The 144,179-nt window shown below is 35.5% G+C and overlaps 1 protein-coding gene across 1 annotated transcript; it reads right to left on the bottom strand.

The window, feature by feature from the left end:
* Positions 1-51,806: 51,806 nt before the first annotated feature.
* LOC149223447 (peroxidase 11-like) lies at positions 51,807-54,220 on the bottom strand. Its single transcript, XM_089387910.1, has 4 exons — positions 53,996-54,220; positions 53,265-53,456; positions 52,551-52,716; positions 51,807-52,311 (listed from the first exon to the last, which is right to left on the bottom strand). The coding sequence occupies exons 1-4, from the start codon at positions 54,218-54,220 to the stop codon at positions 51,926-51,928; spliced, it is 969 nt and encodes a 322-aa protein (XP_089244036.1). The 3' UTR covers positions 51,807-51,925.
* Positions 54,221-144,179: the final 89,959 nt, after the last annotated feature.

Below are 144,179 nucleotides of genomic sequence, written 5' to 3'. Positions count from 1 at the left end.
TATTAACAGGTTTTGAAAAGAAGATGATTTGGTATTCCAAATATGCCAATGAACAGTCAAGACCTAGAATTGTCACCATGCAGATTGTTTTGACAAGCAGTTAGTATTTCAAAAATAACTTTTTCATATGATACCTGATTGAAGTGATTGAAATTGATTTGGAAACTAGATTCCAAGGGCTATCTTTCCTATGAATTCTAGATAAAAATGTTTCCATTAGACACTTCAAATATAGGCTGTACTAACTCTGTCCTTAACATGTCACTTGAGACCTAGTTTTGATTTTCATCACATTTTTATTTGTGATATAAATTGAGATCTTCAAAATGGATTCCAATACTAGATTCCAAGAGATACGTAAAAAAAACATGATTTCATAATGATCCTATATGGTTACCCAAAATAGGCTTGTTCTTACTGCATTTTTCCATGTAGTCGTTTCAAATGAATATTGAACAATGATTTGAAGAAATTGTTTGAAACAAATTTATTATGGAAGTCTTATTGTGAATTGATTCTACCTATTTATTTATTTTATTCTATCCTATTCTATTTTAGAAAAATAATTCATTCTCTCAAGTATAAGAGAATTTCCAGTGCATCCATTTTCGTAACAAGATCATAAGTAAACTCATATCCAAATTTGAAAAATATACTTCAATGAAATTTTGGACATGAAAATTTATTTGATCATAGAGATTTGATGAGAAAGAATGTTGAAGAATGGAGTAGTGTTGTAGCCTATTCTTTAACATCATCTTTTAGATCTTATTGTTGAAAATGGATTTTGTAGTTATTTTTTTGATTTTATGTTTTTGTTGGGGGGTTTTGTTTTGGAAACCTAATTTTAGGATCTCTATTTCTAGGCATGAAGAAACATAACTAAGAGAAATGTATCTTAACTAAATTTTTAGTGTTTTTTTTTATCTTCTATTTGACTATGCTGATAATTGCGTCCCCGGCAACGACGCCAAAATGTTGGGCTAATTTATTGAATAAATTAACATAAGTATTTAATTATCAATCTGGGTTTGTAAAACTTGGAGGCAAATCCACTGTATATGGACATCAGATATAATCAAGTTTAGAAGATAAAATTTGAAGATTTAGAGAAGTACATATTACGAATATAAACCTATTTTAACAATTTCTAATTCATTTATGTAATATATGAGGGAAGAGGCTCCTAACTTAGGAGAACCATGTTGTTCTTCCCTACAATACTACTTTCATGAAGATAAATCTAAGAGCACTAATTAAGAATGGCTTATGATGCAGAAAATGTAAAAGAAGATGCTCCTAACTAAGGAGGTCCAGATTGTCCTTCTTCACAATCCTACTATATCACAATCACCATTGCTTCAAACCAGAAATGCAGAAATAACTTCAAATGAGAAATGGAGAATGAAATTCAGTTTTAGTTCAAGATCAAATAGAAGGGGAATTTAACTTAAATTCCTTTGTGTCCCTTCATATGTAGATTAGAATTAAACCAATATTCATTCAACAATCATCAGACATCTAAATACATTTGAAACAAAAACTAGTCTATGAAAACTATGAAAATTGAACCAAGAAGTGTACTTAGCTTGGTGTGGGGGCCCTCCGCCCTTGCCCTGCACACTTGAAGAAATCTCATCTACAACAAATTTATTAAATCAACCAAGCATGAACAACAAATTGGAATGAAACAAGTTCTTCAAATTAGCTCCCAACTCAAATTATACAACAGTTACATACAAATTCCATTACAAAAGCCATCAAAGTCTTGGCTTTAAATAGATGTTTAATGAAAAAAGCTGATCTATATTATCTCTAACACTCATATCTACTCATATCCACCTATCTAAGTCGAACTCATCTAATTCATCCCAAGAAATATGGTCAATCCCATAAAATCTCAAAACTGCCCTATTTTCTAGGGATTTTCTGGTGACTAGTCATGTTTCCTTGATCGGGCCTAATAAAGCTTGTTCTAGCCGAACCAAGTGGAGTTAGCTTAGTCCTACTTCCCAAGCTATCCATCCATGCATCAAACTTGAGCCCAAGTGTCCTGCAAATATGTCATCCACATAGCTATTACGGGAATTTCTGATTCAGTCCAAAATTGCACTTGAAACTCAATTTTCATAAAAACTTCTAGAAATTGCAAAATTAAAATTAAACACCTGAATATGCATAAAATACATCAAAATGAGATGGATGTGATGGAAAATGGATGGAAAATATAAGGATTAAGTAGGTTTCCCTAAGAAAAAATAGACCAAAACTGAGGGCCAACAATAGCTTCCATATTGTATTTCTAATATATGAAATTTGAAGTGCCCTCTAAGTCATACTCAAGATTCAATCCATAAAAGGACATTGTTCCTGCACTGAAGAAAATTCTTGCACCACAAATCTAATATTCGAAATTTTTCTGAGAGAAGATCAGGAGCCTAGTTTCTATGTAGTTTTAAACATCTTTGATACCATGTAGAAATAACTAAAAATTTGCAGTTGCTAATGAATTCATACTGAAAAAATAGACACAAATTTCTTCTACTCAATCTATGGAAGGGAAAACATATAATAGAAACACATGCAATAACATGCAACCACTCAATCACAATGAACACAATATTTTTACTAGGGAACCAAACTCGGAAAAATACCTCCTCTGTTTTGCATTAAATTAGATGAGAATATGGATCTATTACAATGATAAATTCAATCCTTGAAGCACCACCTGCACTGCAATATTTATATCTTTCTCTTTGACTTGCTTTGACCAACACTTAACCAAAATAGGCCTCAACCTTCCTCCTATTTCCTTCTACAATCCTTGAGGAAATTAGCCCCTAAAAAATAGGATAATTTCCTATTGCCTTTCCAAAATCCTAAAGAAATTGATCATTTGCTCCAATGCAAAATCTGTACACTCAACTAGTATATAATTCACAATTTCAATGTACCTTTTCCTCCACCTCAACTAGGAAATTCAAATTACATGCATGAATAGGGATATTTTTAGTAAACTAATTAGTTAAATGAGAGATCAATGAGTTAACAAGAGTGGCTACTACTCAACTAAACTCCTACTGACTCTATTTTAGACTAGAGCTCTAACAAGTGAGTTTAACTAACAATAACTCCACTACATTGCTATATTTTAGCAATCAACTCATGCACAACTCTACTTCTAGCCTACAAAATTGAATAGACTGATTTAACTATGTGATTCATGCTATTTCACTCTTGATAACTACAACTCAAGTCATCTTGTTGATGTGGAAAATCGAATTTATCCATAAGGCACAAGCCAAATGAAGCCTTTTCTTGCTATAATTAAACATTTCCTAACACAATTTCTCTCATTGAGTTATAGAAAATGCTTGAATAATTCAGTGGACCAAAATCCTCATGATGATACACATAGGATGCTTGATTTGACACATGTTTCTAATCTTTCTTCAACTCAATATCCTAGTTTCTTTCTTGGATTTACGATGTTAACAATTATTTTAATGCCCTTAACTTTCATATTAATTGTTTTTCATGTAATATGATACAAAGGGAATCAATATAGAATTGAGAACCTTATATGTTAATCTACCAATCTGATCATAATACCAGAAATTCCCTTTGTGATTCAAATGTTTCTCAGGGTTTTCAAATTGGTTGTTTTGAATATCAAGATCCAACCATTGAATGGTTAGAGAAATCCAACTTGGAAAGATCCTATGCTAATAATAAGCTTCGATCTTTTATGATGTTTGCTAAGTAGGAAAACACAGATCCAGGCACCTTCACAAAAATATTTCAAGGTTTGTTTGCATGTTCTAAGCGAAAAGGTAAAGTTGTGAAATGGTTAGAATTAGTTGCCATGGCACATCTTTCTAGAAATACAAAATACCTTCAATCTTTTGTGCAATCTAGTCAAGTTCTTATCTTCTCTTTTGCACATTATTTTATATTGGTTTTAATTTCTTGTATCTTTTCATTTGCACCTAAAGAACTATGGTGGTTGCATTGGAAATTTCATTACACTTAGCCCTTTCCTTCTAGTTGGCTAGGTTAGGAGTAGGTCTAGTTTTATTTTAGTTCCCCTCGTACATTCATACTTCATTTTCTCTTTTTAGTCTTTCCTTTGTTTTCTCACGTTTGTCCCACATGTTTCTTTCTAGCTTAGTTATCCATTTTCTTTGTCCTTTTGGTCTTGTTTCCTTGTTTTGTCTTGCATTTTCTTCTATGTTTCCCTTAATAGGACCTTGCGTGAAAGATTCTCCTTTTATCTCAAAAGAAAATGAGGAAAATATTTGAAAGGAAATTGTGACGATGAAAAATTCTTGGCTAATATGCTACCTCTTCTCTATTTGGGTTTACATATATTTAGAGTCAATGATGCCTGAACAAAAAATACGATTCGTTCCGAACAAAAGGCCTTTAGCCAAACTATGAAGCTTGTATCTTTATTAGGATCTTCATTCCTGACTCATCCTTTTATTAAATGATGTTTTGAACTATCGACTCAATCGAGTAGAGAAGGGAAGGGAGGAAAACATAAAACAAGCATATTAACTTCAATAATCATTCAACAAGGAACAACCTCTCTTAGAAAGTAAATAAGACAAGATCCCACTTCCACCTTCAGCAATAAAAAAGTTCCTTTGCACATTATTTTAGTAACTAAATAAAGAGGCGAAGAAGAGAAAGGATTCTTGCACAGAGAGGTGAAGCAAGTAACTTCACCAAGGTACTAAACATGCTTCCTAGTAGCAAAGCAATGGTTGTGTTTCCTTGGGGTGACCCAACCATGATACTTAAAATGCTCACTAGAATTGAAGAAACACTGGGGAATGTTCTTAATTCTGATTATCAAAATCTCTCTATATTTACTATCCTTTTCTCCTATCAAAAATTTAAGGCATGACTGCTCTCATAAATGTGTTTGAAACTAAGAAAGGAAAATAAAATACTATATACTTAACTAGGATAAGTGATGAAGAGGAGGAAATATATATGGAAAATAAATACTTCCTAAAGGAATGAGATGTTGCACATAAATATAACACCTAAACAAAGAAGGTGGAGTTATACCAATGTATTGCCCAGTGTTGATGCTACGATCAACACCCTCCAATTTGTTTCCTACACTTGAATTTTTGAGCCTACTAAGGATCTTATGATCTATGACTCTTTGGTGACTTCATGGTCAATTGATCTTTTCTAAGTGTTAAACTCTTCTTGTCATTTTGTAAGTGTCAATATCACTTCCTCGCACATTCTCAATCCTTAATAAATTCACAAACACACATATGTCTATGCAAACTTAGACATGCATTGTGCAACTATTGAAAGTAAGGCTTGCACAATCACTATTGAAAGTGCCTACAAACTTCATAAGCATAGTGTACTATAAATCTTATGTTGATAGTGGGTGTGCACTCTCCATCGATAGTCTCCCTCTCACTTTGGTTGCAATTGTACTTATATTTCGATGAGTTTTCCCAATTGTCGCTTTCTCTCACCGTTTCTTTCATAAGTGTCGATTTCATGTTTGCAGATATCATTTTTTATTTCTTTCACTTTAAGAAGTGGCTTTTCTATGTTATCTTCACTTTGGCATGTGTCGCTTTGATTTTTTTTAGCTTTTTCAAGTGTCATTTTCACATTTTCTTACTGTTACAGGTGGTGCTTTTAGTTGTTTTCACTCCGATACATTTCCCACCTTTGCACATCAGTAGAGGCATCTCTAGAACACTCTTCTACATTAGATGGTCATATATATCATAGGAATATGTGCTAGACACATTCCTACATCTTAGCACACTTTCTAGTAACAATCAACCCTTGTGTCACAACTTATATTCTAAGTGTCACAATGTGGCATTTCAACTATCACACTTAGAAATAAGTGCCGCTTTGTTGTCATTTCAAGGTGTGATTGTTATTCATGAGCCTTGTGCATTCCCCTGGCTTGTATTGATGGCTTCCATGCATGTAATCTATGTTTGAGCCTCATTCAGATGATTTTCCCTCTCTTACTCTATTGATCTCGTACTTAGTCATGTTAGATCTCTTCTTGGTCCTACTATCCAGTGCAAGTTATGAAAGCTTAAATCCTTCACCAGGTGATGAGCACTACCTATTCAAGAGCCTTATTTATGATATATCTCCCTCCTAGACTTGTGTAGTGATTCTTTCTTAAGTTAATCTCTTATGGTTATGTTGTAGCTACTACAACACCCTCCAAAATTTTGGCTTACACTCAATTTCAGAGCCTGTCTTGGTCTTGTACATTGTTTTCGCAAACACTGGAGCTTATTTCCTGAGATTTTTTGAAGTGTTTTGTTCCCTTTTGCATGTTGGGTAAACTGTTGTCTTTTGGCATGTTTGGTTGTCAAGTAATGTGTAAAAGCCTATTCTTATGGTTTCAAGGGTCTATCTTTGTGTATATGATTTGTTCTAACTATGTAAACATTTGTCGCACTCATTCACAAGGTTCTGACCACTGTCGCACAAGTGTCATCATGGTCATCCCAAAGTTTATCTTAAGTGTCGCAGTTTTCGTAACTTGATGTAAATTTGTCACACAGAGGGATAAGTTTTTTTCATGTGTTCAGATGATCTATGTTGTCATGTTGTCAAAATATTCTAAGCACGTGATCATAGTCAAAGTTCATCACTGATCACATCGATCCCACACACAACCATTTTTGGAAAAAATTCTCGACTAAGAAGCCTAACTTCATTGGGAATCTCCTAAGATACGCACTACGTAGTCTTAGTCCTCTAGCTATGACCTTACTACTTGGAACTGTGCAATGTGTAGTTCTTGCCTCCAAGGACTCTTGCACTACATAGTTTCTGTGCCAAAGCCTTGGCCTTAACCTCGAGAATTACGCAATGATGTCCCCAATTCGGTTTAAACTACACAATTTTCATCCTCAATCCTCAAGTTGATCCCCTTAGCCCTTGAACTGGACAACTGCATATTAACCCAACCTTACTTGACTCCTAGAACTACACAATTAGCTCTCCTAGTTCCCATTCCCTCTTCCTATCCCACTAGCTCTGGAAACTACAAAGTCTTGTCCCTCAAACTTGCTAGAATTGCACATTGCATAGTATCACGGCTCAAGATTTTCACCTGGATACTTGAAATGCACACTGCAAGTTTACTGAGTCCCTCTTCCTAGCCTATCACTTGTTCTGGGCTCAGTACGTGGATTAGAATGCATCATCTTAGACTAGGGGGTTTTTGGATTGATGTCATCCCGTCATGAGTGAATTGCAGGAACATGTACCTTATCATGTCATGAAAAGATGATGGATAAGGATAAGAATGAGGGAATCATCCTTGAAGAATCTCTTGTAGTTGAACTTACACGTTGATCAATCAAGAGAAAGCGAAGGGACACTAGTTTGCAACCACTATCCAAGAATTGATATCATTGAAAATTCCTCTTCACCAAGCCATGCAAAGGTGAAAAGAAATCCTCTTCACGAAGACATCTAACACTTAGCAGCAACAATGGCTTGACATTACCATATCATTAAGAAGTCCATATCAGTAGTGTCATGTCATTTCATGTCATGAGGGGTCATATGCACATCACTATTGTGGATCTTGTATATTGTATTCAAAATGTATTGTAAAGTGGAAGTCCAAAGGACACACATGGAATGTAAAGAGTCATCTAAGTTGAAAAGTCATTGGATTCAAACAGACAAGAGGGTAGTAAAAGAGTCACCCTTCGTTATATTTCATCCCTCATAGTATGAGAAAAGAATTTTTCGCCTTGGCTCCTCCTGTAAGGCATTAGAGAGATAAGCTAGTTCTTTGAGGAGTGGGGAGTGCCTCCAATTCTCCACTACTGGAGCTAGTGATGCACATTGTAAACATGTGTCTTGGAAATTTTACTTAATAAAAAAATCCTTCAAGGCCAGAGCGTTCTCCATGCATGGATTAAGAATGTTTGTAAGACTATTTTTCAGATGTTTGTATTTCATGTTTATTTCACATGTGCTAAGATAGTTGAACTATTTTGGTTGTTTTAGTAAGTACCTTATTGAGAATGTGTTTTAATGGTTTTTATTGTTGTTCCATCCTTATGGACTATTCTATAGGATATTAGACATATGTTTCTACATTTGTTGCTTGTAATTACCATCACATCAAATTTTGTGGAATTTTCCATTGGATGTTAGACGGATCCTTCCGGTTCATGTGTGTCTCTTCTTGGGTGGTACTACTACCTATCATTTAGAGGCTCACTTTTTTTCCCCTCACCGGAGTAGAAGAACCTTGACACATTTACAACTGAACACTCACCGGGCACACCTTCTTACTTTTTGAAGACACCATTGCATTGAAAGTTAGAGCCAAGGTAAATATTTAAGGATTTGACAACTGAGCCTTTATACCGGATGGGAATTCTACACCAAACAATGTGAGGTCTAATTGGGACTTCACATCAAGGATATCCCTTGAATGTTGGTGGGTCTAGAAATGTCAACATTTCTGGCGCTAGAAGGAGGGAAGACAAATTATTATGGTAGATAACCCCACCAACCCCAATATTCCTTCCTCTGGTTAAGGCAATAATATTCACAACAACTCCCTTGTGTGCGTTTCTGAAGTTGGTAATTATTCTTAGATCGAGACTGCAGTGCCTTATGAACTCACATATGAACAACTATGGGCCATTCACCCCATCACCCGAAAGTTTTTGAGAGCTATTGAACTAATACCTAGAATAAAAACTCTCCCATATCCTCCAAAGAAGAAACAAACCAACATTATTGGGATAGTGGTTTCAAAAATTGAATATTTCATTCTCACCACCCTTGAAGAGTTAGTAGACTCTAAAGAAAACATAGAAACACCAAAACAATCTCCAACCTTTAGCAATGGTGACAGTGATAATGTAGTGCTCTTAGACAATACTTTCTGTGGGTTGGGCGGAGAAGAAGAAGAAGACCAGTAAGACTTTGGAGAAGAAGCGGAAGACATTAAAGAGGACGTGGTAGACCAAGATCTGGGTTGTATGTCGCAGAGTCCACTTTCACTACTAGGTGTGTTACGTAAGACTCAAAGGAACCCATAAAATATCTTAATGAAGTATGACCTTGACAAAACCGTAAAGGCAAAGGACCATCTAAAGAACTTCTACCTACATCTACAAACACTTGAGTTACACTATGATGATTTTGTGTGTAAACTGTTTCCATATGCCTTATATGGTAGAGTAACTATGTGGTATCATAGTCTTCCTCTGAATTCCATCAAGAACTGGAGGGGGTTTAAAAAAATTTTGCTTGAGGAATTTGTTGATGATAAGACCCCTACCATGATATTGAGAGAGTTGACAAATCTCAAGATGGAGAAAAGGGAAAATGTGAAATATTTTAATCAGAGGTTTAACCACATTATGAATAATTTCTCAACAAACAATAAACCTCATGACTCCATCACCATCGATTATTACACTTATGCCTTGTTGACTAGCATTGCGCAGTTTGTAAAGAGAACTACGAAACAATCATTGACCAAAAATAATGAAGAGGAAATCATGGTTGAAAAGGAATTGCACGTGATTGGATTCATTCAGATGATGAACCATCTAAAGACTCCAAGGACACATGTAAAAGGTCTCAAGCATCTATAAGTAAGGCCAAATAGAAATAAATTATTGATCTTGAGAGCTTGACCCGTACTATCAAGACTTTGTCAAATGAGTTGGAAGAACTGAAGCAAAGGACAAGCAAGACCATAGTGAGAAGAAATAATCCTAAGTTCAACATGTTTAGAAGGACTGCAACATATGGAAGTAGATGCAACCACCCTGCTAATTTTGCGCAAAGATGCAATGTTGTATTGAATATTGAAAAGATAGGCACATATCAACATTATTCATATCATCAAGAATATCATTCCGAGAAAACATGCCCACAGTGGAATCAAGCCATGAGAATTCTTGCAACACATCTTTTTAATGCAGTAATGGTTGAGGAGTAGACTGAGGCTATAGAAGAAAATCCATAAGATGTTGCAACCGAAGAGACTCTAAATGTGTATCACGCAGTAAACATCTTCAATTGCATACTCACAGCCCAAAGAAGTACTACCAAAGAACAATCTATGAGTGATGGTCCAGACCAGAACCAGAACAACTGGTACAATTTGAGAAGCCAAGGGCCAACTACTACACCAGAGTCAACGAAGAAGAAAATCAAAGAAAATTTGTTAAGAAGGATTAGTCCATCCATCAACTCAGCACAAAACAGTAAGAGCAAGTCTGATAACCCAACTACAATGACAAGTGCTTTCATAAGTAGTAAGAATAAGACAAACATTCCGGAAGTCATAAACCAAGCTATGTCCCTAGACAATTCAGTAATACTTCCTATTGTAGATTACAACATAGTTGAAGACATGAAGAAGGTTCATGTGAACATTTCAATGTTTTAACTAACAAAGATCACTAGCTAGCGGGACATCCTCTTACATGCACTTGGGCAGTCCATCACAAGTAATGATGATTCTTCTTACAAGGGATCTGGTACATCTTTTGGTTCCCTCGAATCTGTACTTAATTCTTTAACAATGGATGCAAATACACTTCACCCCACTTTTTTGTTAACTTTTGAAATCTTCAATTTCTATGTACACAGTTGCTTGGTTGATTTTGATCATCGATGAACATAATTCCATTATTTGTGGCCAAGAAAATAAATGCAAAACAGGACAAAACATATGCACAAATTATTCAGATGGACATACCTTATGTCCATGAAATTGGTGAACTCAAATATGTGATCATCTATTTATCATCTAATGAGAAAGTCCACCAATGTATCAACATAGTGATTGTGGACATTTCGAAAGCATATGGATTGTTTTTCAGCAAAGACTGGTCCAACAACCTACAAGGGTACTTTGCTACAAACTGGTCACATTTAGGGTTTCCATAAAATGGAAAAAATAATCAAATCCAGGTGAATTCAGAGATATACATGAAACATACTATCACTCCCTTGAATGGACAGACTGGATCGGTGGATTTCATAGAACTTATCTTCGGAAATTTCTTCCTGGAAACCCAACTGGGGTTCTATCTTGCACAACCATCCCCGGTCCAACCAAATACATAGGTGGAGCTCCTTCCTAGTCCAACTGGTGAAAATGACATTTGTACAATTAGTAATAGTAATAATATTACTAGTGTAATCCTCAGTCCTTATACATATGATATGTGGACTTTGTACTTTGATGGTTCCAAAATGCAGGAAGGCTCTAGAGCTAGTTGTGTTTTAATAGATCGACTATAGAGAAATCATTTTATCTCTAGCCGCTTGAAATTTGAGTGCACAAACAACATTGTAGAATATGAATCACTCATCTTGGGCTTGAAAGATCCATTGAACTCAACACTGCCATGCTAAAATCAGTAGGTGACTTAAAAATTGTGGTGCGACAAGTATGCAATACCATATATTTTATGTCACCTCATATTAGAAGTTATCAATAAGAGGTATGACATCTGATTTCACATTTCCAAGCTTTTAATATCATTTATGTTCCAAGAATGTGTAACATAGCTGCAATGCATTAGAAAATGTTGTTTTTAGGTTTTCACCGTTAAGGGATTGTTTTTCTGTTGAAATTATTTATAATCCATCTATCCTCGATAACATCACTAATTTACGCATTTCTGATGATGACCAGTAGATATTGTGCTTCATGGCGAACACTGATGTGTTCAAAGATGCAGTGATAGATGAGGACGATGAGGAGAAGTCATTGTAGGATGCAACCAGTGCAAGTAAATGAAATATCATCCCAAAGGTTGTGGTATCGTTGGAAAAGTTGTATGACCTTCATAATGGCTTATGAGGACCTGTTAATGCTAAAACCAACAGTTCCACATTGTTGCATGAGCATATTAACTTGTGAATAGAAAAAGATCTGCAATATATCAATCTTAGTACTTACTATACACCAAAACAGAGGCAAGCCTTTATCTGCCTATTCAACCAATACCACGATGTGTTCGCATGGATGTACAATGAGATTAAAACTTATAACATATGAATCATCCCGTATGTGATACCAATAAAATAAGGGGCCAAGCCATTCCAACAAAAATTGAGGAAATTACATCCAATGCTTGACCCTCTTTTTCAGAAAGAGTTAAGGAAATTATTGGATGCTCGGATCATATACAGAGTGCAACATTCAACTTGGGTCTCAAATTTGGTCCCAGTATCAAAAAAGTCTAGGGAAATCCACTTGTGTGTCTATTTCCAAAACCTCAATCTTGCCTCAGATAAGGAAAAGTACCTCGTGTTTTCCATGAAACAAATACTGCAAATAGTATTGGGGTCAGAAATGTTTTTTTTTTTTTTTTTTCTAGACAATTACTCAAGATATAACTAGGTTCTAGTTTTAGAGCCTGATAGACTTAAGACCACATTCCACATGATGTGGGGCACATTCACATTTAGGCAAGTGTCATTTAGGTTAACCAATGCTGGTGCACCATTTTAGTGTGCTATGGACATCACTTTCTGCAGGCTGATTGGGCATATCATAGTGGTTTATCTTAGCAACGTAATAGTATTTTCCAAGTAGAGGTCAAACCACATATGCCACTTACAAAAAGAATTCAAGCAATGTCGCAAGTACGAGATATCTTTAAATCCAAGGAAAAGTATCTTTGCAGTGTCCAATGGTAATCTCTTGGGCCTCATTATTGCCAAAAGTGGGATTAAGGTAGACCTATATAGGGTCAAAGAAATCATGCAAGTTCCTTTCCCAGTGAATAATAAGGCCATGCAGTCCTTGTTGGGGAATCAATTTTCTCTGCAAGTTCATCTCTGACTATGCTCAGATTGTTAAGCTGAGATAGAAAATAGTGAAGAAAGATGGAATTTATAAATGGGATAAAAGGGAAAAGAAGGCATTTTCCCGTATTAAACAGGTTATCAAAGAAGCACCCACATTGTACAACCCATAATTCAATAAAGATTGTTTGATCTAAACCTTTGCTTCTGACACTTATCTCAACATTATACTCACCCAAAAGGATGATCTAAACAATGAGCAACCTATTTATTTCATTAGCGCGAGTCTGCAAGGACTAGAACTTAACTACCACACTGTGGATAAATAAGCTTATGTAGTATACAAGGTGATAAAGCACTTCCGACCCTATCTAATGAAAAGTAATTTTATTATCTTTTTTCCACACCTAATATTCGTACCATTACTCATTCAACACGAGATTGGTGAAAGGAGAGCGAACTCGATGACTGGATTGCAATAATGTGATCTAGAGATCAAGTCAGTTCACACAATCAAGGGCCATGGTCTTTTTCGACTAGAGGTTGAAGCAATGAATGAAAAGGAAAAAGAAGAAGAAGATATTTTAGTATGGGAGCAAGAAATTGAGATGTACAATGTTGAGCAAGCCTGCCTCACTACTAGCACAAACTCTATGTATGCTGATGTGTGCCAATATCTTGAGCACAACACCGTACCCTCCCAAATTTTCACATGGAAGAAGAGGGCACTTAGAGTTAAATCATTATCCTAGCAGTTGGTGCATGGGGTGCCTTTTATAAAGCAGCACAATAGAGTACTGCTCAGGAGTTTGGAAGCACATGATTTAGAAAAGGTGTTGCATGATCTACATGATAAACCATTTGGGGCACACTTTGTCGGCAACAAAACAACGCATAAGGTCATGCGAGACAAATTTTATTGACATACCTTATTCATAGATGCTTATGCTTATGCCCGCAAGTGTTTGGTATGTTAGAGGTGTGCCGACAGAAACAAGAAGTCAACCGCCCAATTGCAGCCCATTCCAGTAGAAGAACCTTTTCAACAGTTGGGCTGGGATATTATTGGAGAAATATTTCCATGTTCATCAAAGAAACACTACTACATCCTTACTGCCACAGATTACTTCACGTGGTGGATAGAAGTAGTTCCACTCAATCAAGTGAATGATTAGAAAGTCATAAATTTCCTTCAGCAGAACGTCATTTCCAGGTTCAACATTCCTACTTCACTTGTTTTTTATAATGTAACACATTTCTCGTCGCTAAGACTTTATGATTTTTCATTGGAAAAATGGTATTATATTAAAAGATTCAACTAATTATTATTTGTAGGGGAATGGTCTTTCTAAATCCATAAATAAGAACCTAATTCACATTATCAAAAGACCATATTCTCTTAGTAGCGAAATTGGCGCTCCGCTTTGGTAAATGATTTATGGGCTGACCAAGACATGCCGAAGCCTTCCCTAAATACCTCCACTTACTTCTCGGTATACAGAAAATAATCCATCCTACCATCATACATCTACTTCCCTACTCTCCAACTCCCACAAGAATCCCAAGGCAGGTCATGTTTGTTAGTGCAGCATAGGATGGACATCCTTCACAAAGTACAGGAAGAAAGGTTAAAAGTGAAAGACATTTTTTCACTTCATCAAATCGTATTAAGAGGTAGTTTGACAGGAAGTATACAGGGTAAAACATCTTTAGTGTAGGTGACTTAGTCTTGAAGTGGGATAAATCCTAGAGGAAAAAGGAAAACATGCTAAGTTTCAGTCCCTATGGATTGGACCATTCATAGTACATGAAAGGCTTGGCTAGCACACTTAGTCTTCAATCACTTGATAGGAAGATTGAATCTCTCCCTATCAATGGCTAAGACTTAAAACATTACTTCCAATGAAAATCTAGGGTTGTGCCCTACACTACGTAATAGTCTTTTCTTTCTTATTTTCTTGAGTTTTGTTTTGTTTTCATCATGTCAATAAGTTTTGTACATATACACGTTGTAGCTTCTTAGTATGTGTGTGGAAGAGCTCTAAAGAGTCATGTGACACTTCAACATTTGGCTAACCTTTTGTCCATCTTCCTTGTGTTGTTATATCTCTTGGCCGATGAAGTTCCGATGGAAAATATGATCAATTCGTAAGGATAGTTTTGGTCCAACCATGAACCCATGTCTATTCTGAAAAACTCATACCTACACTTGGTCTTTATGTTTCGGTGTTTTCATGCTTATCCAATCATTAGAAGCGAAGAAGGAAAAAAATATAAATGAGAAAACCTAAATCCTAGGTCTTTATATGCTTCTATGAAGGAACAACCTCTTATTCTCTCAATAAGTCAAGATCCCTATTCCACCCCAAAATAAATAAGGTTCGATGCACGGTTCTCTATAAAATAAATAAATAAATGCAAAAGAACAAAAAGGGTTCCTACGTAGAGAGGTGAAGCAAGAAACTTCGCTAGGGTACTTTCCAAGATCACTGATAGAGGATAAATGTTTTTTTTATCTTGCATGACTTTGTCAGGATATTGTCTAGGCCTACTGGTAGTGGAGCAACATGAGATATGAAAAATTATACTCTGAAAATATTAAGCTCACGAACTACACTACCCTTCCTGACTCGAAACATTGTGATATTTCTGAATCTTATGTAGTTTTCAACCGAGAAGGCATAAAGGGGACCATGTCTATTCATGGGGTAAGTGGGAAGACCAAAGTAATCTACACGATGAATAAATACTCCCTGAATAACCGAGGCCTTGCACATAAGAAGTTAACTAAGATAGAGAAGCTAGAATTCAACCAGTGTGACACAAAGTGTTGTAGCTACTGCAGCACCCTTGAAAATTTTGGCTTACACTCAATTTCAAAGCCTCCCTTGGTCTTGTACATTGTTTTTGTAAACACTGAACCTTATTTCATAAGATTTCTTGAAGTTTTTTCTTCTCCTTTGCATGTTGGGTAAATTGTTGTCTTTTGTCATGTTTGGCTATCACGCCATGTGTACAAGCCTGTTATGATGGTTTCAAGGGTCTATCTTTATGTATATGAGTTGTTCTAACTATGTAAACATTTTTCACACTCATTCACAAGGTTTTGAACTTTGTTGCACAAGTGTCATCACGGTTGTCCCAAAGTCTATCTTAAGTCTTACACTTGTCGTAACTTGCAATAAATATTTCACATAGAGGGATATTCTTTGTTCATGTGTTCAAATGATCTACATTGTCATTTCTTCAAAGTCTTCTAAGCGTGTGATCACTGTCAAAGTTCATCACCGATCACACCAATCCCACACTTAGCCATTTCTGGAAAAACTTCTCGATCAAGCAATCTAGCTTCGTTGGCCCTCTCCTAAGCCACATTATGCAGTATCAGTCCTATAGATGTGACCTTGCTGCTTGGCACTACATAATGTGCAGTTAATGCCTCCCATGACTACTTCACTGTGAAGTTTCTATACCCAAGCCCCAACCTTGACCTCTATAATTGGGCAATCATGTCCCCAAGCCAGCTTAAACTGCATACGTCACATCTTCAAGCCTCAAGCTAATCCATTGATCCCTTGAACTATGTAGCTGTGTAGTAGTCAAACTTCTTTAACTCCCAGAACTACACAGTTAGCTCTCCCAGTGCTCATTCCCTTGGTTTGTGCCACTGGCTCTGTAAATTACGTAGTCTTGTCCCTTAGACGTACCTGAACTACGTACTATGTAGTCTTAAGGCTCAAGATTTTCCCATGGATGCTAGAACTGCACACTGTGTAGTCGCTGAGTTGCTCTTCCCATCTTATCACTTGTTCTGGGCTCATTTAGTTGATTAGAATGAATCGTCTTAGACTCAAGGGTTTTGAGATTAATGTCCTCTCATCATGAGTGAATTGCGGGAACAGGTACCTGATCATGTCATGACAAGAAAATGGATAAAGAGGAGAATGAGGGAAGCATGCTTAAATAATATCTTTTAGCTGAACTTACAAGTTGATCGATCAAGAGAAAGCAAAGGGACACTAGTTTGTGACGACTATCCAAGACTTGAGATCATTGAAGATTCTTCATCACCAAGCCATGCGAAGGTGAAAAGAAACATCTTCAAGAAGACATCCAACACTAAGCAGCAACAGTGGCTTGACATTGCCACATCACCAAGTAGTCAATATCAGTAGTGTCATGTCATGTCATATCATGAGTGGTCATATGCCACATCACTTTTGTGGATTATGTATATTGTATTTAAAATATATTGTAAAGTGGAAGTCCAAAGGACAAACATGGAATGTAAAGTTTCATGTAATTTGAAAAGTCACAGGAAGTAAAACTGTCATGATGGAACTCAAAGAGTCAACCATGATTATATGTACTTCCTCATTGTATAAGCAAGGGACTTTTCACCTTGGCTCCTCCCGCAAGGTATTAGAGAGATAATCTATTTCCTTGAGGAGAAAGGAGTGGCTCCAATGCTCCACTACTCGAGCTAGTGATGTACATTGTAAACATGTTTCTTGGAACTTTTACTTAATAACAAAATCCTTTAAAGCCAACACGTTCTTCATGCATGGATTATGAATTTTTGTAGGACTATTCTCCGGAGGTTTTTATTTCATGTTTTCCTTCACATGTGCTAAGATAGTTGAACTATTTTGGTTGTTTTAGTAATTATCTTATTGAGAATGTGTTGTAATGGTTGTTATTTTTGTCCCATCCTTGTGGTCTATTCTGCAGGATATTAGATAGATCTTTCTACATTGTTGGTTGTAACAACTGTCACATCCTCTGTGGACTATTTCGCTCGATATTGGATGAATCCTTCTGGCTCATGTGTGTCTCTTCTTGGGTTATACTACTACCTCTCACTTAGAGGCTCACTTTTATCCCTCTCTCCATAGTAGAAGAACCTTCACAAATTTACAACTAAACACTCACCAAACACACCTTCTTGTTTTTCAAAGACAACATTGCATCCCTCTCTCTTGCTGACAATTAGAGCCAAGGAAAATATTTAAGGATTTGAAAACTAGGCCTTTATACTGGATGGGACTCCTACACCAAATGGCATGAGATCTAATTGGGACTTCACATTGGGGAGATCCCATGAATATTGGTGGGTACAAAACCATCTACATGTTGCACATTCAGAACCTTCAAAGCATAGTCACCTAACCCTTGCTTCTTATACTGACGCACTACATTGGGATTTTAGCAATTCTTCCTTGTATAGCGCATGGAGCATTTATTGTGAATCTATGAAAGAAGAAAACTATGCAATACATGGTCTCTTTCCTCTCATTTTGAATTAAGCATCTCGCTGAGAAAAGTGGCCTAGCCTTCTCTTGTTTTCCATAGTCAAATGTGCAATCTCCTTTTCTAGTGATCCTTCTTGAGCACAAGGTGAATTTCTAATGGAAAATCAGCCACTGCATAAGAAAATTGCATTAGCATAGGATGTAGGGCACATTTGCAGTGGAAAATCAACTACTACATGAGAACATTATGCTAGCATAGGGAATAAGGTGCATTGCTAGTGGATAGTCAGCCACTCCTAGATCATTGCTGAAGGAAACTATGCTCTCCCTTAAGCCTGCCTCTCAGCTATAACACATATCACAGTTTTAGTCAGAAAGCCATCAACCCTTGTCCACTAAAATCCATCACTATACAGTCACTAATTACTACCCTACCTCCTTTTTTCATGTCACAGTTCTAGTCCACAATCAAGTCCTCCCTTAGTCACTATGAAGCTCAATTGTGATATCATTATCTCTTACTCTCTTGAGCCTAGTGCATTACATAGTTTTAATCAAAAAGCTCATCACATTATCTCTTACACTTTCCCACTATGTTGGAACTTGAAGAGCCCCTTCTCATAGCGCATGAAATAGTTACAGTGAGTATGGTGCCTTCCTCAGCCACTGTTGAGCCCAAAGTAGGGATAAAATAGATTTTTTTCATACTAATATTTCCTTGCCATGAGTGATCTTAATTTTTAGGTGTACCATATCAACAAGGAAATGTGATGCTCAAGGAAGATGTGAAGGAGAAAGAACAAAGAAGTAATTGCAGAGAAGAATCACAAGGAAGAACCATAATGAAGACATGAAGAAACTTGAACCATGATAGAGTGATGACATCTCATGCTTCCTTGGAAATTTCCATCTCTAATCTAGACCCTTTGGAGGGTGATGATGAAGTACTGATCATATCTATCTTGAATAAGACAAAGAAAAAGTAGCAAAGAAATCATCCTAACATCAACACATCATCATGAAGTTCCATGTCATCAATGCCAAGCCATGGCCTGTACAAGTTTAATTACATAGAACTATGTGTCAATGTGTCTTGCAACATGATGCAGAATGTAATTATGTATTTTCAATAAAGTGACAAAATGTAAATGTGTGGAATTCCAAGAGTCACATGCAGAATATGAAAATTCACATGTGGACCAAAGAGTCAATAGAAGTTAAAAGGTCATTTAGGAGTCCAAGAGTGACGCGGGTAACTCAAAAGTCATAGGGGATATGAAAGATCATTCTTCTTGTTATAAAAGAAACCTCATAACTCAAGAAAAGAACTTTAAGAGGCTTAGGAATTGGAGAGCTAGCCTTGGCTTCTCTAACTTGGCATAGGAGAGAAGACTATTCTTTGGAGAAACAACAAGTGACTTAATGTTCCACTACTGAAGCTAGTGGCTCACCATTGTAACTTTGTACCTGGACATTTCACCTAATAATCAAAACCTAATTGAGCCAACACATTTTCATGCATGTATCATTAATGTTGTAAGACTATTCTCTAGATGTTTTTGGTATATGTTATGTTCATATTTACCAAATAAGTTAAACCTTGGTACTTATCTTGTTGAATATGTGTTGTATTTTCTTTAATGATCATTGTGTCTACGTGAATTATTTCACTAGATAACTAATGAATTTTTTCTTGCTCTCATCTACCTCCTATAGGATAGTACTATTACTTTCCTTCTAGAGACTCACTCTTGTCTCTTGTCTCGTGAAGGTCTCCTTTTACACATTATAATTGGTGTTTCATAATGTCAACTTACTTTCTTGTTCAAAGGTTATGTGTATAACCTCTTGTGTTAGCCATTGAAATGAAGGAAAAGCTTAGAGTTATTGTGGTAAGGTCCATACTATGGATGGGGATCCTAATCCAAATGGTGTGAGGTCTAATTGGGACTTCACATCGGGGAGACCCCCTATATGTTGGTGGTATCCAACACCATTACTAGGACCCCAATATCTACTTGGGGGATGCAAAATTACTAGCATTAGCATCTGGGTTAAGACATCAGGATATTAGAATAGAAGAATTAAAAATAAAATTGGAAGGGAAGTTGAAGGAACCATTATGGATTATACCAAAAACGCCTCTCCTTAAGTTCTTACATCATACGATGCCATTCTTACACAGGACCTTGAGTTAGAAGCTATTTGGAAAAAAATATGAGTAGAAGTTGTCGTGCATTTTGAGGACACCTCCAAACTGTTGGGAGAAGAAGGTTCCCAAGCCTTCTAAAGAAGAGAGCAATGATTGTCTCATAGCACGAAAATATGGGAGTATCAATCTCTTAAGAGAATACAAGTAGATTTAGCAAGAACTCCACTATATAAGAGGATCATCTAGATGCTTAGGGTTCAGTGGATAAGGCTCAAGTTTAATACACCTCTACTACTAGGGATAGAAGAGAACCAAATCCTAGAGGAAGAACCCCGAGTGTGAAGGAAATAACGGAAAATGCAATATTATATCCAATAGAGGTAGCCACAACCAACTTAGCCTATTACATGAAGAAAAATATTAGAGTTTTGAATGAATATGAGAAAAGAAGAGAAATAGATTGAGTTTCTCATGGATGAACACCGATTCTAGTAGGGGTATTATGGGCATACAAAATAGGTAAATTATAAGGCCCTTCAGTCCACTCCTAGGCACATAGAATGATGTTGGACCCCACATTTTGCAATTAATTTTCTATTTTCCTATATTAATGTGTTCCTAAAGGGTTCAATGTGGTTTTCATGCTTTATGTGCCTTAATATGTTTATTGTGCAGGATTTACAAATATTTTGAGAAAATTTTTAGGAATCAACATTGGAGATATTTTAGGTACTTTCTTCTTGCAACAGAAAGACTTAAACTCAACTAGAGCAGGGCATTTAATGCCTCATCATGCTTTTGCGAGTTATATCTAGGAAAATTTCCCAGTTTTTAGTATTTTTGGAGGGAAATGCAGCCCTCCTCTTGAGGTTGTTTCCCCACTTAATGTGTAAATAAGAGACTCAAATTATCATTATGGGAAACAATATAATAAGAATAAAGAAGAAAGATTAGCTTTTTTAGTATTCCCAAGCATGTTTTGTAACATTTTAATTTAAGAATAGATTTTTAGTTAATTGAAGCAATGCCTTATTTTACCTCTTAGGTTGGTTTTCCTTCAAGGAATTTTAACATCCTTGGGGTGGGATCACCATAGGAGCTTTAGATTCCTCTTGTACTTATGTTAATATTTTTCTTTGCATTTGTCTTGTTTAGATTTTAACATTATCATCTTTTGAAATTATAGTTTGATGGTTTTGTTCATGATTAAGTAGGTAGTAAATCTTGTTTGCGGGTCATTTATACAAGATACCAACCTTTGTGATCATTCATATCACTTACTAATACATCTTCAAGTATTTTTCCATTCCATTCCCTTTGTTGTTATAAATGATGTAATTTGTTGTTTTATTGTGCCACTGATATTATGGCTACAGGAGATAAACATAATTTGATTTCAACTTGATTTTGTGATGATAAAGATTAGATTAAGTTGTTCCATGAATTTACTAGTTGAATAACATCATTATCAATCATTAATACCTCCCATATTCACCTTGGTTTTGCATTCTAATTATTTTAATGGCTTGCTAGACTCCTCTTGTAGCTAAACATGGAATCCTATAGAAGTCTACAATTGGTCCATTTCTATCATCCAGTTCAATAATAAACATTTGGTTTAGTATTCTTGGTGTATTAAAACACATATGGGATGTTGATGGTGGAATTTAGAAGCAAAGAGAGCTCAAAAAGTTTCTTCTAGATGCTTTTAGAAAAATATTTCCAAGTGTTGTTTTCTACAAATTAGGTTTCAAGTTTTCAAATCCCTTATTTCATTTCTACAAAATTACTTTCCTATGGCATAGTGAGTCTAACAACTTAACATGGTTTGTGTTCATCTAGCCTTCAGTCCAACACCTCTCACCTGTATAAGAATTAAAAGAGGAAGAAGATAGTTCTTGTTGAACATACAGTGTCAACCCCTCCTAAGTTTGTATGAACCAATATTTATAGCTAAAGCTAAGACCCTTGGAGTTACAACATTGTTGCTACAATAATGAGGGTTGTCAATGACCATTTCTAGGATCTATGCCAAAAACATTCTTGATGTTAATCAAACAATAAATAAGAATACCCATATTATTTAGACAAATTAAAAGTAATTAAGTGTAAAGTTGAGTGATAAATTTGGAAACTATGTCCCCCTTAGCTTTACTAGCATAACTTACATGCCATGAACTAATATTTTTATCCAATATTAATCCAAAAAACATTTGAGAGAAGTGCTTATCATAAAGAGTTCTCTAATTTGAAGGAATTTTTTGGGTCATTATTTTCAAAATTTGGAATAACAAGGATTTTAATCTAACACCTAGGAAATCTTTCCTTTTTCTGGGAAAAAAAGCATTGTGAATGTGAGGAATGAGAATAGAGAATTTGAATTTTTAATCATTAGCTTTGTATCATTCAATATCTTTATTTTTCCTTTTTTAAAGGTTCTTAACTACAATTATTATAAATATTTTATATAATAAGAAGGGTTTGATTGAAAAATAGATAAGTAAGGGACTTATACATCTCTTTTAAAGTATAAGTTTCATTCTCTCATAGGAATATTACAATTCTTTTTAGATTTTGAGCTAAGGTATTTCTTTAAATCTTTTGTGGTTTAAATTTTGAAAAAAAATTCTTGTTTTTGTTTATGTCTTATTAGTTCTTCCAATTTCTTAAAAAACAATCACAATCTGTATCTAGTATACAATCAAGACCAATTATTTATCAACTCAAATCATAATACATAATACATATGCATAATAGACTTAAAAAGGTATAAGTGTAGCTTGCACTTACTAAAGCAAAGTTACAATAATAGTGCACATTTAATTTTTTCCCAGAGAAATAATCATCCATCTTTCCCCTTTTCCCCTTCTTCTTTTGAACTTCGTGCAACCCTAAATATCGAGACATTTAGGCTAATTATGAATCAAAAGTTGGGAGAATAAGATGATTCGAAGGAATGGAGGTATTGTTTTCATGATTTCTTTTCATGGCACCTACAGGGGCTTCGTCTACTATAACCTCTTGTAAATAGGAAAGCCCTATATCCATTTCTTCTACTCATCCCTAAAAAATGGAGTGGATTCATATTAGAACATCAACTCTTTTTTATCTTCATCTTTCCTATTGTCAATGGCCACTTGGTCATCCACTTCATTTAGGTAAAGTTTAGCGTCTAAATTTTATTTCTATAAAAATTTTCCTCTATTCTTCTTTTGCCCATTTTTCTTAGGAGGATGAACTCACGAATGGGAACATTTGTTTTATAAATGACCTAGAACATGACACTAATCCAAAATTAAATAGGAATGCAAAAAATTACAAATATAATCATAAACATAGAGATATAGCAGAAAAACACTTCATTTCATTAATAGAAAAAATACTGAACTATGCTTACAAATAGAATGGAAATAAGATAGCTCAGGTGACGATAGCTTATCTCTAAGAAGAAATGTGGCGGCTACATGCCTCTGAGCTGTGTTACAATGAGGCTCAAGGGCTTATTATTGGAAAACATGAAAAAACCCTAAATGACCAAAACCCTAACCCTAGGAGATGTAACACCAAGAGTTTGGGGGCCCAATTGGGGTTCGTTGGGCAGCCAACTTCTCGGGGTCATAACTTGGTCATATTATCTTTGTTTGGCAGGTACAATACCTTGTTGGAAAGGTCTCGCTAAGTACTACAAGATTCATTGTAGGCCCCTACCTACAACAATGAGCCTACCACAGATACCAGAAAAAATGTCGTTTAGGGGGTAAAAACTGCTCTAAAACGTCATGACCCAAAAAACTGCTAAAAATATTAAATGATAAAATGAATAAGGAAATAGATGAAATTGGCTGGGGGGGTCTAGGTGGAATAGGCGGGTGGTGACCAATATCCACCTGGATAATTCCTTCCTGCTTAGGAAGTAATGGTCCCCATTTCGTGTAGATCCTTCATGAGGTGAGGAAATTTCTACTGAACCAGGTCCCTAGTGAACCACTTACCCTGGTTAAGGAGTTGGCCTGCATTGACAACTCGATATAACTGTATCCTTTGTTAGAGAGTGTTCTTGATTTGTGTTTCCATGATATGATCAGTTGTGGTCTGTAACATGCAGCTTGAATTGAGCTCTGTTGGTGTGAGATGTTTTGCAATGTCAGATGTGTCCAATAATGGTGGAAAGTATGGCCCAAGGTGATCTACAACTAACACTGGGTGCAAACCAAGGAACGATGGGATCATGAGCTCAAAGGCATTGTCACCAACGGCCTTGGTGATGGTGTATGTCCCATATTGGAGTGGGTGAAGCTTGCAGTGGGGTCCAACAAGGCACCCCTTCTGCAAATGTAGCCAAGAAATTTCACCCACCTGGAACTTGTGCAACACTCGATGTTGATAATGGCATTGCTTGTACTTAGCATTGGCTCTGTCCAAATTATCATGGACCTATTGGTAGATGTGTTGAATGTGCTCAATGAAGTTGTTATCCGTTTCAGCTTCGGATTGAACGTGAGCTGAATCTACCTGAGTGGTTGCAAATGGTATGGCCACATCAATGGGGCATAATGGCTGAAATCCCAATCCTACCTTAAATGGGTTGTGGCATGTTGAGTTGTGGAGAGCTCTATTGTAATTGTGTTGGACATAGGCGAGACTTTCATCCCACGTGCATTGATGCTTTGAGTTGTACATGCACAAAATCTATACGATCATCCTTTTGACAACCTTTGTTTGGTCATCAGTTTGGGGATGGAAAGTCATGGACTTAGTAAGTTTTGATCTAGCATCGATAAGAGACTTGACCCAAATGCACTCAAGAATATGTTGTCTCGATCTAAGACAATGGACTATGGGATCCCATAGTGTACCTAAAATCACTGGAAGAAGAGATTAGCAATGGCGTTTGTTGTGATACTCTTCTTGAAGGCTGCCATGATGGCTATCTTAGAGAATCTGTCAACAACCACGAAAATGCAATTGTTGTTGTGCTTAGTAGAAGGAAGGCCCGATATGTAATCAATAGATACAGATTCCCAAGGTGGGATAGGAGTAGGTAGAGGAGTATACAGAGCTTGCTTCTTGATGGTTGGCTTGGAAATGGTAGATGCGGTCCAAGATCTAATGTACTTCCCAACATCTTGACAAAGTTTTGGCCAATAAAAATACTTATGCAATACCACCACTATTTTATCTACTCTGAAATGTCCAACTACCCGACTGTAGTGTGCCTCCCAAATCATCTTGGCATGCTCACTTGAAGGAACATAAATGTGTCCCAGGTGGCATAACAGTGCATCCTGAAGGTGTAAATTTGGAACTTGCTTCCCTTCCAGGAGTGTCTCGTATATCCTACTAAATATTTGATCACTCTTGTAAAGATGTAGCCACCTTGATGTCTCGTTCCCATAGGAGTAGAGCATAGTAATCAGCGCCATAACTAGAGGTCGGATGAGGCAATCAACGACGTTATTGGTGCTTCCCTTCTTATACTTAATGTTAAAATGGAACTATTGCAGATAGGTGGACCATTTCTGATGGCGATCATTCTCCAACTTCCCTTGTGTCTATATGAACTATAGAGGTCAGTGGTCTATATAGATGGCTATTTCCTTCCTCATAATGTAATGCTTTCATTGATAGTATGCTTGCTCAATGGAATACATTTATTTTTCATAAGTGGGGTACTTTCAGACTGTCTGAAAGTTTCTCACTGTGGTAAGCCATTGGATTCCAATGCTGAGTAAGAAACACACCAATAGCATAGTTAGAGGCATCTGTCTCTATCTTAAATGGTTGTTGCAGGTCTGGTAATGCGAGCAATGGTGCAAAACAGAGGCAATTCTTCAACTCAGAGAATGCTTTTTGTTGGGTTTCTGACCAAAAAAAATTTGCTTTCACTCTACCCTTGGTGATTTGACTTAAAGACCAAGTGATATGAGAGAACCCCAACATGAACCTACGGTACAAATTGGCAAGACCCAAAAAGTTGTGGAGCTCTATTAGAGTGGTTGGGGTTAGACAATCCCGAATGACTTGTATCTTGGATGGGTCCACATGTACACCCTGCTCATCAATGATGTATCTCAGATATTAAACCTGGGTCAGGCCAAAGGTGCATTTCTCCAGTTTAGCACATAGCTTGTGTTCTCGTAGGGTTTGAAGGACCTGTCGAATATGGTGGAGGTGATCTTCCCAACTCTAGCTAAAGCTTAAGAGTTCATCTAAATACACCACCAAAAATGCATTGGTGAAGGATCACAAGATGTCGTCCACCAGTCTCATGAAGGTTGCAGGGGCATTCGTAAATCAGAACAACATGACCAACCATTCAAAAATGCCCTCCTTGGATTTGAAGGAAGTCTTCCACACATCGGAGGGTTTGATATGCACCTGGTGATAACTTGACTTCAAGTCAATCTTACTGAAATATTTGTCCCCTTTGAGCTAGTCCAGAAGGTCATCAATCCATAGGATTGGGTACCTATTCTGGAAAGTGATCTTGTTCAACGCCCAATAGTCAATACAGAGCCTCCATGTCCTGTCCTTCTTTTGTACCAATACAATCAGGCTCCCACAAGGTAATTATCTTGGCCTAATGTTCCCTTTCTGCAATAGTTCCTGAATCTGCCTCTTGATCTCATCATTCTCCATAACAGAGCATCGATATATCAGTCCATTGGGTAGCGGCGCACCCGGGGTCAGATCGATGGAGTGCCTGACATGACAGTGTAGAGGTACCCTAGTGGATGAGGCAAAAATAACCATGTACTCGTCCACGACCTTTTCCATCTATTGTTGCTATGTAGAGGATCCCTGTTTGACCCAGGTGGCTCCAGGGACACACACTAGACAAGGAGGGCTTATGGAAGCTCAAAAATCAAAGTGATCGGAATTCTTTTGAACCAGGACCAAAGCATAGATCTCGTCATCCTGATCGCAATGGTGTGAACATTTCGTCAAACCGAGCTCGTATGCAAAACTTAGAGGCAGTCAAAATTCATGGTTGACTAGGTGACTTGGCAAGCTTAAGGAAGGCACAATTTCTCAGAAATCCAAATACCAGATTATGGCCAACTTCCGGGAAAAATTGTGGCCTCGTTAAATTGTCTCCTATGGTCAAATTTGAGAGATTTAAAAAATGACATTTTGTTATATTATTTAAAAAAAACAAATATCTCTCTCTCTCTCTCTCTCTCTCTCTCTCTCTCTCTCTCTCTCTCTCTCTCTCTCTATATATATATATATATATATATATATATATATATATATATATATATATATATATATTATGGGGTGAAGAGCCACCAACCCCACCACCCCCAATGACCATATGTTATTAACTAAAATAATTAATGACGGGCCAGTAGGAGTTGAACCCTCCCAGCCCATGTGGGCCGGCCCCCAACGGGCAACCTTGTAATACGTACCAGACCCCAAACTTAAAACAAATGAACCGTATGTCAAAAAAATAAAATAATAACCACGTGGCTATTTTGAGAGGGGCAGGGTTTGATCCCCCAGCCTCTCTCCAAACATTTCTTATATTTTCCATTGCACCAAACTGTTCCATATTGATATCTCCACCCAAAAACATTTAAGAACCTTTCCTCATTTCATTTTCACACGGAGAACGAAACGAAGAATGGAATGGAGAGCAAAACAGAGGCCGAAAATGGGGTTTTGTACGGTGGAAGCATGAACCAAAATAGAGATGGAACCATGATGCAGTTCTAGGAGGAAAAATGATGGCATGCATTTCAAGACAAAATTTTGCAGAGAATCTTAAGATGCCAAAAAGATTCCCTAGTTGGTAAAAATTCATTTTATCGGAATGTAACCAAGTTTATAGTCAATTTTCTTAGATTTTCGTGGGGAACGCAATAGAAAGGTTGGATTTGCCCTTTGAGCAACATATTTGTAGATCCCTAGTGGAGGATAATCTTCGAGAATCTTGAGGGAATCTTCCAGATTCCCTAAAGGCTGAAAATTCGCTAGAGTCACAATGCAACCAACTTCATACTCATTTTTCTTAGAATTTCACAAGGAACCTGATGGCGCAATCAGAATTTTGATCTGAGTAGTAGATCTTTAGATGACCTGGAGGAGGGAATCTTTGAGGAATCTAATGGGAATCTAAAAGATTCCTTAAGCCCCAGATTTTCATTTTCTCAGAATTCAAAAATTTGACAGTCGATTTTACACTATTCGATGCCACGAATCTGATGGTGCAATTAGATTTTCCATTTGATCATTTAATTTTTCAGCTACTTTTCAAAGTGGAGGGCAGGTGTCAGCATTCATGTGTGAGAAACCGTTTCCATGAGATTTGACACCACGAGATTGATGGTACGACAAGCTTCAATAGCTTGACATCCTTGTCTTTAGATGGCCCCAAGATGTGAGGTATATGTAGTGTGTTCATGTACGTCTTTTGCTATGAGATGCATTATGTTGCATAGATCCCTGTTTGATGTTCGATGTGGGATCTTGTTTTCTTACTTGTCTCATGATTCCTGCTTGATGTGATGCGGAATCATTTGTGGGATGTACTTGTTTTCATGATTCGTCATGTTTTTTTTGAGATCCATTTGTTGTTATGTTGATGGGATAATCATGTGTCGCCATGTATGTTTGCATTGAGATCCCTTTTATGCCATGTGGGTGGGATGCTCATTATCATCATGCATGAGTTTAGATCATACTGATAGGAGTCCTTTTTGAATGAGAGTTCCTGCAGCGAAACATCCCTTGGAGCCACTCTTGCATGAGGGCAGTTTTTTTGTATGATAGCGACATCACCACCTATGTACATCATAACTGTTGAAAACACTTAATACGGCGGCCTACACAATCTTGACATTGTGGCCCAGAGACGTAGTCCCTCCTAGATGAACTCCATTATCAATGTCTTATGTTTTATTTTGCTGACTCTTTTCATGTTCCTTCTTCTTTACAACATGCATCTATGTTCCTTTATGCTATTTTAAATTCTAATCACATCACGAAAGTAAAAGATCTTGGTTAAATCAGGGAGTTGAGTCAACTCAGATCATTGTTTAGAAAACACGGACGCAACCTTCTTCTTTCCCTCAGGGAAAATCATAAGGAGAACAAATTTCGTGGTCTGGGAAATGATATTATTTCAATTCTTTGGACTAATCAAAGATATGGCAGTAGGCGGGGCTACCTCCAATATCCTATACAACTTATTAGCCAAAGTAATAATCATAGAGCGAGGTCTAGACTCACATACAACATGTCGTTTCCACAAGTATAGTTTTCCTAACAGTACATCACAAACTTCAAGAGGAGCAATGTCACATAGTACCTCATCCGTGAAGGGAATGATGTTGTAGGGAAGGCGACACTGCTGGCTGACACGGAGATTTCGTCCTTGGTGAAGCCAGTCTATGGCGTACAGTTGCGGATTTGTTGTAGACTTTAGGCCCAACCGCTCCATGACCTCTGCTGAAGTGAGGTTATTTTGGCTCCCGCTGTTGACAATGAATTGAAGCGGAGAACCCTTCACCCACATCTGTGAGTGGAAGAGGTGTTCCCCCTCCTCTCGATCTTTAGGCTCAATCTTATGGATCTTGGTGGTGGCCAGGGTGGCACTGGGCTCTGCATCAATGATATTCTTCCCTTTGTTAGCTCCCTTATCGGGTTCTAATTCAGAGTCAGAACCTACATCTGATTTAGAACCCTTCAGCTCGAACACTAGTGACTCCTTGGCCCAACACTCACTTGTATTGTGAGTGGAGCTCTTATGGAAATCACACCATTTTCCCATGTCCTTCTTCGTCTTCGTGGTGTTGTTCTTTGCTTGTAGCTTCGGCGGGCTATCTTGGGTAGCCCCACCTTGGCTTGGTCCTTTGTTATGTGGTTTGGGGGCGCCTTTTCCTTACTCTGGATTTACACGTCCAAAGTCTCGCTTCTTGTGTTTAAACTTTTGCTCAATCTTGACAGCGTACTGATATGTCGTGTCAAGCGAGGAAATGTCGAGAAACTCCATCTTTCCCTGGAGTACTTGTGTAGATAGCTGTGTACTTGAGCACCAAATGCCGCTCAGTATCCTTGATACCCAGCTTTGTGCGAAGGGTATGGAAAATATTTGTGAACTCTGAGACATCTTGGTCCCTTCCCTGTTATAGCGTGGTCCATTTTATGTATTTCTCTTCATAGCTCCAGACAGGATAATATTGTTCCTTGATGGAGTTTCAAAAAGAATTCCAAGTGGGTGCAACTGAAAATGACGAGGTTTCACTCTCGTCCTTTTGTTCACAGTAGGTTTCCCACCAGTCCTTGACATGTGGGGCAGCTTTGAGAAGTGCAAAAGTCATATATTCCTGATTGGAAAAGTCATTAACTGAAAAATATCCTTCCAATAGATTTAACCATTTATCTACAACATTTGCATCTATCAGGCCTTCGAATATGGGAATATTGAAGTGAACTTTTACCTTAAAAAGAGTGGTGCCTCCAGAGTGGCTGCTAGATGAAGATACATCACATGTGGGTAGCTATCGAAGGATCTAGGTAAAGTTATACATCATCACGTCCCTCTATCACTCAAGGGCTTTCTCGAACAACATTTTGAAAGGATCTCCTACCCCTCATCTTTATTTTCTTCCACCACGAGAGATCGGAAAGTTTTGCGAGGCTGATATTGCAATGTTTCAACCAGATCAAGCCCTAAATCCTTATACCCTGAACTCATTGGGGACATGCAAAGAAAAATAGAGAAAGAGCAGGCCGCTCTGATACCACTGATCCGAACTTAAATAGGAATGCAACAACTTACACATATAATCATAAACATAGAGATACAACAAAAAAGCACTTCATTTTATTAATAGAAAAATACTGAACTATGCTTACAAACATAATGGAAATAAGATAGCTCAGGCGATGGTAGCTTATCTCTGAGAAGAGATGTGGTAGCTACATGAATCTGAACTGTGTTAAAATGAGGCTTAATGACCTATTTATTATCGGAAAACATGAAAAAACCCTAAACAACCAAAACTCTAATCCTAGGAGATCTAACACCAAGAGTTTGTGGGCCCCATTGGGGTTAGCTGCATAGCCAACTTCTCGGGGCCGTAACTTGGTCATATTATCTCCGTTTGGCGTGTACGATACCTTGTTGGAAAGGTCTCACCGAGTACTATAGGTTTTGCAATAGACCCTTGCCTCTAGCGATGCACTTGTCATGGACCCAAAAAAACGTCATTTAGGGGGTCAAAACTGCTCTAGAAGTTTAGGACCCGAAAATCTGCTAAAAATAGTAAATGATGAAATGAACAATGAAATCGATGAAACTGACTTGGGAGTCTAGGTGGAATAGGCGGGTTGCCAACAATATCCACAAAGATCAAACATATCCTACACCTAAATTTCATGTCCTTATAGTCCAAAAACCTACTTGTTCTTGAAAATTTTCCATTTAAAAACCATTTTATCTAAAATAAATTTACTAAGATAAATCTCAACACATATACATAGATAAATACATAAACTTGTTAAAGCTTCCAAATTCAAAACTTAATAAATACAAAATATGTAATGGAAAATAAAAAAGATAAAGCATAGCATTAAAATTAGAATCAAAATCCAAAATGTTTTAAATTCCTTAAACGAGAGACCCTCTTCAAAACACTTAACATAATGATAGAGTAAACAATTAAAAAGTATTTGAACACAGAACGCCCTCGCATTTCTTTCTCAAACACATGTGAGCCTAATTTAAGCAAGCTAACATTATTAATATAATAAACAAATAACCATTTAATCTATAAATAACTCAATCATTTTCATATAATGAATATCAATTTGCAACCTTTGGTACTTTTATTTCTAGTAATAGAACCTCCTCAACAACTTCCACTATATACGCACTCTTGAGGGTTTAGAAAAGGATGTTGAATCATATTAATTTGAATGATATAAATATTAATAGGTTTTAAAGTTTTTACTTAATATAATATTGACAATTTTTTTTGCAAATCCTTTTTTAGGGGTTAATTTTGATAGTAAATTTTTTATTATTTTTTTATGTTGTTTATATAATTTTCTAATAAAAATAATAATAATTAATGATTCTAGAAAAATAATAGTGTTATCAAAAGAATGATATAATTAGAATTTGATATAATTGGAGTGCTTTGCGTACAATCACATTAGATCTCAGTTTCAAAATCTTTGTTACAATACTGATCTTCCTAGCCTTTTACGTTGTCAAAATTAGAGTGAGCTTGGGAGGCTTCTCTCCAAGCTTTTTGAGCATAGGAATAAAATCATAAATGAAACTAAATAATTCATTTCTTTAGGTCCGATAGACCAAAGTTTGGTCTTAGTGGACGTTAACCATCATCATCATCATCATAAATTGTGCAATTATATAAATTAAATTGTTGGTAAATACATCAATTTATAATAAACATCAAAATATTTATTACATAATATATCTCATGTTGTTAAAATTAGGAAAAGAAAAATCATAAAAACTAATTAAATTAAAAAAAATAAATTAAATTGATACCATTATTGTTAATTATAAAAATAATTAATATATAAGAAATATTTATATATTTAAACCATGACATTTGTCTTCCCTTTTTTATGGAGATTCTTAATTTGTAAATAGGTTTTTTTTAGGAAGAAAAAGCATGATTGTCTTATATTCATATAAGAAGATTACATAATGCTTGAAGCATATGCAGAAACGTGGGCAGAGCCACTTACAAATATACTCCAAAAGAAGTATCCAGAAATGCCCTCAGACAGGGCAGCAAATAAAGGTATAAACCCCAGTTAATCTGCATAACAGTGCCCAAAATATACCCCAAAAGGCCAATATTGCGCCCCTGAAATAACAGACCTGAAGAGGCAACCCATCTATTACAAGAAAAACAAAAAAGTGCAGAGGTGCAGAAGATGGCACCAATGCACCAAGCAGACAAGCTTCTGTGGATAGAAAAAGAGAACAAATAGCGCTAGATCTGTCCGCCCAATACAAAAGGAGAGGCACGAAATGAGGAAGAGAGCAGCAAAGGTAGCCACTCCTTCCCCGCCCCCTCAAACTCTCCACCCGAATTAGACGAAAAACAGAGGTAGAAACACTGCCTCAATCATCCACATCTGCCTGCAGAAAAAGACCAGCAGAAACATCCATAGATGCGGCACAAAACAGTGCAGAGCGCCTCTGTTCCCTCAACGTGCCAAAGGATATGTCGCGGCCAGAACAAACCAAACTGCTGCCGAGAAGGAGAAAACCCACCAGAGCAGAGGCGAGGCCGGGGGCAGAGGCGGCAAGGGTAGCCACCTCGCCCCCGCTCAGAGAAAAATAAAAGACCAGAAGACAATATCCCGCACCCGCGCCGCTGCCAAGGATGAGCTGAGCCTGCAAGTCGAGGACGGAGGAGAAAAACTCCGCGGTGTCGCCGGTGAAACCCTATCCGCTGTGGTGTCCCCCTAAAACCCTTGCGATCCCTGTTCTTTCAGCTGAAAATGAAACTCAAAGATGCCCTCACTATCGGCCTCGCTCCACGCGCAAACCCTCAGCGCTCACGCTCCTCCCGCCCTCACCGCTTCGCTTCACAGCTCCTCACTACTCTTTGTAGCTCCCAGTACTCCTCACAGCTTCACACAGCGCCCCTCACACAGCTCCTGTAAGGCCTTCGGGAGATAAGTGCGACGGACACCGGGGAGTCGTGCACAAGCGCGGGCGCGCGGGCGGGCGCACGAGCGCGTGGAGGAAATGTGCGATGGGTGCGACACTTTGTGTGGAAAGAATGAGACGATATATGCGACGTTAGGGGAAAACACTTATGCGACTAAGTGTTGGAACGGCCACATATATATATGCGATATTAAAATGTATGCAAGTCGACTTGTAATGGAAGATAGGTGGGCATGCGTTAGTGGTTTTGGGGTCGGCCATGGGGCTGCACACCCCGTGTTAACCCACGTTGATAATGGTATAAGTAAGTGGAGCTTTAAGCTCATTGGAATCATCGAATTGGATCATCATCTCTACACATAAAGAAGAGGGGTAGATCTGCCCAAGGAGAGATAGGAGATGCGCATATCTCATGTGCTTATCTAAGTGCAGATTTTGTATATTCTTGTGCCGGTTGAGGTGTAGGAAAGTGTGCCGGGGTTCGGTTTGGATGCAGATTTGTGCAGGACTTGGTAGAGAGGAATAAGTGGCTCGGGTGAGCACTTCTCTTTGTGCAAGGGTGCACATGATTGTAAAAGTAGGTTGCTTATCTTTGTAAATTTGTCTAAGTGTGAGACTTGGTTCGACCAAGACACACTTGTGTTGTAAATTTGATATTCTTAATAAAATTTTCGGGCAGACTCACATTACGGGGAGTTGCCACTCCCCTTTATACTTGTTGCAATTTTTGTTGTTCTCGGTATAATTGCATGATAATAATGAATGAGTATGGGCTTCATTAAGTATAAAGGATAATTGCTTTTATTTAGTTGTGAAACACAAGCTAAGTATGTTAATGTGAAAGTAGGCATAGTCCACGAATGTTAGTATTGGTGAAAAGAAAGCGTTCGGTGGTGCCGCACCTTGCTACAAGCGGTTGGAAGACTACCGCAGGTGTAGGGGCGTGACAGGTGGTATCAGAGCTTCGGTTCGGTGAAGCTGTTGGATGGTGGAGACTAGATCGCAAAGGAAGAAGAAGTTGTTAGAGATGGCAGCTGGGTCTCAAGTTGGGTCTAGCCATGAAGCTGGGACTTTATCACTTATGGAAAGAATACTGCAGAGGATGGAAGCCATGGAGTCTTCTTGGGAAACGAGTGAGGACTTGCTCACTAAGGAGCAAGAGACCAGCTTGAAGCTAAGGGAAGAACTTGATGAGCTCCGAACGTAGCATGAGTACACTGATCTTATGTGTACACAACTTGAGATAAGGGTCAAGGAGGTTGAAGAAGCAAGGGATCAGGGTCTTGCAGAGATCGTGAACTTGAAGGAATCTCTTGACAGGGTGAAAAAATCTCTTGATGAAGCCAAGGATGAGATCGCAGTGTTGAAGAAGGCCGTGAGGCATAACTCAGGTGGAGGAGTGCCTCATGTGAAGGTCAAGGAACCAGAATCTTATGATGGCACAAGGAATGCAAAGACTCTTGGCAACTTTCTATGGGACATGGAGCAGTACTTGGAACGGTTGAGTCTTCCTGATGGTGAGACACAAGTCAAGGTGGCTGCTCAGTTCTTAACAAAGGATGCTAAGATGTGGTGGCGAAGGAGGGTGGATCAGATTGTCAATGGCAGTGTTGATGACATCACTTCGTGGGATGACATGAAGAAGGATTTGCAGACCCATTTCAGTCCTCAGGATGAAACGTGGGAAGCAAGGACGAAGATTAAGTACATCAAGCAAACCAGAAGCCTACAAGCATACCAGCGAGAGTTTGCAAGTGCAGCTCTGGAACTTCCCGACATGGCGGAGAGGGACAAGGTGAACTTCATTATTGGGTTGAAGCCTTGGGCACGCAATGAAGTGAAGAGGTAGAAGATTAGGACACTTGAGGAGGCTTTTGCTGCGGTTGATAGGTTGGTGGATCATTATGATGAGACTTATGATGAGAAAAAGAAGTCCGACAAGCCGAAAGAAAAGAAGAAGGATGATGCTTCGAAATCAGATGATAGTTCGAAGACGAAGAAACCTTTGAAGTGTTGGATATGTGCAGGACCACACATGGTGAAGAATTGTCCCTCTAAACCGAAGGTGGCCGCTATTTCACAGTCTGATGGAAAGAATGAAGATGCTTCTGTGGGGATGATGCAGATACTTGGTGCTTTTGCTACTACGGAAGTGGCCTCTAGAAGGGATCCTGAAAGGAACAAGTTGGAGTATGTTCGAATGAAGGTTGGAGGTGCTGATGTGCTCACTATGGTGGATAGTGGGGCTTCTCACAACTTCATGGGCGAAGATACTGCGAGAAGAATTGGGCTGAAGTTTGTACCGGCAAAGGCACAAATGAAGACAATGAATTCTCCTCCTATTGAGATTCTTGGTATAGCTGAGAGGGTGGACACTACACTTGGTGAATGGACCGGGAAGGTGGACTTCACTATAGTGCGAATTGATGACTATGAAGCTGTATTGGGGATGGAGTTTATGAAACAATTTGATGCTATGATCGTTCCACATTTGAAGAAGCTCTACATTTATGATGGAAGGGAAGATGTGCCCATTGGTGTGCCAACCATTGGTGTGACTAGGCCTGATTGTAAATTGGGAGTGATGCAAATGGAGGATAAGGAGAAGGTGAACAAGCGGTTGTCTAGTGTTGAGACAAAGCTTGTGGAGCAGTCATTGGTCATCAAGACACTTTCAGATAGAATCTTGGATTTGACAAGAAAGCTAGAGCTGGTGGAGGATGATGATGATGATGATGAGGTGTATGTGAGACCGGATGTCCAGAAGGAAGAACGGGTTGCTTATCTACAAAGGATGGAGATTGAGGATCCTGATAGATGGATCGAATTGATTAGTGAGGGAGAGCCTTCAGGCTCTACTCCCTCTACATCTTCTTAGATGGATGAAGAAGATGGGGCTCATTGTTAGCTGCTCATGGTAGTGAGTCCTTAAACATGTTTGAGCAGGTATGATTGATGGTGCAGGGATGGCTTGGCATCAAGCATCATGACATGTTGCAGATGAGATGGATGGAGTTTCCATGGACCTGAGCATGGATTATGGAGATGGATTCTTGAGGAGTCAAGGATGTGGCAGATGTTTGAGGAACAACTGATGATGGCATGAGGATGTTCACTCTCATGGAATGAGCGTGATGGTTGGATTAGCTACCCAACTAGTTCAGACATGAGGTCTGGAAGTGTGCAGAGATATGTTGGCATCGTGCTAGAGTATCATGGCAGAGGTTCACATGGAGACACATGATGAGGTCGACACGAGATGTTGCAGTGGAGATTGTGGCAGAGGGGTCGATGATCATGGATCGAGATGATATCTGATGGAGAGCATACCGTTGAGGTGCATACCTTGGTATGGTGAGCTTGGTGGCAGTTGGTCACTAAGGCGAGGCATGATGGAGATGAGGCTCTACATATGTTGCAAGGATGTTTGCTTTGTGTGGAGGAGTGAACATCATGGATGAGTGATGATCTTGGTGGATGGCTACCAGGATGGTATGTTGTCGAGGACGACAACGATTTCAGGTGGAGGAGGATGTAAGGCCTTCGGGAGATAAGTGTGACAGGCACCGGTGAGTCGTGCACGGGAGCGGGGGCGCGAGAGGGCACACTGGCGCGCGGAGGAAATGTGCAACGGGTGCGACACTTTGTGCGGAAATAATGCAACAATATATGTGACGTTATGGAAAACACTTATGCGACTAAGTGTTGGAACGAACACATATATATGCGATATTAAAATGTATGCAAGCCGACTTGTAATGGAAGATAGGTGGGCATGCGTTAGTGGTTTTGGGGTCGGCCATGGGGCTGCACACCCCATGTAAACCCACGTTGATAATGGTATAAGTAAGTGTAGCTTTATGCTCATTGGAATCATGGAATTGGATCATCATCTCTACGCATAAAGAAGAGGGGAAAATCTGCGCAAGGAGAGATAGGAGATGCGCATATCTCATGCGCTTATCTAACTGCAGATTTTGTATATTCTTGTGCCGGTTGAGGTGTAGGAAAGTGTGCCGGGGTTCGGTTTGGATGCAGATTTGTGCAGGACTTGGTAGAGAGGAATAAGTGGCTCGGGTGAGCACTTCTCTTTGTGCAAGGGTGCACATGATTGTAAAAGCAGGTTGCTTATCTTTGTAAATTTGTCTAAGTGTGAGACTTGGTTCGGCCAAGACACACTTGTGTTGTAAATATGATATTCTTAATAAAATTGTCGGGCAGACTCACATTACGGGGAGTTGCCCCTCCCCTTTATACTTGTTGCAATTGTTGTTGTTCTCGGTATAATTGCATGATGATAATGAATGAGTATGGGCTTCATTAAGTATAAAGGATAATTGCTTTTACTTAGTTGCGAAACACAAGCTAAGTATGTTAATGTGAAAGTAGGCGTAGTCCACGAATGTTAGTATTGGTGAAAAGAAAGCGTTCGGTGGTGCCGCACCTTGCTACAAGCGGTTGGAAGACTACCGCAGGTGTAGGGGCGTGACAGCTCCCCTCGCAGCGGCTCCCTCGCCTCTCCCCTCACCGCAGCTCCCCTCGCCGCAGCTCCCCTCCGCCCTCACCACCCTTGCCTCCTCGTTTGAATTAATAGTTGTTCTTAATCTGTAAATAGGTTATGTTACAATATCATGGGCTAATAGCATAGTTTATTAATACCACATTTCAAAAAAAACTATAACTCACTGCATATGATGCTAGCTCAAGTTACATCTTTTTAAATTAATCAATTTAATACAAAGAGGAAAACACATATAACTACTTTAAAGATAAATATCAACCTTTAATTTATATATGCTATCATAAATATTCTAAAATATTCCAATACCATCCACCTAATTATTAATAATTAAATTAAAATTATAAAAAATTTATTCGAAACTAAACCTATCTATTTACTTAATTATAAAATTATTGCAATTACATAATTTTTAAATTTCTTTATTAAAATAAATAATAAATTTGATATAAAAAAATATTATTTTACATTAAACTAGGTTGATTTACCTATTTTTAATGATATTCATTTACCAAAAACATTACATCCACTAATTAAATAAAATATGTATCTAATCATGGAAAAATATATTTTTATTTAATGAAACTATTATCTCAAGGGTGTTAAATACTATATAAATATTTGATAGGGTTGAATTGATTTATCAACCATCGTATATTTTCGTATACCTTCTGCAATACATTTTTAATACAGACTTTGCTGATTTACTTATTTTTAATGATATTCATTTATCAAAAACATTACATTCACTAATTAAATAGAATATCATTATCTAATCATTGAAAATATGTATTTTTATTTAATGAAACTATTAATTCAGGGATGTTAAATATTATATAAATATTTGATAGGGTTGAAAAGATTTATCAACCATAATCTATTTTCGTATACCTTCTGCCATACATTTTTAATACAGACTGTTCTTTATTTATATATATATATATATATATATATATATATATATATATATATATATATATTATTACTTTCTTTTTCGGTTATTTTTATCATTTTCAAATTTATTTTCTTTTTGGGTTATTTTTATCATTTTCAAATTTATTATTAATTGGTTTCTTTTTCCTAAGTTTTATAATTTGTATTTCATTCCTTCTCTTTCTTTTTCTTTTATATCTTATATATTTTCCATTTGTAGTTTTTTTTAATATTGTTAACATTTATCTGTTTTTTTTTAATTAAATTCAAACACGTTGTCAAATTTCAAGTCAAACGCCCCTTTGACTGAAAACCCAAAGTATACTCAAGTTGTTGAGGGATGGTGTCGGCACTAACGAGGCCTAATGGAAAGAACGCGATTAGAATATATAACGTTGGATTAGTTTAACATTGGCGTGAATGTATTTGATTGAGGTGCAATCTCAACTAAATTATATGACGTTAGATTTGTTTAATATTGGCGTGATTGCATGAGCATGATATTTTTTATTCATTCCGTTGAGATCTACTTTCAATTCCTTCCGTTGAGCTTTAATATCAATTAAATTGTGTAACGTTGGATCTGTTTGAAATTTCGCATGATTTTATGAGAATGACATATATAATTCTTTATCTTATTTTATTTCTTTCTTCAAGAGAATTGTGTTGAATTTTCATGACATGGTTCGATTTTCTAAACATGCTTTTTTCACATCCACATGTAAATTTGAATCACAAATCTCCTCATATATAATATAAATTATATGACTATTTGAAGATTCTGGGGACGATTGGACCAATGGGACTACTTCCGATAGTGAGAGCCCATGACGTTTATCATGTTTCATTGCTTAAAACATATGCAAATGATGTTAATATTGCTATTGATTGGTTTGTATTGCAGGTGAAGCCAGAAAGAGAATTCCAACCAAAATTTCAGTGTATGTTGCAGAGAAATATGTTCATGCTCATGAATTGAGCAATTGAGTAGGTTAAAGTGTAGTTGAAGCACTTTGGGCCCAATGAAGCTACATGGGATGTGGCTTATCAGATACGAGCTATGTATCCTTCCTTGTTTGTCGATTGAGGAAAATAAGTTTTGGTATATGTATATATGTATATGGATGTAAATACCTCCATGATCTATGTTAAAAAACTCCAATAAGCAGTATGGGTGTCATGTTGTTATGTTTGTCATGTTGGTTTTCTTTTCCGCAGGTTGTTCATTATAAATACTACATAGAGATAAGTTATAAAGCTCCATGAATAGTATGTTTTTCTTTTTAGTGGTCTTGTTGGTTGTAGGTGTCATTGAACACCGAAGATGGCGTTCCCCTAGGGGGAGAGGTTTGTAATAACCCTGGGTTAAAAATATATGTTATAAAGTTAATAAAGGAAAAATAATAACCAAGGCCATGGGACACCTATTCCAACTTGTTGAATGTTGGGAAAAACATCATAGTGGGTGTTCATTTGATTTAATATGGTTAAGAAGAAATTGAAAAAGGAAATGACAAAGACATTGAAAAGGAAAAGAGGCATTCATTGGCAATTTATTTATTAAAATAAAGGAAATTAGGAGAAAATGAAGGTGAAAGGTCATATGTTGCATGTGAGAAGGAAAATGAAGGAAAAACAATGAAAATTGAAGAAAATAAGGGCCTCATTAATAAAAGGCTTCCGAGGATCAGTTCACAGCCTTTTTTTAGTTCAGTTTTAGAGATCTCTCTCCATTCTCTCTACTCTCTCATACTCTTGCACACTTAGAGCATTTTTGGAGCACTCTAGCATTGGAGGAAGGAAGGCAAAGGAAGGACAAGAAACTAAAGGGAAGTAAGGATCAAACAAGGAAGAGAGGGATCAAATAGCTTCTGTAAGATTAGTTGCAGATATCAAGTTGCATATATGATTTCCTTACTACTTTTGGTATGCATGGTACATGCATGTTTTTTTTTGTTCTCTTGTTGTTATTGGCATGGATTTCCATGTGTGATAGTGGTTTTCAGCCTTGCCATTCCATTTCCGGATAACCATGGTGTGATGGGGTTTCTCTTGCTTGGTTGAGATGGATTGCTGGATGGTTTCGAAACTAAATGGGGTGGTCTCAGGATGAAACATAAGGCCTAACATTCCTTGAACCGATGAAGGTGGGATTGTGGTAAAGCATGTTTGTGTATACCCTCGTTGAGCCTAGGAATCCTCAACGAGTGAATAGCAAGATATACGTTAAAGCCTAGAGGTTGGAGACGGACAAATTCCTCATGATCTAGGTGGAGATATCCGGAGGTATCCAAGCTTGTATATGCCTAGTGATCCCTAGACTGGTATGTGGTGGGATTGTGGTAAAGCCTATTAGTGTATATTTCTTGTTTGGGCCTAGGAATCCCTTGGCGGGATTGCGGTAAAGCCTAGTTGTATAGATGAGGGCTTAGGCCTACTAATCCCTTGGAGGATTGCAGTAAAGCCTGAGTAAACCTTAGTTTTCAGTTGTAAGTCCCACATTCATGCTTGGAATATGGCACATTGATGATTGACTAAAAAAAGATCTAGTTCATCCCAATCTATGGTTAGGTGGAACGTGGAAGTCACTAGCATGGTTGCATTTTGCATATGTTAATAAGAGCTCTTTTCCTCTTATAGTTTATGTGTAAATGTGTTTGTTATTATATGGTTATAATGGTTGTTCTGTCATCATTGATATGTTGGTTATATGTTGGTTATAAGCATGGTTTATGATAGACTTGATTTATGGCTCTCATATTATTTTGTTTCGTAAATCAAATGTTAATGAATGCATAACCTAATAGATGATACTACAAATATTACGAGAGGGAATCATACCTTCTTGAAAATTCTCATATAATTATGAAGTCCCTATGCTCAGATGTGTTTATATGGCCTATAGATTACATATTCGTGATGTGTTTGACAAAATGTCTATCATGGCTAGGTTTTGTCAGGTAAGGTCCTTGTTCAAATTTTGCATTAGAGGCCTTGTCATCTTGTTATTTATCATTTATGAGAATTTCATTAAGTTTTGGTCATAGGCCTGAATCCTGGTCCTGAAAAAGTGGCTCAGAATCTAGGGTCGCTGGCATAAAATTGCATAAAAAAGGATGCAATTGCATGGATGCCTTGTTGTGGGAGTGACTGGAGAGTCTCAATCACATAGGAGACTTTTCATGGGTGTGATTGGGGGTCTATTTTAGTCAAAAAGAAGGTTAACTCAGGGGTTTGGCACCTAGTGTGGTTGGTTAGCCCCTGGGGGTGCTGTAGCTTTAGAGGAAGGTCAGTTTGGTTTTGGCTTGTCGATTCCACTTCCTTAACTATACTTGGGGGAATTGAATAATATCATATTAACTCTTCGTCACATGTTTACCACAATGGACCGATTATCTTGGGTAAATATGGGAGGAAGGTGTTACATATTACCTCCCTTCTTCACCCTAGTTTTGCATTCTAATTGTTTTATTGACTTCTTGGACTCTTTTTGTAGTTAAACAAGGAATCATGTGGTAGTATGCAACAAGTCTATTTCTCTCACCCAATTCAACAATAAAATTTTCTTTAGTTTCCTTTATTTATTAAAACACATATGGGATGTTCATGGTGGAATTTAGAAGCATAAAGACCTTGCAAAGTTTCCTATAGTTGCTTTTACCAAGCCTTTTCTTGTGGTGTTTTCTGTAACTTTTTTTTTATAACTATAATGGTTATATAAATTATTTAAAACTAGTTGGGCCGAAACCAAAACTACCATCATTACAATATTCAAAATTCCTTTTAGTTGTAGCTCTCCTTTTCCTTACATAGGTGTAGATTTACTCTAGATTACGAGATCAGGTTCCATGTAGGTTCTTCATCATTCTTGCTTAAGGCTCCTTGTGGGAGGAGGCATGCCAGGTTTGCTTTTACGTCTGCTTCCTTATTTGAGCCACATAGAACATGGAAAAGGAGATAGGAAGAGAAGTCTAAGAGCACATATCTCAGGCTTTGAAGTGTCTTGTTGAGTGCCGGATTTCTGAAGTGGTCCTCTGAATTTACTATCTTTATCAAAATTTCTGAGTCCCCAAAGACTTGTATTTCCTTAATGTCTTTTTCACATGCTATCTGACAAGATTTTAGCAACCCAAGGATTTCTGCCTAGTTCTTCGTTCTCTATCCAAGTCCCCAGATAAAGTTATCTTCACAAATACCCTCCGGGAAGCAGATCACTCTGCCTGTGCCTGCTGTCCCGGGATATCCTTTGGAGGCACCATAAAAAAAGTTTTTTGTTTTACCCTGTTTCCTCCACCAAGCTTGAAAATCTGCATCTACTTGTTGTAGTCTCCATACAAGATTTACTGGGGCAAGTGGTGTTGTTTATCCTGTCTCGAAATATATAAGTTCCCATCCATTTTTTTCTTCCGGGAGAAGCATGTTATCATTTTTAAGGAGATGATTGACCACAACCTTGAGGAGCAATGCTTTTGCTTTTGATGCCACCTTCAAAGGGGAGTTCAGAATGCTGTTGAAGATCTAGTCAATTCTGGTGAGCCATATTTTCTAGCAGACATATTTAGGTACTCCTTTCCAAATTCTATTCCAAGTTGTCTTTCTTTGGGTCATGTGGGGATAACGCACTCTCCAGGTGCTAAAAAGGTTAGATACTTTGACTTGCGATGGGGCAGAGACATTGAGGCCTTGAAGGATGTAGTCCCAAACTTCTTGAGCAAAAGAGCAATCCACAAACACATGCTCCATGGTTTCCTAGGCTTTGCAGCAGAGAGAACACCAATGTGGCCTGTGAATACCTCTTTTAGTCAGATTGTTGCTAGTTAGCACTTTCCCATGCATTAATACCCAGGTGCAGAAATTTATTTTGGGGAGACCGAGTTTAGGTGTAAAGACCTTTCTTCAGTTTGAAGTCAAGAAGATCCCAACGAAGTATTAGCTCCTCTACTAATGGAAGCATTTGGTCCCTGCCACTATTAGCATGTCTCTTTTATTTTGGATCAATGATGAGCTCGAGATCTCCAGCCACTATTATATTTTGAGGGGAGTAAATGTCTAAGAAATCAGACAAGGTCTGCCAACATTCTTTCTTCTCTGTAAGGTGGAGTGGAACATAAAGGTTGAAGAGAGAGATGGAGAGCTTACTAGAGGTGTGCCGAAGTTCGGTGAATATCCAATGTTAGGTCTCAAAGGAGCTTTCTAGTTGATACTTGTCCTCCGACCATGATGTTGCTAGGCCAATAGAGGTACCTCTTGCACTAATGACCTTTCCTGCATTTTTTCCCCCATTTTAATTTGCTGATCCCAAGAAGGTTTCCACTTCAATATTAGTCTCTTGGAGCATGAGGATCTCGGGAGTTTCTATTTTCAGAAGATCTTTGACTGCTTCAGCTTTCAAAGCATTCCCCAAGCCTCTGCAATTCCAAGAGACTAGTTTCATTCATTAACGAAATTGGAGTGAGTTGATCCCCCCTTAGAGGGCCTTGTTTTGGTGTTTCTGCCGATAGATATTTCAATGGTGGATTTGATGCCTTGCATTTTTTGCCTCTCCGCCTCTTCTTCCATACCTTCCTTATGAGATTTCCTTCCAACCCTTTTAGAGGGTCTCTCAAATGTCTCGTATTCCGAAGACCCAAAGGTTTCCGGGGGCTTTTCCTTGTCATTTCTTCATAGGTGGGTGAGGAGAAGGTTCCTGCTGGGGAGTCAAGTTGGGTTACTTCTATGTTCTTCTTTTCTGCTTCAAGTGAGGGAAATTGTCATTCAATCTCCTCTATCTCTATTCCTGGAATTTCGATTGAAGTGTTGAGGGTTTCGAATGGGTTTATTGAGGTCGTTGTCTTTGGATGTTCTCCTCTTCCTACCATTTGAACCATTCTTGTTAAGGGAGTTCCAAACTCCATCGATACATCTTTCCCTTTATTCCTGATACTCATCTTTGCCTAGACTGCTTTGCACACCTGGATCCATTTTTCTCCTTTTGACGTCTCTAGATATTCCTCATTTTTTTTTGCAGTATCTTTTGAAATTCCCATATTCATGGAAATTTCTGCATTTGAATGGTAGCTGCTCGTAGTCTAACTCTTGTATATAAGACCAGTGTACTATTGTTAACTTTATGGCTTCAGGTAACCCTATTTCCAAATCAACTTCATTGCATATTCTTGCACATGAATACTGATCCCTTCTCTCTGCTCTATCTATGTATTTTCCTAGGGTGTTACCAATCGTTTCTAGTGACTTCGGGTTCCAGTAATGTAGTGGAAGATGAGGGAGGGGCACCCACACTAGAACTGCTGACGGCACATCTTGTGTTGGATCGAAATTTGGTGACCATGAGTTTAGATACAAACCCTGAGGTCCCATGAAATATGGTCCATTCCTAAAGATGAGATTTCTATCTTCTACTGAATAAAAAACAAAGACAGAAAATCCCTTACAAACTAGGAAGATTCCAATGCCTTCCTTTACTAATGGTCGCAAGTTCCTCTATACCCATGCCTCGACAACCTTGGGTGAAGGCCATAGCCCTGTAAATTGAATGATGATCCCTCTTTTAGCTAAGTTCTAAGAAGATGTGAAAGAATCTTCAATGGGCAGGGCAACTGTGGGGATGTTGTTAAGTTTCTTTACAAACTTGCGTTGAGTTTTCCTTTCTCGGCATTTACTACTGTCGCCAATCAACTTCCTAAATGCCAGGATCTTTGGTGGAGGAGGCAAAGGAGGAGGGGCCTCAGGCCCCCCTCCCGGGGCCATGGTGATGGAGAGAGTACTACACTAGGGGCTTCTACTGCACATGCAAATCGTCTCAGCTCAGAGAGGCCGCGGGGACATAGCTCCACCTTTTCTATAAGTTATTCAAACCCTTCATTTCCAAGCAAGTGTGTTTCTCATTTTTCTAAGTAACATAGGTGTGTCACATTTCATTCCTCTAAATTTACTTTGAGACCCTTGGAGTTACAACATTATTGTTCTAATATTGAGGGCCATTAATGATCATTTCTAGGATTTGTGCCAGAAACGTTCCTAATGTTAATAAAAGAATAAAGAAGACTACCATTATTATTTAGAAAAATTAAAAGTAATTAAAAAATGTAACTTGAATACTTGCATGCCATGAACTAATTAGCTTTATTATCATAACTTACATGCCATGAATTAATGTTTTTCTCCAATATTAATCCACACAACATTTGAGAAGAGTGCTTAACATAAATGGTTCTATAATTTGAAGGAATTTTTTGGGTCACTACTTTCAAGATTTGGAACAATAAGGATTTTAGTCTAACACCTAGGAAATATTTCCTTTCTATTTATTAAAAATATTATGAATGTGAGGAATGAGAATAGAGAATCCAAATTTCCAATATTTAGCTTCGTATCATTCAATTTTTATGAAAAATTCTCTAAGTATTTATTTTTGTTTCGTCCATTTTTCCTAGGGGGATGAGCTCACAAATGAGGACATTTTGTTTATAAATGACCTATAAGATGGCATATCCAACCTATAAATTTCATGTTCTTATAGTAAAAAAACCTATGTGTTCTTAAAACTTTTCCGTTTGAGAATAATTTTCTCTAGAATAACTTTGCTAAGGTCTATATCAACACATATACATGGATATGTACAAGAAACTGTTAAAGCCCTCTAAAGATCCAATTTTATATAAATGTTCAAATTATTCCTAATATCCTAAAAAATGGATAAATAAAAAATATGTAATAGAAATTTAAGAAAATAAAACCAAAATAACATTTTAATAATCGACATAATCAAAATCCAAAATCCAAAAACTTATAAAAAAATTGGTTTCCTCTAAATTAGTGACTCTCAAATGCTTCACATGATGATAGAATAAAACAATTTTTATTTATTTTTATTTTTTTTGTGAGATTGGTGGTACCTTTCTAGTATTTTTCAAAAATAAAGTAGGTTACATCCATACGTCTGAGAGTTAGGTGGTCTCAACCTACCCATAGGGAAACGAGATTTGTTGACCACCTAACCGCAAAATATTTTATCCATAAGTAAAAATGATAAGTCTAACCAGAGATGCTATGTAAACCTAAGAGTCTTTTTACTTTCTATTTTCTAGATAACTATAAACATAACTGTTAATAAGCCTAAAACTTTTGGCCTGGAAAATTGAAAATGAAAAAACAATGATTCATTACCACTACTCATCGTCATTTGAATCCACCAGAGTAGGGTCCTTCATTGTGGAACCTGAAAACTCTATGTGGGGTATGAAAGGGATATGCTGCTCAATTCAGCTCAGCCAACCACTCTACTTCTGCAATTGAAACTGAATTTTTTTAAATTCTTTGGTATAATTCGATTGACCCTGGGGGCTACATGCATGTCAGGAGGAAACTACTATAGAGCTTTCACCTGAGTGCTCTTCATCATCCAAAATACATAGATTATCTGCTATTATTGGGTTACTCTTCCACGAGTGTGTCCTATATTGAGGATCACTGCTTGCCACTCATCCATATCCAATTAAAAGTCCTCCGCAGTCTGTCGAATATTAGCCTCCCACTTTACAATCAATTTCTTTACTAGGTTGGAGCTATTGACATGGTAAGATTAAGTCGCTTCCTGAATTATGCGAGAGGCCAAATTGCGTCCACGACCTGCCCTCCTTTTAGGCGACAAAGCAACCTTCCTCTATTTTCCCCATCCTCGGCCTCTGTTGCCATTTTTCCTTGTACTAGTTGCATGGGCCATGTTGTTGATGTTGCCTGACAAAGACTCTTATTTTCCCAATTCTGGGTACCAACCAAAATAGGGTCGCAATTTGGGTGCTCGATGCTGCCAAAGGTTGCGCCCACACTACAGTCCTGCTAAATCAAATTCAAACTGGTTTCTAACATAGGATAAGCATGCCATTGTCTTCATTCATCTTACTCTGCCCATCGTAGACCCTGAATGGATTGGCCATGCCAGCCATTTTCAGGGCCTTCGCAATGTATCGACACTTTCCATAGATTGTTAACTTCACCGACCAAACATGATAATAGGAATTGAAAGGGATATTGAGCCAATGACTATACTGAGCCCGCAACCCACCAAACCCCTACAGACACAACTCCATAGAGAATGTCGGGGCTATAGAAATGAAACCCCCATACACAGAGAATGGATTAAAGTGAACATTGTTAAGCCATATCCAACTCTAAAACTAGAATTAACCTCTATCTAAAAATAAATTCCAAACCGAGTGATTCTATTCCATAAGACCGGACTCACCTAGAAACTGGCCATCAAGGTTCTTTCTCCTTCACCCCTCTACCACCAGAGGGTGTAGCCAGACTTACCTGAAACCCCAGCTCAACTGAAAGCTATACCTAAGCCAAAATACTCTGGAACCAAACCCAATTCCTCATAGACCCAACCCCCTTTGTGTTCTTTCATGCTCGCATGTGGTGGACTTCCACATCCAACACCCTTTACCACCAAAGCCATGCATGCACGCATGCGAGACAATCATATGCCTTACTGTATAGACACCAAGACGAGTAGGAAAATGGACTCAGACCCAACCAGGAAACCAACGAGGCCATGCGTCTGGCACTTCTAGTGCCGATCACCCTATAGCCCATACATATACATATCAACAATCAAGGGTCAAATAGACTGCTCAATACTAACAAAATTTGCTAATTTAAGACCAAAAGCATACAAGTGAACGCTGCGAGAACCTGAAGACGACCATAACCACCTGCTCCCTAGAATTCCCCTCTCACACCAGATCCTTAGGAGCATGAGTTCACAGACTACCTTACTCAATGACCCGAATAGAATTATTACCACACCAAGTGTCCTTAAACCTCTGTCGCCTTTGAGCTAGGGAATTAAACATTGCATGCATACCACCACCACTCCAAGTGTTGCATGCATGTAAAGGGTGGTCAGAACGATCAGTAGAATTCACATTAATCATTGGGCCAGGACAAGCCCACTGGGGCCAACTCGCACCCTGATCGGGGAAAAACAATTAAAAAATATTTGAACACAAAACGACCTCATATTTCTTTTTCAAACTCATGTAAACTTACTTTAAAAAAGCGAACAACAATAATATAAGAAATACCTATTAATATAAAAATAACTCAATCATATTCCTATAATGAATATGTGTAACCTTTGGCACTTTTATTTCTACCAATAGAACCTCTTTCGAAAAAAATATTTTTATTTAATATAACAATGGTAATTTTGGCCGAAATAATTTTTAAAGTTATTAAAATCTCTTATTATTATTTGGTTTTGCCTTTTTACTAGGTATTAGTTTGTCTTTGACCAAAAATTTATGATGCTTATGCATAGTTTAACATTAGGAATTCAATTTTTGTTCTTTTTCATTATTATTTAGATTAATTTATTTGTAAGGCGATTGGTTGAGTTTTATTATGGGTTGTTTAGTAATTTCTATTTCTATTGGTTACTAATTTTTTGTTTTTTGTTTTATTTCATTTTTATTTAACTTATTTTATTTTTTATTTTTCTTTAATTATAATTTTTCACAATCAATTTAAAATGACTCATTATTATATTAGAAACATATTTTAATAGATTTAATTAATAAATATTATATATATTAATAAAAATAAAACATACAGACATAAATATATGTATGTTAATATAAACAATATTAGTTAATCATATTTCTTATTTTTTGGTGATACCGTTCAACAATAAAATATTTTATTATATTTTTTATAAAAAAATTAATAAAAATTAATGATAATTAATGACTGGAAAAAAATAATAATGTTACCAAAAAATTATATAATTATTATTTGAAAATTTATACCATTAAAAAATAGTGCAATTATATAAATTAAAATGTTGGTAAATACAGATAGGCATCAATTCATAATATGCATGAAAACACTTACTACATGATATTTCTGTTGTTACTAAAATTAGAAAAAAAATCATAAAGCCAATTAAATTATAACTTTATTTTAAATTATTATCATTATTATTAATTATAAAAAATTAATATATAACTCAAATATTTATATATTTAAAAAAAACATAAAACAACATTCTTAATCATGACTATATTTTTTTCATGGAGATTCTTAATTTGTAAATAGACTTTGATATAATACTATGTGTCAATACCATGGTTTATCAATACCATATGCTCAAAAAACTAAACTCACTTCATATGAAACTTGTTAAAGTAACATTTTTTTAATTAATCAATTTAATATAAAGGGAAAAGTAAAGTATAACTATTTTGGAGATAAATATCAAGCTTCGATTTGTGTACACTATTATGAATATTCTAAAATATTTAGTGAAAATTAAATTTCTACTATCCACTTAATAATTTTTATAATTAAATTAAAATTCTAAAAAATTTACTCCAAAATAAACACATATATCTGTAAATCTAATTATAAAATCATTACCACATAATTTTTAAATTTCTATAAAATATAAATAATAAATTTAGTATAAAAAAATATTATTTGAGATTACAATCTAATGATATTCATTTATCAAAAATATTACATTTACTAATTAAATATAACATCAGTATCTAATCATTGAAAAATATATTTTTCTTTAATAAAACTATTAAGTCAAGGATGTTAAATATTATATTTTAAATATAAATATTTCAACCATAATGTATTTTCGTGTGCCTTCTCCAACATTCTCGTTAGGTTATTTTTATAATTTTCAATTTTTTTAGTAATTGGTTTTTCTTTTCTTAATTTTTTATATTTTCATTTAAATTTTGTTTAAATATCATTTAATTTTTTGATATTTATTTTTATTTTTATAAACTGAAAGACATTGTCAAATTTCAAGTCAAACGCCCTTTTGACTGAAAACCCAAAGTAGACTCAAGCTACTGTGGAATGGTGTCGGGACTAACGAGGCGTAATGCAAAGGATGCAAATAGATTATATAACGATGGATTGGATTAATATGGGCGTGAATGTATGCAAGTCTGCCATTTTTTAATTTGATTGAGGTGCAATCTCAATTAAATTATACGACGTTACATTTGTTTAATATTGGCGTGATGGTACGAGCATGACATTTTTTATTCATTCCGTTGAGATCTACTTTCAATTCATTCCTTTGAGATTTAATATCAATTAAATTATGTAACGTTGGATCTGTTTGATATTTCGCATGATTTTATGAGAATGACATATATAATTCTTTATTTTTTTTCCAGAGGAATTTTGTTGAATTCTCATGACATGGGTGGATTCTCTAAACATACTTTTTTTCACATTCATAAATAAATTTGAATAACAAATCTCCTAACCCATAATACTTTACTTATATGACTTTGAATAACAAATCTCGTAAAGAAAAAACCTTACAATTCTGAACAATTACATCTATGTAACTTAGCAATAAATATAATTCCCATGGAAGAACTTGACCTAAAATCACTACAATGTTTTTTAATAGAATTTGAGAAAACAGAGGTAAAATCATACTTTCTACTATGAAGAAGCGATATTTCTCTCAAAAATCGGCTCTGTTACTCTTCCCCATTATTTTAATTTTATGTAAACGCGGAGAAGTCAAGTTCTTATTCATTCATTACGCGGCAGTTCTTCCTCACTTCACCAGTCAGAAAAGTTTCAGGCGTCACTATATTTCCCATCTTCACCATTGAGTCCGAGAACTGCTTGGCAAACTCCAGAGCGTCAGTAGCATAATCTTTGACAATATGCGCCGTTAGTAAGCTCCTTAGGTCAGAGTTGAGGAGCCCTTCCCCATTCACTAAGTTGACGTAATATGAATTGTCGAACAACGTTGGAGTTGCATGATCTAAGGGCGATATGTTGTCATCGCCACCAGATGGAGGGCAAATTGCTCTCAGTCCAGATGCATAAAGTTCATTGCCTTCACTCCCGCCATTATAAATCCTTTGCCTAAAATTTGTGCATCGAGCTTGTCCAATTGTGTGCCCACCTGCGCAAGGAGAAACTCTAAAAGATTTTAACAAAAGTTTATCTTCAGAAAAATCTGTTAAATATATGTAGATTGCAGATTCCGAAAATATCTCGGAGATTATGACCATCGATAAAGAAGGCAAACAATTAACCCCTGTTTTAACTGTAAGAAATATTCTGAGAATCTAAAATAGACATAAAAATAAATGCCCACAAAAATCAATATCCAAAAATGCTCCAGAGTTGGTATTCACTGACCAGCAAGTGCCACCATATCTGTGGCTGTGAGGCCTTGTAATAAAAACTTTTCAATGAGAGTCTGGATGTTTGAATTGGGCGTGGGAATGTTGTTGTTTGCCTCGCTCAAACTAGCGTTTCTGGAGTCCTTTCTTCCCAATGGGACGCCCCAGTCTGGGCCACCGGCCTGGCAAGCAGCAAAGAAGAGACTTAAAAGAGGGATTTACGAATTTTATATGAATAGAATTTGATTAAGATTCTTTTTTACATTTTGTAAAGGAATTTATTTTAGATGAAATTGTGTATAGAATTTTTAATTTTGTTTGTTTTTTTGTGGACATTCCACTCATCCTTGTTTTTATTTTTAGTTTTAGTCTTTGATGTTTGATGACGGGTAAAATGTCCATTAAAAATATTAAACCATATTAAAAAATTTATAATTCTCTATAATATAAACAACCATGAAAATCTTCACTATTTGATTTCTTGTATATTAAAAGTCACGTCAAATAATTGATTTAAATTATAATAATCACATTTCATAAATATTTTCAAAATAGACCATTAAATTAGAAACCAGATAAATAATATTAATCACAAAATTTTCGAAAATATATAATTGAATCTTAGAGAGTGAAATTAAATAATTGAGTTAACTAATATTGTTACCCTCTCAAAATATCCTCAAAATATACAATTCGGTTAAATCAACTATGAAACAAATGTATAACATACCAGCACAACTGCATCTCTAGCAGCCAGGGTAAGTATATCAGCGCAAGACACAATACCGGGGCACACAGCCTCTAGCCTTTCCTTGATGGCATCTATAACTTCATATCCTCTCAGCGAATTTACATTTGGGCTCGCTGTTTTCTCCCCTATAAAGGTGGGCGTGTCATCCAGCAGCACAGACGCATCGCATCCCTGCATTAATTCCAAATATTATAGCAACGACTAAAAATATTAAATTTTAGAGCAGAAGTAAGCCAGTAAAAACTGTGTAATCAAAATTTTGTTTATGTTACAAGGTTTTTTGGGACAAAATCGGATTTTGAATTTATATTGATTGCAGATTTTAAAAATATTTCAAAATTTAATTGATACTAAAAATGTCAAAAAATTGCCTCATCACATTTTCCCATCAGATAAATAGAATGTATAATAGTATTATAATAAATAGATAAGTGGAATAATAAATAGATAAGAAGAGTGAAGCATTTTTATGTTGATTGCAAATTTCCAAAATATCTTAAAATCTGACCTTCAAAAACAGTTAATTATTTAATTTCTTTAAGAACAATCACATTTTCAGATATTCCTAAAATCTACACCCCATATAAAAAATAGAATATACATCCTAAATATTATAAGAATAGGATGCAAAACTTTGGTGACACAATTTTAATCCAAAAGCAATAAAAACATATGATTTGGAATTGTGAAAATTAAAATAAAGTACCTACCTGCACAAAGCAATCGTGAAAATGGAGGCGAAGTATGTAGGCTGCCACACGAGCTTCTTTCGTCGTCGCTAAATGCATTTCTGAACTTACAATGGGAACTACAAAGGGGCATGACTTCTCGTAATAATCTTCAGACAACAACGCAGCTGCAAGCTCTGCATGAAGTGCCGGAATGGATGACAAAGCCCCAACCAAAACAGTTAAGAATATCTGATATTTGTCCATTTCCCACTATCGATTATATTCCTATTAGCAAATATTGGAAGACGACCGCTCTGCTACTTGTTTTACGGTGAAGTTGACTGCTGGGTTTCTACGATCCGGTCATTTAATAGGGACGCATAATATCTTGCAGGGTCGATAAGTCTTCAACAATAATTACCTAAATTACAGATTGCACTCTGAATTTCTTCAAACTGATCACCAACACAACCAAATTCACGAAATCAATAGGAACTTCTCCGCGTGAGGATATATACTCTAGTAGCTGTGATCACCAACACAACCAAATTCATAGAATCAATAGGAACTTCTCCGCGTGAGGATATATACTCTAGTAGCTGTCATGGTGTATAATAATGTTGTCGTGTATAGCATTTTTTTGGAAAAGATATTTTCCCGAGGTTGATACGGCAGGTTAATTGGCTAAGATATGGAAGGCTAATTGGCTAAGGCACTATAAGAATTGATTAGAACGAAATGGCTAGCACGGAAATATTTGCAACAGCCTTATCATTAACCAATACACCAATGTGTACATTTATCAAATCATGGAAATGTAACTTTCTCTCTAATGCCATGGAAATTTCTAAGACATGGAAATGTAACTTCTCTCTAATGCCATAAGTTCACTGGAGAGATTTCCAGGAAATGTAACTTTCTCTCGGGTGCCATATGTTTCAGATTGAAAGGCATACGTAATTTTATAGGTAAAAATCATAATCAAATTATTAAAATATTATTCTATAGGTATTCAAAATTATGAATTTTTTTATTAAAAAAAAAAAACTCCATATGTGAAGCAAACTTGTCTCTTTTAAGTCCTCGGTTTATAGCTTTAATTAACAAGAATACCAAAGGTTCATAACCAAATCCGTTTACTCACGAATTTATGTCAAGTATCTCAATTCCTCTACGTTGTACAAATAAAACTCATGTTTCAGCGCTTTAGCTTTGGAAAAGAAGAAAGGAAATCACACTTTGAAAAATACAAATCAAATATTTCATTGCAAGGTCTTTTCACTTTTATTAAGTTTTCAAGTCTAAGAATTCTCAATGAATTACAAACTTTAATACAATGGATCGCTATTTTCTCTCAACAAATACGTTTAATCTTTTGAATTTTACCTTCATGTCATTATCAAATCAATTGAGTCAAAAAATTAATATATACATGGTATGAAAATGATTTATGCTTTTAAAATTTTCAAATTAATAGATTTATACCTGTCAATTTGAATCTCTTTTCCTCTTCTTTCCTTTTAATAACTGATTCTCATAGATCTTTACAGTAATATTAGAAGCAAATTGCACTCATAAATGTGAATCTCCTTTTGGTGCTTTTTGGCAACACCATTTTCATGTTGAGAGTAAATTTTCATTTGTAAATTTGGATCTCTCTCTTTCTCTTTCTGGAAAATTATTTCCATATATCTTTGAACTAATATTAACATTAATTTTTGTGTCTTTAGTGACAAGTACTGTGTTTATTCTATCTTTTCCACAAATGATAGGCTCTTATTATTTCCACAAATGAACAAGTTTTAAGAAATGGATATGGAGATAGTGACTCAAGTAGTGACTCAACTAGTAGCATTTCATTTGATTTTGTCTTTCATATGAAAACCATTTTTTATATATTTTCATGGCGACATATGTCTTTTATTTTTTTCCCTTACATCAATATATGCTAACTTTTTCTTTTCTTTTTTTTCTTCTCCTGTATATCTTCATAGTGACATATGAATGTTGATGACTTAATGAAAAACTTTGTAATTTTACCACATACCTCCTCTATCTTGTTCAATTTGGCTAGAATTCATTTGGTTCTGCTTTATCATACATTTCTATATTTAAAAGATTCATTGCTTATGTATCATGAAGGAAACAACATCACACCCTCCATTGTCACTTGCAATGATAAACAACCTTAGCGATAGGAAAATTTATTCATGCAAAACTCTCCGCAAAACATTGTCAGTGTGAACTTAAATAGGACAAGAAGACATAAACATAAGAAAAAACTTTTCAAGTGGATGCCTTTGTAAAACATCATTTAAATAAATTTACTACCATAGAGCCTGCTACACATAGGTACTGCATGGATACTTACAGCCTGGAGTGGAAGCCAGGCTTTACGAATATGAGAAAAAAAATTACCTTGAATCTTGTGTTTTTTAAAGTCCTCAAAGGTTAAGGTTGATACCAATTTTTAATATTCATTAAACTTGGCTAGAAGACATATTTGTCTCTCCATGTAACAATAATCAAATGTAATGGAAAGAAATAATGAAAAATAAATTGTTCTTTTGCTCCATCGAAAACAATTTGGAGAAATAAAAGAAACATACCATAGAGCAAACCTAGCTTGTATGAATAGGGTTTAGAGAGATCTTTGGTCGTGTACTTGACAGGATTGGAATGCTTGTCAGATCTACTTAAGATGAACTCAGAATTTTCATTTGAAAATCTAATCAGATGTAAGAAATCAGGTGTGTTTTCATTAGACCGTGAAAAATATAAGACATGTAAGAGAGTTGTGTCCTTACAAATTATTGAGAAGCATCCATTTACAATATAAAGAGATTGAGGAATTCAAATGTTAAGGAAAAATGTATTCTAGTTGAGCTGCGGGGATTTAGGATTTCATGTTTTGAATAATCCCATCCCCAAATGGATTCCTCTATATGTAAAATTTATTGGGTTACATTGTGATTCTATGAAATTGTTGCAGACGTCCAAAGCAATGCCTGCCCCCAATGAGCATAGAGTTATTTTTCAGGCTTGCTATTCGCCATCACAAAATAAAAAATTACTCCCGACAGGTAGATCATAGGTAAAGTCCAATCCTCTAAAATTTCAACCCAATTATTGTATTGTGATCAGTATAGAAATTGGAAACAATAAGAAATTTTTCTTGTTTCACAAAGTTGAAGTGTGTTAGGAGGCATGCATGAATTAGCATGCATTAGGAGTGTCCCTTTTTTCTCAGATTCCTTTCATATTTATTGGAATGGCCAATTGCCTAGAGCAATGCCACATTTATATTACTTAAGGCATATTTCATATTGTATATGGCTTGGAATTATAAATCTTTGTCTGATAGAGATGATTTTTTATTTGGGCAGGTGATGTGCTACCTAGAACCAATGTTGTGAAAATCATGATCGGGATTAAATTAGAAAGGGGAAAAAATTAGAAAAAATTGTAAAAATCGGGAAAAATTCGTAAAATACAAAAATATTCTTCTTCTTTTTTCAAATTTTTTAATATCTAATTCAACTACAACATAAAATAAATAAATTGACACATAAATATGATAAAATAACTAATATGTAAAATGTGTAATAGCATTTCTAGTGCTACATCACACATAACAGTGAATCATGTCATGAATAGTAAGTCCTGACTCCTGAACCCCAACTCAGCCTCAAAATATCAACAAAAGATATAATAATGTATCTCATATAATGAGTCATAATTTCATATACAATAAAATGAACCAAATAACCAATACTATTGATTTCCTCTGCCCCTCTTGCGAGAAAATGCAATAGCTTTTCCTTTCCATCTAGATGTAGATGTCGATGGAGTTGGCAGTGGACTCTACTATGCTCTAGAAGCTAAAGAACTAGGAGCTATAGGAGGTAGACCACGTCCTCTATTGGTGGCAGGGGTAGCATGGGTAGGTGGTGTCACCTCGTTCTCCTCCTCCTCCCCCTCTACGCCTTCCACTACCTCCTACTCTATCCAATCATTGACAGGCTCCATGAGAGGCCTCTCGACCTCAACGCTCCATGCAGCAATGGTGTCAATCCCATCCAATGAGATGGCATCCATATTAGGTATCCTCTCAAGCTGTCTCACCCACAATCGAAGATTGTAGTAGACATAAACCATCTCAATAAGTCGTTGAGACTCCAACCTGTACAAAGATCATAAAATAATATTTTTTAAATAATATTATTTAATGAATTTAAAATTTTAATTGGAAATTTGGAATATTTTAAGTTTTAAGTTTAATCTGTTGCACTTCTTGTTGTGTATTTTTTCAAATACACTGTAGTTGCACTCGCATCCTGAGGAGCTATATGTTTAGCTCAGGATTTGAATGGCAAGCTTTCACAGATGGGGTACTCTGGCACCATAGAGAGTCCACCATGCATCTACAACAAAATTACAAATAAGATAAACATAAGAAAAAAATGAAATTTGAACATTGAAAAAGAGTATGAAGTTATGAACTTGAAGAGACAATGAATGAAATAAACTAAAAAATGCCTTGCATTTTAGTCTTCCACAGCCATTTCTTTGGATATTTTTCCATGTTTTACTGGAGAGCGCACCATCCTCCAAACACAAGTTAAGAATCCATCCACGATCTCAACAGAAAATAAGAACCCACATGGGTAAGAAAATGTGGTGTTCAGGTAAATCCCTGTAGCATGAATGGGACGATGGAGTGTGTTGTTCCATCGTTCATCAATAACTTCCCATAGGAGGAGTTATTTCTGAAACCCCTCATCTCCCTTATCATCATAGTAGGTCTGAATGGATTCTTTGGCCTTGCCCATGGCCTCATACAAATAGCCCATTGCGGGCTTCTCAGCATCAACTAATCGAGGAACCTTTACCAAAGGTTCAGTAACACTGCACACCTCCTGCACTCCCACCGAGAAGTTTTCCTTGTATGAAACTAATCTGCATATGGCCTCTCCCTCTGGTTTGTGGCTAAATGTCAAAGCATGCCACTCATCTGAAAGAAACATTCTTTTCACATCCCACATAGAATTCAAGAGGGATTGAAGAGATATGAAATTGGTGGCAAACCATGTAATGGCGGGGCACACCAACTCCTTGTTATTGGTGAACTTTCTCATCAAGCTAAACACAGATGTATGATTATATATATATTTTGTAATGTTTTTTGATGAGTCAACAATATCTTTGACAAAGGAAATTTTTCCTATGTCCTCCAACATCAAATCAATACAATGTGTAACACAAGGTGTTCAAAATAAAGTAAGATGCCTCTCCACAAGCATCTTGCCAGCAACAACATAATTTGTAGCATTTTCCATTATGACTTGGATAACATGTTCTGAACCCGCCTCCAAATAAACACATCCAAAAAATCACACAATAATTTTGCATCTTTGATATGTGATGATGCATCAAAAGATTTCATAAACATTTTCCCCTCGAGACAATCAACCAAGAAGTTTATAAGGGTTTTCCCCTTTTGGTCAGTCCAACCATCTGATATCACATTGCATCCTGTTTGTGCCAATGATGCCCTAAACTCCTCCAATCTTTTGGTGCAGTTAACCTTTTCATCTTGAAGAATGTGGCCTCTAAAGTCATCATAAGAAGGTATTTTTTGCATTGGGCCAACAATTGAAATAGCATTAACAACAGGTTGGAAAAATGGATTATTCCTTGCAACACTGAAAGGAATATCACTCCAAAGGAGAAACTTGCTCAAAAACTTGTCAACTTGTTCTTTCTCATTTTTTTAAGCATTGAAGTGATATATGGTTGTGAACCAACCATGGTTCTAGGAATAAAAAATGATGAGGTAGCTACAGGGTCGGTTGTAGACATTGATGCTGAAGTATAACCAGTGCCACTTCCATATTGACATCCTAACACACTCCTTGCTAGTTGCTTCTTTAGATCTGTTTTGGTCGCTTTGTCTTGCTCTAATTTTTCGAATGATTTCATGGCTCTTTGGATGATTTCCGAATTTGTATTGGTGCAAGGCCCTACATCACGTCCAGGGATTTGTGCAAGGTGATACTTCAATCTATAAACCTCCCCCAACATATGTTGCCCACACAACTTACAGGACATGTTTATTCTATCAAACCCTCCATCAAGTTCACCAAATTCCCACAGAGGGTTCAATTTCCTTGGCATGTTTGTAACTTGGTTGAACTCTTGAGTCTTAATGTAAAATGAAGTTTGAAGTTTAACCTATTGCACAATAATAATTGCAAGTTAAAAAAAAAAATTACATACATGACACAACACATTGAATTTTTGACCAAAAAAAAAAATCAACTCAGTCCAACAATAATAGAAAAAATGCACATTCAATTCCTTTACGTTGCACAAATAAAACTCACGTTTCAACTCTTTACCTTTGGAAAAGAAGAAAGGAAATCACACTTCAAAAAATACAAATCAAATATTTCATTGCAGGGTCTTTTCAATAAATTACAGACTTTAATACAATGAATCGCTATTTTCACTCAACAAATACGTTTAATCTTTTGAAATTTACCTTCATGTCATTATCAAATCAATTGAGTAAAAAAATTAATATATACATTGTATGAAAATGCTTTATGCTTTTAAAATTTTCAAATTAATAGATTTATGCCTGTCAATTTGAATCGCTTTTCCTCTTCTTTCCTTTTAATAACTGATTCTCATAAATCTTTACAGTAATATTAGAAGCAAATTGCACTCATAAATGTGAATCTCCTTCCGGTGCTTTTTGGCAACACCATTTTCATATTGAGAGTAAATTTGCATTTGTAAATTTGGATCTCTTTCTTTTTCTTTTTGGAAAATTATTTCCATATACTTTTAAACTAATATTAACGTTAATTTTTGTCTCTCTAGTGACAAGTACTATGTTTATTCTATCATTTCCACAAATGATAGGCTCTTATTATTTCTACAAATGAACAAGTTTTAAGAAATGGATACGAAGATAGTGACTCAAGTAGTGATTCAACTAGTAGCATTCCATTTGATTTTGTCTTCCATATGAAAACCATGTTTTATATATCTTCATGGCGACATAGGTCTTTTATTTTTTTCCCTTATGTCAATATATGCTAACTTTTTCTTCTTCTTCTTTTCTTCTTCTGTATGTCTTCATAGTGACATATGACTGTTGATGACTTAATGAAAACCTTTGTAATTTTACCACATATGTCCTCTATCTTGTTCAATTTGGCTAGAATTCATTTGGTTCTCCTTATAATCTGTCTTATCATACATTTATATATTTAAAAGATTCATTGCTTATGTATCATGAAGGAAACAACATCACACCCTCCATTGTCACTTGCAGTGATAAACAACCTTAGTGATAGGAAAAATCTATTCATGCAAAACTCTCCATAAAACATTGTCAATGTGAATTTAAATAGGACAAGAAGACATAGACATAAGAAAAAACTTTTCAAGTGGATGCCTTTGTAAAACATCATTTAAATAAATTTATCAGCATAGAGGTTGGTACACATAGCTACTGCATGGATACTTACAGCCTAGGGTGGAAGCTAGGCTTTGCGAATATGTGAAAAAAATTACCTTGATTCTTGTGTTTTTTAAAGTCCTCAAAGGCTAAGGTTGATACCAATTTTTAATATTCATTAAACTTGGTTGGAAGACATATTTGTCTCTCCATGTAACACTAATCAAATGTAATGGAAAGAAATAATGAAAAATAAATTGTTATTTTGCTCGATCGAAAACAATTTGGAGAAAGAAAAGAAACATACCATAGAGCAAACCTAGCATGTATGAATAGGGTTTAAAGAGGTCCTTGGTCGTGTACTTGACAGGATTGGAATGCTTATCAAATCTACTTAAGATGAACTCAAAATTTTCATTTGAAAATCTAATTAGATGTAAGAAATTAGGTGTGTTTTCATTAGATCGTGAAAAATATAAGACATGTAAGAGAGTTGTGTCCTTAAAAATTATTAGGAAGCATCCATTTACAATATAAAGAGATTGAGGAATTCAAATGTTAAGGAAAAATGTATTCTAGTTGAGCTGCGAGGATTTAGGATTCCATGTTTTGAAGAATCCCATCCCCAAATGGATTCCTCTATATGTAAAATTTAATGGGTTACATTGTGATTCTATGAAATTGTTGAAGACGTCCAAAGCAATGCCTGCCCCCAATGAGAATAGAGTTATTTTTCAGGCTTGCTATTCGCCATCAGAAAATAAAACAATACTCCCGACAGGTAGATCATAAGTAAAGTCCAATCCTCTGTAATTTCAACCCAATTATTGTATTGTGATTAGTATAGAAATTGGAAACAATAATAACTTTTTCTTGTTTCACAAAGTTGAAGTGTGTTATAAGGCATGCATGAATTAACATGCCTTAGGAGTGTCCCTTTTTCCTCAGATTCCTTTCATATTTATTGGAATGGCTAATTGCGTGGAGCAATGCCACATTTATATTACTTAAGGCCTATTTCATATTGTATATGGCTTGGAATTATAAATCTTTGTCTGATAGAGATGATTTTTTATTTGGGCCGGTCATGTGCTACCTAGAATCAATGTTGTGAAAATCGTGATCGAGATTAAATCAGCAAGGGGAAAAAATTATAAAAAATCGTAAAAATTGGGAAAAAAATCGTAAAGTACAAAAATATTCTTATTTTTTTTCAATTCTTTTAATATCTAATTCAACTGCAACATAAAATAAATAAATTGACACATAAATATGATAAAATAACTAATATATAAGATGTGTAATATCATTTCTAGTGCTACATCACACATAACAGTGAATCATGTCCTAAACAGTAAGTCCTGACTCCTGAGCCCCAACTCAGCCTCAAAATATCAACAAAAGATATAATAATGTATCTCATATCATGAGTCATAATTTTATATACAATAAAATGAACCAAATAACCAATACTGCTGATTTTTTCTGCCCCTTTTGCGAGAAAATGCAGTAGCTTTCCCTTTCCCTCTAGATGTACATGCCGATGGAGTTGGCAGTGGACTCTGCTATGCTCTAGAAGCTAAAGAACTAGGAGCTATAGGAGGTAGACCACGTCCTCTACTGGTGGCAAGGGTAGCGTGGGTAGGTGGTGTCACCTCCTCCTCCTCCTCCCCCTCTACGCCTTCCACTACCTCCTATTCTATCCAATCATTGACAGGCTGCATGAGAGGCCTCTCTACCTCAACGCTCCCAATGAGATGGCATCCATATCAGGTATCCTCTCAAGTTGTCTCACGCACAATCGAAGATTGTAGTAGACATATAACATCTCATTAAGTTGTTGAGACTCCAACCTATACAAAGATCATAAAATAATATTTTTTAAATAATATTTTTTAATGAATTTAAAATTTTAATTGGAAATTTGGAATATTTTAAGTTTTAATTTTAACATGTTGCGCTTCTTGTTGTGTATTTTTTCAAATACATTCTAGTTGCACTCGCATCCTGAGGAGCTACATGTTTGACTGAGGATTTGAATGGAAAGATTTCGTAGATGGGGTACTCTGGCACCATAGAGAGTCCACGATGCATCTACAACAAAATTACAAATAGGATAAACATAAGAAAAAAATCCATGCATGCACGCATGCGAAACAATCATATGCCTTACTCTATAGACACCAAGACGAGTAGGACAATGGACTCAGACACAACCAGGAACCCAACGAGGCCACGCGTCTGGCACTTCTAGTGCCCATCACCCCATAGCCCATACATATACATATCACCAATCAAGGGTCAAATAGACTGCTCAATACTAACAAAATTTGCTAAGTTAAGACAAAAAACATACAAGTGAACGCTGCGAGAACCTGAAGACGACCATAATCGCCTGCTCCCTAGAATTCCCCTCTCACACCAGATCCTTAGGAGCATGAGTTCACAAACTACCTTACTCAACTACGCGAATAGAATTATTACCACACCAAGTGTCCTTAAACCTCTGTCGCCTTCGAGCCAGGGAATTAAACATTGCATGCGTACCACCACCACTCCAAGTGTTGCATGCATGCAAAGGGTGGTCAGAACAATCATTAGGATTCATATTAATCGTTGGGCTAGGACAAACCCACTAAGTCCAACTTGCACCCTGATCAAGGAAAAACAATTAAAAAATATTTGAACACAAAACGACCTCACATTTCTTTTTCAAACTCATGTAAACTTACTTTAACAAAGCGAACAATAATAATATAAGAAATACCTATTAATATAAAAATAACTCAATCATATTCCTATAACGAATATGTGTAACCTTTGGCACTTTTATTTCTACCAATAGAACCTCTTTCGAAAAAAATATTTTTATTTAATATAACATTGGTAATTTTGGCCGAAATAATTCTTAAAGTTATTAAAATTTCTTATTATTATTCAGTTTTGCCTTTCACTAGGTATTAGTTTGTCTTTGACCAAAAATTTATGATGCTTATGCATAGTTTAACATTAGGAATTCAATTTTTGTTCTTTTTTATTATTATTTAAATTAATTTATTTGTAAGGTGATTGATTGAGGTTTTATTATGGGTTGTTTAGTAATTTCTATTTCTATTGGTTACTATTTTTTTGTTCTTAGTTTTATTTCATTTTTATTTAACATTTTTTATTTTTTTATTTTTCTTTAATTATAATTTTTCACAATCAATTTAAAATGACTCATTATTATATTAAAACATATTTTAATAGATTTAATTAATAAAAATTATATATATTAATAAAAATAAAACATACAGACATAAATATATGTATGTTAATATAAACAATATTAGTTATTCATATTTCTTATTTTTTGGTGATACCATTCAACAATACAATATTTTATTATATTTTTTATAAAAAAATTAATAAAAATTAATGATAATTAATGAGTGGAAAAAATAATAATGTTACCAAAAAATTATATAATTATTATTTGAAAATTTATACCATTAAAAAATAGTGCGATTATATAAATTAAAATGTTGGTAAATACAGATAGGCATCAATTCATAATATGCATCAAAACACTTACTACATGATATTTCTAGTGTTACTAAAATTAGAAAAAAAAAATCATAAAGCTAATTAAATTATAACTTTATTTTAAATTATTATCATTATTATTAATTATAAAAAAAATTAAGATATAACTCAAATATTTATATATTTAAAAAAACATAAAACAAGATTCTTAATCATGACTATATTTTTTTCATGGAGATTTTTAATTTGTAAATAGACTTTGTTATAATACTATGTGACAATACCATGGTTAATCAATACCACATGCTCAAAAAACTATAACTCACTTCATATGAAACTTGTTAAAGTAACATTTTTTTTAATTAATCAATTTAATATGAAGGGAAAAGTAAAGTATAACTATTTTGGAGATAAATATCAAGCTTTGATTTGTGTACACTGTTATGAATATTCTAAATATTTAGTGAAAATTAGATTTCTACTATCCACCTAATAATTTTTTATTTTTTTTGTAAGCTGAGGAGGGACCCCTTTTTTTCCTTTTCTATTACTTCGAGTCAAAACCAAAACATAATCATGGTGGCCTCAACTCGCCCCGTAGGGAAACCGGGTTTATTTGCCACCTTAAGTTCCTTACGGCCATCCAAAAATAAAATAACCATATTCTTCTTGTCCATGCTAAGTGAACTAAACAGTCATAAAGGTTTTTATAGTTTCGTATCTGCATACTAAGATTTTCCATAACTACTAAAGATGTTGGTTTAAAATCTACTGAACTCATGAAAAACAACAAAATTTAGTACATATCTTCCATTACTGAGCTCCATTGGCTGCTTGCTGCTCCATTTCTCCTTTGATGTCTGGGTGACAGGCCTTTATCTGCTGCTGAATTTCATCCATCTTTTTATCCTGCATTAACAATGTTATCTGGATATTCCTCAGTTCTTTCTTTAAGTTTGGTATTCCTTGAGACAGCTCGGCCATTTCCTTGGCTACTTGTTCCATTGCCTTCGCTAGCAGTCGCTTCATTACCCAGTAGACATGCAGCGACTGTTTGTACAGAGACATGCGGCCCCTTGTATTTCCTGGGTCTGGGAGAAGGTATTCCCAGTCCTCCATTTCAGATTCAGATTGTCCCTGAATTGCCTCCTCTTCCATCTGCTGTATCATCCTTCTAATGTCCTTGTTTGTGTTTTCATAGTATGCTCTTTCCGCATACTGAACCTTCTTCCCAGAGGACCTTCTTATTTTTCTTTCATTTGTCGTTATATGTTCCTTTCTGTTATCTCCTGATCTTCCCCTGCCCCTTCCACGCAGTCCCTGTCTACATCCCCTGCCTCCTCTATTCCTGTAGTGCCCGCTCCCTCCTTGATTTTTCAAACCCGAGACGCTGCCAATGTCACCGTCTCCCATTCGTTCTCGTCCTCGCCTCTTCTCATCTCCCTGTCTTTCCTGATTTTCCCCTGTCCCGTGGTTTGCTCTCTTACCTATTTTCTCACTCATCTGTTCCCCTTATTCCCTGTCCGCGCCGTACATTTCTATATCATCCTCCGAGTCTTCCTGAATCAGAAAAATTTCCTCCACTGTTTCTTCTTTCACCACCCCTTTATCTTTTTTCTCCCGAATGCTGCGACCCCTGGTGGATTCCTCCTCCTCAATTCTCGCTCTCCTCCTCGTCGCCATACCTCCTCTAACCTCTGTACTGGATATCCTACCTCTCTTGACTCACAATTTCCCTTTGTCTCTTGCTTGCTTCCTCGCCACCCTTTCTATTCTATGGTTCTCACCTTTTTCCCGTCGTCTTTGTCTCCCTTCGCATCGCTTCCTCTCCTTATTATTCCTCCTCTTACGATTTCTCCTGTCTGTCTTTATCTGCTTACCGTGCCATCTGTTGGTTTGTTTGCCGTCTTCGTCCTCTCCCACCTCCTTCATACCATCATATTTGCATTTGTTTTCTGACTGTCTGTCATCTCCACCTCCCTCCGTCATCATTTTGCTTTTAATCTGCCTTAAGGTGTGATCGTTCCTCCTGCACATACTTGCATTGTTTATTATTATCTGACTCCCCACAGTGCTGTACTTTTGCTGCTCCTGACCAACATTTATTGCTTTGTATCTCTCTTTGATCATCCCGATCGGGGTTCTCCTGTATTTATCTTTATTGCTGTTTGGATTCCGCATGATCTTGGTTGATTATGGATGTCAGTTCCTTCCAACTCGAGTTATGCATTAATAATGGCCATTTGTTGTCAATCCTTCTTTCCTGATCATTACTCCCCCAGTTGGCAAGAAAGTCCGCCGCCTTATTTCCTTTCCTTCTGACGTGGTTTATAATTTTATAATCTATTCTCCTTAACAATTCTGCCAGATCCTGAACAATTCCAGCTGTTCTCCAGCTTCCAACTATATGTTCCCAATTCTTCCTATTATTGAGTTTCCGTAGCATTTCTACTACCACCTGAGAATCCCCTTCTATCTCCAGGTTCCTGTAGCTTTTCCTCACCGCGATTCTTAACCCTTGGTGCACCACCCACAATTCAGCCTCGTTATTAGTCATTTCTCCTCCCCATTCTGCATATACCCATCTGGTGTTTTCCTCATTGTCTCTAAAAATTCCCCCAAAGCCTGCGTTACCTGGGTTCCCTTTGGAATCCCCGTCGAAATTCAACTTGATGAATTTCTCTCTAGGATATCTAAACTGTTATGGGCTATGAACCTATTTGCTCTGCCGTTTTTCTTTCTTAGGATATATCATATCATATTTCAATTTTAATTTTGATAAAATTTGTCCTTCGTTTTGATTCACTTTCCATTCTTCCTCTTCCCAATCTTCGGCTAGAATCATTTCTTTGACAGAGCTTAGAACTCTTTTCCAAATTTCTTCGGGGTTTTTATTTTTATCCAGGAAGATCCTTCGATTTATTTCCTTCCACAACAGCCATATCACAAAGCCCATCGTCAGTAACTAGGCTCTCTTTACCACTTTGCACTGAACATTTTCTTTATTCCATTGGAAAATGGTTTGTCTTATGTCCCTGGGGTTTCTTTTTGATTTACCATATAGATTTTTCATCTTTTCCCATAATTGCTGAGCAAATAGGCAGTTATTCAGGATGTGTTCCTGGGACTCGGTTTCTGTATTGCACAGACTACACCTCGATGGCCCGAGGATGCCTCTCTTTTGTATTTTATCCCAAGTTAAGATTCTTTCTTTTCCCACAAGCCATGCAAATATGGTTATCTTCGGCCACCATTTATTGTCCCAAATGATTTTCCACTCTGTGTCTTCCTCTGCTCTCTCATGTTGCCCCATCAGGTAATACGCCTCCTTAACTGTAAAGGTTCCTCTCATTGATTTTCCCCATCGGAGGATATCCTCCCCGGTTCTGACCTTTATTTTCCTTGATTCAAGCTCTTTTAGGTATGTTCTTTGCTGTTCTTGATTTATGTTTTCATCCCACTCCTCTGGCTTTTTCCATTTTCTCCATATTCCATCTGTCTCCCCTTCCATCCAGTAATCCTTTACGTATGTCCTGCCCTCCCTAAGCGCATTTTGTTGTATATTCTGGAGGGTTTGTATATTGATCAATTTGTCTCTTTGCTGCCATTTCTCATCCCAGAATCTGGCGCTTCTTCCTCCTCTTATTTCCCAGAATGCATGGCTATTGATTAAGTCACTGTTTTGGCTTGCAAGTTCCCAAATGGTTGAACCGTATGGAGTTTATTTGGAATATTGTACTTATGGTTCCATATTTTCTTCCACAGGTCGTTTCCTCTTCGCATCCACCGCCACCACAATTTTTCTCCAAGCACCTTATTAGCATCTCCGGGTCTCTCAGTCCTAGACCTCCTTCCTCTTTTCTTTTCGTTAGATTTTTCCAAGAGACTAGTACCCATTTCCTCTGCTGATTCGGACCACCCCATATGAATTTTCCATAAATCTCTTTATTCGCACTTGCTTCTTGGGGAGCAGGCATGATTCATAAGGGGTAAATAGGTATTGCTTGGAGAAAAGATTTCAGGAGGACTATCCTGCCTGCAATGTTAAAAGATCTGAATTACCAGCTTGCTAATTTATTCTTGATTTTTTCTATGACCTTCTGCCACTTTACCATTCTTTTAGGATTTGTATCTAGCTGATTCCCCAAGTACTTTTTTGGGAGTTCTCCCTGCCTGAATCCTAAAGTCCTGGTTAGGTGAGTTTTGATTGATTCTATGGTGTTAAAGACAAAGGTGCAAGATTTCTCATTGTTGATCTCCATCCTTGATGCCTCCATAAACAAGTCCAAGATTCTTTTAATGTTTCTTACTTCTTTTAATGATGCCTCACAGAATAGCATTATGTCGTCTACAAACTGTTGATGGGTTATGGGCAAATTGTCTCCCCATAACCTTAAACCTTTGATTTTTCTGTCTTGTAGTTCCTTCTTAAAGTATCTTCCCAGGCCCTCAGCTGCCATTATAAAGAGGAAGTGGGAGAGGGGATCCCCTTGCCTTATACCTCTAGTAGCATTGAATGTTGTTGAAGGAGTTCCATTTATTAGTATTGAGAAATTTGGCATTGATATCATGTTGTACACCCATTCTATCCACCTGTTGTTGAAACCGAAGCTCTCCAGGACTCTTTCCAGATAATGCCAGTTCAATCGATCATAGGCTTTTGATAGGTCGAGCTTTATCAACATTCCTTTCTGTTTCTTTTTTTTAGGGAATAGATCACTTCTTGGGTCACTACTAAACCATCAAGAATTTGTCTACCCTCTACAAACCCTGTTTGCTCAGGGGAGATAAGGCTGGCTAGAAGGGGTTTTAGTCTTTTAGCTATCAGGGTGGCTATTATTTTATATATGACATTACACAAAGCTAAGGGTCGAAAACCCTGAGCATTTTCTGAATTAGCATTTTTAGGTATCAGAGTAAAGAAGGTCGAGTTAATGGCGGGCCATACCTTTTGTTTCATGCACGATTCTTCTACAATCTCCAGGATCTCTGTACCCAGAAAGTGCCATCTTACTTGGAAGAACTCCATTGTATAGCCATCAGGACCTGGTGCTGTGCCTTACTTCATACTCATCACAATTTTCTCTACCCCCTCAATAGTAGCTGCTCTCATCAGTGCTTTATTTTGCTCCTCTGTTACTAGTTTAGGGATCTCCTTGCATATGCTCTCTATTGTTGTTGCCCGGTCTTTTTGGGGCTCTATCAGAATTTCTTTATGATATTCCTCCAGCTCCTTCTCAATTCCTTCTTGCTTTACTACCCTTTCGCCTTCTTCGTTTTTAATGGAGAGAATCCTATTTCTCTGTCTGTGTTGTATCGTAGCTTGGTGAAAGAACTTAGTATTTCTTTCTCCTTCCCTTAGCCAGTTGATCCTGGATTTTTGTCTCCATAGGATCTCTTCCTACTTCCTTCTCTCCTCTAGTTTACTTATTATAATCCCTTCTTTTTTGTAGCTTTCCTCCGTTCTCCCTTCTGTAATTATTTGCTGTTGTATTTCTTCCATTTATTTTTCCAGTTTCTGTTTCTCCTCCATTATATTCCCAAATTCTTCTTTGTTCCATTTCTTTATCTTCACCTTCAGTTCTTTGAGTTTAAGTTGGAAAGTGTGCATCTTCCCTTTACCCTGTAATGTACTTTGATTCCACCATTCCTCTGCTTTTTGCAAAAAGTTTGGGTTCCTTAGCCAAAAGGCATCGAATCTGAATGGTTTTTTGCTTGAGTTTTTCTTGATATCTCTTTCCAACCTAACTGGCCAATGATCTGAACCTATAGTTGGCATTATTTTTGCTTCTACAAAGACATCTCGGTTCATGATTGATTCTGATAATAAGAATCTATCTAATTTGGAAGCTATCTGGTTTTTCCCACCTCTGCGGTTATTCCATGTATAAATGCCATTAATGGTTGGCATATCCACCAGCCTCTGTTCTATTATCATCTCATTAAATATTTCCATATTTTGATCTGGTCTTCTTATTCCTCCTTTTTTCTCATCTATGGTTCTAATCATATTAAAGTCTCCTCCTACTATCAGAGAGTTTCGGGGTAGATCCTTCTAGCGACTTGAAGATTCTTAAGAAACCTTTCTCTTTGTCCTGGTATGTGTGGTCCATAGACTCCAGAGATGAGAATTCTCTCTGCTGACCCTGTTAATCTACACAGACCTGTGAGAACTCTAGGCAGACTTATCCAATTTTCGAATATTACCTCCTCGGGATTCCACATGATTGCTAAGCCTCCTGCTGAGCCATTCGCATCTTGGCTCATTACTTCGTACTGAATTTTGAGTTTTTTAATTATTCCTTCCATTTGCTGCATACTAATCTTCGTCTCCTAGATGATTATGATCCCCGGTTTGTCCTTCTTCAGCCTCTCTTTTAAATATCTCTGCTTTCCCTTACTGTTGAGGCCCCTAATATTCCAGCTTGTAATTATCATTTATAACTTCTTGGGGGGTTGTTGGAATACCTCTGATAGAGGTATAACTTTATCTGAGTTGACCAAAATTTCTCCGACAGCTTGTAAAGTCTCACTCAACGTTCTTCTGTCTCTCTTTTTGCTTCCCTTGCCAGTACTGTCCATTCCCAAAATGCCATTTTCTTGTATCCCTGTTTGGCCTGTTTGGTCTTCCAGAATTCTGCCTTTTTTTTTCTTTGTACTTTTGGAATGCTTCCTTGCATAATTGTTTCTGGGATTCTGGTATAAATCTTTCATCAAGATTTTTCCATTCTTGTAACCTTTTTCTCATGATTCTTTCCTCTTCAATCCCACTTTCCTTTTGTTGTTCTGTCTCCATCTGTGTTTGTTCTGTTATTATTTCCACACTTTCCCCTACGCCTTCTTCGGTCTCTCTAATGGTTGCTATATTTTTATCTTTTGTCTCTTTGATGATTTCCATTGGCTCGTTCTCTGTTCCTTCTTCTTCTATCAATTTTTCCTCCTTTTCTTCCTCGTCCGTTTGTAAAGCTTGGAATTTATTATGACTCTCAATTACATCATGTCTTGTTTGTATTTGTATATTTGTTCCTTCTTTTCCCGGTTTCTTCCTCCTAGTTACCTCTTGGAAACCCTCTTCTCCATCCTCTGTTCTCTCTGCTCTCCTTTGCTCTTCTTCTTGTTGTCTAATAGTTTCCTCCTCTTTATTTACCGGACATTGTTTATACAGGTGCCCATATTCATGACACCTTCTGCACCTGAAAGGAATGTGTTCATAGTCTATTGGTTGTTGCCATATCTCATCATGATACTCTAGCTCTATATATTCAGGCAATGGTTCAGCTATGTTCATGTAGACGGACAACCTTGCATAGGACGTGTATTTCCCTCTTTTAGTGTATTTCAATCGTAAATATGTTTAGTGACACCATCTAAGCGCTAATATGGCTATTATATATTATTGATCATACTTCGTTCTTGAATTTTTTCAATGTGGTATGTCATTGTGACTTCTTGCATATGTCATTTCAATGGTGTGGATTATTGCCTTTCATCTCTAGTCCTACACCTTAATGTAGTGTCTTAGATTTCATTAGGTGAATTAGCATTTTAAAAGTTTATGAGTCATTATCATTTTGCTCGATTGTATGCATAGCTACAAGCATTTTTGGTGTTCTTCTATTTGGAGACCAAGTTATGGATGATGTCCTAACCAATTCTGACACCAAATTGGGAGTTCTTTACAGTGTTATGATGAATGACATTGATTGCATGACCTATGTTGTACATCTGATGCAAGTCCTTCATCTTGTATTTTTTTCCCTACGGCTTAATATTGATAGGCTTATATTTGCAACCAAAAAGCCACTCATTTCAAATAATAAGATGTTCATCTGGATCACTACCATATTCATTGGGACCATTTTCCTCCACGCATCATTCATACCCAGTATTTGGGATGTATTTCAGCTCACAGGGGCTACTGCACCAGTTTATATTGGGTTCATCTTCCTAGCTTCCATTTCTCTCAGGCAAAGAAAGGTTTCCTTTCATTTCTGGTTGTCTTTTATCTGGATTATATGTAACTTCTAATCTCAATTGATTTTAATTGCATAGACACTCATGGAATATAAAAAAAAGGACATATGTCTCTCATTGCTTATGATTTTCCTTACACTAGTTTCAAGCTCAATTGCTATATTGAGTGATTATTTTGCCTGCAAATATTACAATTGATACACCTTTTCCAGTCAATATCCATAAAAGTTACATGGTTAGATATTGTATAGGGTACAAAAGCAGGCAACACATGACATTCTATCCTTTAGAGATCTATTCTATGGGTATTCAAAAAATTTAATCCACATGAATGTAACGTTCCCTTTGATGTCACATATCCCATATTGAAAGGCGTACACAACTTTAAATGTGAAAATCATAATCAAATTATTAAAACTAATACAAAATTTCCTTAAAGTATTGAGTTCCACCTCAATCAGTCTATTGGTCAGCATTATCACGATTCACAAGCCCAAACTAAGATGGGGAACCCAATGAGGTAGGCCCTCCATAATCTTAGGGATTATTTTTTTATCAAAAATGACATCGCATGCATATAAAAATATCCCATTACACCAATACGTACATTTATCAAATCGCCCAACTCTTCAGACAACTTTTGAACTCTAGAAAATATCACCCTTGGTTCTCGCATATAAGCAAATTGTGGAGCAGGAGAAGGTCACTGGGAGAGATTTCCAGGACATGGAAATGTAAGTTTCCCTCTAATTCCATATGTTCCAGATTTAAAGACACAACCTTACATGTGAAAATAATAATCAAATTATTAAAATTAAAAAAGCATTTCCCTAGAATATTGATTTGCACCTAACTCTGTAAGCTTGTCAGCGTTATTAGGATTCACAAGACCAAAATAAGAGAGGGGAGCCATTGAGGTACTTTTCCTGAGGTTTTGTGTATATGAACCTTGTTTGTTAATGAATAGAATTTATTTATATGGTTTGATACATGAATAATGGCATAAGAACAATGAAGGTAGTGAGCAGATCTCAGTAAGTCACCTGGGCACCTCCATGCTTGATCACAAAGTTTCGCTCATCGAAAACCAAGAGTCACTCCATGATACCTTCATATGCCTAGACTACCATTGAAACAATGTGGTTATAGCTATAAATCTTAACGACTAACCAAACAGTTGGAACAATAAATGACATATGTGCATAGATATAGGTATAATCAAAACAAAAAAAGCCAGGCAATAGTCAATAGCCCAGAGCTTAATCCCGAAGGCGTGAAACCAAAACCAAGGTTAGGATTTGCTTCCCATTCAGAGTCCTTTAAATCTACAGTTAAAGTGCGCCAACTTGGAAGAAACCCAAATATGGTATTAAGGTTGGGTGCAAGTCTAAATATCCAAGTTAGGAGCGGGTTGGGGTACCTACAGACTGCGACCAAAACGAGAACACAAGAGAAATAATATTAGTGAAGAGTCTCTATGTGACCGAAAATAAGTTAAAAAGAGAAAAACATTTAAGTAAACCCTGTTGGAGGAAGAAATTTCTCCCCTTAGCAAAGCTTGACCATGGTGGCTTTTCACAACAGACCCCTATAGAAAATTATAAAGGAGCGAACTTAGGTAGTGAAAAATTAACGGAAAATAAGAGGATATGGAAAGCAAACTTGATAAGAAGATTTTGTAGATTACCTTAAAATTGTTGAAGCAGGATTAACCCCAGAAGGAAACCCTACATCATAAAACTAAAGTTGAAACCATGAAGAGAAGGCGGTAAAAACGCTAACGCTAGAGAAAAAGAAAAGGAATATTTACCTGTACAGTGCGTTGGACAAAGGTCGAAACCATGGTTGTATAAAAAATTTAACCCTTTTTGCCTGTAATAACTATTAGGGTTGTTTTTTGTCTTAACTATTAATCGAGCTGCCAAAAAATCTTCCATCTTCAATCATGTAACATGAATGGTGTAATTAGTATTTGACAATTTATACCATTACAAACTTTATATAAATTAAATTGTTGGCAAACAAAGATAGGCTTTAATTCATAATATGCATCAAAATAATTACAACATAATATTTCTGGTGTTACTAAAATTGGAATTTTTTTATAAAACTAATTAAATTATATCTTTATTTTAAATTACTACAATTATTATTAATTATTAAAATAATTAATATATAAGTTAAATATATGTATATTTAAAAAAAACATAAAACAAGATTCTTAACCATGACTATTTACTCCACTTTTTTCATGGAAATTTTTATTTTGTAAATAGGTTTTGTTATAATATCATGGTTTATCAATACCACATGCCTATAAAACTATAACTCACTTCATATGATAATTGTTAAATTGGCATTTTTTAATTAATCAATTTAATGCAAAAATGAAAATGAGGTATAACTATTTTGGAGATAAATCTCAACCTTCGATTTTTCTACATTGCTATAAATATTCTAGAATATTTAGTAAAAAATAGATTTTTATCATCCCCTATTATTTTTATAATTAAATTAAAACTCTAAAAAAATTACTCCAAAATAAACACATTTATAAATCTAATTATAAAATCATTACAATTACATAATTTTAAAATTTCCTTATAATATAAATAATAAATTTAATATAAAAATAGTTTTATTTGAGACTAAATTTTGTTGATTTACCTATGATTAATGATATTCATTTATCAAAAATATTAAATTCACTAATTAAATATAATATCATATCTAATCACTCAAAAATATATTTTTATTTAATAAAACTATTAACTCAAGGATGTTAAATATTATATTTTAAATATAAATATATGATATGTTTGAAAAGATTTGTTAACATAATCCATTTTCGTATACCTTCTACAACAATTTTTTAATACGAACTGATCCATATGAAAATATAAATATATTTTTTAATTGTATTAGTACTTATTTTTATTGTTTTTAATTTGATTAGTAATTGGTTTTTTTCTCAATTTTTTATATTTTTTATTTCTTTTAAAAATATTGTTTAAATAGATATCATTTTTTTTTGTTTAATTCAGAAATTTTTTACATTATGAATAATTGTAAAATCCTAACTCTCTAATTTCTTGTTAAGAGCCATTTCAAATATAATTGATTTAAATGATAATAATTATATTTCAAAAAGATTTTTAAAATATGCAATTGAATTAAGAATCAGATTAAAAAATGACTTAAATAATGTTAACCACAATATTTCTTCAAACTGATCACCAACACAGCCAAATTCATAGAATAAATGGCAACTTCTCCGCGTGAGGATATATACTCTGCTAGCTGTCATGCTGTATATTAATGTTGTCGTGCATAGTATTTTTTGGGAAAAAAATATTTTCCCCGAGGTTGATATGGAAGGCTACTTATTTTCCCCGAGGTTGATATGGAAGCCTACTTGATTGGAACGAAATGGTTATCACGGAGATATTTGCAAGAGCCTTATCATTAACCAATACACCCATGTGTACGTTTATCGAATCACCCAACTCTTCAGAGAGGTTTTTCATTCCAAAAATATCATTTTCACTGGTCACAAATAAGCAAATTGTGGGGCAGAAGAAGCTTACTAGGAGGAATTTCCAGGAAATGGAAATGTAACATTCTCTGTAATGCTATATGTTTCAGATTGAACGACATACTCAACTTTACATGTGAAAATCATAATCAAATTATTAAAACTAATAAAACATTGGCCATGTCTATTCAAAATTATAAAAATGAAATAGGAAAAAAAAAAAAGACTATATATGTGAAGGAAACTTGTCTATTCAAATCCTAGGTTTGTAATCTAAATTAACAGGAGTACCAAAGCTTTATAAACAAATTCATTAACTCTTGAATTTATCTCAAGTATGTCAATTCCTTTATGTTGTACAAATAAAAATGTCTTAACTCTTTAGCTTTTGAAAGAAGAAAGGAAATCACATTTCGAAAAATACAACTCAAATATTTCATTGTATGTTTCTTTCACTTTTATTAAGTTTTCAAGTCTAAGAATTCTGAATGAGTTACAAACTCTAATACAATGGATCGCCATTTTCAATTAACAAATAAGTTTGAACTTTTGAATTTTAACTTCATGTCATTATCAAATTAATTGAGTCAAAAATTAAGATATACATGATATTAAATGGATTATGCTTTCAAAATTTTCAAATTAACAAATTTATGCTTGTTAATTTGAATCTCCTTTCCTTTACTTTCTTTTTATAACCTATTTTCACAAATCTTTACAATTTGAATCTCCTTTCCTTTACTTTCTTTTTATAACCTATTTTCACAAATCTTTACAGTAATATTAGCAATAAACTTGAATTGCACTCACCTTTTGCCAACCCACTTTCATGTTTAGAGTAAATTTGCACTTGTAAATTTGGAGCTTTTGAATCTCCTTCCAGCACCTTTTGGCAACCCATTTTCATGTTGAGAGTAAATTTAGACTGTAAATTTGGAGTTTTTCCCTCTCTTGGCAAATTATTTCGATATACCTTTGAAGTAATATTAACATTAATATTTGGGTCTTTAGTGACAAGTACCATGTTTATTCTATCATTTCCACAAACTATAGCCTCTTATTATTTCCACAAATGGACAAGTTTTAAGAAATGGATATGAAGATAGTGAGTCAAGTAGTAGAATTCCATTTGTTTTTGTCTTCCATCAATATATGATAACTATTTTTTTGTATGTCTTGATGGTGACATATGTCTTCCATTTTTTTGCCTTCATCAATATATGCTAACTTATTTTTTTCTTTTTTCTTTTTTTTTATGTCTTCATAGTGACATATGAATGTTGATTAGTTAATTAAAAACTTTGGAATTCCACCAAATATCTTCTCTATCTTATTCAATTTGGCTAAAATTCATTTGGTTCTCCTTGTAATTTGTCTTATCATACATTTCATTATTTAAAAGATTCATTGCTTATGTATCATGAAGGCAACAACATCACACCCGCCATTGTCACCTACATTGATAAGCAACTTTAGTGATAGGAAAAATCTATTCATGCAAAAATCTGCACAAAACATACATCATTTACATAAATTTACTACCATAGAGCATTACTACTTGTAGGGGGGTTTTAAGACAATATTTAAGTCAATTGTCTTAACTTAAGACGAAAAGAAACTTGTGTATTGTCTTAAATATTGTCTTTAAGTGGGTGTCTCAGAATTTAATGTCTCAAAATTATTGTCTTAAAAAATTGTCTCCGTAAAGACAATATAGAACACATATTATTATTGTCTCTATAATGACAAGAATTATTGTCTATTAAGAGACAATTTCATTTCTCTCTCTAGAGACAATTTCATTTGTCTTTGTAGAGACACTTTCATTTTTGTCTCTTACCTGAGAAGTAGTCCTTTACTCAACTAAAAAGAAAAAATGGTCAAATTCTTCAATGCAATCCTTCACTACTATACCTAATACATGAACATGCTTTTGGTTGTTTAATATGCCCCTCTGTACAAACCTCTAAATAAACTAAATGAATTCATGAATGGTCAGAGAACTGGAATAAAAAGGAAAAACAGATATGATAAGCAAGATAGACTTACAGTATCTTCAATATAACATAAGTCCATGCCTATTTGAATGAATGTCACAATTTATTCCTACAACAAAATCACTATGGTACAGAGTATATTCGCTACTCTTACCTGAGAAGATTACCCTTTCCATGTCAAACTTGTACATGTCCAGAATGGCATCTCCATGTACAAATCACAAACCTCTTGATACACTAAAAATGAATTCATGAATGGTTAGAGAACTGGTATAAAGAAGGAAAAACAATTATGTTAAACAAGATAGGCTTACAATATCTTATTTATTTATAATATTTTGAATGCAAGAAATTATTATTATACCATAGATAATACCCATGTGCTCATTCCTGAAGCGGAAAATATGCTTAACGAATCTGCTTGAAATACATGTTTAAAGCACCAGCCGCATCTTTACTCTTGGTCCTCTTTAAGGTATCAAGAGCTCCAAAGACTTACCAAATACAAAGGAAAGATTGTCATTGTGTCAACACAAAAACAAAGGAAAGACTGTCAGCACAAAAACAAATACTTTCAACACAAAATCCATTTAGCGATAGATCAATAGAATGAATACCTCTACCAGATGCAGCACTCTAGATGTGTGACCTGTAAAGCTCTCTTATCTTAACCATATATGGATATTTCCATAAGGTCAGCTGGTTCTGGCTAAATCCATGTGAGCAGATAATACCCCTGTGCTCATTCCTGAAGGAGGAAAATCTGCTTAACAGATATGCATGAGATACATGTTAAAAGCACCAGCCACATATTTACTCTTGGTCCTCTTTAAGGTATCAGGAGCTCCAAATACTTGCCAAAACCTAAGAGTCTCATCTCCTACAGCTGATGCAATAGTGTACCCATCTGGACTCTGAAAATACAAAACAAAGGAAAGGCTGTCAGCAAAAAGGCTAAGACTATCAGCATGAACCCATTTAGTGATAGATCAATAGAATCAATACCTCTGCCAGATGCAGTACTCTAGACATGTGACCAGTAAGCTCTAATATCTTAACCATAGATGGATATTTCCATAAGGTCGGCTAGTTCTGGCTAGATCCATGTGAACTCAATAGCTCACGCTCATGCTTATTCCATAATAGTGAGAAAACTTGAGAGTGAGTGTCAACGGTATTTAGAGAAGCTCCTGTATGAGTATTCAAAAACTTAATGCAACAGTCAACACTACCTCCACTAGATTCCAAAAGATCCTCTGCATCTTGAACACATGTTACTCTTCGTCCTCTTGGATCATAATCAATCACAAATGACCAACCAGGTTGTTATAAATTTGGAATGAGAAAATTTTGGTCACATTGACTTGGAAACACATAAGGTTCAAAAGTGGCTTCAAACCTAGATGTATTGATCATATGGAATCCATTATTATGGAGCAAGATAGTTTTTTCTTCTCCCACTTCGATAAGCTTTTACCATTCAACATGAAAAATAACTTTCTTTAAAGACACAAGATCAAGCTCTATAATGTCCTCCAACACTCCATAGTAGCGAAGTGTTCTTGTAATTGGTTGTCTATGATTTGCATGTGAATGACATTCCACCTCAAATTATGGTGAAACTCCATAATCATAAGTTTTTATCTTTTCATCAAATTTTCTGATGTGAAAATGATGACCATAATTCCACATTCCTTTGTAATATCTTACCTAAATTTATATAAATATCAAATAACTAGATTCAAGGATATGAAATCTAACAAAAACTTTATTAAATATATGCAATATATTAATATATCACACCTTCCCATTTATAGATCCTTTAATGAAATTCAATTGTTGTTGTGTTACTCTATCATTCCCTTTTGTTCCCTCCTATTCAATATTGGTCTTTAACCAATTCCATGGGCATCTCTTTGGCCACTTTATTTTATGGCTTGCAGGCAATCCTCGAGTAGTGTTTTCACCATATCTATTATATATATTAGCCCATGCATTTTCATCTTCTAATTTCTTTTTTTCAGCATACTTCTTCATCCGTTCGAACATAAAGTCAAAATTGTATGCAACATACAAATGTAATGCCTCCTACTCCTTAGCATCTAAAATGAAAAATGTATTTGTTCAATGAATTAATAATTATTTAAAGCCATGTAATATGAAACTTAAGATAAAAATAACTCCTAACATTTTTTTATACCTTTTATCCTATTTGAAGTCCCTTCACCCTCTATTTTTTCTCCTTCAAATGATTGAGATTGGTTATAATTCCATAATCGCAGAGCTTCAAGATTAAATTGAGGTAAGTACTCACTCAAATGAACCATTTCCTGGAAAACCATGTACCCCTCAACTTTGGACACTTCTGGTCAAGCCTTTTGCCTCAAAAATTCTTTTAAGACGTTCATATATCTCTCCATGAGCCACATTGTTCGAATATGAATAGGACCACGCTGTTAAATTTCTTCTACTATGTGTACAAGGTAGTGCTCTTGAGAATTAAAGAAGCTTGGAGGGAAGCATATTTGAATATCACACATCAAAAGTGAAACATTCCTCTTCCAATACTTCAAGTCATCCTGATGTATCTCTTTAGATGAGACCCACCTACAAGTATTAAAATAAAGACTTGTTATTTCTTGTAAACTAAAAGTAGAAACTCATATAAAGGCATAACCAATGATGCACTTCAAATGATAATAGTAATGGAAAAGTATGCATGATGGATTGAAAAATATCTCAGATATTTACATAATTTGCAAATAGCCAAAGTGACATTGTGGTCAAAAGTACTTGGTATTGCTGCATACAACACATACTGCATTACCATTAACAAATAACCATGTTCAAATATGCATGAATTGATTTTATCACTATACTAGCATGACTGTTAACAAAAAACCATGTTCAAATATGCATGAACTGATATTATCACTAAGATATACAATTTTATAATTAAGTTTCCAACAAATATAACATGTGACAATGTTACCTTTATCTAATTATGTCAATTATGTGGTTTTAGGCCTGAGAACTCTGATCCATCTCTTGTGAATAAGTTTTTTAATGTTGCACCAAAGATAGAAGGAAATCTTATGCTTTTCATAGTATAAATGATGTTTTCTTTTTCATTTGATGTAAATGTCCATGGGGCATGAACATATGAGTTGTCTTCGTGCAACCACATGTTCGGCATGATATTTGCAACTCGAAGGTCCTTTCTTAACTTTATTTGTGCTTCAACGTTATTTCCATTTAGATGTTTCCACAAGGACTCTACCACATCTTTCCTGATGTGCATAGTATCAAATAGGTGGGCTATTGGCAAGCTCTCATAATATTCTAATTTGTAGAAAATAGAGAGTCTTTTCATTCCTAAAGGAAAACATGTCCCTTCTTTTTTGTCATACATCACTTTCCTCCTAGCAGGGTTCATCTTTATTGGCTTCCTCATTTCCACTTCCTTTCCATTGAACTTATGTTTATCATGCACTCGATAGCGATGATTTTGTGGTAATAATTGTCGATACTCATCATAGACAGTTTTATTGAGATCCCTTGATTGCCTGTGCAACAATTTTGGCCCACATGATGGACAACCATGTTTCCCCCTTGTTTGTAGTCCTAAAATAAGATTGGAAACCATATTTAGTAAATGCTAAAATGAACACAATAATTATAAATGTAGTTTATATTATATTACCACAACAAATAGAGAGCCCCGGGGCATCATGAATTGTCCAGATAAGAATCACATGAAATAGGAAGTTTCTATCATTGATAGGTCTTGATACATCAAACATATTTACACCATCCCATAATTCACGAAGCTCATCAATGAGGGGCTCCATGTATACATCCATATCCTTTACCTGATATTTCCCTAAGTGAACAAAGAGTTCTTTATTAGGATTAACTGAATTGAAATATTTTTATATAATCTTCAAGAAAGCATTGCATTCATATGTTCTAGTACCTGGTATGATAAGAGTTAACATTGCATGTTCCTTTTTCATTGCCATCCAAGGGGGAAGATTGTTGTTTATAATTAACACTGGCCAAACAGAATATGTTGTTCTAAGATCTCCAAAAGGATTGACGCCATCCATTGCTAGAGAAATTCTTGCATTCCTTGGCTCATTTCTTAAATGTGGCCATTTTACCTCAATCTCTTTCCAATATTTACTATCCACAACCATATGCATGACACCATCTTGGCTCCTCCCTTGTGCATGATGATCCATATATTTTGCCAACTCCTTGCATTTGAAAATTCTCTCAAACCTTGGCTTTAGTGGAATGTGTTGTAATACTTTATAAGGAACCTTCTTGGATACTTGATCTTGACGATACCTATTTGTGTGACACATTGGGCATTGTTGTAAATTTTCATTATTTCCATAGTACAATATATGGTCATTTGGACATGCATCATATGTCTTGTACTCCATTCCAATGTCTTTCATTATTGAAGATACTTCTCTATGAGAATGAGGCAACTTATTGTCCTTTGGAAGTATTTTGTTTGCAAAAAGTCTACATAGTGCAACAAATGATTTTTATAAGTACACACAGTATTCAAACTTTTAAGACATCTAGATAATACATTTATAGGAATATCAATCCAAACTTAATATATTATTAAAGCATTTGTTTGTCAATCCATGTGTAACCTTCAAGTTCAACAACAACATAAGTGTCGTCAATATAGAAGATTCAACATTTGCATAAAGAGTTGTCCTAGCCAAATGAGCTAGGGGTGAATCAACAACTTCATCAAAATATGTGCAGAAGTCTTGGATGAATTCATTGACACCATCCTCATTTATCTACAAATTGGCTTCATCCATAAATGTGTCGTTTCCTTCATCTTGAGAGTTTCTATTATCAATATCTTCCGTTGGTTCTTTAGGAATATTGGGAACTCGATGCAGCTTTTCATAAATAAAAAAATCAAATGAAATGATAAATAATAATGTATTAAATAATGTGCATATTTATTTATTATAAGAATGACAATTTGTTAATTATAATGTACCTCATCTATATAAACTCCATGGTCCAATCTATGGATACCAACAAGCCTTCGCTTCTTTAGTTTCCAATTTTGGAACATTTTGAAATTGCAATATATCATTTCATTGAAGTATTCATCTGTACCCAGAGTAGGTCTTGTTTCCTGTATGCTATTTCCCTGAAGACACCATGTTTTTTAAACAATAAGGCTGCAATTTCTAACTTGATTATTACTTCTTTTTCAAGAGAACATGACCAATGAATAAACCTAGGGAGTGAATCTATGAATATGTAGTTTTCCAGTGTATTTTTTTGCTCTTTGATCACTTGATTGTTTGTACTTTTGTATTTTTTTGTTGTTTCAAGGTAGTGTTTAGTGCTTATGTAGGAATTAGATATGAAAAAAATTGAGATCTAGGTTCAAACCCTGAAAAAAACTCTACCAATGTGTTGAGTGAGCATTGAAGATCTGTCCAACACTTTGAGGCAAACTTATCAGAGTGTTCCAACAAGCACCTAACTGGTCACAAACAAACTTTTGAAGTATCGTTCTAGAGTTATTTCTAAAAATAAATCCAACCTCTAACTAAATCAACAACATAAATACTACAAATACCAAAGAAACATAAATACCTAGTTTGCCATTTTGTATAGAATAACGTAATAGAAATATGCGAAGAAAAGTTTGTGGATGCTAGTTAGGATCATTACATAAATAAATGTTGAAATATATGACAACATTTAAAATTATAAAATTATTCTAAAATATTTTGGTTTAAACTTTTATGCATGTAATACTAATTTCATTGAGGCAGTTCCGTGATTAAAATGCATGTAGTGAATGTAGACCAATTCAAACTTTACAAGCTACTAAATTCACATGATGTTATCTCTCATTCTTCAAATACCATCTTAGATTTTTTACTACCTTTGAATTAATATAGTCTTCTTAATGTTTACACTAATTTTTTGAAACAAATGTGCTATCAATTATTGAGTTCGTAGTAAGGCCTTATTTCCAACTCAAGCTAAATGGATATACCAATTAGCCTTTGAGCAACACTTATCACATCATATAATAAAAAGAAGGAATTTTTTCTTAAAACATAAAACAGATGACCACACATAATTCCATAAACTATTATATATTATTATATATTTTACATATCTCTATAATATTTCTCAAAAACTTATATATATAAATAAATTCTTTATTTTATTTTAATGTACAATTTTCTTTATCATATTTCCATACTATATAGACTGATATCTATAATAATACAAACTAATATATGACTAATACTAGACTTTAGTCTATTCCTTTAATTAAATTTAAATATATTTAATGACCACACACTTATATCTTAATATTCATATCTTAGTGAAAAAGTACCTACAGACTACTTACTGTTACTAACAATTGATCTTTGAAAAATCTGATTGTGAAAAATCAAATTCTGAACCATCTCATATTTTTTATTTTTACGGACAATTGATATTTGATAATACAATCTCGATGAGTTCATTGTATTCAGCTTAAAGAAAGTACTGTATGTGTTTCTTGATGAGCATTTTTTATGATGTAGGCAGAGAACAAGAACATGCTGTAGATTTGGAAAGGGGCTTCAAAATTGAAAAAAATAATGAAGACTACTGAGGATGAAGTTTAATCACATCCCTAACTAAAGTTGTGATAGGTCTGAAGGATACTTGTGCTATCATGAGAGAGATGAAAATTGAGACATGTTCTCCTTTGAATGGAAACGATGATCCTGATATTACCTAAACAATTGTCTAAAATTGAAGGAATTTGTTGTGATCAAGATTCCTGATACGCGTTGTAGTTTGTATGTCACAATTCGACCTCTGCCAATTTATTTCATGAATTTGATGAGCAAGACAACCTAAAAAATCTATCAAGTATTAGTAGAGGTACACTACACCCCTTTGATGCACAAGAAGTTCAATTATCAAATGATCAATGAAGGTGGTGTTAAAGCTGCTTCCCAGTTCTATATTCTAGCATCCACCTAAAAAATGAATGGGAATATTCCTTTGATGGAAAGGGTTAGATGCTCCCTAGATTTACAAAATAAGAGGGCATACTAAAGGCCCTGAAGATAGAGTAACACCTATCCCTCAACATTTATGATATATCACGAGTACCACTATATGTAGAATTAAAGGAATTTATTATGCCAGTTACTGAGGGGGATAATCTATGTAGATAATACTATCTTAATGAGTAGCATTCAGGTGCTTATAACACTATTCTACATAAGATACGGATATCAAAATTAGAGTCCCTTGCAGATACTTCTTCAAGGCACCTCTGCTTTCAAGTAGAATTAATAGGCTAGGATGAAAATATATGAAAAATGCATAATTACATATTAGAGTACATTATGGGTGTTGCTAAATGTTGTTCGTAACTTGAATTCTGATTAATATAGCATAGTTGGAAGCATCAAAACTTTATTGGGATCACAATATTAAAACAAGTGAAATGTCCTTTCTATAAAGTTGGTGCATTTATTTTTTAAATAATCATATTGAAAGGCCAATGTTGTTGAATATAATGGCAATCTTGAGGAGTAAGAAAGAGATCTAGTATTGTGTGGTACATGATGTAGACCAAGGCATTTTTATAAATATAAAAGATGAGATCTAGGACTTTAATGTTGTTAATATCTAGAGAAATCACATATAGATTCTGCATGATAAATAACTTTACAGATATCATGCCACTCCACCTTCTCTTTGTATAATAATAATATACATTTGTGTCGATTCATGATTTTTTTTTTTCAATTCTTCTATTCATCCTCCACAAACACCATGAAAAACAATGGGAGAGCATTAATAAGTTGGTGATGGGAAAGGCACATTTGTGTTTTAAATTGTAAAATGTAAACCTTGAGCCCACGCATGTAGCAAGGCTAATGATAATAACACCGAGAGATTGATTTGTCTGTATTCAGGGTAGTGGAGAAAGTGGATACACACAGTAGACTGAATGTTACCTCCACTTTTGGAGTCCATAGCCATGATTAGCATTGTTGCCAATTGAGGGTTGAGACGTGGTGTGACAGTGATTGACACCATTCTCTTCCCAAGACTCTAAATCATATGATGGAGAATTATGCATGAGAAACAGTATCAGGGAAAACTTTCCCTGTGCTTTTGTTTAGGATTTATATAACAACATTCAGAAGTTGGATTAAAGTGAGAGATTGCAGAAAATTAAATGAAAGTCTGGTTGGTTGACTCTCTACAATTATGGATTGAAAATATTACACAACTGAGATCCATATTTAAAAGAGAATTAATCATGCCTAGCTCACTGAGAGAAATGAAGATTGGGAGGACTAGAGTTGCTTTAGTTGGAGTCATCCTTGTGGGCTTTTTGGTGGTGCTAGCTGTCTTCTTGAGTAGCCCAGGTACATGATTGACTCTGCCTTTTAATCATGCTCTTGAAAAGTAAAGAAGAACGTTCCTTTTTGGGCCATGAGCTTTCACGCTTTCACTTCTTGAAGGTACAACATGACAAAGGAAAACACAATGTCCGTCATGGCTCCTTTGCTTTTCTTGATGGGGAGGAAGGAACATGATTGATGAGAAATGAACGTGCTCAAATAAAAACCTTGGTACAATGTGGCTATGCCACTGTGAAATTATTCCTCTTGTAGATATTTATGCCCAGAGATTCAATAATTATGTCAATATATATTACCTGTGTCCCTTTTCTTTCGTCATGGTCAAACGATTCCATAAGATGAAATATATCTAATATCTTTAGAATCCAAGTGACAAAAACACAGATGTCATAACTTCACTAAAATCACACAAGTTTCTATGAAAACAACTACTGCTGTAGGAGAGGATTCCATTCTCTGATTTGGTTATAGATGCAGAGGGTTTCACAATTGTGCCAAGGTTGAATTTTGAGCATCATCAGAGAATGTCCTACTCCTCTCCTTTACTTAGTTACATCATTCAATACTCAATACTGCTATGTTGCTCTATGATATTGCTAATGGTAGTTGAGTTGGAGATGTAGCTACCTTGTTCCATGAGACATGTTTCAACGAAGAAGAGCTCTATGATGAGCCAACAGAAGAAGACAAAGAGCAGTAGAGTGCAAGACAGAGAGTTGTTCAAGGTGTAGAGCAATAGTAACAAGCAAAAGGAGCACAAGTTACTGTTGTGTACATGCTAGGATGGCATGAGCATAGAGGGAGCAACAATGAGGTTTGGTGATGGCATGCAGTTTTGGCACAAGGTCATGCTTTTAAAATTTAACTAGGTAATATGATACAGGATCATCTCCTGAAAAGGAATAGCTATATGCAAATCATCAAAAGGAAAAGCTTAAAAAGAATCCTTAAAAGGAAAATATCTATGCAAAATTACTGAGGGATAAGTGTGCGAAGGGATCACAACCACAACCTATATAATAGTGAAAAGAGAACCTAACCCCTCGACCAATAAAATCTTAAAAGGTGTATTAAAGATAACATAAAATATATAAAACTAGTGTATAAATCAATTATTGTTTTTTTAATTATTTAATGGGTATAAAACTAGTGTATAAATCCCCTAACTATATGGATGTTACTCATATTTTCTCTAGCTACTCTAGCTAGAAACCAATTCAAGTGGAGTCATTTATGCTCTCGGAGTTTGCATATAATTTCTTAATATTTCTTGATCTTGCAGGTGGAGGGGAAAGAAAAATTATCTACTAATGAGTTTCAGTGCCATTAAATTGACATGAACCTATGCATTACATGCCATTAAGGAATCTAACATTGATTCGCACACAATGGAAACGTTGATCGTGATATTACCCATACAATTGTCTAAAATTGAAGGAGTTTGTTGCGATCAAGATTCCTGATAAGCGTTGCAGTTCGTATGTTTCAATTCGACCTCTGTCAATTTATTTCATGAATTTGATGAGAAATACAACCTGAAAAATCTAGCAAGTGTTAGCAGAGGTACACTACACCCCTTTGATGCACAAGAAGTTTAGTTATCAAATGATCAATGAAGGTGGTGTTAAAGCCGTTTCCCAGTTCTATATTCTAGCGTCCACCTAAACAATGAATGGGAATATGCCTTTGATGGAAAAGGCTAAATGATCCCTAGATTTACAAAATAAGAGGGCATATTGAAGGCCTTAAAGATAGAATAACACCTATCCCTCGGCATTTATGATATATCACGAGTACCATGATGTGTAGAATTAAAGGAATTTGTTATGCCAGATATTGAGGAGGATAATCTGTGTAGATAACACTCTCTTAATGAGTAGCTATCCATAAATTGTCATCGAATCATGTCATATGATTGGTGAAGGAGAGGATCATTATCTTGTTGGATAAACAACATCAATAGTTGTATCCAAAATTCATAGTTCCCTTTGAATATCGAGAATGCAATCATCTGCAACCTGCTATTAATCAACATAACATACGAAAACTACTTCAAACTAACATAACTTTTGTTTCAGTACTACATCATGACTCTTCATAACTCTAGAGACTTAGACAAGTCACAAGACCCTTGTACCATTCAGCTCTTGGCAGAGAAGATCCAATAGCAATGTTTCCAATAAAGCCAGTTCTCGTTGGAGCAACCGTTGTAAATAACAACAACATAACAAGTTTCAAGCCAAAATGATGCAAGACATGTTGCCCATTATTTCAAAGCGTGACTCTTGATTTATGAGGTAAATATAGAAGACATTGTGGAAGCTTCTTGGTTGTCAATTGAGGTTTTCCACCTCATTCCATCCCCAAACTAACAAACATACTGAGATAATCAAAAGCAAGATTGCATGAAGTGGGAGCATTTTTTAGAAGCAAAGCATTGGGAGCATCATCTTCTAGAATCCCTCAAAAGTGAAATGTCCAAGAAGAATATATAAAGCTCTGTGTGTTTTTATTATGGATAAGATTATGGCTAGAACTTTTTCTCTAGTAGATAAGAAATGTATATCTGAAGTAGAGATCAAAGAGTTAGAAAAAGAGGAAGAAATCATTGACCCTACTAAATGGAATCCTCCTGAACTATCCAGTAATGATGTATATAAGAATAATATTATTCCGGTCTTAAGTAATAAAGTTCGGTTAAAACAAGTCAAAGCAAAAGTCAAGGTGTTTGGACTTGCTACTCAAATAGTTGCACTTAATATTTTGTACTCATGAAGATATACAAAAATTTCAAAAATATTTCCAAGAAAAAAGGTAATCCTATATCCATTTTGGAGGTATAAGAATAGGGTTGGAACCCCTATTCCTAAGAGGAATTAATACTCCTTGCATGGTTGAACTGTTTGATATTCATCATAAGGAATATGAACATGCAAGAATAGGTACAATAATGGGAAATTTAGCTACTAGTTGTTCGTATGGTACGATATATCCAGACAATGTTGTTAGCTTGATAAATGAGCATATTAAGCCTGCATGGAAACTACTAATCAGAGTCTAAAGAATTATTATGGTTGATGAAGCTGAATATCTTTGAGTAGTGGTACAAACTTCATTCCAACTTAGTGATACTACTCATCCAAAACTAAAACAACATGTGTTAAAAGATTGCATAACAACTGGTACTTCAAATATTGAGCTAGAGGGAGTTGGTTGTGAAGAAGTTGTTCTTCCTTCTGATCGGTATTTTCAATATCAATCTTTAGAGGGTTAGAAAAAATGAGAAAAATATCCAAGAAAAATTGTGACTAGGAATGGTCAAATATAGTTTCTACAAGATGGGCAAGAAATTCCAAAACTAATCATTAAGCCACCAAGATATATTTTTTCTAATCATATGAATAAAGCCCAAATTGTAAATACAAAAGCACCATCTAGTAAAGTGAGTCCAAGTTGTATATTACAGAAGACAAGGGACTGTACATTTGAGATGAAAAACCGTTTTTGGCTAAGGCTTTCATGATCAACTCAATACGAATTGCAGATGAATTAAACATTCCAAAACATTATAAATATTTACTTGGTTCATTAAACGAAGATATTTGTCCATTAAAATCCTCCTGAATTCCAAATTCATTTAAGCTACATCATAAGAATGGAATTATAATAATCATAAATTTTCTCGTGGTGGAAAATGGCCTCCCAAAACAAAATATAGTACTACAAGTTCAACAAACTATAAACAACCAACTACAAGAGTTGATTGTGCTCCAATGATAGAAAATATGCCAGTGATCCAAAGGATCTTAATGAACTTTATCAAATCAACAATAACATAGCCAACTAGTGTCATCATGCCGAAAGTGCAATAGATGATTTGGGATCACAAGGAGACTTAATATTGTAGAATTTAAAGCTAATTCATGATGAACAAACTCAAGCCAAAATAGAAAAATAAGAATGAAGAAGAATCAGAGAAGAAAAGAAAAATAATAAACGAGAAAGATCAATGTTTGATAACTTAAGATCTTTCACAAGAATGACATATGACTCTAAAGATGATAGTGAATCAACTTGTTTCTTATAGAAAGAGCCAGAAAGATACCTTTCACATTCAAAGGGGGAAGTAGTATAAAGAATGGAAAAGGAACTAAGTTTGAAATTAAACCAGAATTAAAAAAGAGTCAGTTGAGTATGACTAAAGCTACAAAGTTGTGTCTTGATTTTATAAGACCCAGTCTCAACAAAGCCCACATTTTTCATTATGTTCCTAAATACCCAAAAGTTGAAGAAAGTCTAATGGAAACCAAAAATAATGGCTATATTTTAGACCTAGATGAAACAGATAATCCAACCGATGCAATAATGGTATGGATCGGTCCATTATGGAAAATGAAATATACAACTAAATTGGATAATAATGCAATATTTTGGATAGCTGAAGAAAGAATGATTGGAATAGTATATGATTGGTGGATGTCTCCATCTCAAGAACAAAGAGATGCAGTCATCTCAATAGGGTTAGATATATTAGAAAAACGGCTCAAAACTCAATTTTGTGTTGAACCACATGATACAAAGAAACAAGCCATGTTTGATTTGTCTAGAATGGAAATCAGTGATTCTAGAAAGCTAGAAATATTTTCCCAAGAATATTTTAGAGAGGTAATGAAATAAAATATTCAAGATGATTTCATGACCAGAGTTACATTTCGTTATAAACTACCTCATAATATATGTGAAGTAGTTATGAAAGATCTAGAAAAAGAAGGCAAAAACTTGAGTTCAATTTATTGGGTTGATTTAATCCACGTATGCAAAGGAAAGTTAAAATAGCATTCTTGGCAAAAGAATTCTCAAGATAATCCTATAAATCCTTCTCAAGAATTTTGTAGAGAAGTGCTTCCATGAATGCCAATGAAGAAGAAGAATCATAAGAAAAGATATGGCAAATATAAGATCAAGAAGATATCTAATCTTAGAAAACCATTTAAAAAATACGGGTACATTAAAAGAAGACAAAATGCTATAAAAGAAGGTTGGTACTTCAAATGTAAAGAAAAAGGCCATTTTGTGGCAAAATATCCAAAAAGAAAGTCTTAAAAGCTAAAAAATGTATAAAATAGATGAATTTGTAGATAATTGGCTAGTTGTCGAGTCAGAAGATGAAGTTTTTTATGTATATATGTTGGCAGAAACTGAGGAAGAAGAAGAAAGGGAAATTGAAGTGCATAACAATTTAAAAATGAAAAAATATGATTCACATTTTCTTGAATGTGAATAATGTGAATATGAAATTACAGAAGAAACAAAAGAAAGTTTTGAAGAAACTAAAATAGATTCTCAATCAATAGAAAGCTTAGAAGAAGAAAAACAGTAGAAAAGAAACTGATATTTTTTCTCTAGCTGCTGGTTTGTGTCCAAGGCCAAAACAAATTGAATCTTCATCTACAATAGTTCCCAATTAAATTGACGAAGTTGCAAAGTCAAATTTCTTAAAGGAAATTGTCAAAATAAATATCTTCTATATATACCTATTGAAATTTAAGTTGGAAAAGGATGGTTATAGTTAGATGAATTTATTAATACAGGTGGTTCTAATAATTTGGCTTGTCCCATCTTATTCAAAAAACAGTGGAAACCTTTAAGGAATATTCTCACCTCTAAGAATATTGGAGGAAAGATTACTCATACACATTATGTTGATGATACCAAGATGAAGTTGGGGAGACAAACCATAAATATTAGTGCAATTCAACATTATGATTCAACTATAAGTCTATTATTGGGTATGCCTTTTATCTCTTATGTACTACAAGCAAGAATTTCAGAAGATAGAGTTATTTTCAACATCAAGCAAAAAGTTGTTAGTGTAAAAGGACTAACATTAGCATATTTTGAAACTAAGGGAAAAATAATAAATCAAAACAAAAGGAGTTCATCAAGAAAGACTGAAAATGATTCCATAGATTAGAAAGAAGTTTTACAAAAATATGAAAAAAGAGTCAGTCATATAAATAAAGATTTAAAATATGAATCTTGGTCTGTTGAATAAAAAGAAGTATGTAATGAATTAAACAAATTATGTTCAAACAATCCTTAAGAGTTTTGGGATACAACAAGCCCAGAACAAGAAATTGAGACTTTACATGATAATGGAGTTAAAGGAAAACTCATACCTTATACACCTCAATATGAATAGGAGATTAAAAATCAGGTGAAAGAATTAATAAATCTAAACTTGATATCCGAATCCAAATCTCATTATTGTTGTTCCACATTTGAGGTTGAAAATCATGTAGAAATGCTAAGGGGAAAATAAGAATGGTGATAAATTAGAAGCCATTAAATGCTATCACAAAAGATTTTAATTATCCATTACCCAGGCAAGAAGTCATTATGAAAAGGATTCACAATAGTCAAATATTCTCAAAGTTTGATATGAAATTAGGCTGTTACCAAATTCAGATTAAACGAGAGGACAAACACAAGACTGCATTCACCTATCCAGCCAAACCAATGCCAATTCCAAACACTTCATAGGAAACCTCAATACCAATGCCTTTAGCTATGCAAGGAAAATACCTCTGGAAAATGCCTCTAGAAAATAAACCCTTTGTTGTGCTCCTGGAAAAATCTAGATTAGCTTCCAATGCCTTTTCAAAATCACAATGAAAGCCCCATCATATAAAAACTAAAACAATCTGGCACCAAAATGATTTTTGGCTTCTACACCAAAAAAATTCAGTCGTTTCAGCCAGCTTGTTTCCATTTTCAGCTGGCCTATTTCCATTTTTAGCCGGCCTAGCCTGTTGTTTCCTGTTGTTTCCCACTCATCTGAAACCCCCATCTCTCACATTTCCTATGAATTAGGGTCTCTTAATATCTATCTCCTGCCACCCACCAATAAAGGATTATGTGCTTTATTTCCCTGAATGCTTGTAAGGGGTATAACCGTTGGGCCTACTGCCCTGAATGCTCATCAGAGAAACCCTCGTCTCGTGGCTCTCAAACCCTAAGTGGCTCTTAAACCCTTGTCTCATGGCTCTCAAACATTAGTGTTGGTCTCTCCATTTTCTTGACAAACCCTCCATTGCAATGGGGCAAACGAGGCCCTCCTTCCACGCATAAATTCTGATACTCCTCTAGCACTGACATTGTAATCCTCAGTTTAATAGACTAGGAAAAATTATGACATTAGCTATGGGAAACCTCTCCATGGTTCCAAATGCCATTGTGATAAATTCCATGGTTCACAAGAGATGGATCAGTATGATGACTTGTTGTCGAGATATGATGTCGTAGAAAGATAATGGAAATGTCCCTAACATTCGATGGTTATCATTGGGATATATTAGTATCAGGTTATTCTCATTGGTATTTTTTATACCATGTCCTAATCTCTGATACCAAATACTTTGGTAAACTATATTTCAGCCAATTGATACACTATGTTGGAGTTCACTTGTAATAGAGGTATTCAGTATGTCGTTAGCCCAATACCTGACAAATTATATTATGTCCTTTGGTTCTTGATACCCATTTTGGATAGCTCTTGGTGATAGCCCCCTTATTGGGCATATTACCGAGCATTGAGGATTGGACCCCCAAACACCGAATTTCCAAATAATCCAAAAATCTAAAGGGGAACCAATCTCTAAATTTCTCCAAGGAAAATAGCCATATAGAATGGATTTCCTCAATTTGTCTCCAAAGATGGAAGATATTTTTAGAGGGCATGGGTCTACCAAAATGACTTCTAAAACTACAAAATTCCTTGTTATCCTTGAATGTATCCATACTCCTTCATCTCACTACCATATTCTAGGCCTTTCCTTTAGTTTCTTTAGTATACTTTACCAACTCGAGAGTTTTTTAGTGAAATCTTTAATACCTTTCGCCAAATGTTCTAAGAATATTATTTCCCTTAAGTATCATTTTCTGAGATCGAGGCTTATATTTTTGTCTCAAAGTCCATATCATCCACAAGACTCTTTGATTAGTTCAATAAACTTAGAGAATTTTTGGCCCCTCTACGAATTGACTATGAAAACTATTAATAATTGTGACTAGTAGTCCATTAATCACATGCTTAAGTGAATCATTACATCCCTATTTATAGTCAAGAAAAGCACACCATAAATGCACATTAAAGATTGATTAAAATTCATATGAATACTATACAACCATTGTATCCAACTCTATTATTCACATTATAAATAGACATCCCATATGCCATAATATCCATTTCGCATATTAGTGCATACATATACGCATTTAATCAATCATCATTTGTTTTTTATTAACATGGTTTACATTCCAAAGTTGAATTCCACAAGGGTACTTATGTAATGAATATTATATTTTGTCTACAACTCATGAAGGGTGATCCATGTTCTACTTCACCATAGCCTTAGCTACACTGCATTCATTCTTGAGTCTGGCCACCCCCACACTAAGCCATGAAGCCATGAGGGAATTTTTCACTCAACATTATAAGGTGGGGTTAGGAAGGTCATTCCCCTTCATGAAGTTAACTCATTAGTTCCATTAAAGTCTCATTAAACCTAGAGTATGCCTAATTATTATGGGTGATGTCTCAACTACGATACATAACAAGCAACCAGAAAAGGGAAAATATCTTATAGGATATCAATGGTGTAGGTATGAAGGAAAATATCATTCCTCCACATAGAATTTAATATCATATCTTTCATACCATTGATCCAAGGATGGTTCTCATTGAAAGTGTGGCCACAATGGACCCACACAACACAAAGAGAGGCATTCTCAATGCTTCCTTTCTACACTTCTCATGTGTGGTTTCAATAAGATTTCTAAAAAGATGGACATTCTAGGAATGCGCAACTCAAAGGGATTCTTTCACTCATCGAGTATTCCTTTGATGCTTCACCGAATGCTTTTATGCATATGTTTTAGCTGCTACAACCACCCTCCAAAATTTTGAATTCATATAATTTTTGGAGCCCTTATTGATAATATTCTTGATATGCCTAAGTGGTCAAGGTCACTCTGAACTTGTTTGAAATCCCCTCAGTGTTTGAATTCATTCGAGTTTTCTTTGAAAATCCCTAAGTGTAAACACACTTTTCCCTCACAAGCTTCGTGCTCTTTCCCTTTGTAGTGCACCTTTGTTTGGAAATCTAGTTCACTTCTCAAAACCAACGCCAATCATGATCAGTGCAAGCACATCTCTAAACATTAGTCGACCCCCCTTGTTGCAAGAATATGTGTTGGGTGCACTTCAAAAGGCCAACGAAATCACACATGTGATCTAGTTATAAATATAAGCCCTCCCCAATAGTTCATTTTACAGTTTTTTTTGTTGCTTGGAGGTTCACACACTTTCTGAGTATATAGCAAGGCTTCCATTTGTGATTGCACTGCACGCTCCTTATGGGTAAGCTCTCCTTTTTTGCACTAAAAAAATGCACTTACAACTTTGTCATATCAGTCCCTTGTTTTTTTCATATGCGCCTCTTCGTGTACCTTGAATTTTCGCTTTCCTTGAATAGTTGAACGCATATATTTGTATGCATCAATTGTTGAATTTTCATTCTGATTGGTTTGTTATGTGCTTGCATTCCTTTTTGTCTATACTTAGTTAAATATTTTCATTCTTGGTTTCCCTGTCCATCTCTTGCTATTATAAACAAGACTCCCTATGGAATGTGGTATGGACACATTCCTTCGGTGAGGCATCTCAGGGTTTTTGGTTCCTCCTGTTATGCCTTCATACCTAAGGAACAGATAAAAAACTCAATGCAAGGAGTCACAAATGTATCTTCTTTGGGTACTCATACCTCCAAAGCATACCATCTCTATGATGAAGTGAATAAGAATTTTATAATAACTAGAGATGTGATCTTTCTTGAGTCTTCTCAGATTGACAATGTTGTTGAGTGGCAACTTAATTGTTTGGATATATTCGAACATGTAAATGATTTTCAAGAGTTTGATAGTGATATTCCACATCTCCTTCTCTGAGCTCTATACTTTCTATTAAGAGCCTTGAAGAAACCAGGTTGAAGTAAATTCCTTCCCCTGCTTTGTCAGGAAAGAGCTAAGAGACTACTGGAAACACGTAGCCAAATCTGACAAGAAGTGAGGGTACATGCAAGATACAAAGAAAGGAGTAATGCAAAGGAGTGTACTGACTATATACATATCATCAAACGTATTTCATCTCACTTAGGGTTCCTTGCATCGTGCCTGGTTGGTCATAAGATCTTATTGGTCACAACCTCCATAGCTTAAATAAACAAGTGGTATTGCTCTTCATCTTCTAAGCTATGTAATAAACAAGTGAAAGGGAGCAAGACACGTAGAGGAAACACATGGAAGGAGTTTCAGTTCTTTCAACTATGCATGTTAGTGAAGACAGAACGATACGAAAATGATAAGAAAACTTTTAAGCTTCAGTAAGAGGTGTATTTCAAAATATGTGCTTTGTTTTCCACACCTAGCCTCCAAAGGGTTATGCATCAGATGGAGTCTTCATGTGGTATCGATATTCTATCATACCTTGGGTTCCTTGGTCTGCTTATTTTTCTCCTCACTTCCTTGAGAGTCATCTATCATGTCATCTTTCTTCATGGCCCTTGAGAGACATAATTGTGTAGTTTCAGTGAGCAGTAACGGTTGTGGGATGAGGCCTTGGGAGGAAAAATTTACACATTTTTAGCTAGATGAAAGACATTGTTATGGGATGAGGCCCTCGAAGGACATGTCTACACAATTTTAGGATGCAAGGTAGATTGGGTAGTCAAGGGACAAAACTACATAGTTTCTAGAGACATTGGGTTCTGTCTGAGAGAAGGACATTAGAGGAAACCACTGTGCATTTTTGAATGCTAAGGGAGGATGGGATTTATACACATTGCACAATTCCAATAGGAAAGGGAAAATATTGAGGGTTACATATGTGAAGTGCACAGTTCAGGAAAGTTGGATGAGGCTTGGTTGATAAGGAAACTCCGAAATTTGGCTAAGTGTGGGATCAATGGACCGGATGTGAAAAATGATAAAACTTGACTACGATCACATGCTTGAAAAGTTAGTGATACAACATAGACCACCCAGAACATATAACACATACTTCGCTTAATGCAACAAACTTTGTGGCAGCTTATGGAAAGTGAAGCTCTGATGATAGACTTTGGGAGGATAAAGGAAATACTTGTGTAAGATTCTGTGAAATGAGTGTGAAACATGTCTATTTGGTGAGGACAACCCATTCTCATAAAGATTTCCCCTTGAAGCAAAACAAACCTCCCTTTGCATGACAAGCGATAAACCCCATGCCCAAAGATGATGTTGATTTGGGGTAGCATTAGATGTTCTCTTTCCACGAAAATTGGTGGAGAGGCTAAAGCACATGATATCTCCAATACCCAGAAATGGTTTGGGAAGATTCTAAACAATTTGGGAGATATTAAAATAATTAATATTTTTAATGGAGTCCCTAAGCATAAACTTAGGGAAAATAAAATATTGATGTGAATTAATATAAAACTGTGTTAGAAGAGTCCAAAAGTCATGGATCAAGCGAGATTTAATCTTAGTCATTGATTACGGACTTAATCTCGACTGTTGAATTGAAAACAAGAAAAGTATAAGAGGAGGCTTGAGGGTCACTTGGAGAACACACCGAGTTGATCAAGAATTCAATTTTCTGGGGCAGGGCTTGCTGAGGAAATCGAAGGAGTGATCAAAATTGTAGTTGAGGGGAAATGAATATAGAAGCATAGAGGTAGAGAGTGTACCGGGAGCATCAGCGCAGAATCCGAGAGAGAGATACATAGAGCCAACTAGAGGCCACACAGAGCTAGTCAGGGCCCACGCAAAGGCAACCAAGAGCTATGCAATGCTAGAGAGAGCTAGCATGGGTGATGTAGAGGCTCTAGAGGCTGACATAGTGCCTCTAGAGGCTTACGGAGGGTGATTTGGGGTGACACTGGGCCAGAGAGGCTGACGCAGTCCCTAGAGGTAGACACTCGAGATTTCATGGGGCAAATTGGAGCTGAGAGCTGTGGGATTTTTCATCTGGGGTTTTAGCCGAAATATCTGTCTCCGACTGAGAGGTACTACTGCCAAGATCATTCTCAGTTGGGTGAGCTACTTTGGCACCCAGATTGTATTCTAAAACTACTTATTATTAAAACCCTCAGATAGCTGCACCAATTTTACTACATTGAGTTTTTTTGGGGACATTAGTCCAAAAACAACGTTGTCACTTGTGTGCATGTTTTTCCTTCAGTTGATGATTTGTAATGTGTTGAGCATGTACTTGTATTTATTTTTATTATTTACATGGTAAATAACTTGTTAATTAAACAGAACAAGTAGGCAGAAATAAATAAGAAAGTACATGAAGGATTTCTAACAGTTAGACTTAGAAATTCCAACATGGTATCAGAGCATGGTTGCAGATCACAGGAGAACTGAGGGCATCAACCGATCAGAGTAGCAGCAGCAGAAACAACTTTCTTGAGTGATAGAAGTTGTTCCTAGTGGATAAGCAACAAGGAAGGTGTGATGCAATGCCTACATTATCAAGCTTGAGCTGGGAGGAGGGTCAGTGTAGTGGTAGAAGGGAGTAGGCTTGACCTACACAGTGATCAGTCATTTTTCTCAGTTAGGAAGGATTGATGCCCATGGCCAGGAGGTGCAGATGTTGCTGGTGCTAGGATTGCACAAATCCTAGAATCTCTAACCTTCAGTTTGATGAGGCATAGGAGGCTGTGGGTAAGTTGCAGAGTGAATTTGGTGGGGTACTGTGGTGAGAACAGTACCTAACAAGGCAAGACCAAGGATGAGGGAGTTGCTACCAAGGATTTCTAGCCAATAAATACAGATCAGTGATGTAGTTGCACTAACGATAGGAATGGGGCAATCTCAACATTGGTAGAGGGGTTTCCAAGAGGGAAATCGAGGCTCAGAGGGAGTCAAACTGAGAAGTTCCAGGAGGGAAGTAGAGGAGTAGTGAAATGGTAGTGAATGGGGTAATAGACCAAGATAGACTAGACGGAGCCTCAAAAGTCGTAGTCTAAAAGGCCAGAATCTTGTCCATTCTAGACATGAATCATCTCAAGCACTTCGCCTTGAAGATGAGATCAATCCCAGTTGACCCAGCTGAGAACGATAAGTACGAGGAGGTAATGGCGAGGGCCAAGAGCATCATCCTTGATGGGGTCAAGTACCATGTAGTACCACATATTGCTGAAAAGGGCACGGCAAATGAGATGTGTGAGGCCCTGACAAAATTATATTAGCATACTTCCGTGCAGAGGAAGATGCTCCTAGAAATCAATTGTGGTCATACCAAATGTATTAGGGAGAATAGATCGACACCTTCCTCTTTCGATTAAAGGAGATCCGGGATCAACTGACTTCCATAAGGGCCATGCCGGATCAAGAATTGATGGTGAGGACAACCTTGAACGCAGTCCCAGAAGACTAGGAGGTGTTTGTCTAGAGCATACTAGGAAGCTCAACCCTTCAAGATTGGGAGGAACCTTGGGTGGCTCTTTGTCAAGAAGAGATCAGAAGGCTGACCAAGGTGGGAAGCAGCGGCAACGGGGTCAGAATCAAGAAGGAGGAAGAGGAGGATGTTGCCCTAGCATCTGAGGGAAAGCAGGAGAAATGGAAGAAGAAGGAACTTTCCAAGGTTAAATGCTTCCACTGTGGGGAACTGGTTCACTATGCGAGCTAGTGTCCGAGGAAGAAGAGAAAGAGAGAGGATACTGAGACCGAGGCTACACCAGCAAGGGCGGAGAAGGAAGTGGAGATAGATGATGATTGTGCCATGAGTTCTCACATGCCACTTGAGAGGAAGTGGGGAGACATCGAGCTATAGTTAGACAGACTACAGGCGATGAGGGGTAGGATTCTCGAGGCACCCAGCCTCTTGGATTATACCTTGCTATGGGAGCCCCAAAGAGGAGTAGTAGTACTGGCAGATTTCAGTAGAGACGGATGCGGATGAAGCGACAGAGGGAGCTACATTGAAAGATTCCTAGGACAACATGAAGCAGTAGTGCGAGATGCATTGATTTGTTGCAGTGGTGCAGAGGTCGAAGAAGGGGTACTTGTTAGTGACAGAGGGAGTTTTAGCATCATGGGTGACTCTAGCTTGACAGAGATGTCAAAGTTGGGAGATCAATTACTTTCCTCTCAGTAAATGAGTTGTAGTGCAACAGTTAGCAGTGGCAGTGCTTGTTGGGTCCCTATAATACTAGTGATTACCCCATTAATATTGCAGTTATACCCCTTATTTATATTTTTGTGCCCCTATTACCCCCATATTGTTATCTCTGTGCCCCATAGAATCCCTTTATTGTTATTTTTGTGGCTTTATATTATTATTGTTAGGTCGGCTGGATTACATTGTGACTCTTTAGACTCCTATATATAGAAAGGAGGTTTTGTCATTTGAATCATCAAAGAATTTTTCATTTATGTAATGTAAAGGAGGTTGCCCCCTCGAAGTGGCTAAATTCTAAGGTGTTGATCTATCTTTTCTATCTTTTCTTGAGCTGGTTTCATAACATTTGGTATCAGAGCTTTGGATTCTAGGGTTTCGCTGCTCCAAACAGGTCATCGTGGCATTTTCGCTATAACTTTTTTTCTGTGACGTTTCAGAATTTGCAAAGAAAACCCATTTGAGAAGAGATAGGGCTGAACGTTGGGTCCAAATTTTAGATCATTTTGCACTATCTTTTCGGAGATATGATCTGAGGAAGTTGGTCTTTTACAGACTCCTGAATTACATTCTAAACAGGTGACCTGGGGAAAATTGTCATAACTTCTCTCTAAAGATTGGATTGAAATTTCGTAAGAAGGTAAAGAAAGAGAATGGATTGTAGTTTCGTTTATGAATTTTTCAGATCCATAGGTCGAAACAGTGACTTGTGGCACGTCGTACAAGTTTGCTCTACCGAATTAGTCTAAAATCAAGTCACTGTGGGAGATTTCGCATAACTCTTCCTTGGAGAATCCAATTTGGGTCAGACTTGTGGCATTGGAAAGAGGACACAGAAGGCTACTACAGGTTGAAAGTTCAAAATTGGATGATCTGAAATTACAGAGATATATCAGATTCAATATCAGGCTTCTACAAAGAGAAAAAAGGTGTGTAGTTCTTTTTTTAAATTTTTGCGTAAGCTTGGTTTGAAGGAATTCAAAGGGCATAGTAAAGCATTATTATCAGTAACTGATGCCCCGAGGAAAGAAAATGAAAACACTGAGTAAGGAACCTGAAAGCTCTAGCATGACCCATGAAGAAGAGGAAGAAATGCTACATGATATATCAAAATTACAAGAACAAGTGCAACAAATGTCACGCTCACAAAAGCTAACAGAAGCTAAGATAAATGGCGTGGAAGCTAAGATAAAGGGAATGGAAGCTAAGATGGATGATTCAAACACATATTTGAAGAGAGACATGGCAGATTTGAAGACAGACATGGACGAATTAAAGATAAATATGAATAAGTTGCTACAAGAAATGGGCACTAAGGATGAAAGGGTACGAAAGGAAACTCATGATGAGAATAAAAGAAATGTTAATCATGATTCCATAGATGCTAATGTTGGATCGAAGACTCACCATATTCCAAAAATCGATATGAGGAAGTTTGATGGCAATGATCCTGCCACATGGATATTACAGATGGAGCAATTCTTTGATCTCAATAATGTGCAAAACACACAAAAGGTACGTATGCCAAGTGTATATTTGGAACCAAATCAGTTTGTATGGTATCAATGGCTTTGCTCTCGTAAACAATTTATCACTTGGGCAATTTTTACGGAAGAATTGATAGCACATTATGAGGATACAAAAAGCAACACTTTTTTAGCCAATTGATAAGTCTCGAACAAAAGGGTTCAATAATGGAGCACATTGAGGAGTTCCAAAAATTGAACATAAGGGTAAAATATATTCCTGAGGAGCATAGGGTTGATGTGTTCATAGGGTCTTTAAAGGATAATATCCAACATGATGTTCGCCTTTGGGAACCTGATTCATTAGAGAAGGCATTCAGGTTGGCAAGAAAAATGGAAAGCAAAATTATGGCAACCAGGAAGCATACCACTCACAACTATAAAGATGGAAGTGTTGTTGCCCCTAGTCTTCCACAACCTATAAGGTTGAAACCACAACAATTGGAAGAAAAAAGAGCAAAAGGGCTTTGTTACAGTTGTGATAGAAAATACACTAAAGGTCATAAGTGTGCTAAGAAGAAATTATTCTACATAGATTGTGAAGAGGAAGAAGAAAAGGAGCAAGAAAGGTCAAAAGAAGAGGATATACTCTAAGAACAAAGCCTAGATGAAGAAAAATTAAATCCGAACATATCTTGTAATGCATTGGCGGGAATTACCACTCCTCAAACCATAAAGATAGAAGGACAAATCAAGAAGAAAAAGGTAACAGTGTTGATTGATTCAGGAAGCACCCACATTTTTATTCATTGTAAGGTAGCAAAAGAATTGAATTGCTTCCTATATCCAGCACCAGAGTGTCAAGTGATGATTGCAAATGGAGGAACAATAAATTTCTCTGGAAGGTGCCATAATATCAAGCTATCCATGGGAGAATATGTATTGACTAGCCCAATGCTTTCCATTCCAATGGGAGGTGTTGATGTTGTACTAGGAGTCCAATGGCTACAATCCTTGGGCACAATAGCTTTTAATTTTCAAGAACTTTTCATCAAATTTTCTACGGAAGGAAAGGAAGTTGAATTAAGGGGTATTGCAGGAAAACCAGGAAAGATAATCAACTCTAATGGTATGACAAAGCTTCTAAAAAAGGAGCAAAGAGGTGTAATTGCACAATTATGTTCGCTAGATGTTTCCACATTGGAATCATCTATTTCTCCAGATCTCCAAAAAGTCCTGGACAATCATTCCAGGGTATTTGAGACTCCCAAAGGTCTCCCACCTATGCGTGATCATGATCATGCTATTCATCTGATTCCAGGAAGTGTTCCTCTAAACATGAGGCTATACAGATATCCCTATGTCCAAAAAAGTGAAATTGAACATATAGTTGTAGAAATGCTAGAGGCTGGTATAATTTAACCGAGTCAAAGTTCTTTCTCTGCTCCAGTAGTATTGGTGCACAAGAAGGATGGATCATGGCGCATGTGTCCGGATTATAGGGAGCTCAATAAGCTCACTATTAAAGATAAGTTCCCCATTCCTGTCATTGATGAATTACTGGATGAATTACATGGATCAATTTACTTCACCAAGTCGGATCTTCATTCGGGATATCATCAAATCAGAATGAAGATTGAAGACATTCCGAAAACAGCATTTAGAACTCATGAGGGTCATTATGAATTTTTGGTCATGCCTTTTGGCCTTAACAATGCACCTTCAACATTTCAAGGTTTAATGAATTCAATCTTCAAAACATTCCTTAGAAAATTTGTGTTAGTATTTTTTGATTATATACTAATCTATAGCAAGCCTTGGAAGGATCATGTTGAACATGTTGACAGGGTGCTACAACTATTGGAGGAGAAACAATTATATGCAAAAAGATCCAAATGTTTCTTTGGAGTCTAGGAGGTGGAATATTTGGGTCATATTGTATCTCATGAAGGAGTTAAGGTAGACCCTAGCAAAATTAAAGCCATTAAGGAATGGAAAATCCCCACATCCATAAAGCATCTGCGAGGATTTCTTGGGTTGACAAGGTATTATCGCAAGTTTGTTAAGAATTATGGGAGAATAGTAGCACCTCTAACAACATTATTGAAGAAAGATGCATTTTCATGGACTCCATAAGCAACAAAGGCCTTTGAACATGTTAAAGAGGCAATGTGCCAAGCACCGGTCTTAGCTACACCGGACTTCACAAAAACCTTTATTGTGGAATGTGATGCTTCAGGAAATGGAATTGGTGATGTTCTAATGTAAGATGAAAGACCCATTGCTTTTGAAAGTCATCCAATCAAGGGAAAGTTTCTAATCAAAGCTATTTATGAGAAGGAAATGCTGGCAATACTCCATGCACTTAAGAAATGGCGACCCTACCTAATGGGAGGACACTTCAAGGTAAAAACGGATCATGATAGCCTTAAATACTTTTTAGAACAAAGATTATCCTTTGAAGAGCAACAAAAGTGGGTCACAAAGATGTTGGGTTATGACTTTGAAATCATCTACAAAAGAGGGAAGCAAAATGTGGTGGCAGATGCACTCTCAAGAAAGGATGAGGATGTGGAAGCATTGTTGTGCACCATTTCTATTATCCAACCAGATTGGATAAATGAAGCAAGGGAGGAATGGAAGAATGACGAAGAAGTTTGGGCACTTATTCGAAAGCTACAACAGGATTCCAATACGTCTGATACATTTAGCTTGCAAAATGATTCGTTATGGTACAAAGATCGCTTATACCTCTGTAAGAATTCCCAACTAAAACAAAAGATTCTTATGGAATTGCACACTTCTCCCTTAGGAGGGCACTCAGGATTTTTAAAAACTTACCACAGGGTTAAGAAGGAATTTTTTTGGGATGGCCTTAAATCAGATATTCAAAAGTTTGTGGCGGAATGTTTGGTTTTCCAACAAAATAAAGTTGAAACAATTAAGACACTGGGTCTACTACAACCTTTATCCATTCCAAGCCAATGTTGGGAGGAGGTTTCAATGGATTTTATCACAGGTTTACCCAAGTCTGAGGGAAAAAGTGTCATCATGGTGGTAGTTGATAGACTTACCAAGTATGCACACTTTTGTGCATTATCACATCCATTTAAAGCCAGTACAGTTTCTACTGCATTTATGGAAACAATTCAAAAGCTACATGGAAACCCAAAGATTTTTGTAAGTGACGGAGATCCCATTTTCACTGGAAATTTTTGGACAGAATTATTTTCTTGTCTTGGTACTCAATTAGCTCATAGCTCATCTTATCATCGTCAATTTGATGGGCAAACTGAGATAGTAAACAAATGTTTGGAAGGATATCTTCGTTGCTTTGTATCTGATAAACAGACACAATGGGTCAAATGGTTGCCTCTGGCTGAATGGTGGTATAACACTTCCTTCCATACAGCAACAAAAATGACCCCATTTATGGCACTTTATGGGTATCAACCACCATCCATCATATCATATTTAAGAGAAAATTCTAAGGTTCAAGTAGTGGAACACCACATCGAACATCAACAACAAGTCCTCCGACTCTTAAAGGATAACCTCGTGTTGGCACAAAATAGAATGAAACAACAGGCAGATCAACATCGCAGTGAAATAAGTTTTGATGTAGGTGATTGGGTATTCCTACGACTACAACCATATAAGCAAATGTCCCTAAAGCAAGCTAAGAAGGATAATAAATTATCACCAAAGTATTATGGTCCATACAAGGTGTTGCAAAATATTGGTACTATGGCATACAAATTGGAGCTTCCTGCAGCTTCTCGATTGCACCCAGTTTTCCATGTTTCATGTCTAAAGAAGGTTATAGGTGATAAGCTCCCAGTTCAAACAATATTGCCAAAACTTGACGAGGAAGGAAAAATTATATTGGAACCAGAAGCAGTCACAGAAACAAGAACTTGACAGCTACGAAATCGATCAATTCCAGAGTATCTTATCAAGTGGAAGAACTTATCCGCTGAAGATTCCACATGGGAGGATGAGAATTTTATGCAGAAGTATCCAGAACTACTCAAGCGTTGAGGACAACACTTTTTTGAAGGAGAGGGGCATGTTGGGTCCCTATAATACTAGTGATTACCCCATTACTATTGTAGTTATACCCCTTATTTATATTGTTGTGCCCCTATTACCTCCATATTGTTATCTCTGTGCCCCATAGAATCCCTCTATTTTTATTTTTGTAGCTTTATATTGTTATTGTTAGGTCGGCTGGATTATATTGTGACTCCTTAGACTCCTATATATAGAAAGGAGGTTTTGTCATTTGAATCATCAAAGAATTGTTCATTTATGTAATGTAAAGGAGGTTTCCCCCTCGAAGAGGCTGAATTCTAAGGCGTTGATCTATCTTTTCTATCTTTTCTTGAGCTGGTTTCATAACAATGCTATGGGCAGCACGATGCAGCATGATGAGAGGGGTTGCGGTATGGATGCAACAGTGGTAGTGACAGGGCATAGGATGTTGGGCAGTAGGCCTAGCATCAACACAAGGACCAATGCAGGATGATTAGGGTGATGCTCAGTGAGGTGTATTAGTAGAGCACAATCCTCGCTAAGAGGGAGTCTTCATTTGGGGTAGCATTGGATGTGCTTTAGCCACAGAAATCGGTGGAGAGGCTAAAGCACATGAGATATTCAATACCAAGAAATGGTTTGGGTATATTCTAAACAATTTCGGAGATATAAAAATAATTGATGTTTTTAATGGAGTTTAGACTTAGGAAAAATAAAATATTAATGTGAATTAATATAAAACTGTGTTAAAAGGGTTCAAAAGTCATGGACCAAGCTAGGGCTAATCTTTTCTATTGATTAGGGACTTAATCTTAGCCGTTGAATTGTCAATGAGAAAAGTATAAGAGGAGGCTTGAGGGTCACTTGGAGAACACATTGAGTTGATCAAGAATTCAATTTTTTGCGGCAGGGCTTGCTGAGGAAATCGAAGAAGTGATCAGAGTTGCAGTTGAGGGATAGTGAATACAGAAGCAGAGAGGCGGAGAGGGTACAGGGAGCATCAATGTAGAATCTGGGACATAGGTATGGAGAGCCAGCTAGAGGCCACGCAGAGGCAACCAAGAGTTGTACAGTGCCAGAGAGAGCCAGCGTGGGTGATGAAGAGGCTCTAAAGGCTGACACAGTGCCTCCAGAGGCTGGCACAGGGCGAGTTGGGGTTACGCTGGGCCAGAGAGGTTGACGCAGCCCCTAGAGGCAAACGTTGGATATTTCGTGGGACAGATTGGAGCTGAGAGCTGTGGGATTGTTCATCCGGGGTTTTAGCTAGAATATCTATTTTTGATTGAGTGGTACTACTTCCAAGATCATTCTCTATTGGGTGAGCTATTTTGGCACCCAGATTGTATTCTAAAATTGTTTAATAATAAAACCCTCTGATAGCTGCATTGGTTTTCCCACATTGAGTTTTTCTTGGGACATTAGTCCAAAAACAACGGTGTCACTTGTGTGCTTTTTTTCCTTCAGTTGATGATCTGTAATGTGTTGAGCATGTACTTGTATTTATTTTCAGTATTTACATGGTAAATAACTTGTTAATTAAACAGAACAAGTAGGCAGAAATAAATCAGAAAGTACATGAAGGATTTCTAATAGTTAGACTTAGAAATTCCAATGGATGACACATTCTATGTAAAGATAAAAGCATGAACGTCTCTTAAGATTGAAAAGGGGAGCTTGAGATAATAAACTTACCAATAAGTGATTAAGGAATGATCAATCACAATATCCATAGTAGGATTTGAAATTTAATTGTAGGCCAAAATTTTGGAGGGTGTTGCAGCCACTACAACAGAGCCTTCACCTTCTTGCTAGCTTCTCTTTCAACCCATGTCTTTAATTCTATGAACTTGCAGAATATCTAATCTTTCTTCCACATGAAGAATATCCAACACTTTTGTGAGAAGTGATCAATAGAAATGACAAAATATTTGTGTCTGACAGTGTAGGTTGTCGAGAAAGGTCCATAAACATCATAGTGGATCCTTTCTAGGACTGCATGTGCTTTGTTGTCCTGATCATGGAATGTGGATTTTATGTACTTCCATAATGTACATCCTTTACATACATCCTATTGCTTAAGCACTCCTTTATGGAGGCCAGTGGTTATTTGTTATATAATATTCGAGGTACCATGATGGAAATGACCAAGTATTTTGTGCCAAATTTCATCGACATCGCAACCTGCACTTTCTCCGCCTTAGTGCTTAATGCAACACAGTCTTCCACATCTAGCTTATACAGGTTCTTCACATGAACCCTGATCTGCTTCACCTATCCCGTGGCTATGTGTCTCAGTAACACTTTTCCTTTGTTGAATATCAGCTAAAAACCATGGTAAACAAACCACTTGGTGAATGCTAGTAGACAAACCCCTAATCATTTACCTTTACATTTTTTTACTGGCACCTCGTATTGAAAATTTGAGACAAAATATTTATTTTCTCTTAAAAAATTGTCTTAAAATCCCCCTCCCTGTAGCAATGACAAACGCAACGATAGAAAAGTTGTCTCTAATTGTATTAGTAGATATGAAAGGGAGAAAAGAGGAATTGATGTCCGAGAAATCTTGTCAGTAAAAGTTGTCACGTTTTTCTTAGTCGAATACCCCTACAAAACAAAGAGCCCAACAAATCTTTGTCTTTATATTAGATAATGTGAATGGTAAGTAAAATAACAAACTTGGTATAGGTGCAAGACAGTAGTTTCCTGCAAGATGGCGGACTTAAGGCACACTATCAAAGTCAATTATATAGTTGTTAGATAATATTGCCTTAAATTGATATGTTTGTGTCTTAATTGTCAATTATATTAAATAGGTTTCATCTAAAGTGGCCATTATCTTAAATATAAAGTTTTGTCTTAAAATTTTTTTGTCTCAAACAACTTTTTTCTTGAATATAAAGTTTTTTCTTAAAATAATTTTGATTTAAATTGTTTTAAACTTAAAATAATTTTGTCTTAAATTGTTTTTGTCTTAAATATAAAATTTTGTTTTTAAATGTTTGTCTCAAACTACTTTTGTCTTAAATATAAATTTTTGTCTCAAAATATTTTCGTCTTAAATTATTTTTGTCTTAAATATAAAGTTTTGTATTAAAATATTTTTGTCTCAAATATAAAGTTTTGTCTTAAAATATTTTTGTCACAAACTATTTTTGTCTTAAAGTTTATATTTAAGACAATTCAATTGATATTAAATTTTAATGTAAAATAACTAAAATAAAAAGTTATTTTTTAAGACCAAAGATTTATTTTGTCTTAAAATTTCCCTTGGTGTAGTAGTGGGGCCTCCCATAAATAGGTACTCCATGGATACTTATAGCCTCGGGTGGGAGCTAGGTTTTACGAATATGAGAAAAAAATTACCTTGAATGTGGTGTTTTTTCTAGTCCCCAAGAGATCAAAGGCTAAGAGAGATAGCAATTTTCAATATTCATCAAACCTGGGTGGAAGACATTTTTGTCTCTTCATGTAACACTAATCAAATGTAATGGAAAAAAATAATGAAAAATAAAATGTTGTTTTGCCCCATAAAAAACAATATGCAGAAAGAAAAGAAACATACCATAGAGCAAAACTAGCTTGTATGAATAGAGTTTAGAGAGGTATTTGGTCATCAACTTGACAAGAGTGGAATGCTTGTCACATCTACTTCAAATGAACTTAGAATTTGGATTTGAAAATCTAATCAGATGTAAGAAATCTAGTGCGTTTCCAAGTAGACTGTAAAAAATGTAAGACATGTAAGAGAGTTGTGTCCTCAAAAATTGTTGGGAAACATCCATTTACAATATAAAGAGATTGAGGGCTTCAAATGCTAATGAAAATGTATTCTAGTTGAGCTACACAGGTTTAGGATTTCATCTTTTGAAGAACCCCATCCCCGAATGGCTTCCTCTCTATGTAAAAACCATTCAGTTACATTGTAATTCTATGAGATGTTTACAGACCTCCAAAGCAATGTCCGTCCCCAATGAGCATGGAGTTATTTTTTAGGCTTGCTATTCTCCATCACAAAATAAAACAGTACTGCTGATAGGTAGGTTATAGGAAAAGTCCAATCCTCCAAAATTTTAACCCAATTATTGTATTGAGTAGTATAGAAATTGGAAATAGTAAGAAAATTTCTTGTTTCACAAAGTTGAAGTGTGTTAACTTAACATGCCTTAGGAGTGTCCCTTTTTTCTCAAATTCCTTTCATCTTTATTTGAGTGGCCAACTACCTAGAGCAGAGCCATGTTTATATTACTAAGGAATGATTCATATTGTATATGACTTCTAATTATAAGTCTTTGTCTCATAAAGATGATTTTTTGTTTGGGCAAGTGATATGCTATCTCGAACATCATCAATGGTGTGCATCATGCATGTATATTACTTGAAGAATTGTTTGTTGGATTTCATTAGTGGAATGGATGTATTTCGATCCTATTTCTCACCATAGACCTTATTTTGGCTTCATTGGTGTCCTTCAAGAGAGTGGATAAGTCTTCTTTGATCATTCTGGTAAGCATGTTTTAGCACTGCAATGTTTAGAAAAGTCATATTTCATTTGTTCCATTTCACAACTATCAACGATTTAAATGTCTAATAATTAATGTAATTATATGAAAATAATTCAACATATCTTAGGAATTTCACATACTGATCACATCTACATAGACCATTTGTCTAACTTTTCATGTTACCCTTGTTGAAAATGCAACAAGAAAATCCTAATTTATTTTTGTCCTTGAATTAAATTAGGAATAAAATTGTAATTCCACATCTCATGATAACTTGTATTAGTTAACTAAGTTAATTTGACTTAGTTGGCTCAGGTAATTTTAGTTGAGGGTCTAACTTGATTCATGTAGAGTGTCTCCTACATTATAGGAGCCCTTGCTGAGTTTATGTTGGGTTGTAATTAATTAATTCAGTTTCACTCAGTTAAAGTCAGTTAAAGTAGTTCCAACTGTTAGACGAACTAGTGGGAGGTCTAATAGTTTGGTGTTGCTTGCAATGATCAACGAGTTAATTGAGTATTCACTTATAAATAACTCATGGATGTCAGATCTGAGAATTACCCAGTTGATATCAGAGTTCAAGGAAATTGTACTATCAATTGTTTATTCATCTCAATTGTATAGGTGGTGCATACAGTCAAAGGAAGGCCTATGATGGATTGCAGAATTATTTTGAGAAATTTCTCTAATTAATAGGGGCTAATTCCCAAGGAAACAACACAAGGAAATAGGGACTTGGGTAAGCGAGAAATTGGTTAAGTATTTTCCTATGCTTGTCTAGGAAGCTATGAGAGAGATAGACATAGTGTAGAGGTTGCCCGCGCTTGAGCAAAGAATTCTAATCTTCTCATATTTAATGATTAATGCAATATACAGATAGAAGGGGTTTTTAGATGTGGATTTCCACAGGATATCAATGTGTAATGTGTTGATTGAATTCTTTCTCTTGTATGCTTCATGATTTCACGATCATTTAATTGTTTCGGCTGATGAGTAGAGTATATTCTGGTCTATTGGTTTAATAAATTACAATTAGCAGTTTCAAGCTACAAAGAATTTCTACAACCCTATTGGAAACGACATATGCATTCAAGGATGTGGATCTTAGTTCATTCCTTAACGAGTTAATATGTTAAAATCTTGATGATTATATTGATGGGTTCATTTCCCTGAATTTGCATGTTCTTTGAAATTCACTTCTGCATTATTAATTACACTCATTGTTGTATTTGTTGTGATTACAACTGGTATTACAATCATAAATATTTTTAGTGGCACTGTCCAAGTGCCAAGATGGCTACTAGATATTGTTGATCATACTTCATTCTTGAAGCTTTTTTCTATGGTACGTCATTGTCACTGCTTACATATGTCATTTCAATGGCATGGATTATTCCCTTTCATCTCTAGTCCTGCACCTGAATATAATATCTTAGAGTTCATTATTTGAATTGGTATTTTAAAAGTTTATGAATCATTGGCATTGTGCTCGATTGTATGTATAACTACAAGAATTTTTGGTGTTCTTCTATTTGGAGACCAAATTATGGATGATGTCTGTGCCAATTTTGACACCAACTTGGGAGTTCTTTAGAGTGTTGTGTTGAATGGCATTGATCACATGACCTGCATTGTACATTTGATGGTAGTCTTTCCTCTCATATTTTTTTCCTTGCACCTTAATATTCACGGGCTTATATTTGTAGCCAAAAGGCCCCTTCCTTTGGATAATAAGAGGTTCATCTTGATCACTACCATATTAAATGGAACCATATTCCTCGAGGCATCATTCATACTAAGTATTTGGGATACATTTAAGCTCAAAGGGGCTACTACAACAATTTGTATTAACATATTTATGCTTGTCAATTTGAATATCACCATTACTTTCATTTTAATAACCAATTTTCACATATCTTTACAGTAATATTAGTAGCAAAAATGATTTTCACAAATAAATTTGAATCTCCTTCCATCTCCTTTTGGAAACCCATTTTCATGTTGAAAGTAAATTTTCACTCGTAAATTTGGATCTCTTTCCTTATCCTTCCGAAAAATCATTTCCATATACATTTGAAGTAATATTGACATTAATGTTTGCGTCCTTAGTGAAAAGTACTATGTTTATTATAAAATTTCCACAAATGATAGGCTCTTATCATTTCCACAAACGAACAAGTTTTAAGAAATGTATATGAAGACAGTCAGCCAAGTAGTAGCATTTCATTTTTTTTTTGTCTTCCACCAATATATGATAACCATTTTTTGTATGTCTTCCAATTTTTTTGCCTTGCATCAATATATGCTAACTCAATTTTTTTTCTATGTGTCTTCATAGTGACATATGAATGTTGATGACATAATTAAAATCTTTGGAATTCCACCACTATCTCCTCTATCTTGTTCAATTTGTCTAAAGTTCATTTGGTTACCCTTGTAATCTGTATTATCATACATTTCATTGTTTAAAAGATTCATTGCTTATGTATCATGAAGGCAACAAAATCACACCTAACATTGTCACTTGTAGTGATAAGAAACCTTAGTGATAGGCAAAATATATTCATGCAAAACTCTACACAAGACATTGTCAATGTGAATTTAAATAGGACAAGAAGACATAGACACAAGAAAAGAAAAAGTCAAGTGGATGCCTTTGTAAAGCATCATTTACCTAAATTTACCAGCGTAAAGACTCCTAAAAATATGTATTGCATGGATACTTACAGCCTAGGGTGGCAACTAGGGTTTTATGAATATGAGAAAAACATTACCTTGAATCTGGTGTTTTTTCTAGTCCCCAATAGATCAAAGGCTGAGGTAGATATCAATTTTTAATATTCATCAAAACTAGGTGGAAGGCATATTTGTCTCTTCATGTAACGCTAATCAAAGGTAATGGAAAACAATAATGAAAAATAAATTGTTGTTTTTCCCAATAAAAAAAAATATGGAGAAAGAAAAGAAACATACCATAAAGAAAACCTAGCTTGTATGAATAGAGTTTAGAGAGGTCTTTGGTCATGAACATGAAAAGAATGGAATGCTTGTCATATCTACTTCAGATGAACTCAAAATTTGAATTTGAAAATCTAATCAGATGTAAGAAATTAGGCACGTTTTCAAGTATACTATGAAAAATGTAAGACATGTATGAGAGTTGTGTCCTTACAGATTGTTTGCAAGCATCCATTTACAATATAAAGAGATTGAGGGCTTCAAATTCCAAGGAAAAATGCTTTATAATTGACTTGTAGGGGTTTAGGATTTCATGTTTTGAAGAATCCCATCCCTAGATGGCTTCCCCACTATGTAAAATTGGTTGGGTTACATTCTGATTCTATGAAATTTTTGCAGACCTCCAAAGCAATGCTCGTCCCCAATGAGCATGGAGTTATTTTTCAGGCTTGTTATTTGCCATCAAAAAATAAAACAGTACTTCTGACAGGTAGGTCATAGGAAAAGTCAAATCCTCTAAAATTTTAACCCAATTATTGTATTGTGAGTAGTATAGAAATTAGAAACAGTAAGAATTTTTTCCTGTTTCACAAAGTTGAAGTGTATGATGAGGCATGCATGACTTAACATGCCTTAGGAGTGTCCCTTTTCTCTCAAATTCCTTCCAAATTTATTTGAATGGCCAATTACATGGAGTGGTGCCAAGTTTATATTACTTAAGGAATGATTCATATTGTATATGGATTGGAATTATAAATATTTGTCTAATAAATATGATTTCTGATTTGGACAGATGATGTGCCATCTAGAACATCATCACTGGTGTGCATCATGTAGGTATATTACTTGAAGAATTGTTTGTTGGATTTCATTGGTTAAATGGACATCTTCTGATCCTATTTCTCACCATAGTCCTTATTTTAGCTCCTTTGGTGTCTTTCAAGAGAGTGGATAAGCATTCTTTGATAATTCTGGTAAGCATGTTTTAGCACTACGATTTTCAAAAAAGTCATATTTCATTTGTTCCATTTCACAGCTATGAATAATTTAAAAGTCTAATAACTAATGTAATTATATGAAAAGAATTCAACATATCTTAGGAATGTCACATACTGATCACATTGACATAGACCATTTGTCTAACTTTTCATGTTTCCCTTGTTGAAAATGTAACAAGAAAATCCTAATTTATTTTTGTCCTTGAATTAAATTAGGAATAAAATTGTAATTCCACATCTCACTATAACTTGTATTAGTTAACTAAGTTAATTTGACTTTGTTGGCTTAGGTAATTCGATTTGAGGGTCTAACTTGATTCATGTATAGTGTCTCCTACATTATAGGAGCCCTCGTTGTGTTTATTTGGAGCTGTAATTAATTAATTCAATTTAACTGAGTTAAATTCAGTTAAACTAGTTCCAACTGTAGGAGGAATTAGTGGGAACTCTAGTAGTGTCGTGCTACCTGCAGTGATCAATGAGCTAACTGATGATTCACTTATAAATAACTCATGCATGTCAGATCTTAGAATTACCCAGTTGAGATTGGATTTCAGGGACAATGTACTATCAATTGTATAATCATCTCAATTGTACAAGTGGTGCATGCAGTCAGAGGAAGGCCTTATGATGAATTGTGCAATTCCTTTGAGAAATTTCTCTAATTAATAGGGGGCTAATTCCAAAGGAAAAAACTCAAGGAAATAGGGACTTGGGAAAGTGAGAAATTGGTTAAGTATTTTCCTAGGCTTGTCTAGGAAGCTGTGAGACAGATAGAGATAGTTCAAAGTTTGACCGAGCTTGAGACAACCATTCTAATCTTGTCATATTTAATGACTAATGCAGTATATAGATAGAAGAGGTTTTTAGCTATGGATTTCCCAAGGAAGTCATTGTGTAATGCGTTGATTGAATTCTTTCTCTTGTATGCTTCGTGATTTCATGATCATTTAATTGTTTTTGCTGATGAGTACAGTAGATTCCAATCTATTGTTTTAGTAAGTTACACTTAGTAGTATTAATCTACAAGGAATTTCTACAACCCTATTGGAAAGGACATATGCATTCAAGGATGTGGATCTTGGTTCATTCCTTAATGCGTTAAGATGCTTAAATCTTGATGATTATAATGATGGGTTCATTTCCTTGAATTTGCAAATTCTTTGAAATTCACTTCTGCATTATCAATTGCACTCGACGTTATATTTGTTGTGACCACAACTGGTATTACAATCATAAATTTGTTTAGTGTCGCAGTCCAAGTGCCAAGATGGCTACCAAATATTGTTTATCATACTTCATTCTTGAAACTTTTTACTGTGGTACGTCATTACGACTGCTAAGTTACATATGTCATTTCAATGGTATGGATTATTGCATTTCATCTATAGTCCTAAACCTAAATATAGTGTCCTAGAGTTCATTAGCTGAATTGGCATTTTAAAAGTTTATGAGCCATTAGCATTGTGATCGATTGTATGCATAACTACAAGCCTTTTTGGTGTTCTTCTATTTGGAGGCCAAATTATGGATGATGTCCTTGCCAATTTTGACACCAACTTGGGAGTTCCTTACAGTGTTGTGTTGAATGACATTGATCGCATGACCTACATTGTACATTTGAGGCTAGTCTTTCCTTTTATATTTTTTTCCTTGTGCCTTAATATTCATGGGCTTATATTTTCAGCCAAAAATCCCCTTCTTTCGGATAATAATAGGTTCATCTTGATCACTACCATATTAATAGGAACCATTTTCCTCAAGGCATCATTCATAGCCAGTATTTGGGATGCATTTCAGCTCATAGGGGCTACTACAACAATTTGTATTAACAAATTTATGGTTTTCAATTTGAATCTCATTTCCTTTCCTTTCCTTATAGTAACCGTTTTTCACGAATCTTTATAGTAATATTAGCAGCAAAATTGAGTCGCACTCATAAATTTGAATCTCCTTCCAGCTCTTTTTGGAAACCCATTTTCATGTTGGCAGTAAATTTGCAATTGTAAATTTGGATATCTTTCCCTCTACTTCTAGAAAATTATTTCCATATACCTTTTAATTAATATTAACATTAATGTTTGTGTCTTTAGTGAAAAATACTCTATTTATTATATCATTTCAACAAACGATAAACTCTTATTATTTCCACAAATGAACAAGTAGTACATTCCATTTGTTTTTGTCTTCCATCAATATATGAATAAGCATTTTTTTATGTCTTCATGGCGACATATGTCTTCCATTTTTTTCCTTGAATCAATAAATTCTAACATTTTTTTTTCTATATGTCTTCGTAGTGACATATGAATGCTGATGACTAAATGAAAAAGTTTGGAATTCCACCACATATCTCCTCTATCTTGTTCAATTTGGCTAAAATTGATTTTCTTCTCCTTGTCAGTTGGCTTATTATACATTTCATTATTTAACAGATTCATTTCTTATGTATCATGAAGGCAACAACATCACACCCATCATTCTCATTTACAATTATAAGAAACCTTAGTGATAGGCAAAATCTATTAATGCAGAGCTCTGTACAAAACATTGTCAATGTGAATTTAAATAGGACAAGAAGGTATAGACATAAGAAAAAAAAATTCAAGTGGATGTCTTTGTAAAACACCATTTACATAAATTTATGAGCATAGAGCCTCCTACACATAGGTACTCCATGGATACTTACAGCCTGGGGTGGAAGCTAGGTTTTACGAATATGAGAAAAGAATTATCTTGAATCTTGTGTGTTTTTTAAACATTGATAGGTCAAAGGTTAAGGTATATAGAAATTTTTAATATTCATGAAACCTAGGTGGAAGACGTATTTGTCTCTTCATGTAACACTAATCAAATGTATGGAAAACAATAATAAAAAATAAATAGTTTTTTTTCCCCGTCGAAAACAATATGGATAAAGGAAAGAAACATACCATGGAGAAAACCTAGATTCTATGAATAGACTTTAGAGAGGTCTTTTGTCATGAAATTTACAAGAATGGAATGCTTGTCAGATCTACTTCAGATGAACTCGAAATTTGCATTTGAAAATCTAATCAGATGTAAGAAATCAAGTGCGTTTTCAAGTCGACTATGAAAAATGTAAGACATGTAAGAGAATTGTGTCCTTAAAATCTGTTGAGAGACATCCATTTACAATGTAAAGAGATTGAGGGCTTCATACTCTAAAGAAAAATGTATTCTAGTTGAGCTACAGGGATTTAGTATTTCATGTTTTAAAAAATGCCATCCCCAGATGGCTTCCTCTCTATGTAAAATTGATTGGGTTACGTTTCAATTCTGTGAAATTGTTGTAGACCTCCAAAACAATGCATGTCCCGAATGAGCATGGAGGTTTCTTTTAGGCCTAACATTCGCCATCACAAAATAGAACAATACTTTTGATAGGCAGGTCATAGGTAAAGTCCAATACTCTAAAATTTTAACCCAATTATTGTATTGTGAGTAGTATAGAAATTTGAAACAATAAAAACTTTTTCTTGTTTCACAAAGTTGAAGTGTGTTATGAGGCATGAATGACTTAACATGCCTCAGGAATGTCACTTTTTTCTCAGATTCCTTTCATACTTATCTGAATGTCCAATTACCTAGAGAAGTGCCATGTTTATATTACTTAAGGCATGATTCATATCATATATGGTTTGGAATTATAAATCTTTGTTTGATAGAGATGATTTTTTATTTGGGCAGCCTATCTAGAACATCATCAATGGCTTGCATTATGCTAGTATACTTGAAGTATTTTTTTGATTTCATTAGTGGAATGGACATATTCCGATCCTAGCTCTCACCATAGTCCTTATTTTGGCTTTGTTGGTGTCTTTCAAGAGAGTGGGTAAGTCCGCTTTGAGCATTCTGGTCAGCATTTTTTAGCACTGTGAGTTTTAGAAAAGTCATATTTCATTTGCGTCATTTCACAGATATCATGAATTTAAATGTCTAATAACTAATGTCATTATATGAAAAGAATTCAACATACTGTAGGAATGTCACATATTGATCACATCTACGTAGACCATTTGTCTAAATTTTCATGTTACCATGTTGGAAACAACATACGCATTCAAGGATGTGGATCTTGGGTCATTCCTTAATGAGTTAAGATGTTGAAATCTTGATGATTATATTGACAGGTTCATTTCCCTAAATTTGCAGATTCTTTGAAATTCACTTCCACATTATCAGTGGCACTTGATGTTGTACTTGTTTTGATCACGGTTGGTATTACAATTATAGATATGTTTAGTGGCACCATCTAAGCGCTAAAATTGTAATGTTCCAAACTTGGATAAAGAATGATATATAAAGAAAAATTGATTTACAACACAAAAATTTTAAACATTCAACAAATACTCATAAAAACTCCAGAAGTAAGAATGCGTTGAGTCATTTTATTAATCCAATGGAGCAAGTTCAATATAATGGAGAAATGCACATGGGATTTCCTCAATGGAAATCGTGACAAAATGCAAGTGATAAGAAAATGGTCTCAAATGCTCATAATGACAACTCCTCTAATGCTCTTCACTACCCAGAAAACTACATTGTTGGCCAGAAAGGAATTTCGAAAAACCCCACCTCTGGTGCTTAGAAATTGCTGTAAAAATAACTCCAACCTCCTTGATCAAAACCCACAAAAACCCAGAAAGGGTTTGGTTTGATTCTAAGCCAATGTCAAACCCACAAAATGGTGCAAATTCCCCAGCTAACTCACAATTCACCATGTTATAAGAATTATGATTTCAAGCCCAAATATCATCTAGAAAATTCCAAAATTTTAACCATGAATGCCTCTTAGAAAACCCAGAAAAACCCATAAATGGTTTTCCATATTTTCACCTGCCAAAATCAACCCCTAAGAGGCCCTACGCTCTCCAAAGTGCTGAAGTACATGCCTGCAAAGATGCCAACAAAATCCTCCTCCAAGGCTCCGGAAAAGTAGCAATTTCCTCCACAGATGTTTCCCTTATCTCTCCTGACAAGGATAAACCACAAAAGATGAGTCACCACCTCCCACATGTGCACAATATTCTCCCTCTCCACTGGCCCAGGAAGTGCGAAAGTCACACTGAATAGAAACTGTCTCCCCCAACTCCAATACTCACCCAAATGGAAGTCAAACACCCAAGACTCCTTTCTAGAATTTTTCTAGGCCAAAGCTCCTCTAAAATATGTCACAATCACAACTTGACCTATCCTCATTGCGTCCACCAGAAATATACACCACTTGGAGACGATGATTGCAATTGCTGCAAATTATAATGAAAAATTCCACCAAAAGAATGTAGATGAACCTCTCTAGGGTGGCACTCGAAATCCCCTTAAGGAAGGGTGAGCTCTCCGCTTGAAGAACTCTTGCAAAACAACAAGTGACTCGACTAAGAAGCTCAAGCAACAAAAGAGAAATTCAATATGCCAAAAGATGATGAAATGAGGAGAGTTGTCTTCCTTATATAGGTTTCGTGGAGCACGTTTTCCTTCAATGTTTCCCTCCGTCATGGGCCCTCACTTAACCATCGACTTTTCCCCTCCAAACAATTCAAACTAGGGAGTGTGTATTCCCTAGTGTGGGTGCCCCCCACATAGAACTTAACCACAACAAAATAAATTCTCCTAAGTCTAATCTCCTAATAAAATCGAATGGGCCCCACTATCTCCAAAATTGGCCCCAAGATGCAATAATTAGTCTTGTTCCAAATTAATTTACGAAGGGACATGACAAATATGGCTACCATATATTGTTGATCATACTTCGTTCTTGAATTTTTTCACTATGGTACGTCATTATGACTACTTACATATGTCATTTCAATGGTATGGATTATTTCCTTTCATCTCTGCTCCTACACCTTAATGTTGTATCTTAGATTTCATTAGCTGAATTGGCATTTTAAAAGTATATGAGTCATTTTCAGTGTGCTCAATTATATGCATAGCTACAAGCTTTTTTTGCATTCTTCTATTTGGAGACCAAATTATGGATGATGTCCTGGCTAATTTTGACACCAACTTGGGAGCTATTTGTAGTATTGTGATGAATGACATTGATCACATAACCTACTTTTTACATCTAATGCTAGTCTTTCCTCTCTTAATTTTTTCCCTGCGCCTTAATACTACTAGGCTTATATTTGTAGCCTGAAAGTCCCTTCTTTCAGATAATAAGAGGTTCATCTCGATCACTACCATATTAATTGGAACCATTTTCCTCGAGGCATCTTTCATACCTAGTATTTGGGATGCATTTCAACTCACAGGGGCTATTGCGGTAGTTTGTATTGGGTTCATCTTCCTAGCTTCAATTTCTCTCAGGTAAAGAAAGGTTGTTTTTCATTTCTAATTTTCTTTTATCTGGCTTATATGTAACTTCTAGGCTCAATTGATTTTAATTGCATAGATACTCATGGAATATCAACAAAAAAGGACATATATCTTTCATTGTTCATGATTTTTCTTGCACTAGTTTCAAGTTCAATTTCTATATTGAGTGACTTTTTTTCCTGCAAATATTACAATTGATACACCTTTTCCAATCAATTTCCATGCCAGTTACATGGATGGATATTGTGTAGGGTACAGAGGCAGGAAACACAGGGAATGTTATCCTTTAGAGGTCTATTTTATGAGTAATTAAATCCGCATGAATGTAACTTTTCCTTTGATGCCATATGTTCCATATTGAAAGGCATACACAACTTTACATGGGAATATCATAATCAAATTATTAAAAATAGTAAAACATTTACTTAGAGTATTGATTTGCACCTCACTCAGTCTGTTGGCCATCATTATCGCTAATCCAAAATGGATTCAGTTTTGACTCTCGATCAAAGTCTTCAAATGCAGATGAAAGTGGGATCAAGTTGAAGTGCTCGGCGTGTAAATCCGAGTCTGAACAAAGAATCTAAGAGGACTATTACACGGTGAGCTGCAAAAGAATGTAGCAATGAAGAACAGTCATTGGATCAGTCAGATCAATGAACGAGAGTTAGGGAGATAGATGACTAGGATTAAGTCGTGCAAACTTAAGTTAAGAAATTAAGAGATCAGATTAAGTTCCGTATTGATAACGTGGGTAGTATTCGAAAAGTGGTAAGTGGTATCCTGTTTTCCCTAAAGGCTAGAAATGGTATTTCTAAAATTCACGCGTTTAACCTTAGCGGGCGACACATAGCATGAGAAAACAACTTTTCTCTCACACTCTCAATCTAATATCGATCGTGCAAGAATCTACATGAGATTGTGTGATAGTCATTTGATTGGACGGGTCACATCGATGGTGGAGATCGTCCGAGCTAGTTGGCAAGAGGACGAAGCGATAGCCATTGGATCACATGGGATTGATTGATGGTGGAGATTGCCCAAGATGGTTGGCAAATGGGTGATGCGATAGTTGTTGGATTGGAATTGGTAATAGATATGATAAACTTGTATTTATTTTGGTGTCACGATCCCCGATGGGAAAGGGCCGGACGGTCGAGGTCAACCCCATGACTGCCGATCCTTTGATTTTATGTTATCGCATTATCCCACATTCACCGTAGATTTCAACTACATATGGTATATAATACCATATCACCGAAATGGAACTAAGAGGTCAGCAATTCGGGCTTGAAACAAAGCTGAACTAATTTTTTTAATAAACCATTGTAGGTGGCGAACCGGCCCTGCCACCAGCACGAAGTCCGAGGTGGTTCTATGCAGGAAGAAGTTGGTTTTTACCAGATAGATGGTGGGTTTTCAGGGACAGAGGTGCTTTTGGACCATTCCAGGGGGCCTGGAGGTCACAGTGGCCAAATATGGTCGATTTTATACTCGTTTGACTTGAAATCTCGAGCTGAATGCAATGGTGATGTCTATTTTATTATTTGAAACTCTTTTTTTGAGCTCATACATGTAACAGCAATTTGAAGACAAAGTAAAGAGGTCAGCACTAGAAGTGAAACGACCAGGAGATGTAGCCAGAAATTCTGGTGAACTACTTTATTAAATTTGGCTGTGTTGATGTGTTTGAATGTGTTTTCAAGTTGTTTATGTGTTTATGTTATTCGTAATATTTTCGATCCATTGAACTAAGTAACATAAGAAAATTCACAGATAGCCTATAATACCTTTTTCATTAACGGATTATGTGATATCAAAGCAGTAAGGTTTTTAAGGTTTGACAAGTTTGTGTGGAGATTTGAATTCTTACTAGGTTGAGGCTCGTATGAGGTGAAGGTGAACTTGTTGAGGCAAATCCAGATATTGGAAGGGTCTTTTCACAAAGAAGGATGGCAGATGAAACTCCAGTTAGGTCAGAATCTCAATTCTTGGATAGTTTCATGACAATACGTGTAATGGTGGAAGAGATGTATTGCGAGTTTAAGAAGAACAAAGATGAAGGCACTTCATCACCTAAAGATCAGGAAGATAACGGAAAGGGAGGAATTCTTCCTCCACCATCTCCTCCATCATCACCATCATCGTCATCATCCTCTTCTTCTCATAAATCTAGTCCTTCTAAGAAGAAGAAGAAGAAATCCTCTTTGATCAAATTATATGTAAAATTTGATTTGCCAATTTATGATGGAGAACTTAATGTTGAAAAGATTGATAATTGGATAAGAAAAATTGAAGTATACTGCAGGGTGCATAAAGTTGTTTCAGAAAGAAAGATGATCTAGCTTGCTAGCCTTCGACTTGGAGTAACTGCACTTGTATGGTGGGAAGGAAAGACACAAGCAGATCTCCAAAAGCATGGTAAAATCATTTCAACTTGCAATGAATTTGTTTCTTCTATTAATAAGAAATTTTATCCTTTGGCTTATATGCAACAAGAAATGATGAGTTGGAAAACACTATGCCAATTAAAAGGTCAAAGTGTTCAAAGTTATACTCAGGAATTCTAGAAGAGAGCTTTAACATTAGGCATGTCATTGGACTCACCAGAGACATTGTTGAAATACATAGGTGGTCTTCATAGTTATTTGAGGCATACCATACTTATGTTTAATCCAACTAACTTAGATGATGTATAGTTCAAGCAACTCATCTAGAAGCTAAAGGTAAAAATGTAACCCAAGATGTTGGGAAATCATCCAAAACTATTGAAAGCAAGAATAAATGGAAGAAGAAAATGAAATGGAAGGAGAAAAAAACAAACACTGTGAAGAAGGATAAACCTTCATGCACTTATTGTATGAAGGAAGGACACAATGAGGCACACTGCTGGTCATTGCATCCAGAATTGAAGCCTAAGAAGTTTGGGAGTAAAGAGCGAAAGAATGTTGCTGCTATTCAAAAGGACTTGGGATCATATTCAGGTGACGAGACAACAGTTACAACTATAGGTATAAAAGGTAAAGATTCTAGAGCATCTACAAGTACTTCTTCGCATTCTGTTGATAATGATAATGAAGAGGGGAAAATAAATGAGCTATTTCATATTAGATTCATTTCCAAGCATACTAAAATTGATACTTTATTTAATAGTGGGTCACAAGTTAATTTGATTTTTGAAGCAATTGTAAAGAAGTTGGGTCTAGAAAAAAAACCTCAGAAAAAGCCATATCCATTAGTTTGGGTGTGTCATAAAACTAAGCTACAAGTTACGAAACAATGTAAGCTTCGTTTTGCTATTGGGTCAAATTTTGTAGATGAGGTTGAGTTAGACATAGTCCCATTGGACATATGTGGAATTGTATTAGGAAGTCCATACTTGTACGATAGAAATGTTATCTTCTATCGAATTGAAAGTAAGTATCAACTCACTAAGGATGGAACTGAATATATTGTAAGGGCTCATAAACTCAAAGATAACTTCTCTCTCATAAATTCAGGACAGATGAAAAGAATAGTAAATTCAAGTAAATAATTTTTACTTATTATTGTAAAAGCAAAGGATATTCTTAAATCTGATGCATTCCAAGGCTGTAATCCTAAACAGAAAGTAGATCTAGTTAAAGTTGTTTCTGATTATGATATTATGTTTCAAGAACCTAAAGGGCTTCCACCCAAGCGAGAGATAGAACATGAGATTTATTTGTAGCAAGATTCTCCGTTACCTAACATTGGAATGTACAGGTTATCAGCTATAGAAAACGCAGAGATAAAGAAGCAGGTACAAGAGTTGCTCGATCAAGGGTTTATTCGACCAAGCACACCATTGTGTGTATCACCTATTTTTTTAGTGCGAAAGAAAGACGGTTCGTGGAGAATGTGCATTGATTTTAGAGCTTTAAATAAAATCACAATAAAGAATCATTATCTTATTCCTCGTATTGATGATTTGTTATATCAATTAAAAGATGTAGTTTACTTCTCTAAAATGAACTTGCGAAGCGACTACCATCATATCAAAGTTGTAGAACAGGATGTATGGAAGACTGCTTTCAAAACGAAGAAAGGACTCTATGAATGGATGGTTATGCTTTTTGGCTTAACTAATGCTCTAGCTACATTCATGCGCGCCATGAATGATGTATTTAGGCCATTCATTGATGATTTTGTAATAGTCTATTTAGATGATATTCTTGTTTTTAGTAGAACATGGGATGAACATGTAAAGCAGGTAAAGCAGATTTTGGATGTTTTGAAAAGAGAAAATCTCTATGTAAAACTGTTAAAATGTGAATTTGGTAGAACATCATTGAATTATTTGGGTTATATTGTAGGGGGTGGTGAATTGAAGATAGATCCCTCTAAGGTCAAAGTCATTTTAAATTGGCCTAAGCCCAATAATGCTACAGAAGTTAGAAGTTTCTTAGGGGCAACGCAATATTAGAGAAAGTTTATTGCTAACTTTTCTTTGATTGCAGCTCCTTTACATGCTTTGACAAGTGTGAAATAGGTTTTTTAGTGGGGAGGCAAATAGCAGAAAGACTTCGACACATTGAAAGAAAGGATCAGTACAGTGCCAGTACTAGCACTACCATATCTTCAGCATCCATTTGAGATCGAGACATATGCAAGTGAATATGCCATGGGGGCAGTGTTGATGCAGTACATAAAACCTATATGCTTTCATTTTGAGACATTCACATCAACAATAGTTAACTATACTACATATGATAAAGAATTGTATGCATTAGTTCAGAGAATAAAAAAGTGGAAACATTATATAATGGGTAAAGAAGCAATCATACATACAGATCATCAGCCACTACAATACTTACACTCACAAACTAAATTGCAATAGCTACGACATTACAGGTGGATGGGTTTTCTACAACAATTTCATCTTGTTATCAGATATAAGAGGGGAATACATAATAAGGTTGTAGACATGTTATCCAAACCAATTATAAATGCATCCACAATACTTAAGCATAATTCAGTAATTCATGAAAGTTACATTGAACAATATGCTCAAGACACAAATTTTTAGGATGTATATGCAACTTTAAGTCATGGCAAGTAGGTAGAAGAAATGGATTATCACATAAAGGACAAACTCTTATATCATTTGGGAAAGTTACGCATTCCAAAAACTGAAAGAGTTATTATAATTCGAGAAGAACATACTTCTCTCATATCACGTCATTTTGGTGTAAGTAAAACAATTGCACAATTACAAAGATTCTACTATTGGCCACGAATGAATGAGACAGTTTATAGTTATATTAAAGGATGTACTATGTGTGCTACAAGCAAACCAAGTAATAGAAAATTAGGCTTGTATACTCCACTTCCAATTCCTTCTCATCCTTGGGAAAGTGTTTCCATGGATTTTGTTGGGGGATTTCCAAAGTCTATAAAAAGTCATGATTATTTGTATGTAGTTGTGGATAGGTTTAGTAATATGTGTATTTTGACACCATGTAATAAACAGGTCACAGCTGAATGAACTGCAAAGTTGTTCTTTTTAATGTATGGGTTCATTTTGGGTTACCCACTTCTATTGTATCCGATCGAGATTCTCGATTTGTCGAGAAATTTTGATCAATTCTATGGGAGTTAATGGACACAAAATTAAAGAAGAGCACGACATTTCATTCACAAACAGATGGTCAAACATAAGTGATCAAGAGGATAGTGATACAATTTCTTCAAGGATATTGCAACAAGCATCCCAAACTTTGGGATGAGCATTTGTGTTATGTGCAGCATGCTTACAACCATGCAAAAATGTTCTTCTACTTAGAGATCTCCTTTTGAGACTTGTTTTGGTTTTATACCAAAGCCTCCCTTGGGTTTTGTGTTTGGTAAAGGCATAGCAGTTGATGGACACAATGATGTGGACAAAGCAACCAAGTTCATTGAACAAATCCAGGAAATTTACCAGGAAATATAGGAACAGCTGGAAAGAAGCCAAGCTAAGTATAAGGTGCGACATGACAAGCATTGAGTTGAGAATAGTTTTCAAGTTGGTGATCAAGTTTGGTTGTGCATCAGCAAAGAAAGACTGTAAGGGGAAGGTAAAAAGTTGAAACTAATTAGATATGGTCCTTTCAAAATACTTGAAAAAATTGGTGAAAATGCTTTCCGCCTAGATCTACTAGCTTATATGCAAATCAATTCTGTCGTAAATGTTTAAAAATTGCGATTGTATGAGCCTTCATTGATTGAAGATCCCGAAGAGCAAGGGCAGCTACCTTCCACTGAAGATCTTTTTCCCGAGTATCTCAATGAGCTACAGGAGGACATGGTTCTTGACAGGAGGATAAGGACTTCACAATAGGGAAATGTTGAGTATTTTCAAGTTGGAATCAAAGGTACAAATCCAAGTAAAGCACGATGGATAGAGATTGAAAAAGTGAGGGAAATTTATCCTCACTTACTCGACAGCTAAAACCAACTTTTTGTGGACCAAAATCTTCCCGTGGGGAGGAGTGATCCAAAATGGATTCAGTTTTTCCTCTGAATCAAAGTCTTCAAATGCAAATGAAAGTGAGATCAATTCAAAGTGCTCGACGCGTAAATTCGAGTTCAGATAGATAAGCCGAGAGGACTATTACATGGTGAGATACAAAAGAATGTAGCAGTGAAGCATAATAGTTGGATCAGTCAAATCAACGAACGATAGTGAGGGAGATAGATAGCTAGGATTAAGTCGTGCAAAATAAAGTTAAGAAATGAAGAGATCACGTTAAGTTCTATATTGATCATGTGGGTAGTATTTGGAAAGTGGTAAGCGGTATCTCGCGTGCCCTAAAGGCTGGAAATGGTATTTCTGAAATTCACGCAATTAATCTTAGCAGGCGACACGTAGCATGAGAAAACCACTTTTCTCACATGCTATCGATCTAATATCGGTCATGCAAGAATCTTTGCAAGATTGTGTGATAGTCGTTCGATTAGACAGGTCACATCGATGGTGGAGATCGTCTGAGCTAGTTGGAAAGCGAGCGATGCGATAGCTGTTGGATCATGTGGGACTGATTGATGGTGGAGATTGGGCAAGATGGTTGGTGAATGAGTGACGCAATAAGTGTTGGATCAGACTTGGTAATAGATACGATAAAATTGTATTTATTTTGGTGTCGGGATCCCTACTGGGAAAAGGCCAGATGGTCAGGGTCAACCCCACAACCACCAATCCTTTGATTTTATGTTATTGCATTATCCTACATCCACTGCAGATTGCAACTACATATGGTATATAATACCATATCACTGAAACGGAACCAAGAGGTCAACATTTCGGGTTTGAAACAAATCCGAACTAAACTTTTTAGTAAACCATTGCAGGTGCCGAACTGGCCCTACCACCAGCGCGTAGTCCGAGGTGGTTTTGTAGGGACAGAGGTTGTTTTTGACCATTCTAGGGGGTCTGGAGGTCACAGTGGCCAAATATGGTCGAGTTTATACTTGTTTGACACCCAAATCTCGATCTGAACACAGTGGTGATGTATATTTTCTTATTTGAGACTCTGTTTTCAAGCTCATACCTATAACAACAATTTAAACACAAAATAAAGAGGTCAGCACTAGAAGCAAAAGGACTAGGAGATATAGCCAGAAAGTCTGGTGAAGTCCTTTATTAAATTTGGTTTTGTTGATGTGTTTGAATGTGTTTTCAAGTTGTTTATGTGTTTATGTTATTCTCAATATTTTTGATCCATTGCACTAAGTAACATAAGAAAATTCACACATATTCTATAATAACTTCTTCGTTAACGGATCAATCACGATTCACAAACCCAAACTAAGACTGATCCGAAATTGATCAATGGATGATCAAGGATCCATAAAATGCAAAAATTTAAAGTTGTTGGATTTGCATGAAAGTAGCACCATCCAATAGAGCTCACAGAAATGATCCCAACACAACTCGAATGAGTGAAAATGGTCTCTGTATGTAGGAGAAAACGCACTCCAAAGTTTGTGGAAAACAGGTAAAAAATTGGGACTTTGCAAACCAAGTGGCAGTGTCACATCATGACACATGGCAATCAACTCAGGTCAAATTCAACACTGGTAGTCAAAGTCAATAGAGGTTGAATTGGCATGGGTCAGACCTCCGCAATCATATTGCAAAACCTTACCAATACACCATGGGTTTGATTTATTAAACATATGGCACATTTTATATTTATGTTTTGATATGTATTTAGTAGGGGATAGGGTTAGTGTATTCCACCATATTTGGTGGCCCTTCCAAACCCAATATTTGTCTTAACAATCCTCCAAATATACCGTGAACTTGGTATACAGTTAAGCCACGAGTTTCAATACATAACACTGCCATAGTTTAGGCCAATTCATGTGCCACGGAGATGATAATATTAAACCGCCTAATATGGTAATACCATGTGATATGCCACATCGAACCACCGAAGTTCATTGATCGTAACATGTGAACGAAACCATTGGGAGTTAGTATTTCCATCAGTCCAATCCTTAGCCGCCATATATGTTATATGGTTATAAATTGTGCTATATCAAAACGTTCGTTGCAATGAGGTTGTGCCACATTAAATCAATACAATTAAAACAATTGCTATGTATTTCCATGTTCATATATATATATATATATATATATATATATATATATATATATATATATATATAGATGGCAATGTAATGCCAAGGAGGACATAGAAGTGAGAGAACAACTATAGAGAAGTTTTGAAGATTTGTAGGCGAAACTTTGAAGGAACATTTTGGGATATTGGGGAAGCCTTTTTCAGAACCGAGAGTTGCTACAGAATCCTAAGACAGAGAATATTGCAACAAGATTGTCCAGGATTGTATTTGAAGCTCTTTTATCTTATGTATTTTATGGTTTTGAATATTTTAATATAAAGACCTTCCAGCTGGAGATCAAGGACCGGAGATGTAGGCTTGAAGATAGTCAAACTCCATTAACAAAATTTTGGTGTCTTTGTGTTCATGTGTTTGCTGTTATATTTTCTGAATTGCTAAAATTTCTAGTTACAAGTTCTTATTCACATTTTCAAGTTCTAAAGCAATTTAACTGGTGTTTTACAAAGTCACACATTAACACTTTTTTAAAAGATAATAAATCACATTTCAATAAAATATCAGATATGGGATCATTTGGTATCAGAGTGAGTAATTGATAATTCTAATTTATAAGTTTGCATGATCACCAACAGCAAATCAAAGCTTGGGGAAGGAGAAATTGTTGAAGGAGATCCAGAAGATGGCTCGAGAAGAAAGAAAACTCAAGGAGAAGAGATGGCTGAAGAAGGAGGTGGTGATCATCCTTTTGGATTTGTTGCAGGCTTTGTGGATGCTTTCATGACCTTGCGAGACATGGTCGAAGAAATGTATTAAGAGTTTAAGAAAGAAAAATATGAAGACTCAAATCCTAAAAATAGATAAGGACAACCATCACAATCTGGAAAAGAAGATGAAAGTGATGAAAAAGACCCAATTGCTTCTCTCTTGACTCCATCTGAAACTTCGAAACTATTATTGAAGCTCAATGTTAAGTTCAAGTTACCCATGTACAATGGAGAAGTTTATGCCAAGAAGCTTGACAACTGGGTCAGAAAAATGGAGGTTTATTGTAGCGTTCAACAAATCACTGAAGATGAAGTCAAAATTAGGCTAGCGTCACTTTGTTTAGAAGGCACAACATTGATTTGGTGGCAGAGTAAGTTACAGAAATGTACTTAGCATATCGGTAAGATTTTTCCATCATTGTCTGCTTTTATTGTTGCACTTAGCAAGCAATTCTATCCCAATAAGGAAAGAGCTTTAATTGAATGACAAGGACTAAAAGTTAGGAAAGGTCATTAAGTACAGGAATATACAAATGAGTTTCATAAGAAGGCGTTGATGTTAGATATTCCTTTGTATACTCAATAAACTCTAATGAAATACATAGGAGGATTACTTGAGTATATTCGTAATAATGTATTTATGTTTATTTCATTAACCTAGATGAAGTGGTAGTACAAGAAACTTACATTGAAGTGGGTAAATTAGGAGTTGGGGTATCATTAGAATAAAGATCTAGAAAGGAGAGCAAAGGAAAAGTAAAAGCGAAGAAAGAAAAATACACTAAGATGGAGGTTGAAAATTTCTCTCTAAAAATAGCAAGAAAGAGGGCCATGACGAAGACCATTGTTGGTAATTCCATCGTGAAATGAAACTAAAGTGGATCAGTAAAGGGAAGAAAATGTTGTGGCAACAGTGAAACCAATGGACTTAGGGTCAAATTCAGTCGATGAGGCCCAGATCACATCATTGATTATGACCAGTAAATCTGATGAAGGTAATGATTCTAATAGTTCTAGACACAAGTTATTTCTTATAAGGGTTGCTATGAAACATACAAAGATTGCCACATTACTAGATAGTGGATCTCAAGCTAACCTAATTTCAGAAAGTGGTTAATCAATTGGGATTGAAAACCATAAAGCATTGTAAACCTTATACTTTAATTTGGATGAGAAGAAACCATAAATTGCAAGTGACTAAGCAATGTATGCTACCATTTGCAATAACTTCTCAATTTAAGGATAAGGTGATGTGTGATGTGGTAAAACTAGATTCTTGTGGGATGGTCTTGGGTAGCCCGTATTTATATGATCGAAAAGTGATATTTTTCAGGGAACATAATCAATATCACTTGTTCAAAAAAGGAATTGAATATTTTGTACATTCTCACCCCATAAAAGTAGATAAATCTCTTTTCACGGTGAATCAATTAAAACAAGAAAATTATGTTAGTCAAAATGTCATTGTACAACCTAAAGTACCTAAGCATGATATCATTGAAGTTAAACATAAACAAAGAGACATGCTTAAGGAATCCAAAATTGTACATTGAAAAGAGTTGCAACATGATAAGTTGAGTTTTTTTCAACTATGAAGAAAAAGCCGGCTATGGTTTCATCTAAGTAATAATTTAAATGTTGTTAAAGGGTTTATTACTGTTTAGTGGTGCTTGGATATTAGCAGCAAATATCAATGTAGATGTGGGTGAAAAATGACTCGATATACTTTGTAGTTTATGTGTTTTACTGATAGTTGTATGGATGCATAAAAGGTATATATTTATAATAGGGTGGACAGATACCGACCAAGTGGTAAAATAAAACCCACATTTATTTTTATGGAATTTAAGCCTATTGGTTGTCCAAAAGCTCGCAGTGGCGAGGAAATGATCTGAAATTGATCAATGGATGATCAAGGATCTAGAAAAGGTCAAAATTCAAATTTGTTGGATTTAATTGAAAGTAGTGCCATCGCATACAACTTGCATAAATGATCCCAACAAATCTTTAATAGGAAAAAATGGTCTTCATATGAAGGAGAAAACGCACTCCGAAGTTTGTGGAAGATAGGAAAAAAATTGGGCCTTTGTAGGGCAAGTGGCAATGTCAAATCATGACACATGGCAATTAACTCACGTCAAAGTCAACGCAGGTAGTCAAAGTCAACAGAGGTCGAATTGGCATGGGTCAGGGTTGAACCTACAGCCTCCACAATCATATTGCAAAACCTTACCAATACACCATGGGTTTGATTTATTAAACATATCGTGCATTTTATATTTATGTTTTGATATGTGTTTAGTGGAGGTAGGGTTGGCAAAGCCCGCCATATTTGACGGCCTCGCCATACCCAAGAGTTGTTCTAATGAGCCTCCAAACATAGCGTAAATTTGGTATACAGTTAATCCATGGGTTTCAATACATGTCACCGCCACAGTTTAGGCCACATCATGTGCCATGGGGATGATAATATTAGACCGCCGAATATGGTAATACCATGTGATATGCCAAATGGAACTATCGAAGTTCGTTGACCGCAACATGTGAATGGAACTGTAAGGGGTTAGTATTGCCAGTGGTCCAATCCATAGCCACCATATATGTTATATGGTTATAACATGTGCTATATCAAAACGTTGGTGGCAATGAAGCCACATTAAATCAATACCATTAAAACAAAGCAATCGTGAAAATGGAGGCGAAGTATGTAGGCTGCCACACGAGCTTCTTTCGTCGTCGCTAAATGCATTTCTGAACTTACAATGGGAACTACAAAGGGGCATGACTTCTCGTAATAATCTTCAGACAACAACGCAGCTGCAAGCTCTGCATGAAGTGCCGGAATGGATGACAAAGCCCCAAGCAAAACAGTTAAGAATATCTGATATTTGTCCATTTCCCACTATCGATTATATTCCTATTAGCAAATATTGGAAGACGACCGCTCTGCTACTTGTTTTACGGTGAAGTTGACTGCTGGGTTTCTACGATCCGGTCATTTAATAGGGACGCATAATATCTTGCAGGGTCGATAAGTCTTCAACAATAATTACCTAAATTACAGATTGCACTCTGAATTTCTTCAAACTGATCACCAACACAACCAAATTCACGAAATCAATAGGAACTTCTCCGCGTGAGGATATATACTCTAGTAGCTGTGATCACCAACACAACCAAATTCATAGAATCAATAGGAACTTCTCCGCGTGAGGATATATACTCTAGTAGCTTTCATGGTGTATAATAATGTTGTCGTGTATAGCATTTTTTTGGAAAAGATATTTTCCCGAGGTTGATACGGCAGGTTAATTGGCTAAGATATGGAAGGCTAATTGGCTAAGGCACTATAAGAATTGATTAGAACGAAATGGCTAGCACGGAAATATTTGCAACAGCCTTATCATTAACCAATACACCAATGTGTACATTTATCAAATCATGGAAATGTAACTTTCTCTCTAATGCCATGGAAATTTCTAAGACATGGAAATGTAACTTCTCTCTAATGCCATAAGACATGGAAATGTAACTTCTCTCTAATGCCATAAGTTCACTGGAGAGATTTCCAGGAAATGTAACTTTCTCTCTGGTGCCATATGTTTCAGATTGAAAGGCATACGTAATTTTATAGGTAAAAATCATAATCAAATTATTAAAATATTATTCTATAGGTATTCAAAATTATGAATTTTTTTATTAAAAAAAAAAAACTCCATATGTGAAGCAAACTTGTCTCTTTTAAGTCCTCGGTTTATAGCTTTAATTAACAAGAATACCAAAGGTTCATAACCAAATCCGTTTACTCACGAATTTATGTCAAGTATCTCAATTCCTCTACGTTGTACAAATAAAACTCATGTTTCAGCGCTTTAGCTTTGGAAAAGAAGAAAGGAAATCACACTTTGAAAAATACAAATCAAATATTTCATTGCAAGGTCTTTTCACTTTTATTAAGTTTTCAAGTCTAAGAATTCTCAATGAATTACAAACTTTAATACAATGGATCGCTATTTTCTCTCAACAAATACGTTTAATCTTTTGAATTTTACCTTCATGTCATTATCAAATCAATTGAGTCAAAAAATTAATATATACATGGTATGAAAATGATTTATGCTTTTAAAATTTTCAAATTAATAGATTTATACCTGTCAATTTGAATCTCTTTTCCTCTTCTTTCCTTTTAATAACTGATTCTCATAGATCTTTACAGTAATATTAGAAGCAAATTGCACTCATAAATGTGAATCTCCTTTTGGTGCTTTTTGGCAACACCATTTTCATGTTGAGAGTAAATTTGCATTTGTAAATTTGGATCTCTCTCTTTCTCTTTCTGGAAAATTATTTCCATATATCTTTGAACTAATATTAACATTAATTTTTGTGTCTCTAGTAACAAGTACTGTGTTTATTCTATCTTTTCCACAAATGATAGGCTCTTATTATTTCCACAAATGAACAAGTTTTAAGAAATGGATATGGAGATAGTGACTCAAGTAGTGACTCAACTAGTAGCATTTCATTTGATTTTGTCTTTCATATGAAAACCATTTTTTATATATTTTCATGGCGACATATGTCTTTTATTTTTTTCCCTTACATCAATATATGCTAACTTTTTCTTTTCTTTTTTTTCTTCTCCTGTATATCTTCATAGTGACATATGAATGTTGATGACTTAATGAAAAACTTTGTAATTTTACCACATACCTCCTCTATCTTGTTCAATTTGGCTAGAATTCATTTGGTTCTGCTTTATCATACATTTCTATATTTAAAAGATTCATTGCTTATGTATCTTGAAGGAAACAACATCACACCCTCCATTGTCACTTGCAATGATAAACAACCTTAGCGATAGGAAAATTTATTCATGCAAAACTCTCCGCAAAACATTGTCAGTGTGAATTTAAATAGGACAAGAAGACATAAACATAAGAAAAAACTTTTCAAGTGGATGCCTTTGTAAAACATCATTTAAATAAATTTACTACCATAGAGCCTGCTACACATAGGTACTGCATGGATACTTACAGCCTGGAGTGGAAGCCAGGCTTTACGAATATGAGAAAAGAAATTACCTTGAATCTTGTGTTTTTTAAAGTCCTCAAAGGTTAAGGTTGATACCAATTTTTAATATTCATTAAACTTGGCTAGAAGACATATTTGTCTCTCCATGTAACACTAATCAAATGTAATGGAAAGAAATAATGAAAAATAAATTGTTCTTTTGCTCCATCGAAAACAATTTGGAGAAATAAAAGAAACATACCATAGAGCAAACCTAGCTTGTATGAATAGGGTTTAGAGAGATCTTTGGTCGTGTACTTGACAGGATTGGAATGCTTGTCAGATCTACTTAAGATGAACTCAGAATTTTCATTTGAAAATCTAATCAGATGTAAGAAATCAGGTGTGTTTTCGTTAGACCGTGAAAAATATAAGACATGTAAGAGAGTTGTGTCCTTACAAATTATTGAGAAGCATCCATTTACAATATAAAGAGATTGAGGAATTCAAATGTTAAGGAAAAATGTATTCTAGTTGAGCTGCGGGGATTTAGGATTTCATGTTTTGAATAATCCCATCCCCAAATGGATTCCTCTATATGTAAAATTTATTGGGTTACATTGTGATTCTATGAAATTGTTGCAGACGTCCAAAGCAATGCCTGCCCCCAATGAGCATAGAGTTATTTTTCAGGCTTGCTATTCGCCATCACAAAATAAAAAATTACTCCCGACAGGTAGATCATAGGTAAAGTCCAATCCTCTAAAATTTCAACCCAATTATTGTATTGTGATCAGTATAGAAATTGGAAACAATAAGAAATTTTTCTTGTTTCACAAAGTTGAAGTGTGTTAGGAGGCATGCATGAATTAACATGCATTAGGAGTGTCCCTTTTTTCTCAGATTCCTTTCATATTTATTGGAATGGCCAATTGCCTAGAGCAATGCCACATTTATATTACTTAAGGCATATTTCATATTGTATATGGCTTGGAATTATAAATCTTTGTCTGATAGAGATGATTTTTTATTTGGGCAGGTGATGTGCTACCTAGAACCAATGTTGTGAAAATCATGATCGGGATTAAATTAGAAAGGGGAAAAAATTAGAAAAAATTGTAAAAATCGGGAAAAATTCGTAAAATACAAAAATATTCTTCTTCTTTTTTCAAAATTTTTAATATCTAATTCAACTACAACATAAAATAAATAAATTGACACATAAATATGATAAAATAACTAATATGTAAAATGTGTAATAGCATTTCTAGTGCTACATCACACATAACCGTGAATCATGTCATGAATAGTAAGTCCTGACTCCTGAACCCCAACTCAGCCTCAAAATATCAACAAAAGATATAATAATGTATCTCATATAATGAGTCATAATTTCATATACAATAAATGAACCAAATAACCAATACTATTGATTTCCTCTGCCCCTCTTGCGAGAAAATGCAATAGCTTTTCCTTTCCATCTAGATGTAGATGTCGATGGAGTTGGCAGTGAACTCTACTATGCTCTAGAAGCTAAAGAACTAGGAGCTATAGGAGGTAGACCACGTCCTCTATTGGTGGCAGGGGTAGCATGGGTAGGTGGTGTCACCTCGTTCTCCTCCTCCTCCCCCTCTACGCTTTCCACTACCTCCTACTCTATCCAATCATTGACAGGCTCCATGAGAGGCCTCTCGACCTCAACGCTCCATGCAGCAATGGTGTCAATCCCATCCAATGAGATGGCATCCATATTAGGTATCCTCTCAAGCTGTCTCACCCACAATCGAAGATTGTAGTAGACATAAACCATCTCAATAAGTCGTTGAGACTCCAACCTGTACAAAGATCATAAAATAATATTTTTTAAATAATATTATTTAATGAATTTAAAATTTTAATTGGAAATTTGGAATATTTTAAGTTTTAAGTTTAATCTGTTGCACTTCTTGTTGTGTATTTTTTCAAATACACTGTAGTTGCACTCGCATCCTGAGGAGCTATATGTTTAGCTCAGGATTTGAATGGCAAGCTTTCACAGATGGGGTACTCTGGCACCATAGAGAGTCCACCATGCATCTACAACAAAATTACAAATAAGATAAACATAAGAAAAAAATGAAATTTGAACATTGAAAAAGAGTATGAAGTTATGAACTTGAAGAGACAATGAATGAAATAAACTAAAAAATGCCTTGCATTTTAGTCTTCCACAGCCATTTCTTTGGATATTTTTCCATGTTTTACTGGAGAGCGCACCATCCTCCAAACAAAAGTTAAGAATCCATCCATGATCTCAACAAAAAATAAGAACCCACATGGGTAAGAAAATGTGGTGTTCAGGTAAATCCCTGTAGCATGAATGGGACGATGGAGTGTGTTGTTCCATCGTTCATCAATAACTTCCCATAGGAGGAGTTATTTCTGAAACCCCTCATCTCCCTTATCATCATAGTAGGTCTGAATGGATTCTTTGGCCCTGCCCATGGCCTCATACAAATAGCCCATTGCGGGCTTCTCACCATCAACTAATCGAGGAACCTTTACCAAAGGTTCAGTAACACTGCACACCTCCTGCACTCCCACCGAGAAGTTTTCCTTGTATGAAACTAATCTGCATATGGCCTCTCCCTCTGGTTTGTGGCTAAATGTCAAAGCATGCCACTCATCTGAAAGAAACATTCTTTTCACATCCCACATAGAATTCAAGAGGGATTGAAGAGATATGAAATTGGTGGCAAACCATGTAATGGCGGGGCACACCAACTCCTTGTTATTGGTGAACTTTCTCATCAAGCTAAACACAGATGTATGATTATATATATATTTTGTAATGTTTTTTGATGAGTCAACAATATCTTTGACAAAGGAAATTTTTCCTATGTCCTCCAACATCAAATCAATACAATGTGTAACACAAGGTGTTCAAAATAAAGTAAGATGCCTCTCCACAAGCATCTTGCCAGCAACAACATAATTTGTAGCATTTTCCATTATGACTTGGATAACATGTTCTGAACGTGCCTCCAAATAAACACATCCAAAAAATCACACAATAATTTTGCATCTTTGATATGTGATGATGCATCAAAAGATTTCATAAACATTTTCCCCTCGAGACAATCAACCAAGAAGTTTATAAGGGTTTTCCCCTTTTGGTCAGTCCAACCATCTGATATCACATTGCATCCTGTTTGTGCCAATGATGCCCTAAACTCCTCCAATCTTTTGGTGCAGTTAACCTTTTCATCTTGAAGAATGTGGCCTCTAAAGTCATCATAAGAAGGTATTTTTTGCATTGGGCCAACAATTGAAATAGCATTAACAACAGGTTGGAAAAATGGATTATTCCTTGCAACACTGAAAGGAATATCACTCCAAAGGAGAAACTTGCTCAAAAACTTGTCAACTTGTTCTTTCTCATTTTTTTAAGCATTGAAGTGATATATGGTTGTGAACCAACCATGGTTCTAGGAATAAAAAATGATGAGGTAGCTACAGGGTCGGTTGTAGACATTGATGCTGAAGTATAACCAGTGCCACTTCCATATTGACATCCTAACACACTCCTTGCTAGTTGCTTCTTTAGATCTATTTTGGTCGCTTTGTCTTGCTCTAATTTTTCGAATGATTTCATGGCTCTTTGGATGATTTCCGAATTTGTATTGGTGCAAGGCCCTACATCACGTCCAGGGATTTGTGCAAGGTGATACTTCAATCTATAAACCTCCCCCAACATATGTTGCCCACACAACTTACAGGACATGTTTATTCTATCAAACCCTCCATCAAGTTCACCAAATTCCCACAAAGGGTTCAATTTCCTTGGCATGTTTGTAACTTGGTTGAACTCTTGAGTCTTAATGTAAAATGAAGTTTGAAGTTTAACCTATTGCACAATAATAATTGCAAGTTAAAAAAAAAATTACATACATGACACAACACATTGAATTTTTGACCAAAAAAAAAAATCAACTCAGTCCAACAATAATAGAAAAAATGCACATTCAATTCCTTTACGTTGCACAAATAAAACTCACGTTTCAACTCTTTACCTTTGGAAAAGAAGAAAGGAAATCACACTTCAAAAAATACAAATCAAATATTTCATTGCAGGGTCTTTTCAATAAATTACAGACTTTAATACAATGAATCGCTATTTTCACTCAACAAATACGTTTAATCTTTTGAAATTTACCTTCATGTCATTATCAAATCAATTGAGTAAAAAAATTAATATATACATTGTATGAAAATTCTTTATGCTTTTAAAATTTTCAAATTAATAGATTTATGCCTGTCAATTTGAATCGATTTTCCTCTTCTTTCCTTTTAATAACTGATTCTCATAAATCTTTACAGTAATATTAGAAGCAAATTGCACTCATAAATGTGAATCTCCTTCCGGTGCTTTTTGGCAACACCATTTTCATATTGAGAGTAAATTTGCATTTGTAAATTTGGATCTCTTTCTTTTTCTTTTTGGAAAATTATTTCCATATACTTTTAAACTAATATTAACGTTAATTTTTGTCTCTCTAGTGACAAGTACTATGTTTATTCTATCATTTCCACAAATGATAGGCTCTTATTATTTCTACAAATGAACAAGTTTTAAGAAATGGATACGAAGATAGTGACTCAAGTAGTGATTCAACTAGTAGCATTCCATTTGATTTTGTCTTCCATATGAAAACCATGTTTTATATATCTTCATGGCGACATAGGTCTTTTATTTTTTTCCCTGATGTCAATATATGCTAACTTTTTCTTCTTCTTTTTTTCTTCTTCTGTATGTCTTCATAGTGACATATGACTGTTGATGACTTAATGAAAACCTTTGTAATTTTACCACATATGTCCTCTATCTTGTTCAATTTGGCTAGAATTCATTTGGTTCTCCTTATAATCTGTCTTATCATACATTTATATATTTAAAAGATTCATTGTTTATGTATCATGAAGGAAACAACATCACACCCTCCATTGTCACTTGCAGTGATAAACAACCTTAGTGATAGGAAAAATCTATTCATGCAAAACTCTCCACAAAACATTGTCAATGTGAATTTAAATAGGACAAGAAGACATAGACATAAGAAAAAACTTTTCAAGTGGATGCCTTTGTAAAACATCATTTAAATAAATTTATCAGCATAGAGGTTGGTACACATAGCTACTGCATGGATACTTACAGCCTAGGGTGGAAGCTAGGCTTTGCGAATATGTGAAAAAAATTACCTTGATTCTTGTGTTTTTTAAAGTCCTCAAAGGCTAAGGTTGATACCAATTTTTAATATTCATTAAACTTGGCTGGAAGACATATTTGTCTCTCCATGTAACACTAATCAAATGTAATGGAAAGAAATAATGAAAAATAAATTGTTATTTTGCTCGATCGAAAACATTTTGGAGAAAGAAAAGAAACATACCATAGAGCAAACCTAGCATGTATGAATAGGGTTTAAAGAGGTCCTTGGTCGTGTACTTGACAGGATTGGAATGCTTATCAAATCTACTTAAGATGAACTCAAAATTTTCATTTGAAAATCTAATTAGATGTAAGAAATTAGGTGTGTTTTCATTAGATCGTGAAAAATATAAGACATGTAAGAGAGTTGTGTCCTTAAAAATTATTAGGAAGCATCCATTTACAATATAAAGAGATTGAGGAATTCAAATGTTAAGGAAAAATGTATTCTAGTTGAGCTGCGAGGATTTAGGATTCCATGTTTTGAAGAATCCCATCCCCAAATGGATTCCTCTATATGTAAAATTTAATGGGTTACATTGTGATTCTATGAAATTGTTGAAGACGTCCAAAGCAATGCCTGCCCCCAATGAGAATAGAGTTATTTTTCAGGCTTGCTATTCGCCATCAGAAAATAAAACAATACTCCCGACAGGTAGATCATAAGTAAAGTCCAATCCTCTGAAATTTCAACCCAATTATTGTATTGTGATTAGTATAGAAATTGGAAACAATAATAACTTTTTCTTGTTTCACAAAGTTGAAGTGTGTTATAAGGCATGCATGAATTAACATGCCTTAGGAGTGTCCCTTTTTCCTCAGATTCCTTTCATATTTATTGGAATGGCTAATTGCCTGGAGCAATGCCACATTTATATTACTTAAGGCATATTTCATATTGTATATGGCTTGGAATTATAAATCTTTGTCTGATAGAGATGATTTTTTATTTGGGCAGGTGATGTGCTACCTAGAATCAATGTTGTGAAAATCGTGATCGAGATTAAATCAGCAAGGGGAAAAAATTATAAAAAATCGTAAAAATTGGGAAAAAAATCGTAAAGTACAAAAATATTCTTATTTTTTTTCAATTCTTTTAATATCTAATTCAACTGCAACATAAAATAAATAAATTGACACATAAATATGATAAAATAACTAATATATAAGATGTGTAATATCATTTCTAGTGCTACATCACACATAACAGTGAATCATGTCCTAAACAGTAAGTCCTGACTCCTGAGCCCCAACTCAGCCTCAAAATATCAACAAAAGATATAATAATGTATCTCATATCATGAGTCATAATTTTATATACAATAAAATGAACCAAATAACCAATACAGCTGATTTTTTCTGCCCCTTTTGCGAGAAAATGCAGTAGCTTTCCCTTTCCCTCTAGATGTACATGCCGATGGAGTTGGCAGTGGACTCTGCTATGCTCTAGAAGCTAAAGAACTAGGAGCTATAGGAGGTAGACCACGTCCTCTACTGGTGGCAAGGGTAGCATGGGTAGGTGGTGTCACCTCCTCCTCCTCCTCCCCCTCTACGCCTTCCACTACCTCCTATTCTATCCAATCATTGACAGGCTGCATGAGAGGCCTCTCTACCTCAACGCTCCCAATGAGATGGCATCCATATCAGGTATCCTCTCAAGTTGTCTCACGCACAATCGAAGATTGTAGTAGACATATAACATCTCATTAAGTTGTTGAGACTCCAACCTATACAAAGATCATAAAATAATATTTTTTAAATAATATTTTTTAATGAATTTAAAATTTTAATTGGAAATTTGGAATATTTTAAGTTTTTATTTTAACATGTTGCGCTTCTTGTTGTGTATTTTTTCAAATACATTCTAGTTGCACTCGCATCCTGAGGAGCTACATGTTTGACTAAGGATTTGAATGGAAAGATTTCGTAGATGGGGTACTCTAGCACCATAGAGAGTCCACGATGCATCTACAACAAAATTACAAATAGGATAAACATAAGAAAAAAATCCATGCATGCACGCATGCGAAACAATCATATGCCTTACTCTATAGACACCAAGACGAGTAGGACAATGGACTCAGACACAACCAGGAACCCAACGAGGCCACGCGTCTGGCACTTCTAGTGCCCATCACCCCATAGCCCATACATATACATATCACCAATCAAGGGTCAAATAGACTGCTCAATACTAACAAAATTTGCTAAGTTAAGACAAAAAACATACAAGTGAACGCTGCGAGAACCTGAAGACGACCATAATCGCCTGCTCCCTAGAATTCCCCTCTCACACCAGATCCTTAGGAGCATGAGTTCACAAACTACCTTACTCAACTACGCGAATAGAATTATTACCACACCAAGTGTCCTTAAACCTCTGTCGCCTTCGAGCCAGGGAATTAAACATTGCATGCGTACCACCACCACTCCAAGTGTTGCATGCATGCAAAGGGTGGTCAGAACAATCATTAGGATTCATATTAATCGTTGGGCTAGGACAAGCCCACTAAGTCCAACTTGCACCCTGATCAAGGAAAAACAATTAAAAAATATTTGAACACAAAACGACCTCACATTTCTTTTTCAAACTCATGTAAACTTACTTTAACAACGCGAACAATAATAATATAAGAAATACCTATTAATATAAAAATAACTCAATCATATTCCTATAACGAATATGTGTAACCTTTGGCACTTTTATTTCTACCAATAGAACCTCTTTCGAAAAAAATACTTTTTATTTAATATGACATTGGTAATTTTGGCCGAAATAATTCTTAAAGTTATTAAAATTTCTTATTATTATTCAGTTTTGCCTTTCACTAGGTATTAGTTTGTCTTTGACCAAAAATTTATGATGCTTATGCATAGTTTAACATTAGGAATTCAATTTTTGTTCTTTTTTATTATTATTTAAATTAATTTATCTGTAAGGTGATTGATTGAGGTTTTATTATGGGTTGTTTAGTAATTTCTATTTCTATTGGTTACTAATTTTTTGTTCTTAGTTTTATTTCATTTTTATTTAACTTTTTTTATTTTTTTATTTTTCTTTAATTATAATTTTTCACAATCAATTTAAAATGACTCATTATTATATTAAAACATATTTTAATAGAT

The sequence above is a fragment of the Pinus tabuliformis genome, chromosome Q (genome assembly GCF_031772625.1).
Source record: "Pinus tabuliformis cultivar Carrire ecotype Pingquan chromosome Q, CPIR1, whole genome shotgun sequence".
In the NCBI taxonomy this organism is placed as follows: Eukaryota; Viridiplantae; Streptophyta; class Pinopsida; order Pinales; family Pinaceae; genus Pinus; species Pinus tabuliformis.
This window is presented reverse-complemented; position numbering and strand designations above follow the sequence as displayed.

What these genes read in the sequence shown, in the direction of transcription:
- LOC149223447 (XM_089387910.1), bottom strand. Translation starts at nt 54,220, where the DNA reads ATGGACAAATATCAGATATTCTTAACTGTTTTGGTTGGGGCTTTGTCA. An exon ending in TTCACGATTGCTTTGTGCAG is followed by an intron (nt 53,457 to 53,995) that starts GTAGGTACTTTA and finishes GAATTAATGCAG; the next exon opens with GGATGCGATGCGTCTGTGCT. An exon ending in AGATATGGTGGCACTTGCTG is followed by an intron (nt 52,312 to 52,550) that starts GTCAGTGAATAC and finishes CTCCTTGCGCAG; the next exon opens with GTGGGCACACAATTGGACAA.